Source organism: Mobula hypostoma, chromosome 2 (assembly GCF_963921235.1).
Source record: "Mobula hypostoma chromosome 2, sMobHyp1.1, whole genome shotgun sequence".
NCBI classification, from domain to species: Eukaryota; Metazoa; Chordata; class Chondrichthyes; order Myliobatiformes; family Myliobatidae; genus Mobula; species Mobula hypostoma.
The window spans coordinates 21,722,567-21,828,219 of record NC_086098.1 but is presented as its reverse complement, the minus strand read 5'-3'; the positions used below and the strand labels follow the sequence as shown (position 1 = coordinate 21,828,219).

The window sequence follows — 105,653 nt, the reverse complement described above, 5'->3', positions numbered from 1 at the left end:
TATTTCCAAATTTCTTACTGGCAACTGGTCCACAAATGCGGTGTGGAAAAATTCTGCTGAGACACAGTATGAAGACTTTTCTTCTTCAATTGCCAACAGTGGAAGATGAGACAAGCCGTCAGCATTGCTGTGTTGTCTGGTGTCCTTGAATGCAATGATTTTAGAGTCATTGTAACCAGGTGGCAGGCATCACTGGAATTCCCTTCTTGGTATTGAAAATGACACAAGTGGCTGGTGATCTGTCACTAGCGTAAACTTTTGTCTGTAGAAGAAATGGTGGAACTTCTTTATTCCCCATACTAGACTAAGGACCTCTTGGTCGATCTGTGCATAGCTACACTCTGCGCTCGTCAGTGATCTTGAAGCAAACACAATCAGATGTTCCGATCCATCTTTCTAGGTCTGTGATAAAACGACTCCAATGCCATAAGGAGACACATTATATGCCAGTCTGATGGGCAAGGATGGGTCATAATGGGTGAGCAGTTCATCAGATGTTAATAGTCTCTTTATTTCCTATGTTAATAGCTTCTTTCACATCTCTCTGATCATTCCTACTGTGCTCCTGTGTGTAACAATGTGTTCAATGGATGTAGCACTGTAGCAGTGTTTGGGAGAAACCGATGGTAGTAGTTTACAAGGCCCAAGTATGTTCTGAATTCTGACACATCTTTCAGTTTGAGAGTCTACAGCACTGCTTCAATCTTCTCTTGTGACTTATGTAAATTATGCTTGTCAATGACATGTCCACAATATGAGATTTCATTCTTGAAGAACTCATATTTCTCTCTCTTTGCTCACAGACCATTCTCACTCTGGTAAGCACTTTACCAAGGATCTGGAGGTGCTTTTCATCCATCATTCTTGTCAGTCACAATGATGTCATCAAGGTAACATTGTGTTCCTGGGATATCTTGGAGCACTTGGTCCATTGCTCTTTGCAAAATTGCTGGAGCTGATGCGACGCCAGAGATGAGACGATTATACTGAACAGTCTCTTGTGAGTGTTGATTGTGAGGAACTTGCTGCTTGGCTCTTCAATCTGCTTTTGCAGATAGGCTTGTGACGACTCTATTTTTGAAACTTCTACCCACCTGCCAAAGATGCAAAAATGTCTTCTATTCGTTGCAGGGGAGACTGCAGAGTACAGAGCACCAGGTTGATGCTCACTTTGAAATCCCCAAGTATGCGACCAGCTCCGGCCTTCCCTTTCTTGATCACCAGGAAAATGGGATTGGCACAATCACTGCCCTCAATTTGGCGAAAATTCCAGACACCTCCAAGCTCTGAAGTTCAGCATCCAGTTTAGGTTGTAGGGCAGAAGGCACTGGATGTGCTTTGCAGAATCTTGGTGTTGCTGCTTTATTCAATTCAATTCTGGCTTTCATGCCTTTGAGTTTACCAATCTCCTTCTCAAGCACTGTCTCATTAGCATTAAGCAACTGTGCCTGTTGCATCTTGATGACACATTGAGAGTTTCGATTGATTGCCAGTCTAGTTTGATATATCTCACCATTCACGTCCAATAAGTGCTGGCCCTTCACTTTTCAACACATAAAGCTCTAACTGCTGTGTTTGGCCTCCATGCATCACATTCACTCTCAGTTTGCCTTTGAGAGATACTTTTTGCCTGTGTAGGTCTTTAACATCACTGAGCTCTTCTCTAAGGGTAACTTAGAAAATAGTTTGTTGTTGTCAGTCTTGGAAATTATAGACACAGCTGACCCTATATCTAGCTCCATTTCCATATGATTTTGTGATCAGTTTCAGTAATACTATGCAATTCTAGGCATGACTGCTCACCATTATCAGACTCTGTGTTGTCTATTTCACTTTCAGACACTTTATGCACTTGCTTAGCTTTGTGTGTGAAACTTTTCACTTGGTGTGGTTTTTCTCCTTGTGCTTTTTGTCAGCCTTCCACATTCCCTCTATGTGACCTTGTCTGTGACACTCTACAAACATTTTCTTTGAACCAAAAGTCATTTGCATCATGGCAGGATTTGCCACGTCAATTACATTTTTGGATTTTTGACCATTCAGGGACATTTTGAGCATTTCACATTCTAACCTCCTCTTCAGTAGTTCTGCTGCATTCTTTGCTGCAGCCTCTAACAATATTAGAACATAGAACATAGAACATAGAATAGTACAGCACAGTACAGGCCCTTCAGCCCACAATGTTGTGCCGACCCTCAAACCCTGCCTCCCATATAAGCCCCCACCTTAGATTCCTCCATATACCTGTCTAATAGTCTCTTAAACTTCACTAGTGTATCTGCCTCCACCACTGACTCAGGCAGTGCATTCCACGCACCAACCACTCTCTGAGTAAAAAACCTTCCTCTAATATCCCCCTTGAATTTCCCACCCCTTACCTTAAAGCCATGTCCTCTTGTATTGAGCAGTGGTGCCCTGGGGAAGAGGCACTGGCTATCCACTCTATCTATTCCTCTTATTGTCTTGTGCACCTCTATCATGTCTCCTCTCATCCTCCTTCTCTCCAAAGAGTAAAGCCCTAGCTCCCTTAATCTCTGATCATAATGCATACTCTCTAAACTAGGCAGCATCCTGGTAAATCTCCTCTGTACCCTTTCCAATGCTTCCGCATCCTTCCTATAGTGAGGTGACCAGAACTGGACACAATACTCCAAGTGTGCCCTAACTAGAGTTTTATAGAGCTGCATCATTACATCGCGACTCTTAAACTCTATCCCTCGACTTATGAAAGCTAACACCCCATAAGCTTTCTTAACTACCCTATCCACCTGTGAGGCAACTTTCAGGGATTTGTGGACATGTACCCCGAGATCCCTCTGCTCCTCCACACTACCAAGTACCCTGCCATTTACTTTGTACTCTGCCTTGGAGTTTGTCCTTCCAAAGTGTACCACCTCACACTTCTCCGGGTTCAACTCCATCTGCCACTTCTCAGCCCACTTCTGCATCCTATCAATGTCTCTCTGCAATCTTTGACAATCCTCTACACGATCTCCAACACCACCAACCTTTGTGTCGTCTGCAAACTTGCCAACCCACCCTTCTACCCCCACATCCAGGTCGTTAATAAAAATCACGAAAAGTAGAGGGCCCAGAACAGATCTTTGTGGGACACCACTAGTCACAATCCTCCAATCTGAATGTACTCCCTCCACCACCACCCTCTGCCTTCTGCAGGCAAGCCAATTCTGAATCCACCTGGCCAAACTTCCCTGGATCCCATGCCTTCTAACTTTCTGAATAAGCCTACCGTGTGGAACCTTGTCAAATGCCTTACTAAAATCCATATAGATCACATCCACTGCACTACCCTCATCTATATGCCTGGTCACCTCCTCAAAGAACTCTATCAGGCTTGTTAGACACGATCTGCCCTTCACAAAGCCATGCTGACTGTCCCCGATCAGACCATGATTCTCTAAATGCCTATAGATCCTATCTCTAAGAATCTTTTCCAACAGCTTTCCCACCACAGACGTAAGGCTCACTGGTCTATAATTACCCGGACTATCCCTACTACTTTTTTTGAACAAGGGAACAACATTCGCCTCCCTCCAATCCTCCGGTACCATTCCCGTGGACAACGAGGACATAAAGTTTCTAGCCAGAGGCTCAGCAATCTCTTCTCTCGCCTCATGGAGCAGCCTGGGGAATATTCCGTCATGCCCCGGGGACTTATCTGTCCTAATGTATTTTAACAACTCCAAAACCTCCTCTCCCTTAATATCAGCATGCTCCAGAACATCAACCTCACTCATATTGTCCTCACCATCATCAAGTTCCCTCTCATTGGTGAATACCGAAGAGAAGTATTCATTGAGGACCTCGCTCACTTCCACAGCCTCCAGGCACATCTTCCCACCTTTATCTCTAATCGGTCCTACCTTCACTCCTGTCATCCTTTTTTTCTTCACATAATTGAAGAATGCCTTGGGGTTTTCCTTTACCCTACTTGCCAAGGCCTTCTCATGCCCCCTTCTTGCTCTTCTCAGCCCCTTCTTAAGCTCCTTTCTTGCTTCCTTATATTCCTCAATAGACCCAGCTGATCCTTGCTTCCTAAACCTCATGTATGCTGCCTTCTTCCTCCTGCAATATTGCAATAGCCAATGCCCGTTCTAAGGTTAGCTCTCTTTCTGACAATCGCCTCTTTTGAGTGCTTGGACTATGCATGCCACATACAATCCTGTCCTTGTATGCATCAGAAAGTCTATCTCTAATGTCACAGTACTGGGAAAGTTTGCACAGTCTGCAATGTATTCAGAAATGCTTTCATCCTTTGACAGGTTCCTTTTGTAAAATCTAAATATCCAGCTATTACCAGCATTTTAGGACTCCAGTGCCTTTGTAAAATTGTAACAATTTTGTCAAACATCTTTTCAGGAGTTACTAGTTTGCCTAAGAGACTGTACATTTTCGCAGCCATGAAGCTAAGAAGCTTGGGGGGCTTTCTTTTGCTCATCCACGTTGTTCGCCTTACAATACAAATCAATCCTCTCAATATATGGCTCCCAACCTTCATTAGCATTATCAAGTTCATCATCTTTCCTTACTGAAGCCATTGCCACATTATTTTCACTTTAACTTTGCTCATTGCGTCTTTCACTGTGTACTGTGTACTGTTACTCAGGTGTCTCATTCTTAGCGTCCATGATGGCTTTCTCTAGACTGTTTAAATCTTTCCTCTCACTGTTTTGCCCCTGTACTGTCAGTGCAGTTGGTGATATTCTCTGACATTCAGGTTCGTCTTCATTGCTATTTTGTTGTGTCTGTGCACAACGACATATCAATTAAATAAAGCACACAGGAGATGGCTTTAACTGGTGTATTCACATTGCGGCGAGGGAGAGAGGGAGAGAGAGAACAACATGCATGCACAGACAACAGATCATACGTAGTGCTAAGGGGAGTCATTGCTGTAAAACGAATAGATCCATACATTACAAAAGTAATTTGGCAGGGTATAGGAACTGGAGTGATAGTGCTGAAGATGAGGTAGTTGGGTTACAAACAGAGGCAGTGTATAGTGAAACTCCTGACTAGGAGAGGCTGATGATAGGGCCAAATTGCAGTCAACAGGATGAGCTACAACATAAAAGGCGGACAAAATCGAAAAGGGTGAATACAGGACCAAAGGTGTTATATTTGAACGTGCATAGTATATGGAAAAAGGTCGATGAACTTGTAGCACAGTTACAGATTGGCAACACTGAATCATGGCTGAAACATGATTATAGCTGGGTGCTTAATGCCCAAGGATATACATTGTATTAACAGGATAGGCAGGAAGGCAGAGAGGGTGGCAGTAGTAAGAATGTGGTCTACAAGTTACAATGGGAGATAGAAAACGTCTACCAAAAGGGCAATATTACAATAGTCATGGAGAATTTCAATATGCAGGTAGATAGGGAAAATTAGGTTGGTGCGGGATTCCAAGAGGCAGAATTTCTAGAACGCCTTTGAGACGGCTTTTTAGAGCAGCTCATGGTTGAGCCCACTAGGGGATCAGAATTGTGTGTTGTGCAATGAACTGGAATTGAGAGCTAAGGGAAAAGAATCCCTCAGGGCAGTTGATCATATCATTGACTTCACCATGAAATTTGAGAAGGAGAAGCTAAAGTTAGATGTATCATTATTACAGTGGAGTAAAGGAAATTACAGAGGCATGAGAAAGGAGTTTGCCAGAATTGATTGGAAAAGAACACTGGCAGGAATGATGGCAGAGCAGCAATAGCTGGAATTTCTGGAAGCAATTTGGAAGGCACATCCCAACGAGGAAGAAGTATTCTAATGGCAAAATGACACAACCAAGGAAGTCAAAGCCAAAGAGAGAACATATAATAGAACAAAAAATAGTGGGAAGCTTTTAAATACCAACAGAATGCAACCAAGAAAATCATTAAGAAGGTAAAGATGGAATATGAAAGTAAGTTAGCCAATAATATTAATGAGGATACCAAAAGTTTCTTCAGCTACATAAAGTGTAAAAGAGAGGTGAGCGTGGATATTGGACAACTGGAAAATGATACTGGAAAGGTAGTAATGGGGGACAAGGAAATGGTGGGTGAACTGAATAAATATTTTGCGTCATCTTCACTGTGGAAGACACTAACAGTATGCTGGATGTTCCAGGTGTCATTGGTTACGAAGTGTGTGAAGTTATCATTACTAGGTAGAAGGTTTCTGGGAAACTGAATAGTCCCAAGTAGTTATGTCACCTGGACCAGGTGGTGTACACCACAGGGTTCTGAAAGAAGTGGTTGAAGAATTTGTGGAGGAATTAGTAATGATTTTCAAGGCTCACTCGTTTCTGAAATAGTTCCAGAAGCCTGGAAAATTGCAAATGTCATGCCACTTTTCAACAAGGAAGAGAGGCAGAAGAAAGGAAATTATAGGCCAGTTCGTCTGACCTCAGTGGTTGGGAAAATGTTAGAGTTGATTGTCAAGGATGTAGTTCCGGTGTACTTGGATGCACATAAGGAAATAGGCCGTAGTCAGCATGGTTTACTCAAGGGAAAATCTCGCCTGACAATTCGGTTGGATTTCCTTGAGCAGGAAAGACAAAGGAGAATCAGTTGATGTTATATACTTGGATTTTCAGAAGGCCTTTGACAACGTGGCACATGTGAGGCTGCATAAAAAGCTATCAGCCCATGGTATCACAGGAAAGATTCTGACATGGTTAAAGCAGTGGCTGATTGGCAGGAGGCAAATAGTGGAAATAAAAGGTGACTAGTGGTTTGTGTTGGGAACGATTCTTTTTATATTATATGTCAATGGTTTGGATGTTGGTTTTATTTCAAAGTTTGCAGACAATATGAAGATAGGTGGTGGGGTGGGTATTTTTGATGAAGTAAAGAGGCTACAGAAGGACATAGATGAATTAGGAGAATGGGCAAAGAAGTGGGAGATGGAATATAATTTCAGGAAGTGTATGATCATGCAGTTTGGTAGAATAAGTGAGAGGTTTGACTATTTTCTAAACGGAGGGAAAATACAAAAAACTGAGGTGCAAAGGGATTTGGGAGTCCTTATACGAGGAAATCTGCAGATGCTGGAATTTCAAACAACACACACAAAGTTGCTGGTGAACACAGCAGACCAGGCAGCATCTGTAGGAAGAGGTACAGTCGACGTTTTGGGCTGAGACCTTTTGTCGGCTGTACCTCTTCCTAGAGATGCTGCCTGGCCTGCTGCATTCACCAGCAACTTCTATGTGTGTTGCTGGGAGACCTTATGCAGGATTCCCTAAAGGTTAATTTACAGGTTGAGTCTGTGGTGAGGAAGGCAGATGAATGTTAGCATTTATTTCAAGAGGACTAGAACATAAATGCAAGGATGTAATGTTGAAACTTTATAAAGCACTTGTGAGCCCTCACTTGGAGTACTGTGAGCAGTTTTGGGTCCGTTATTTTAGAAAGGTTGTGCTGAAATTCGAGAGGTTTCAAAGGACATTCACTAAACTGATTCCAGGATTAAATGGCTTGTCATATAAGACCATTTGATGGCTCTGGGCCTGTATTCACTGGAATTCAGATGAATGAGGGCTGACCTCATTGAAATCTATCTAATGGTGAAAGGACTTGATAGAGTGGATGTGGAGAGGATGTTTCCTATGGTGGAAGTGTCTAAGACCAGAGGACAGAGCCTCAGAATAGAGGGGCGTCCCTTTAGAACGAAGATGAGAGGGATTTTTTTTTAAGCCAGGGAGCAGTGAATCTGTGAAATTTGTTGCTACAGGCAGCTGTGGAAGCCAAGTCTTAATATATATTTAAGGTAGAGGTTGATAGCTTCTTGATTGGTCGGGGCATGAAGGGATATAGGTGTAAGAAGGAGATTGGGGCTGAGAGGAGAAATGGATCAGCCATGTTGAAATGTTGGAGCAGACTAGATGGGCCAAATAGCCTAATCCTGCTCCTATAACTTATGGTCTTATTCCCCAGGGTGGAAATGTCAACTACTAAATAGAAGAACTTTATGATATAAGGGGGAGACTTTATGAGGCAAGTTTTATTCACTCAGATCATGGTAGGTTCTTGGGGAAGTGATGGTATCAGATAGGATAGCAATGTCTAAGGTATTTAGTCATGCTCATGAACAGTCAAGTTACATCCTGTACCCAATAAAGTTGCCACTGAGTGAATGTTTGTGATCTTCTGCTGCTGTAGCCCAGTAACTTCAACGTTCAATTTGCTCTGCATTCAAAGATACTCCTTTGCACACTACTGTTGTAATATAAGTTTTCCGTCACTTCCGCCACCTCCAATGGGATCCCACCACTAAGCACATCTTTCCCTCCCCCCCTCTCTCTGCATTCCGCAGGGATCGCTCCCTACACAACTCCCTTGTCCATTCGTCCCCCCCATCCCTCCCCACTGATTTCCCTCCTGGCACTTATCCGTGTAAGTGGAACAAGTGCTACACATGCCCTTACACTTCCTCCCTTACCACCATTCAGGGCCCCTAACAGTCCTTCCAGGTGAGGCATCACTTCACCTGTGAGTCGACTGGGGTGATGTACTGCGTCCGGTGCTCCCGATGCGGCCTTTTATATATTGGTGAGACCCGACGCAGACTGGGAGACCGCTTTGCTGAACATCTACACTCTGTCCGCCAGAGAAAGCAGGATCTCCCAGTGGCCACACATTTTAATTCCACATCCCATTCCCATTCTGACATGTCTATCCACAGCCTCCTCTACTGTAAAGATGAAGCCACACTCAGGTTGGAGGAACAACACCTTATATTCCGTCTGGGTAGCCTCCAACCTGATGGCATGAACATTGACTTCTCTAACTTCCACTAAGGCCCCACCTCTCCCTCGTACCCCATCTGTTACTCATTTTTATGCACACATTCTTTCTCTCACTCTCCCTTTTCTCCCTCTGTCCCTCTGAATATACCTCTTGCCCATCCTCTGGGTCACCCCCCCCCCTTGTCTTTCTTCCCGGACCTCCTGTCCCATGATCCTCTCGTATCCCCTTTTGCCTATCACCTGTCCAGCTCTCGGCTCTATCCCTCCCCCTCCTGTCTTCTCCTATCATTTTTCATCTCCCCCTCCCCCTCCAGCTTTCAAATCCCTTACTCACTCTTCCTTCAGTTAGTCCTGACGAAGGGTCTCGGCCTGAAACGTCGACTGCGCCTCTTCCTATAGATGCTGCTTGACCTGCTGCGTTCACCAGCAACTTTGATGTATGTTGTTGTAATATATGGTTGTTTGAGTTTCTGTCACCTTCCTGTCAGCTTGAACCAGCCTGCCCATTCTTCTCTGACCTCTCTGATTAACAAGGCATTTTTGCCCATAGATCTGGCACTCACTGGACTTTGTTTTCGCACATTCTCTGTGAACGCAAGAGCAGTGATTCCCAACCATTTTTATTCCATGCACCAATACCATTAGGCAAGGCGTCTGTGGATCCCATTTTGGGAACCCCTGCTCTCAAGAATGCTACGTGTGAAAATCTCAGGAGATCAGCAGTTTCTAAGATACTCAGACCACCCCGCCTTACACCAACAATCATTCCATGCTCACAGTCACGTAGATGACATTTCTTCCCCATTCTGAACCTCTTGACCAAGCCTACATGCTTTTATGCACTGAGTCGCTGCCACATGATTGGCTGATTAGATATCTACATTAACAAGGTGTACAGGTGTACCTAATAAAGTGGCCACTGAGTGTAGCAGGAACAGGCAGATGCACAGTTTAAGTTGACTTTATATTTGACATAGACATCACAGGCTGAAGGATCTGTTCCTTTGCCAACTAGAAGAAAAATCTTCAAATGATCATTCTTAATCAAATATATGACCACTTTTTTCTTCATGTCAAGTCAAAGTAGAGTTTCTAGAAAGTATTGGGACCCAGAGGCAAAAGAAAATAAAATTTAAAAGTAATAGCAAGAATCCACTGATAGATCGGATCGAACCCTCTGCCTGAGCGCTGCTTCTGCCCAGAACATCGGGAGGACCAGGCAGCATCACAGCGGCAGTCCGGGAGCAGCGTTGGAATCCGCGGTAAGATGCTGAACTTTAAATAACTCGAGAGACTGTTTCATGCAAAAGAGCACTGCTGTTGCTGTGTTTTGGGTTAGCGTGAGCTTCAAGTCACAGGTATCATCACGCACAGGCGCTTCTGGGAAATGGTGCGAGGTTTAAGAAGAGCTCGGGAACCTTCGGGAAGCGTCGCCCGGTTTGAAAACATGACGGTCTATTGGGGAGCGGAGAGGTGAAGGTCGAATCCGTCTACAAAGTCCGGAGAGGCAGCCAGTTTTTTCACCTAATGACTAGTGACTAATGTCTAATAACTAATGATTGATGGAACTAATGGAACTATCAAACTGCCGCACTTGCGGAAAATAAGAGGAAAAAGGAAAAGTTGTTTGGTCATTGAGTGGAATCCAGTTAAAAAACCTTCGGGTAGGCGCATTCAATCTCTTTCAAGTGGGGAAGCGGCACATGTTCAAAGAAGAAAAAGAAATCCAACTTGAAACTTCATTAAAAGAATATTTACACATTTAAGGTTAAGTGATCTCTTTATTCCATTCATGCTATTAGTAATCTAGTAACATATCTCCAGCAATGCAGAATTTCTTCTCCTCAGCTGATAATTATTCATACATAATTTGGCTTTAATGAATGCTCCTTCCTGCTGGGTCATGTCTCGGGGCTGGAGAGTGGGTGGCTGAGGACTGTGCTACTGATGGGAAATTGAAAGTTAGACGCCGCATCTTGAATAATAAAGAGCAAATAGAGATTTCTGCTGCAAACAAGAGCAAATCTGCAGATGCTGGAAATCTGAGCTATGCGCACAAAATGCTGGAGGAACTCAGCAGGCCAGGCAGCATCTATGGAAAAGAGTCCAGTCAATGTTTTGGGCTGAAACCCTCCAGCAGGACTGGAGGAAAAAAAGAGTTGAGGATTAGATTTAAAAGGCGGGGGGAGGGCATGGAGAAACCCAAGGTGATTGGTGAAACTGGGAGGGGAGGGGTGAGGTAAAGAGCTGGGAAGTTGACTGGTGAAAGAGATACAGGGCTGAAGAAGGGGGAATCTGATAGGACTGGACAGAAGGCCATGGAAGATAAGGGGGGAGGAGCACCAGAGGGAGGCAATGGGCAGGCAAGGAGATAAGATGAAAAGGGGATGGGGACTGGAGAAGGGGTGGGGGAGGGCATTACCGGAAGTTCAAGAAATCGATGTTCATGTCATCAGGTTGGAGGCTACCAAGACAGAATCTAAGGTGTTGTTCCTCCAACCTGGCTGTGGCCTAATTGCAACAGTAGAGGCCATGCGTAGACTTATCGGAATGGGAATGGGAAGTGGAATTAAAAGGGGTGGCCACTGGGAGATCCCGCTTTTTCTGGTGCACGGGGCATAGGTGCTCGGCGAAGCAGTCTCCCAATTTACATCTGGTCTGACCGATAGACAGGAGGCCATACTGGGAGCACGGAACACCGTATATGACTCCAGCAGACTCACAGGTGAAGTGTTGCCTCATCTGGAAGGACTGTTTGGGACCCTGAATGGTAGTGAGGGAGATGATGTAGGGGCAGGTGTAGCATTTGTTCCGCTTGCAAGGATAAGTGCCAGGAGGGAGTGGGCAGGGACAAAGGGACAAGGGAGTTGCATAGAGAGCGATCCCTGCGGAAAGCAGTAAGTGGGGGGGGGGAGGAGGGAAAAACGTGTTTGGTGCTGGTATCCCGTTGGAGATGGAGGAAGTTATGGAGAATTGTGTGCTGGATACAGAGGCTGGTGGGCGCCAGGAGGATGGGGTGAGAGCAGACATACGTGAAGTGGAAGGGATGTGGTTGAGGACAGCGTTGATGGTGGAGGAAGGGAAGCCCCTTACTTTGAAAAAGGAGGACCTCTCCTTCCTTCTGGAATGAAAAGCCTCATCCTGAGAGCCGATGCAGTGGAGACGGAGGAATTGAGAGATGGGGACGGCGTTTTTACGCGCAACAGGGTGGGAGGAGGAATGGTCCAGGTAGCTGTGAGAATTTGTAGGTTCCAAGTAGCTGTGAGAGTCTGTGGAAGGAATTTCTATTGCCTCCTTTTAAGTCAATCACACCACAAAAGCATTTCTACCAACTTTAACTCAATATTTTTTTTCTCGTTACTAAGTCCCTTCCCACTTATATTGTGACATTTTGGAATTCAATGGCATCCAATTCCAATTCTTTGCTCCTAACCTGTTTATCGTTACCATGAACATACTACACCCCCATCTAACATCACAAGGGTTTGAGGATTCTCTTCTTCTTTCTAGAAAGGAAGCCTAACTCATTCCCCTCTACCAATACATCCATTCGCCTTCCTGAACACGTCCTCATATTGAACAACTTCTCCTTCAACTTCCATTTTCAATAAATGTGGTAATGGGTCCCCGCAAAGCCGATCTTTTTGTGGAAAACAGGGAAAAGACAGAGTGATGCTGTCTAGAGTTTAGCTCCTGGTAGGATAACCCATGTTGGTAAGCTCGAGGAGCCAGCTTCCGACAAAGAGCGGTCCAACCAAGACCTAGATGGTGGGACTGGCAGAAGATGATGACACATTGCAATGTCAGTGAAGGTGGAGCAGTGGAACATCCCCAGCCATCTTGCATTTGATGCTACTGCACCCAGATACTGATCTGTCAAGGACTGTGTGGTGGCTGCACATGCACAGCCTCCCCACATTAAGCAAAAACACACATAGATGTTGTCCATTAAGGGAACTTACTGAACATAGAACATCACAGCATAGTGCAGGTCCTTCCAACCATGATGTTGTGCCGGTACTTTAACTTACGCTAAGATCAGTCGGACCTTTCCATCCCACGTACCCCTCTGTTTTTCTATCATCCATGTGTCCATCTAAATAGCTTCTACCACTAGTCCTGGCAGCATATTTCACCACTCGACGTACAAAACTTACCTGACATCTACCCTGATACTTCCCTCCAATCTCCTTAAAATTATGCCTCCTTGTATTAGCCATTTCTACCCTGGGATAAAATCTTGGGCTGTCCGCTCAATTTATCACCTTGTACACCTCTATCTGGTCTCTCTTCACCCACATTTGCAGCAAAAAGCCATAGCTCACTTAACCTATCTTCATAAGAAATGCTCTCCAATTCTGGTAAATCTCTTCTGCATCCTGTCCAGAGCTTCCATATCCTACCTATAACGAGGCAGCTAGAACTTTTATAGCCACACTCCATTCCTTTAGCCTTCTTTAATATTCATAGAAGCAGAGAAGGCTATAGCACAGAAACAGGCCCTTCAGCCCATCAAATTCATGTAAATTTATTAAAATGCCCAGACACGTCGACCTGTTCTCGGACCACAGCCCTCCATATCCCTCCCATCCATGTAGGAGAACGCCATACTCAAGACAATACACACAAATGCTGGAGGAACTCAGCAGGTCAGTTGTATAAACAATTGATGTTTTGGGCTGGGATCCTTCTTCAGGACTGGAAAGGAAGGGGGAAGATGCCAGAAACACCATACTCAGCTCGAGTGATCACAATACTGCTACTACCAAATTCAACTTTAGATAGTTCAGTCTTCCTTTCCATTTGTATCAGGAGTCAAAACAATCACTTTGACTGGTCTTTTCTTCCCCTTGTATAGTCTAGCCTGCTGGGAATGCTCCAAAGACTGACATATCACACAAACAAAAAAGATGAATCTGATCTTAACTGTCACATTACATCATTTGACCTTCCCCTAGCAACGATATTCCCTTTGTTCCATTCACCTTCCTCGTTCTGCGACCTAAAACAATTTTTTCCTCTCAAAAGAGTGACCTTTTGCTATTATTGACCATGCTCCCAAAGTTCTATTTGCCTCCAGCCTCAGCAGAAGCTCGGAAACAAGTGAGGCTCTAGAGTAGCGACCTTGTTCTTCCACCCACAATTCCCAACTCATGCCAATCCTTCCTGGCCGCCTTATCATTAAAGAAAAAGCACAAAATACTTCATAAACACGAGAGATACTGCAGATGGTGGAAATCCAGGCAAGATACATTATTCAATCTGTGTAAAAAAAAGAAATTTGAAACATCTTTAAAGATATGGATTCACACATTATTACAAATTCACAGCCTCGTGTAATCATATAGACACAACAATATTGAAACATTCCAACCCGCTGAAGTTCCATTGTACAAAACAATGTTAAAAATCGCTCTACTAGGCTATAATATAATTTCTATTTCTACCTAAGTTGTCTGTATTAGTATACCAGCCATTTTGTGCTACATTTCACATGAAAGCTTGAGGATAATATGCCAAGCCTCATACTTTGCACAGGATTAAGCACAGTGCATTGTGTATCTGAATAATGGCAGTAGATTAAATCGGTTCTCTCCTTTCTCTCTCTCATCTTTCATCTCAAATAGGAGATAATTTTCCATCAAGGAAGATTTTAAAAAATTGCGGTGTGTGTGGTTGATAAGCAAGTGTTCAGCACTATTCTCCAGCCTCTCTCTCACTGCTTCCGAAGGAGGGTCCCTGCGTTCCAATGATCTCTCTCTCCGCCGATGCTGTCAGTGGATGGTGCCAAAGTTCTGAATCTACAGTTTGTGGATTGGACTGTAGCTCACATTATAATGTGCTTCTTGTCATGGTCCCGTCTGGCAATCCCCCACCTTGCCAGTTGCCTCAAGATTTGGGCCTCGATCACCTCATTTAGATTCCAATCATTCCCAGGTATCACTAACTACACGCACCTGCTTCCCATCAAACAGCAGGATAAAAACCCTGTGACCACAGCAAGAAGCCGCTAGTTCGTTGGTCGACTCTTCTGAGAGTAAACCTTGTTTCCTATTCCTGAGAACTGTTAGCTTCGCATCGTTTCCTGGATATCGGCTCCCCGTCCGTGGAGGTGCTACGCCTAACGACTCTTCCTCGGCATCTGTGTCCTGCACTTGGGTTCATTCCTAGCCACGTCCTTGCAACAGAACGAACTGGCCAACATGAACCCAGCGGACACGAATGCTCTACAACAAGCCCTCGCCAGCCAGGGCTCCCTATTGGGCTTGCACGACCAGCTGCTCCGGGAGGTCATGGAAAACATCTATTGCCTGTCAGTAGACCTAAGAAAGGTCACAGTGAACAGGTCGACCGAGTATCCACCCATCTTACTCCGGGAACTCCGTCTGACCAGCCCAGACAGTCTGTGGTGGCGACGCCCGAGGTCCGCTAGGGGAGCCGCGCGTCCCTGAACCAGAACCCTACGCCGGAGATCGAGGGAAGTGCTGGGCTTTTCTGCTACAATGCTCCCTGGTGTTCAAGCAGCAGCCATCCACGTACGCCATGGACAGATCTAAAATAGCTTGCATTATGGGGTTGTTACGAGGAAATGCCTTGGCGTGGGTCACCGCGATTTGGGCTAGTCAGCCAGAGACCTGCTCTTCCTTCCCCACCTTCATCTCAGAAATAAGGAAGATTTTTGACCATCCCGTCCGCGGTAAAGATGCCGCTAAGCGGCTGCTCACCCTCCATCAAGGCTCACGTAGTGTTGCAGAATACTCCGTGGAGTTCCGGACGCTAGCGGCCGACTCGGGCTGGAATGATGAAGTATTCCAGCAAGGCCTCTGTGACAAGGTAAAGGACGAGTTGGCGGTTAGGGATGACACTAACCGCCCGGATTCATTGATCTCCCTAGCCACCAGGCTGGACAACCAACTCCGAGAATGACAGAGGGAGAGAACTGGCCGTCCTTTAGCCACCCCACGGCACGCTTTGCCATCTATTCCCAGCCCTAACCTCTCCTCCCACTCCTAGAACAGCGCCCGGCCCGGCCGTTTCCACCACCCCGGGAGAGGAACCAATACAGCTGGGACGGAGCCGTCTTTCTCCCTCCAAGCGACTCCGGAGATTAAGAGCAGGGGATTGTTTCTCTTGCGGTCAGTCTGGCCATTTTCGTGCCACCTGTTCCCTTCGGCCAAAAGGGGAGGGCTCACCACCAGAAAGGGAGACCCTGGTGAGTCAGACCACATTCCCTTCTGTCCCCCAATCCCGGATGCAACTCCAAGCCACTAAGCTACAACCAACCGTCCCTGTCCTTGTCTGCCTTGATAGACTCCGGTGCTGAGGGGAATCTGTTGGATGGAGATATAGCAACACAGGCCAGAATTCCTCGAGAGCCGTTGACTACCCCTCTGGAAGCCCGGGCACTAGACGGAAGACTTCTGGCCCGAATCATTCACTGTACCCCACCACTGTATTTGATTCTCTCGGGGAACCATCGGGAACAGATACAATTTAACTTTATCTCCTCCCCTCAAGCCCCAATAGTTCTTGGCTACCCATGGTTGAGCCGCCACAACCCTTGCATTGATTGGTCCACCGAGAAGATAGCCAGCTGGAGTCCGTTTTGTCACGCCACCTGTCTGCAGTCGGCCCTTTCCCCTGTGAAAACCACCTCGACCCCACCTGCAGTTGAACATCCTGACTTGTCCAGGGTTCCAGCGGAGTACCACGACCTGGGACACATGTTCAGTAAACAACGCGCCCTTTCCCTGCCTCCACACCGACCATATGATTGTGCTATTGACCCTCTCCCCGGAGCTCCTCTGCTCACCAGTCGGCTGTATAACTTGTCCTGGCCAGAGGGAAGCAATGGAGGGTTACATCAGTGAATCTCTCACGGCGGGCATCATCCGACCCTCGTCCTCACCGGTGGGTGCAGGGTTCTTGGGAAGAAGGATGGTTCCCCACGTCTCTGCATCGACTACTGAGGCCTAAATCATATAACCATAAAGAACAAGTACCCACTGCCTCTGATAAGTCCTGCGTTCGAACCTCTTCACGGAGCCACCATCTTCTCGAAGCTGGACCTACGAAGCGCCTACCATCTGGTCCGAATAAGGGAGGGGGACGAGTGGAAGACGGCATTCAATACCCCTTTAGGCCACTTCAAGTACTTGGTTATGCCTTTTGGCCTCACCAATGCCCCTGCAGTCTTTCAAGCCTTGATTAACGATGTACTAAGAAACTTTATTAACCGCTTTGTGTTTGTCGATCTGGATGATGTCCTAATCTTTTCCAGCAGTCCCCAGCAACACGTTCTTCATGTCCAAGTCCTGCAGAGACGGGGGGAGAATAAGTTATTCGTAAAGGCGAAGTGCGGATTCCACGTCCCCTTGGTCACCTTCCTAGGTTATATCATCGAAAGCGGACAGGTGAGAGCTGATCCCGAGAAGATCCGGGCGGTGACGGAGTGGCCCAAACCCACGGACCGCAAGCAACTCCAACGGTTCCTGAGGTTTGCGAACTTCTATCGCCGGTTCATCAGAAACTACAGTCAGGTGGCGGCTCCTCTGACCCGACTTACCTCACCTACCGCACCTTTCCTTTGGAACTCCGAGGCGGACTCCTCATTCGCGGAACTAAAGAGGCGCCTCACGTCTGCTCCCGTTCTGATTCAACCGGACCCCTCCTGTCAATTCATTGTGGAGGTTGACGTCTCCGGCTCCGGGGTGGGAGCGGTACTGTCCCAACGTTCGGGCCCGGATCCCTGTGCCTTCTCTCGCCGACTGTCTCCCGCTGAACGAAATTACGACGTGGGGAACCGGGAGCTACTGGCGGTCAAGCTGGCGTTGGAAGAATGGAGACACTGGTTGGAGGGGGCAGAACACCCGTTCATCGTCTGGACAGACCATAAGAACCTTGAATATATCCAGACCGCCAAACGCCTGAATTCTCGCTAGGCCCGTTGGGCATTATTCTTTGGCCGGTTCACGTTTACCCTCACGTACCGTCCAGGATCCAAGAACGGGAAGCCGGACGCGCTGTCCCGCCAGCATGACTCCAAGGATGACACCTCCAGTCCCGAGACTATCCTCCCACCTTCCTGCGTGATTGCCACCCTCACTTGGGAGATCGAGGCTAAAGTAAAGGAAGCCCAGCGGGACGACCCCAACCCGGGCAATGGATCCGGCGATCGCCTGTACGTGCCCGCCTCCGTCAGGTCCCAGGTTCCCCAATGGGGGCACACATCCCAGTTCGCCTTCCACCCCGGGAGTGATCGGATCCTGGCTCACCTGAGGAAGCAATTTTGGTGGCCGCCCATGGAGGGGGACACTCGTTCTTGTGTCTCAGCTTGTTCCATCTGTGCCCAGGGAAAAGTCTCTCACCGACCACCTGCGGGGCTACTTCGTCCTCTACCTGTCCCAGGTCGCCCCTGGTCACACATCGCCTTAGACTTCGTCACCGGTCTACTCCCTTCCCGCGGAAACACCACAGTCCTCACCGTGGTAGACCGATTCTCTAAGGCGGTGTACTTTGTGGCCCTCCCTAAACCTCCTTCCTCTCAGGAAACCGCAGATCTTCTCGTCCGCCACGTCTTCCGCCTCCACGGAATCCCCGCGGACATCGTCTCCGATCGAGGTCCCCACTTTGTCTCGCAAGTATGGAAGGCCTTTGCCAAGCCTTGGGCGCATCAGTCAGCCAGTCGTCCGGCTTCCACCCCCAGACGAACGGGCAGACGGAACGGGCAAACCAAGACCTGGAGGCGTAACGGCAAACAACCCATCGACCTGGAGCGACCACCTTCCGTGGGTTGAGTACGCCCGCAACACTCTGGTGAGCTCTGCCATTGGGAGGTCTCCGTTCGAGTGCTCCTTTGGGTACCAACCCCCACCGTTTCCCGCGCAAGAAGAGATTGCAGTACCGTCGGTTCAGGACCATATTAATCGGTGCCTTAAGATTTGGGAGGAGACGCGGACGGCCCTACTCAAATCAACAAATCGAAATAAGAAGACAGCCGACCGACATCGCATCCCGGCGCCAGAGTACCAACCTGGGCAGATGGTGTGGCTGGCCTCCAAGGACATCCCGCTCAAGAACGAACATAGAAAACTCGCCCCTCGCTTCCTGGGACCATTCCAGATTGAGAGGGTAATCAATCCCACAGTGGTCCGCCTACAGCTGCCTAGATCCATGCGCATCCACCCAACCTTCTATGTGTCTCAGTTAAAGCCAGTTTCCATCAGCCCTGTGTCCCCCTGCCGAGACTCCCCCACCTGCCCGTATCATCGACAAACATCCGGCATACACCGTGCGACGACTACTAGATGTGCGCCGTCGGGGCAGGGGTCTCCAATATCTGGTGGACTAGGAAGGCTACGGTCCAGAAGAGCGTTCCTGGGTCCCCCGCTCCCTCAACCTAGACCCTTCCCTCATCCAGGATTTTCATCGGGACCATCCGGACAGGCGGGGAGGATCGCCTGGAGGCTCCCATTGGGGGGGGGGGGGGAGGAATACGGTCATGGTCCCGTCTGGCAATCCCCCACCTTGCCATTTGCATCAAGATTTGGGCCTCGATCACCTCATTTAGATTCCAATCTTTCCCAAGTACCACTAACTACACGCACCCCAGCAAACGACAGGATAAAAACCCTGTGACCCCAGCAAGAAGCCACCAGTTCGTTGGTCGACTCTTGTGAGTAAACCATGTTTCCTATTCCTGAGAACTGTTAGTTCTAAGTTTTGCATCATTTGCTGGATATTGGCTCCCCGTTCGCGGAGGTGCTACACCTAACGACTCTGCCTCAGCATCTGTGAACTGCACTTGGGTTCGTCCCCAGCCACGTGCTTGCAACATTTCTAGTTTCTGGACAGTATTAGTAAGCCAGGTGGCTTTTTTATTTCAGCACTTCAGTAGTTTAACAGTTAGTGTTAGAGGTTAGTTTCAATTCCAGATGTTAATACTGACTTTGTTTGTAAGCTGTCTTGGTGGGATTTGAACCGTGAATTAATCGTTTAGATATCTGGCTTAGTCTGGTCAAGAAACCACTGATCTATTATAACCATAAAGTAATTCAATTTAGAAACAATTGACTGGTTCCTATGTGGGAAAACCCAATAAAACTGGACAAGATGTACCCCAGGCTACTGTGGGAGGTGAGGGGGGAGATTGCTGAGCCTCTGGCGATTATCTTTGCATCATGAATGGGGATGGGAGAAGTTTTGGAGGGTTGTGGATGTTATTCCATTATTCAAGAAAGGGAGTAGAGATAACACAGGAAATTAGACCAGTGAGTCTTGCATCAGTGGTTGGAAAGTTGATGGAGAAGATCCTGAGAGGCAGGATTTATGAACATTTGGAGGGGCATAATATGATTAAGAATAGTCAGCATAGCTTTGTTAAGGGCAGGTCATGCCTTACAAGTCTGATTGAATTTTTTTTTTTGAGGATGTCACTAAACACATTGATGAAGGTAGAGCAGTAGGTGTGCTGTATATGGATTTCAGCAAGGCACTTGATAAGGTACCCCATGCAAGGCTTATTGAGAAAGCAAGGAGGCATGGGATCTAAGAGGACATTGCTTTGTGGATCCAGAATTGGCTTGCCCACAGAAGGCAGAGTGGTTGTAGACAGGTCATATTCTGCATGGAGGTTGGTAAACAGTGGTGTGCCTTAGGGATCTGTCCTGGGACCCCTACTCTTTGTGATTTTTATAAATGACCTGGATGAAGAAGTGGAAGGATGGGTTAGTAAATTTTCTGATGACACAAAGGTTGGAGGTGTTGTGGATAGTGTGGAGGGCTGTCAGACGTTTCAGCAGGATATTGATAGGATGCAAAACTAGGCTGAGAAGTGGCAGATGGCGTTCAACCCAGATTACTGAGAAGACAGATGGACACCTGGTAGGACAGTGACAAGAACTGTACCACTGCTGTACACAGTGGATGTTGGAGATCAGCAGTGCAGAGGAGGTTTACAAGGATGTTGCTGGGACTTGAGAAACTCAGTTACAGAGAAAGGTTGAATAGGTTAGGACTTTATTCCCTGGAGCGTAGAAGAATGAGGGGAGATTTGATAGAGGTATATAAAATTATGGGTATTAATAGAGTGAATGCAAGCAAGCTTTTTCTACTGAGGCAAGGGGAGAAAAAAACCAGAAGACATGGATTAAGGTGAGGGGGGAAAGTTTAAAGGGAACATTAGTGGGGGCTTCACACAGTGGTGGGAGTATGGAATAAGCTGCCAGATGAGGTAGTAAAAGCGGGTTCTCTTTTAACATTTAATAATAAATTGGACAGATAAATGGATGGGAGGTGTGTGGTCGGTGTGCAGGTCAGTGGGACTAGGCAGAAAATGGTTCGGCACAGCCAAGAAGGGCCAAAAGGCCTGGTTCTGTGCTGTAGTTTCTATGGTTCTGGTTTCTAGAGGTCTGTGAGATCTCAGATTCCTGCTCCTGAACAGCATTGCAGGTGTTTGATTTGTCATGGCATAAACAGAGTTCTGATGCACAAAAAGGAAGTTGTCCATTGTGATGTAGAGAAATGTCATCCTCCTCCATTTTAATGGACGACTTGAAGGTTTGAATAAACATTTCCGCTAACTCATTTGTCTCTGGGTGGTGAGGTGCTGACTTGAAGTGCTTGCTGCCAATTTTCTTCATGAACAGTTGGAATTCTTCTGACATGTATTGTGGTCCATTTTCACTCAATTTATTCTGGTAAGCGATTTTGGGTGAAGATAGTCCTCAGAGCAGAGACGGTCTTTGCTGAGATGGTTGACTTCATTGGTATAACTTCCAACCACTTCAGAAGAGCATCCACAGCAATGAGGAACATGGAGTCCATGAATGGCCCAGCAAAATCAATATGTACTCTTTGCCATGGTGACAATGGCCACTCCCATGGTTGTAATAGTGCCCATGGGGGTGCATTTTAAACTTTTTGAAATCCTGAACAGCTATTGGCCAAGTCTCCAATCTATTTATCTATTCCCGGCCACTACACATAGCCCTGGCTGAAACACTGCATCTTCACTGTACCCAGCTGTCCTTCATGCAGATTTTAAACACTGGTGTGCAGTTTAGAGGGAACCACAAAATGAGATCCACATATCAGCGTTTTTGATATACTGACAGCTAGAAACATAGGGTTATCATGAACTGGCTATCCTTGCATGGTGATTTCATAGACTTCTGACAATGTTGGGTCGTTCCTTGTTTCCCTTTGAATTTCAGAATTTGTTATCAGCAGCTGGTCCCTCAATGCTGTGTGGACCACTTCTGATGGGTCACAGTATGAAGATTTTTCTTCAGTTGCCAATAGTAGAAGACATAACACACTATCTGTGTTGCAATGTTTTTTGGTGCCCTTGAACTCTATATCATAAGAGTGGGCTCCTAGGAATAGTGCCCAACATTGTAACTGGGAGCAGTCATCACTGGAATTCCCTTCCTGAGATTGAAAATGGGCACAGGGGCTGGAGATCTGTCAGCAGCGTGAACTTTTGTATAGAGGTTGTGGTGGATCTTCCTTATTCGCTGTAGTAGACCAAGGACCTCTCGGTCAATCTGTGCATAGGTGCATTCTAAGCTGCTTGGTGATCTTGAAGCAAACAAAATCAGACATTCAGATCCATCTTAAATGTGTGACAAAATATCTCCAATGCCATAAGGGGATGCATGGCATGCCAGTCTGATGGGCAGGGGTGGGTCATAATGGGCGAGCAGTTCATCGGATGTCTCTGTTGAATGCTTTTTCACATCTTTCTGATCATTCTCACTTTGCTCCTGTCTGTAACCATGCATTCAATGGATGCAGCACTGTAGCAAAGTTTGGGAGAAACTGGTGGTAGTAGTTTACAAGGACCAAGTATGACCTGAGTTGTAACACATTTTCTAGTTTGAGTGCCTGTAGCACTGATAATCTTCTTGTGACTTATGTAAGCCATGTTTGTAAATGACATATCCACAATATGAAATTTCATTGCTGAAAAACTCAGATTTCTCTCTTTGTGTGCAGACCATACTCAGCCTGGTAAGCACTTTACTAAGGTTCTGGAGGTGCTCTTCGTCATTTTTGCCAGTCATGATTATGTCATCATGGTAATATTGTGTTCCTGGGATATCTTGGAGCACTTGGTCCTTTATACTTTGCCAAATTGTTGGAGCTGATGTGACACAAGATGAGATGAATAAACTGGCATAGTCCCTTGAGAGTGTTGATTGTGAGGAAATTCCTGCTTGACTCCTCAATCTCCATTTGCAGATAGGCATATGACAAGTCAATCTTTGAAATCCTCTTCCCCACCTGCCAAGGTGCAAAAATATCTTCTATTTGTGGCAGGTGATACTGCACAGTACAGAGCACAGGGTTGATATGTTCAGTTTACATACCCCACATATGCAAATAGCTCCAGCCTTAATTTTCTTGATCACTGGGACAATGGGCATAGCCCAATTGCCCCAGTCAACTTTGGAGAGAATTGCAGACACCTCAAATCTCTGCAGTTCAGCATCCACTTTAGGACCTAGTGTGTAAGGCACTGGATGCACTTTATGGAATCTTGGTGTTGCTGTTTCATCCAGTTCAATTCTGGCATTTATGCCCTTGATTACCAATCCCCTTCTCACACCTCCTCATTAACATTAAGCAGCGGTGCCAGTCTCTGGTTAGTGCTACTATTTGGGCTGCTTATTGATGTCACACTGAGAGCTTTGAGTGCCAGTCTAGTTGGATTTTTCTCAACCATTGATGTCTGAATGGTGCTGGCCCTTCACTTCAATACATAAAGCTCAAACTGTTATGTTAGCTCCATTCATCATAGTTACTTTCAGTTTGCCTTTGGGAGACACCTTTTCACCTGTGTAGGTCTTTGGCATCAGAGGTCTTCTCTAATGGTATCTTAGAAAACAGTCTGTCGCTGTCAGCCTCTGGAATTATGGACAAAGCTCTGTGTTCAGATCCATTTTCAGTTTTGCACCAAATACATCTATTGTGATCCAGAAGATTTTGTGATCTGCCTTAGCAATACTATGCAGTTCTAGGCATAACTGTTCACCTTTGTCTGAGTGTGTGTTGTCCGATTCTGTTTTATATTTGGTAACTTCATGCATTTGCTTAGTTTTATGTTTGAGACTTTTCACTCAGTTGTGCTCTGTCTGCCTTGCACATTCTCTCTGACCTTTTCAGTAACACTTTCTGCAGTATTTTTCTTTGAACCAACAGTCATTTGCATCATGGGAGGATTTGCCACATCAATAACATTCTTGGCTTTTTGCACCAAGGACATTTTGTGCATTTCACATTCTAACCTTTTTTTGTAGTTCTGCTGCATCCTTTGCTGTAGTCTCTAACAATGTATGACTCCCAGCCTTCATTAGCACTTGCAAGTTCATTAGCTTTCCCAACTGAATCCTTCATCACAATATTTTCCCTTCAAATTCAGCCCGTCTTTCACTGTTACTCACATGCTCCTTTGTTAGAGCCGACAATGACTTTCTCATGCTGCTTAACTCTCGCTGTTTCATCCCATAACTGTTGATACAGTTTGTAATATTTTCTGACATTCAGGTTCATACTCGTCACAATTTGTTATGCCTGTGCACGACTACAGATCGATTAAATAAGAGCACACAGGCAGGAGATGGCTTTCACTGGTGTATGAGAGATGGAAGGGAGGGAGAGGAGAGAGAGAGATATGCATGTGTAGACATCAGCACATGCACAGACAACAAATCAATATGTAGTGCTCAGGTTGTGGGTGTCATTGCTCTAAAAGAAGTAGATCCATACAGAACAATAATTTCACTCGCCCCATCATGAACTGTTCCCACAACCCATGGACTCACTTTCAAGGACTCTTCATCTTATGTTCTTGATATTTATAGTTTATTAATTTAGTATTATATATATTTTTCTTTCTTTTGTATTTGTGTAGTATGTTGTCTCTTACTTGTTTAAATGAAAGGCAGCACCCAATAAGGTGAATAATCTACTGGATCTGGGTGGTACCCTCCAAATATCCAGACCTGCCCCTTGATTTTTTGCACTGCCTTACTTTCCCTTTTCTATTTTCTATTTATGATTTATAATTTAAATTTTTAATATTTACTATGGATGTGTACTCCAGGGAGCACAAAGAGCAGAATCAAATATTGCTGTGATGATTGTACACTCTAGTATCAATTGTTTGCTGACAATAAAGTATAAAGTGTTTCTTGGATTTACTGTGTATGCCTGTAGGAAAATGTATATGGTACTTTGATAATAAAGTTGCTTTGAAAGAAAGGGTGGTAACTGGAAAGTTGTCCATTTATTCCTGTGCAGCAGCATGTACTGAAGTTTAGATTCAACAGTGAGGTGCTGACAACAGATTGAGCATGTGCTTCACACTGAGCTGCCGGTGCAAGGGAATTTCTGACCAAATCTTCCAGATTACCACCCCAGCTTCAACCTCTTGTTCTTAGCCAAGTTCTCATGTGTCCTTTCTAGATACCTGCCTACCTTTCCCTCATGTTTGAAACATTTTAATTCTTTTCCTGCTTCGATTAGGTCATTGAAAATAGACAGAACAAAAATATTTAGATATGACATGTTATAAATTAAAAAAAAATCAAACAGATGCTGGAGATTATACAGCTGGCACCTATAGAAAGAAGTGCTTCTATTTGAAAAAAAGTGGAAAGGGATTTGTGCTGAGTAAATAGCAGTAGCTTGTAGCTCCACATTCCAGTATCTGCAGTCTCTTATGTCTCTTGATGAAGTATGTTCCTGAAAACCAGAAACATCTTTCTGCATTTTAGAGGGGGCCACATCAGTATTCTGCACCAATTCTACTCTGGTGTGCTCTGTTCTAGACTCAGGAGCCATTTTACTGGGTACACCTTTTCACTTGCTTGCTAATACAAATATCTTATCAGCCAACTTGTGTGGCAGCTACTCAATGCACAAAAGCATGTAGACATGGTCAAGAGGTTCAAACCAAACATGTGAAAGGGGAAGAAATATGATCCCAGTGAATTTGACAGTGGATTGATTGTTGGTGTCAGACAGGGCTGGATTGAGCATCTCAGAAATTGATTGCTTGGGATTTTCACGTACAACAAGCACTAGAGTTTACAAAGAATGGTTCAAAAAAACAAAAGATCCAGTGAGCGGCAGTTCTGTGGGCAAAAAAGCCTTGTTAATGAGAGAGATCAGAGGTAAAAGGCCAGACTGATTCAAGCTGACAGAAACACAACAGTAACTCAAATTAACAGCAGTGTACAGAAGAGCATTTCTGAATGCACAGTATGTCGAACCTTGGAGAGTTTGAGCCACAGCAGCAGAAGACCATAAGCATACGCTCAGTGGCCACTTTATTAGGTTCAGGAAGTATCTGGAAAAAAAAGCAACCACTGAGTGTATACTCACAATGTGAGCTCCCTTTCCTCAAAGAAACCAAACACATGGGGAGTATCTGCAGGAGCATCCCTGTTATTTTAATGCTCTGTCCTACCTCTGTGGTCTCCTGCATTATTTGAACGAGTCCCCTGCAAGTTTGAGGAACAGCACCTCACCTTCCTTCTCGGCATACTGCAGTGTCCGGACGCAACATCACGCTGAACAACTTTAGGTAACTCACTTTCTCTGGTTGTATCAGAACTGGTCATCCATCCACACTAATCCAAGCTTCCTGTCACCTAACACTACCCGGGCATTTCTCAGCTCATATGCACTTATCTCGATGTTTTCTCTCTAACATTCCTCATTAGTCTATCACATGCTGTTAATACTTTGTCAAAAGCCTATCACCATGGTAATTTTGTCTTAACTTCAGAGATATTCCCTGTGTCCTATCCATCCCTCCCCCTCCTTCTGTGCAAATAGTTCAGTAATGGGATGGATGAAATGACATATCAACCAATCCCCAAATAACCTTCATGTTTTAATAATATACATGGAATCAATAAATATGTATGTTCACTTCACTATGATTAATAAAACACCCAGATCAACATTGCTTTCTCTTTGTAAGGAAAAAGCAGGAAGCATCGCAGGAGCCAGAACATTGAGACAGTGGGTGTGGCTATCCAAGGGCTCTGGGGAGAGTTGGGGGAACTTGAAATAAAAGTGGCATTACAGACTGTAACATCGAAACAGTGAATGCTTGTCTCCTCTCTCGCTGCGGAATGAGTGACATCTCTCTCTCCTGTGTGTGTGTGTGTGTGTGTGTGTGAGAGAGTGTGAGTGTGTGAGAGTAAACACAAAATAATCTGCAGATGCTGGGGTCAAAGCAATACTCACAACACGCTGGAGGAACTCAGCAGGTCGGGCAGCCGAAGGGTTCCGGCTCAAAACATCAACTCATCGTTTCCACGGATGCTGCCCGACCTGTGCTGAGTTCCTCCAGCGTGGGATGGTGTGTGTGTGGTGTGTGTGTGTGTGTGTGTGTGTGTGTGTGTGTGTGTGTGTGAGTGAGAGAGAGAGAGAGAGAGAGAGAGAGACAGAGAGAGAGAGAGAGAGAGAGAGAGAGAACGAGAACGAACGAACCTGAGGGATGGCGAACTTTAGGAACGAACAGGAGTATCTGATGGACAGCACTTGATGCTTTTTGGGGCTTGCATGGTGGGTGGCGGGATGCATTCTACTAGAATAATTGGGGGGAGGGAGTGGGGAGAGTGGGCAAGGTTCTTTGTGGTTCTTTCAGTTTTTTCCATCATCATTCTTTGTGGTTTTTCTTCTGTTTTGAGGATGTCTGCAGAGAGTAAGAATTTCACATTGTATACATTCTCTGATATTAAATGGAACCATTGAACAAATATCAGACACCTCTCTTCCTTCAGGACAGCAACCCTTCCGCCCATTAAGGCTCAGGACTCATAGCTTCTGTCCTTGCTCAACACTAGGTCTCACTCCCCTGCGGCAAAAACTGTAACCAATGAACATCTTTATCGACCATGTAAACAGTGCTGATACTTTTTTGGGGGGCAGGGGGCATTATAAAAACCACTGGAGACAGGTGGAAGTAATACATTGTTTTTCTTTTTTGCTCAATATTCAAAGCTGTATTGTTTTAATCTCGCTTTCTTCGAATAAATTCCATATCCCTGAATTCTCCCAATTTGTAAGAATCTATATCTAAAAGTCTTTAATATATTTAGTGACTGTTTCTCCTTAGTTCGAGAATTGCAATGATTCACTACTCGACGTGAAAGAATTTCTCAACTCTGCTCTGGGCCAATGCCAATGTTGTGCTGCTCAGTAAAGCTTCTAAAGAAGTTTGTATATTTCAATGAGATCACCTGCTTTCATTTCTTTCTCCTCATGGGACAAATTCCCCCATCCCAGTGAATTATTTTTGACTCCCACCATCCATTTAGTGAATTCCAGCACCCTCATCGCAAGTAATATAAACTGGAAATACAACGGAATAGCGACCATGATAAATGCCGAAAAGAAATCGCAGCAGGTCAGACAGCATCCATGAAGGGAGAACCTGGCTTTCATGTTTCAGGCTAATGACCTTCGTGGTCCAAAATTTATATTGGTGTTTGCGTATTTTGTTTTCGAGTTCCTCTCTGCACCTTGTGACACATCATACAGAAACCTTGCCATTTCTTTAGCATTTGCTTTTTTTTAAAATGAGGCCGAGTTGGTAGCTCAATGCTCAACCCAGCGTGAATGGAAAGCGTGCAAAGAGTCAGCCAGATTGGAATCTCATTTTCCTTGAGGTCTGGTGCAGATAACACTACACCTCCGGCCATCTTATCCATATTTAATAACCTGTTAATAGGCTATGACTGCTGACTTTAAAAATCAATCCAATGGAATCAAAGACAACTTTTTAAATGGGGAGTTATCTCCAATACAAAGAAAGAGACAATGAAATTCATGCAAACTCAAGAGACAATGTATTTTAATACTTGCAAGTACATTTTAAATACAAAACAAATTAAAACCAATTCACATGACTTTCATGCATTGAACATAATCAAGAGAAGACAGAATTTCATTTAATAAAATGTAAACAAGCAGCTTTCTTACTCAACCAATGGGTGCATAATTACTCATACGCTACAGCATTTAATCTTGAATCGAGTACTCACATCTTTGAAGTACGGTTGGAACACCACCCCATCCCATTTGAGTTGAAACCCAAAAGTCCAAAAACTGAATCAAGGCTGACAATTAGTTTCCTTATCAGTAAAGAAGGACACCCTTCGGGATATTGTAAGGTTTACTAAAAAAATGAAAATAAAATGATGCTTGGTTTTATTGAAAATGACAGATACCTATTGGAAACTTTATGACAGTGAAATCTGCTATTTGTGTAACTGAATGAGTATTTTGCGTAACTGAATGAGTATTTTGCATCAGTCTTCACTGTGGAAGACACTGGCAATGTGAAAGATGTTGAAGGTGTGAGGGAAGAGAAGCAAGTACAGTTACTATTACAAGGGAGAAAGTGCTCATAAAGCTAAAAGACACAAGTCACCCGGGCCAGATGAACTGCACCTAGGGTTCTGAAAGAGGTAGTGGTAGAGACTGTGAAGGCATTAGTAATGATCTTTCAAAAATCACTGGACTCTGCAATGGTGGCAGAGGACTGGAAAATTGCAAATATCACTCCACTCGTTAAGAAAGGAGGAAGGCAGCAGAAATGAAATTATAGACCAGTTAGCCCTATTTCAGTGGCTGGGAAGACGTTAGAGTCAATTGTTAAGGATGAGGTGACAGAGTACTTGGTGACACAGGACAAGATGGGACAAAGTCAGCATGGTTTCCTTAAGAGAAAATCTTGCCTGATGAACCTACTGGAATTCTTTGAGGAGATTACAAGTAAGATAGATAAAGGGGCTGCAGTGGATGTTATATATTTGGACTTTCATTAGGCCTTTGGCAAGGTGCCACACATGAGGCTGCTTACCAGGTTAAGAGACCATGATATTACAATAACGTTACTAGCAAGGTTAGAGCACTGGCTGATTGGTAGGAGGCAGTGAGTGGGAATAAAAGGATCCTTTTCTGGTTGGCTGCCAGTGACTAGTGGTGTTCCACAGGGTTTAGTGTTGGGACCGCTTATTTTTTTGCTGTATATCAATTATTTATTTGATGGAATAGGTGGTTTTGTTGCCAAACTTGCAGATGATACAAAGATTGGTGGAAGGGCAGGTAGTGTTGAGGAATCAGGTAGGCTGCAGAAGGACTTAGACAGATTTGGAGAATGGGGAAGATAATGGCAAATGAAGTACAATGTTGGAAAATGCATGGTCATACACTTGGTAGTAGAAATAAATGTGCACACTATTCTCTAAACTGGGAGAATTCAAAAAATCTGAGATGCAAAGGGACTTGGGAGTTCTTGTTAACTTGTTAAAGGTTAACTTACAGGTTGAGTTGGTGGTGAGGAAGGCAAATGCCATATTAGCATTCATTTCAAGAGGTCTAGAATATAAGAGCAGGGATGTAATGCTGAGGCTTTTTAAGGCACTGGTGAGGACTCACCTTGAGTATTGTGAACAGTTTTGGGCTCCCCATCTAAGAAAAGAAATGCTGGCATTGAAAAGGGTTCAGAGGAAGTTCAGAAGGATGATTCCAGGAAGGAAGGGGTTATCATATGAGGAACATTTAATGGCACTGGGTCTGTACTCACTGGAATTTAGAAAGATGAGGGAGAAATCTCACTGAAACCTTTCAAATGTTGAAAGGCCTAGACAGAGTAGATGTGGAAAGGATGTTTCCCATGGTGGGGTAATCCAGGACAAGACAGCACAGCCTCAGGATAGAGGAGTGTCAATTTAAAACAGAGGTGTGGAGAAATTTATTTAGCCAGACAGTGGTGAACTTGTGGAATTTGTTACAGCAGGCAGACATGGAAGGCAGGTCATTGGGTGTATTTAAGGTAAAGCTTGATCAGTTCTTGATTGGCCACGGCATCAATGGTTACGGGGAGAAGGCTGGGGAGGGAAAAAAGGATCAACCATGATTGAGTGGCACAGCAAACTTGATGGGCCAAGTGGCCTAATTCTGCTTCTACGTCTTATAGCATTATGGTCTTATTTGATCCACCTAGTCCGTGCTAAACAATACCCAATTTAACCCCGATTTTCAGCTCTATGCCTGTCAAGGTCTTTCCTCAGGTTTTTTTCACATCTTTCTGTGAATTACTTTGAACCTGTACCCCATGAGATATGCTGTGGGAAATAGGTCCTTCCCATCTAGTTTTCCTCAAGACCCATCCATTAAATCAGCATCAAATTCTTAAAGCACTAATTGAATGCTAACGTTGCATTTGCCTTCATCACTCAACCTTTGCAGGCTGAGTCTGTGATGAGAAAGCAAATGCAATGTTAGCATTCATTTTGAGAGGACTAGAATATTGAAGCAATGGTGCAATGGTGAGACTTTATAAAGCACTGGGGAGGCCTCACATGGAGTATTGTGAGCAGTTTTGGGCCTCTTATCTGGAAAGGATGTGCTGACATTGGAGAGGGCTCGAAGGAGGTTCATGAAAATGATTCCAGGACTGAAAGGTTTGTCATACAAGGAACATTTGATGGGTCTGGCCTGTACTTACTGGAATTCAGAAGAATGTGGGTGACCTCAGAGAAACCTATCAAGTATTTGAAAGGCCTTGATAGAGAGCTTGTGGAAATAATGTTTCCTATGGTGGAGGAATCCAAGACCAAAGGACACAGCCTCAGAATAGAGGGACATCCATTTAGATCAGAGATTAGGAAGAATTTATTCACACAGAGAGTGGTGAATCTGTGGAATCCGTTCCCACACATGGCTGTGGAGGCCTAGTCATTGGGTAATTGGGTATATTTAAAGCAGAGGTTGATAGATTCTTGATTAGTCAAAGGCATGAAGGGATATAGGGAGAAGGCAGGTAACTGGGACTAAGAGGGAAATTGGATCAGTCATGATGAAATGTCAAAGCAGATGTGATGGGCTAAGTGGCATAATTCTGCTCCTATATCTTACAATCTTGTGGTAGTTAGGCCTTAGCTAAACTGCAAATTTCTACAATTAAGGCAGGTGACAAATCCTTTAGAGACAGGGTACTGAGGAGATTCACCTCATTTGTGACAATTGTGTGATTTTATTTGCACAGAGGAATTAACGTAACAAAAGCCTCTCCTGAAAAAAAAATGAGCTGAGATGGTTGAGGGTTAATTATGTTCAAAATTATGGAAGGATTTTGACTGAGTAAAATAATGAGGAAAATTTTCAGAAAATATCAAATAATATAGATTTAAGATCATTTTGAAGATCAGAAAATCTTTAAAGTACACAGCAAATTGGAATCTGGAAAGTAATCTAAAAGTGATATTGGAAACAGATAAAAGAATAAGTAATGAAAGCTAGAAATATTTCAAAGTTATTAAGAAAACACATCAAGTGGGATTATTTAGATTACACTTTAGAGAGCCAGAATAGTCATAAGGACCAAATAACCTTTCTCAATGCATTACATGGACACTGACATTCAGAAGAGAGAATATACAGTGGAAATTCCAAAATAAAACCACGTCAGCAATAAAAAAAAACCTGCACCAGATTAGAACAAAACTGAACCTCAATGCTGGGAAGATATAAACGACTGAGAATACGTACATAAAATAAAGTGCAAGGTAACTAGTTTAAAACAAGTAAAATGTACCAGCCTGCCGGGAAATAAAAATAACGATCTTCTTTTAAGTTTAAGCACTGGACAAAAGGCCTGTTAAGTGCTTAATACCAACATTTCCCCTGAAAACGCTCTATTTTAGTCCCTTTTGAATGCAGTTTGTGTATGAAGTGATATCCAAATATCTTATGGCACATACTTGTTTTATCTTACAAAGGCCAACACATTTCTTTCTTGTATCATAGTTGACTAAGTAATGATTATAATACATATCAAATTTCTCACTTTGCGGAATTATGAATTGATCAGTTAAACCATACAAAGACTGTGGATGCAAATCTTTTATGCCATAACCGAGTGTCATGATGTATTCCAACTTCCAGTCCGGCTGCTTCTTCTCATTTGCTTCTGTAAGATTCAGATAATACTGCCAGAAATCCTGAAAGAAAATAGTATTTCTGCACAATATTTTCCGGTAAACATGTAGAAGTTTGACATTAGTTATGCAATTTCTGAAATAATTATCATGCAAACGAGATCAGGCTGGATCAGCTGACATTATGGATCTGCAGAAGTTTTTTTTAGAATCAGAATTAGGTTTAATATCACTGGCATATGTCGTGAAATTTATTGTCTTTGCAGCAGTTGTACAATGCAGTACATAATAGAAGAAATGAATCACAGTAAATAAACATATATTAAATAGTTAAATTCAATAAGTAGTGCAAAAATAGGAATAAAAAAGTAGTGAGGTAGTGTTCATGGGTTCAGTGTCCATTCAGAAATCAGATGGCAGAGGGGAAATTTGCCATTATACTACTGTAGCAGAATAGGACCAAAGGGACTGTTTCTGTGCTGTAGTGCTCTATAACTCCTCGAGCTTTCTACATGTTTTCAGTCAGCAAACAAATAGAGTTACAGAAAAAGGGAGTAGTGCCACAAAATACTTTTTATTCAGCAAAGTGTCCCTGAAGTCTACCTGCATCCTCCCTTTCTCTGTAATGGAAATTACAGGCCGAGAGCATCCCTCAAGTGCAGAGGAACACACCAAGCAGACTCTCCTAGACTTCTGCAACCAAGTTTCCACTTAATTTCAACACAATCTTTACAGAATCAGCCACACCAGCTCAAAATTAGAGGAAGTGTTAAATGCAAGAGTATTATAGCTGAATACAATTGGGGTGCCACGACAGCTTAGCAGTTAGCACGACGATCACAGCTCAGGACTCCAGAGTTCGGAGTTCAATTTTGGTGTTTCCTGTAAGCAAATATTTATAATTATATTCCTTCCTGTGTGCACATGGGTTTCCTCCAGGTGCTCCAGTTTCCTCCAACATTGCAAAGACTTAGTAGGCTAGTACGTTATTTGGTCGTTACAAATTGTCTCGTGATTAGGCTAGGGTTAAATTAGTGTGTCTCTGGGCGGCATGGCTCGAAGGGGTGGAAGGACCTGTTCTGTGCTGTATCTTGAATGAATAATATGTAAATACAGTCACCTCAGGATTTTCTAAAATCTATTCGAAAATAGCCATACCTCTCCCAATTCTGTCAATGGCACAGGTTCCTGAAAGCACATCAGGTGCATACATTTTTTTTTAAAGAGCAGTGGGATCTCTTAAAAAATTATACCAATATTTAACTTAACTAAGAATCTGCCCTTTCTCACAGCGGTGAAACTGCAGTGATTGAGTCTAGGGTAATATAGATAAAATGCTGGAGGAACTCAGCATATCAGGCAGCATCAATGGAAAGAAATGAAGAGTTGACATTTCAGGCCGAGACCCTTCTTTAGGACTGGAAAGGTAAGTGGAAGAGCCCAGAACAAGAAGGTGGGGGGAGGGGAAGGAGTACAAGCTAGGTGGTGATAGGTGGAGCCAAGAGAGTGGGGAAGGGAGATAATGTGAGAGTTGTGAGGTGATAGGTAGAAAAAGTAAAGGGCTGAAGAAGAAGGCATTAACACCGATTTCTCAAACCAGGACTTGTGATATGCACCAGCTGCTCATATGACTGTCTACCGCCTGCTCCCATGAGCAGAGGGATCTGGGGGTACATGTCCACAGATCTCTGAAAGTTGCCTCACAGGTAGATAGGGTAGTTAAGAAAGCTTATGGGGTGTTAGCTTTCATAAGTCGAGGGATAGAGTTTAAGAGTCACGGGGTAATGATGCAGTTCTATAAAATTCTGGTTAGGCCACACTTGGAGTACTGTGTCCAGTTCTGGTCGCCTCACTATAGGAAGGATGTGGAAGCATTGGAAAGGGTACAGAAGAGATTTACCAAGATGCTGCCTGGTTTAGAGAGTATGCATTATGATCAGAGAGTAAGGGAGCTAGGGCTTTAATCTTTGGAGAGAAGGAGGATAAGAGGAGTCATGATAGAGGTATACAAGATATTAGGAGGAATAGATAGAGTGGACAGCCAGTGCCTCTTCCCCAGGGCACCACTGCTCAATACAAGAGGACATGGCTTTAAGGTAAGGGGTGGGAAGTTCAAGGGGGATATTAGAGAAAGGATTTTTACTTAGAGAGTGGTTGGTACGTGGAATGCACTGCCTGAGTCAGTGGTGGAAGCAGATACACTAGTGAAATTTAAGAGACTACTAGACAGGTATATGGAGGAATTTAAGATGGGGGGTTACATGGGAGGTAGGGTTTAAGAATCGGTACAACATTGTGGGCCGAAGGGCCTGTACTGTGCTGTACTATTCTATGTTCTATGTTCACGTGACCCTGATCGGGTGGCTAAGCAGGTGCTACACCTTGTCCAAGGGTGACCTACAGGCTAGCAGAGGGAAGGAGAGCCTTACACCTCCTGTAGTAGAAATATATCTCCACCCTGCCATCCATGACCGAGTTTCGGTTTTATAGAAACATAGAAAATAGTAACTGTAATACTAGTTACCCTCATTAAAGTGTCTGTTGTTAAGGATTAATCCATTTTCAGCCAGATTAAAATTGTATTAGGTTAACGCTCAAACACAAAGCATGTATTTTAATAGGGAAACAAAGCTACATTCCATTCAGCTGAATGGAATTATGCTGTTATATAGAAGTTGGTATTTTCATAAATTAATTTTTTTAAACCAGAAGACTGAAGGCAAACCACACCAGTGGGAAGTCTCCAGTACAGACGGCACTCACTTCAGAATGTCAATTCACTCACAGGGAGCAGACACTTACCAGCAGACTGTAATCACTTGTGTCATACTTATACAGGCGCAAGCCTGGGTTGTTGGTTACTTGCTCTGAAATTCCTCTTTGGGGGGTTATAGCCGGTGCCACAAACAAAGAGTTGATTGGATTCCCTAATGGAGAGATTATGAAATTAAAATTCAATGATTTAATGTTTACATTTTTAAAGAATACTTTTTCCTATCACTAAAATATAAATGTAAAATGATCCACTTTAAAACACAAATAGATTACAATACAAAGTACAGAATTCATTACCAAAACATTTATATTTATGATATACATTAATAGCACCAAATGCATCAGCATCATTTTTAATTTAACATAGTTGAATTTTGGTCAGGAGGTTGAGTTTTAGTTCTGTATATGGACTGGTTTTATAGACTCAGCCAGATTGACCACGGGCACCACCCTCCCCACCACGGAGGGCATCCTGAAATGGTGGTGCCTCAAGAAGACAGCAGCCGGGATATGCCATCTTCTCATTGCTATCATCAGGAAAGACTCACTCTTAGTGTCTTAGGAACACCTTCTTCCTCACCACCATCACATTTCTCAATGGTTGATGAACACTAGCTATTCCTCTTTTGCAATCTCTACTATGTTACAATAGAAATGCAGTAAAGTTTTATATTTGTCACTGTACCATTCCCACAAACATCAAATAACCTGACATGTCATATGTTAGTGATAACAAACCTGATTCTGATTCTAATTCTAATTGGATTTTTGAGGGAGGTCTCCATTCCTCAAAATGCTGTCTTTCACTAAAGACACAAAACCAAGGCCTTGGCTGACTTCTGCAATGGGCACAAAATACAGAAGGAGGGTTTTCCCAATTACCATATCAATCATCTCTGAAACAGACGGACTAATCTTCCATTTCATGACTTGTCAGAAGCTGAATGAAATGGTTATTCTACTAGTTTACGAAAACAATAGTGACAAAACAATATGTTAATTCACGACAACTATAGTAGTATTTAGGTAGATATTAGGGCAAAAAAATTACTAATGATGTCTACCTCTCTAAAAAGTGACATCTCCTTTGCTGGAATGTCTCCAAGATCTCCAACAATAAAAATTTTGTTCATATTTATAAACTTGTACGGCATGAATAATATACAATTAAAATGCATTGAAGTAGATTTCATCTGATTGGAAAATTCCCCTTCATCAATTTCCAATGTCCTTCTATCGAACATAGTTATCATTATTTCTATCTTTACCAATACAGTGGTACTTTTCCAAATATTTTGCTCAGCTAAAAGCATTCCACTGTATACCTCCTAACATTCCCAATGTTTTAAAATCAAGCCACATCGCAATTAAATTTCTATCCAGCATCTCAAAATTAAAACATTTGCTCAATACTGCTTAGGAGCTTAACACACTAATTGCCTTAAATGCATCCAAATCTAGATCAACATCATGCCGAGGTTTGGAGCTGAGCAGTACTTCCTATCCTGGAAGTAAAGGTTGGCAAGTAGGTTGTCGATGAACTGGAACTGTTCAATGATATCATTAATTCTGTAAATTCATGGTGATTAGAAACAAAATAACGAGGTATATTTTTCTGATCCTGTAAACTGGTTCTTCAACGGATAAAGCCCAATATTTCCACAGTCATTTTCACCACTGTTTCACAGAGGGTCCGGGGAGGTTCATACGAATGATTGCAGGAATGAAAGTGTTAGCAGTTGGGGACAGTTCGATGGCTCTGGGCCTGTACTTGCTGGAGTTCATAAGATTCAGAGCAGATCTCATTGAAACCTATTGAATATTAAAAGGCCTACATAGAGTGGACTAGGAGAGAATGTTTCTAGTGGTGGAAGAGTCTAGGATCAGAGGGCACAGCCTCAGAATACAAGGACACAAACATAGAAAACCTACAGCACAACACAGGCCCTTCGGCCCACAATGCTGTGCCGAACATGTACTTACTTTAGAAGTTATCTAGAGTTACCCATAGCCCTCTATTTTTCTAAGCTCCATGCACCTATCCAGGAGTCTCTTAAAAGACCCCATTGTATCTGCCTCCACCACCGTTGCCGGCAGCCCATTCCACGTACTCACCACTGCGTAAAAAACTTACCCCTGACATCTCCTCCGTACCTACTTCCAATCACCTTAAAACTGAGCCCTCATGTGTTAGCCATTTCAGCCCTAGGGAAAAGCCTCTGACTATCCACACGATCAATGCCTCTCATCATCTTATACACCCCTATCAGGTCACCTCTCATCCTCCACCGCTCCAAGGAGAAAAGGCTGAGTTCACTCAATCTATTCTCATAAGCCATGCTCCCCAATCCAGGCACATCCCTGTAAACATCCCAATCTCCGATTAGAGATAAAGTTGGGAAGATGTGCCTGGAGGCTGTGGAAGTGAGCCAGGTCCTCAATGAATACTTTTATTCGGTATTCACCAATGAGAGGGAACTTGATGACAGTGAGGACAATATGAGTGAGGTTGATGTTCTGGAGCATGTAGATATTAAGGGAGAGGAGGTGTTGGAGTTGTTAAAATACATTAGGATGGATAAGTCCCCGGGGCCTGACAGAATATTCCCCAGGCTGCTCCACGAGGCAAGGGAAGAGATTGCTGAGCCTCTGGCTAGGATCTTTATGTCCTCGTTGTCCACAGGAATGGTACCGGAGGATTGGAGGGAGGCAAATGTTGTCCCCTTGTTCAAAAAAGGTAGTAGGGATATTCCGGGTAATTATAGACCAGTGAGCCTTACGTCTGTGGTGGGAAAGCTGTTGGAAAAGATTCTTAGAGATAGGATCTATAGACATTTAGAGAATCATGGTCTGCTCAGGGACAGTCAGCATGGCTTTGTGAAGGGCAGATCGTGTCTAACAAGCCTGATAGAGTTCATTGAGGAGGTGACCAGGCATCTAGATGAGGGTAGTGCAGTGGATGTGTTCTATATGGATTTTAATAAGGCATTTGACAAGCTTCCACACGATAGACTTATTCAGAAAATCAGAAGGCATGGGATCCAGGGAGGTTTGGCCAGGTGGATTCAGAATTGGCTTGCCTGCAGAAGACAGAGAGTCACGGTGGAGGGAGTACATTCAGATTGGAGGGTTGTGACTAGTGGTGTCCCACAAGGATCTGTTCTGGGACCTCTACTCTTCGTGATTTTTATTAATGACCTGGATATGGGGGTAGAAGGGTGGGTTGGCAAGTTTGCAGGTGACACAAAGGTTGGTGGTGTTGTAGATAGTGTAGGGGATTGTCAAAGATTGCAGAGAGACATTGATAGGATGCAGAAATGGGCTGAGAAGTGGCAGATGGAGTTCAACCCAGAGAAGTGTGAAGTGGTACACTTTGGAAGGACAAACTCCAAGGCAGAGTACAAAGTAAATGGCAGGATACTTGGTAGTGTGGAGGAGCAGAGGGATCTGGGGGTACATGTCCACAGATCCCTGAAAGTTGCCTCACAGGTGGATAGGGTAGTTAAGAAAGCTTATGGAGTGTGAGCTTTCATAAGTCCAGGGATAGAGTTTAAGAGTCGCGATGTCATGATGCAGCTCTATAAAACTCCGTTTCGGCCACACTTGGAGTACTGTGTCCAGTTCTGGTCGCCTCACTATAGGAAGGATGTGGAAGCATTGAAAAGGGTACAGAGGAGACTTACCAGGATGCTGCCTGGTTTAGAGAGTATGGATTATGATCAGAGATTAAGGGAGCTAGGGCTTTACTCTTTGACAATAGACAATAGACAATAGGTGCAGGAGTAGGCCATTTGGCTCTTCCAGCCAGCACCGCCATTCACTGTGATCATGGCTGATCATCCACTATCAGTATCCAGTTCCTGCCTTATCCCCATAACCTTTGACTCCACTATCTTTAAGAGCTCTATCCATCTCTTTTTTGAAAGCATCCAGAGACTTGGCCTCCACAGCCTTCTGTGGCAGAGCATTCCATATATGCACCACTCTCTGGGTGAAAAAGTTTTTCCTCAACTCCATTCTAAATGGCCTACCCCTAATTCTTAAACTGTGGTCTCTGGTTCTGGACTCACCCATCAGCAGGAACATGCTTTCTGCCTGCAGCGTGTCCAATCTCTTAATAATCTTATATGTTTCAATAAGATCCCTTCTCAGCGTTCTAAATTCCAGAGTATACAAGCCCAGTCGCTCCAATTTTTTGACATATGACAGTCCCGCCATCCCGGGAATTAACCTTGTGAACCTACGCTGCACTCCCTCAATAGCAAGAATGTCGATCCTCAAATTTGGAGACCAAAACTGCACACAGTACTCCAGGTGTGGTCTCATCAGGGCCCTGTACAGCTGCAGAAGGACCTCTTTGCTCTTATACTCAATTCCCTTTGTTATGAAGGCCAGCATGCCATTAGCTTTCTTCACTGCCTGCTGTACTTGCATGCTTGTTTTTAGTGACTGATGTACAAGAACACCTAGATCTCATTGTGCTTCTCCTTTTCCTAACTTGACTCCATTTAGCTAATAATCTGCCTTCCTGTTCTTACCACCAAAGTGGATAACCTCACATTTATCCACATTAAACTGCATCTGCCATGCATCTGCCCACTCACCCAGCCTGTCCAAGTCACCCTGCATTCTCATAACATCCTCCTCACATTTCACACTGCCACCCAGCTTTGTGTCATCAGCAAATTTGCTAATGTTACTTTTAATTCCCTCATCTAAATCATTAATATATATTGTAAACAGCTGTGGTCCCAGCACTGAACCCTGCGGTACCCCACTGGTCACCGCCTGCCATTCCGAAAGGGACCCGTTAATCGCTACTCTTTGTTTTCTGTCAGCCAGCCAACTTTCAATCCATGTCAGTACTCTGCCCCCAATACAATGTGCCCTAATTTTTAACCACTAATCTCCTATGTGGGACTTTATCAAAGGCTTTCTGTAAGTCCAGGTATACTACATCCACTGGCTCTCCCTTGTCCATTTTCATAGTTGCATCCTCAAAAAATTCCAGAAGATTAGTCAAGCATGATTTCCCCTTTATAAGTCCATGCTGACTCCGACCTATTCTGTTACTACTATCCAGATTAGTCCTAATTTCATCTCTTATAATTGACTCCAGCATCTTTCCCACCACCGACGTCAAGCTAACCGGTCTAAAATTCCCTGTTTTCTCTCTTCCTCCCTTCTTGAAGACAGGGACAACATTAGCCACCCTCCAATCCACAGGAACTGATCCTGAATCTATAGAACATTGGAAAATGATTACCAATGCGTCCACGATTTCTAAGGCCACCTCCTTAAGTACCCTGGGATGCAGACCATCAGGTCCCGGGGACTTAGCAGCCTTCAGACCCAACAGTCTATCCAACACCATTTCCTGCCTAAAATAAATTTCCTTCAATTCATCCATTACCCTAGGTCCTTTGGCCACTATTACATCTGGGAGATTGTTTGTGTCTTCCCTAGTGAAGACAGATCCAAAGTACCTGTTCAACTCATCTGCCATTCCCACAACATCATACTTACCAATTTCCAACTGAGCCTCAAGCTCATCCACTTTATTTCTTATACTCCGTGCATTCATATATAATACTTTTAATTCATTACTCCCCTCACTTCCCATATCAATTCTTATTTCACTTGGCCATACTGTACGATCCCTTCTTGAGCTTTCTGCTCTGTTGATTCTGCTGTCATTCTTAACTTTTCTTATTCTCACTTTCCCTTTATCTCCATCCTTATGTTTCCAGTTTGTCCCCTCCCCCCGCCACTACTTAGTTTAAACACACCCGTGTTGCAGAGGCAAACCTGCCTGCCAGAATGCTGGTGCCCCGCTTATTAAGGTGCAACCCGTCCCTTTTGTACAATTCATCCTTACCCCGAAACATACCCCAGTGGTCCAAGAATGTAAATCCTTGATTCCTGCACCAGTTCCTCAGCCACAAATTCAGATCCATTATCTCCCTGTTCTTGACCACTCCAGCACGGGGAACTGGAAGCAAACCGGAGATAACCACCCTGGAAGTCCTGCTTTTCAGCCTTCTTCCGAGTTCTCTGAAGTCGCGCTGTAGAATGTCTTTCCTCTTCTTCCTCACGTCATTTGTGCTGACATGCACCACCACTTCTGGATGTTCTCCTTCACTCTTCAGGATTCCCTGCAATCGGTCCGTGACATCCTGGATCCCGGCACCAGGGAGGCAACACACCATCCTTAAATCTCGCCTGTTGCCACAGAAACCCCGTTCTGTACCTCTCACTATGGAGTCCCCTACTACCATGGCTCTGTCTGACGTCTATCTCCTCGACTTTGCCTCAGCGCCAATTGCTGACTCGCAGACCCGTCCGCCTCTCAGACTGGCACTGTCTTCTGTCCCGACAGCTTCCAAGAGGGAGAACCTGTTTACGAGAGGCACATCCCCCAGGGTCTCCTGTACTTCAAGCATCCTTTCCGTGCTCATCGTCGTCCTCCTTCTCCCTTCCTGTATCCTGGGTGTAACGACCTCACTGTAGGTCCTGTCCAGAAAACTCTCGTTCTCCCGGATTAACCTAACGTCATCCAGTTGCCTCTCCAGTGCTGCAACACGGTCCCTCAGAAGCTGAATCTGGACACATTTTCCACAGGTGTAGGATCCAGAGGCACCATCAGTGTCCCTGACCTCCCACGTCATGCACGCAGCACACTGAATCAGCCTAGCGGTCATCTCTTCTCCACTTCTTCCCCTCTCCAACTGTGGCGCAGTCTCCACTCTCAGCCTCCTCGCCGAAGACTCTCAAGACAAAGACTCGCACTTTTCTCGCAAGGCACTTCCCTCGACAAGGCCGCTCCCCTCGACCGAGCCTTGCTTATATTAGCTGATAATTTTAAATCAGCTGCTCCTTCTCAGCCAATCCCCGCACTCGCTCCTTCACCTGCCGTGCCTCCTCCGACCTGGAAGGTCTGGTTAGCTCACTTCTCACGGTTCCATGTACTCTTTTCCATTGTCACACTTGATTGGCCCTATTCTCTCATGTGTTATCCTCTTGCTCTTCACATACATACTTCTCTTCTTTGGAGAGAAGGAGGATGAGAGGAGACATGACAGAGGTGTACAAGATATTATGAGGAATAGATAGAGTGGATAGCCAGCGCCTCTTCCCCAGGGCACCACTTCTCAATACAAGAGGACATGGCTTTAAGGTAAGTGGTGGGAAGTTCAAGGGGGATACTAGAGGGAGGTTTTTTCACTCGGAGAGTGGTTGGTGCGTGGAATGCACTGCCTGAGTCAGTGGTAGAGGCAGATACACTAGTGAAGTTTAAGAGACCTCTAGACAGGCATATGGAGGAATTTAAGGTGGGGGGGGTTATATGGGAGGCAGAGTTTGAGGGTCAGCACAATATTATGGGCCCAAGGTCCTGTAATGTGCTGTACTATTCTATGTTCTATGTTAAATCTCCTTTGCACCCTTTCTATGGTTTCCACATCCTTCCTGTAGTGAGGTGACCAGAACTGAGTGCAGTACTCCAGGTGGGGTCTGACCATGGTCCTATATAGCAGCAAATTACCTTTCTGCTCTTATTTTCAATCCCACAGTTGATGAAGGCCAATGCACTGTATGCCTTCTTAACCACAGAGTCAACCTGCACAGCTGCTTTGAGTGTCCTATGGACTCGGACCCCAAGATCCACCTAATCCTCCACACTGCCAAGAGTCTTACCATTAATACTATATTCAGCCATCATATTTGACCTACCAAAATGAACCACCTCACACTTATCTGGGTTGAACTCCATCTGCCACATCACAGCCTAGTTTTTCGTCCTATCAATGTCCCGCTGTAACCTTTGACAGCTCTCCACACTATCCACAACACCCCAAACCTTTGTTTCTTCAGCAGATTTACTAACCCATCCCTCCACTTCCTCACTCAGGTCATTTATAAAAATCACAAAAAGGGGTCCCAGAACAGATCCCTGAGGCACACCACTGGTCACCATCCTCCATGCAGAAGATGACCCGTCTACAACCACACTTTGCCTTCTGTGAGCAAGCCCATTCTGGATCCACAAAGCAAGGTCCCCTTGGATCCCATGCCTCCTAACTTTCTCAATAAGCCTTGCATGGGGTACCTTATCAAATGCCTTGCTGAAATCCACATCTACTACTCTACCTTCATCAATATGTTTAGTCACATCCTCAAAAATTAAATCAGGCTCATAAGGCACGACCTGTCTTTGACAAAACCATGCTGACTATTCTTAATCATATTATGCCTCTCCAAATGTTCATAAATTCTGTCTCTCAGGGAACAGCATCTGCAACCCTCCAATCCTCTGTAACCTCTCCCGTCACCATTGATGACGCAAAGACCATTGCCAGAGGCTCAGCAATCTCCTCCCTCACTTCCCACAGTAACCTGAGGTACATCTCACCCGGTCCTAGAGACTTATCCAACTTGATACTTTCCAAAAGCTCCAGCACATCCTCTTTCTTAATGTCTATATGCTCAAGCTTTTCAGTCCGCTGTAAGCCATCCCCACAATCACTAAGATCTTTTCTGTAGTGAATACTGAAGCAAAGTATACATTAAGTACCTCAGCTATCTCCTCTGGTTCCATGCACTCTTTTCCATTGTCACACTTGATTGGCACTATTCTCTCACGTGTTATCCTCTTGCTCTTCACATACTTGTAAAATGCCTTGGGGATTTCCTTAATCCTGCTCGCCAAGTCCTTCACATGGCCCCTTCTGGCTCTCCTAATTTTATTCTAAAGCTCCATCCTGTTAGCCTTATAATCTTCTCTATCACTACCTAGTTTTTTTTTTAAACCTTTCGTAAGCTTTTTTCTTCTTGATTAGATTTTCAACAGCCTTTGTACACCAGGGTCCCTTTACCCTACTATCCTTTCCCTGTCTTATTGGAACATACCTATGCAGAACGCCATGCAAACATCCTCTGAACATTTGCTACATTTCTGCCGTACGTTTCCCTGAGAACACTCAATTTATGCTTCCAAGTTCCTGCCTGATAGCTTCTTATTGCCCCTTACTCCAATTAAATGCTTTCCTAACTTGTCTGTTCCTATCCCTCTCCAATGCTATGTTAACGGAGATAGAACTGTGATCACTATCTCGAAAATGCTCTCCCACTGAGAGATCTAACACTTGACCAGGTTCATTTCCCAATTCCAGAACAAGTACAGCCTATCCTCTTGTAGGCTTATCTACATATTGTGTTAGGAAACCTTTCTGAACACACCTACTAACTCTACCCCATCTAAACCCCTTTGATCTAGTGAGATGTCAATCAATATTTGGGAAATTAAAATCTCCCACCATGACAACCCTGGTATTATTACACATTTTCAGAATCTGTCTCCCTATCTGCTCCTTGATGTCCCTGTTACGATTGGGTTGTCTATAAAAAACACCCATTAGAGTTATTGACCCCTTCCAGTTTCTAACTTCCACCCACAGACTCAGTAGACAATCCCTCCATGACTTCATCCTTTTCTGCAGCCATGACACTATCTCTGATCAACAGTGCCACGCCCCCACCTCTTTTGCCTCCCTCCCTGTCCTTTCTGAACCATCTAAAGCCTGGCACTCAAAGTAAGCATTCCTGCCCTTGAACCATCCAAGTCTCTGTCATCCAAGCCACAACATCATAGCTCCAAGTACTGATCCACGCTCTATAAACTCATCCACTTTGTCCATGATGCTTCTTGCATCAGTCTGAGCGTATCCCATCTCAATGACCTGCCTATCCTCCTTTTCACACTGTCTTTCTCTATTTGTGAGCCAACTGCCTCTTCCTCCGACTCTTCAGTTCAATTCCTACCCCCCAGCAAGTCTAGTTTAAACTCTCCCCAGCAGCCTCAGCAAACCTCCCTGCCAGTATATTGGTCCCCCTGGGATTCAAATGCAACCCCTCCTTTTTGTATACATCACACCTGCCCCAAAAGAGGTCCCAGTGATCCAGAAATCTGAATCCCTGCCCCCTGCTCCAATCCCTCAGCCTCGTATCTCACTAGATCAAAGGGGTTTAGATGGGGTAGAGTTAGTAGGTGTGTTCAGGAAGGTTTCCTAACACAATATGTAGATAAGCCTACAAGAGGATAGGCTGTACTTGTTCTGGAATTGGGAGTATTTATCCTCCACCTCATTCTATTCCTATTCTCACTGTTGCATGGCACAGGCAGTAATTCCGAGATTACTACCTTTGAGGTCTTGCTTATCAACTTCCTTCCTAACTCCCTGTAATCTGTTTTCAGGATCTCCACCCTTTTCCTACCTCTGTCGTTGGTACCAATATGTACCACGACCTCTGGCTGTTCACGTTCCCACTTCAGGATATCGTGGATGCGATCAGAAACATCCTGGATCCTGGCACCTGGGAGGCAAACTAACATCCGTGTTTCTGTCCTGTGTCCACAGAATTGCCTGTCTGACCCCCTAACTATAGTGTCCCCTATTACTGCTGCCTTCGTCCTTTCCCTACCCTTCTGAGCCACAGGGCCAGACTCTGTGCCAGAGGCGCGGCCACTGTTGCTTCCCCCAGGTAGGCAGTTCCCCCCCACCCCCCCAAAAGTACTCAAACAGGAGTACTTATTGTTAAGGGGGACAGCCACAGGGGTACTCTCTAGTATCTGACCCTTGCCCTTCCCCCTCCTGACTGTTACCCACTTATCTGCGTCTTGAGGCCCCGGTGTGCCTACTTGCCTATAGCTCCTCCGTATCACCTCCTCACTTCCCCTGACCAGACAAAGGTCATCGAGCTGCATCTCCAGTTCCCTAACACGGTCCCTAAGGAGCTGCAGCTCGATGCACCTAGCGCAGATGTGGCCTTCCAGAAGGCTGGGAGTCTCTTGGACTTCCCACATCTGACACCCAGTACAGAACACCAGCCTCACAGACATACTTCCTGTTCCTATTCTTCACAGGTAGCCTACCTTGCCTCGACCCATTATCATGAAGCCCTGACATCACTTTAGAATAGAGATGAGGAGGAAGTTCTTTAGCCAGAGGGTGGTGAATTTGTGATATTCAATGCCATAAATGGCTGTGGAGGCCAAGTCATTGGAATGATTTGAAGTGGTGGTTGATAGGTTCTTGATCAGTAAGGATGTCAAACAATATTCCCTCTAATTTTTTTTTTTACAGCTGCACAGATGGCCTGAAAACCATGCAGCACTTTAATTTTCTTTTGTAATATGCATACTTTGAATATTTAGAATGAAAATTGAAAATCACATACTTTTTGATTCTGTTTATTCGTTGAAGGGTATAGCGAAATAACAGTACAACAAAGAAAATCTTTCACGTTTTGTAAACTTTTTCAGGTCTGACTTTATTCCAGCTGCATGGCAACAACGGCTATGTGCACAGGTGCATTTCAGTTACTGCGTGGCTGCGCACCCACACAGCCTGGAGCAAACAGTGGAAAGGTTACAGGAGGTAGGCAGGAGAATGGAGCTGAGAGGGAAAATAAATCAGCCATGATGGAATGGTAGAACAGACTAGATGGGCCAGATGGCCTAATTCTACTCCCATGTTTTACGGTATTATGTCCTGGTATTAGCAGCACCAAAATGCTATCGGTTTCAGGTCTGAATGATTATTCCTCAGACTGGAGGAAGTCATGCAGTGATATTCCCCAAAGCTCAGACCAGGACCACTTCCTTTGTTGACACATACAATGACTTAGACACCATTTTGAAATGTTCACACATCAAAACCTGGAAATATATAAAACCTTGGGGGAGAACTTCAAGGATAGAGTCAGGCTGGCGTAACGAGTCGATTATGAAGCAGAATGCATATAAGCTTGTGTGACAGGCAGCGCTGGGTGAATGCACACCTTACACATATGTATTTATACACACATACATTAACTTATCATTCTGCTGTCTTTGTGCTGAGTGTGCACTCTTCAATGTCTCCTCCCATCCCCCCGTATATTCTTATAACGGGTTGGCTTTATGGTCGCTTTCCTGCCACACACTTCAGAATACTCCATTTCTTCAGTAATGGGGATGTGTAAATGGGTAAATATTGCTTGCATACTGTATTTAAGCTAGATACATCTGTTTGTTTTGTTATAAGATTATAATTACATTGTGGGTGGAATATTCTATTCCTGTGTAGTCTTAAGTTAACTCTGTGGGTAATTAAAGATGGTATGTCCTGGACCCTAAAAGACTGTGGCAATTCACTCTCAGTAGCAGGAAGAGAGAGATTGAACTGCCAAGGATTCACACCGGGCAAAAATAGCGAGGAGCTATTTATTCTGCTTCCCAGTAAATATCGGCAGTTTTCTTTTCACTTGTTTCACTCATTTTTGTAAGTTTGATTTTTGACAGACCTAATAAACACCCTTGCATGAAAATGCTAAGTGGCTCCAGCCATTTTTTCCTTCGGTCAAAACATATTGTAACAGCCTGATTTGATGAAAGAATGAGGGAAGGCAGTATAATATAAAGAATACCATTCCAAACAGTCGCAGGAACAGAGCAACTTGTGTATGTATACAAAACAGACTGAGTAAGCAATTTAAAAAATAAAGGATTACCTTGATCATCCAAAAGAACCATTATGCTATCCTTGTGAGTGTGGCCAAATAATTGTCCAACGATGATATTGCTGTATTTGCGAAGTATCTGCACCAGTCTTTCATTGTCCTTCTCCCTCACTGCAGTGGTACTCAGTGAATCTGGCAAGTAGCCTGGAGGAACGTGTGCTATGACATAAACCTGGAAGGAAATAAATTTATGGGAATAAACTAATTGGCTGAACATCAAACCCCTTGACACATTGTATGTATTTATCCATTTTCATTCCAGCATTCTATTTACTTTCTAATATGCAACAGGCAGTTCAAGTACAGCTATTAAAGACAACAGTCTTCAGAAAGCATAGTCCTTAGGGGTTGCACAAGTCCTGAAGGAGAGTCTCAGCCCGAAATAGAAACATAGTAATCTGCAGCACATTACAGGCCCTTCGGCCCACAATGTTGTGCCGACCATGGACTACTCTAGAAACTGCCTAGAATTTCTCTACTGCATAGCCCTCTATTTTTCTAAGCTCCATGTACCCACCTAAGAGTCTCTTAAAAGACCCTATTGTATCTGCCTCCACCATCTTCGCTGGCAGCGCATTCCACACACCCACCACTCTTTGTGTGAAAAACTTACCTCTGACACCCCCTCGACACCCACTTCCAAGCACCTTAAAATTATGCCCTCTCTTGTTAGCCATTTCAGCCCTGGGAAAAAAGTCTCTGGCTATCCACATGATCGATGCCCCTCATCATCTTATACACCTCTATCAGGTCACCTCTCATCCTCCATCGTTCCAAGGAGAAAAGACTAAGTTCACTTGACCTATTCTCATAAGGCATGCTCCCCAATCCAGGCAACATCCTTGCAAATCTCCTCTGCACTCTCTCTATATTATCCACATCCTTCCTGTAGTGAGGTGACCAGAATGAAATATAGTACTCCAAGCGGGGTCTGACCAAGGTTTTATATAACTGTAGCATTACATCACGGCTCTTGAACTCAATCCCATGGTGTTGAAGGCCATTTCACCTTATGCCTTCTTAACCATCGAGTCAACCTGCACAGCAGCTTTGAGTGTCCTATGGACATGGACCCCAAGATCTTACTGATCCTTCACACTGCCAACCCATTAACATTATATTCTGTCTTCAAACTTGACCTACCGAAATGAACCACTTCACACCTATTTGGGTTGAACTCCATCTGCCACTTCTCAGCCCAGCTCTACATCCTATTGATGTCCTGCTGTAACCTCTGACAACCCTCCACACTATCCACAACACCCCGAACTTTTATGTCATAAGCAAACTTACTAACCCACCCTTCTACTTCTTCATCCAGGTCATTTTTATATCGACTATCTATTCATTTCTGCAAATGCTACCTGAGCTGCTGAGTTCCTCCAGCATTTCGTGTATGGGTCTTCAGAGAAGATGCTCTCCAATTCTTTTTCACATATCTTCACCATTCATTTTAAAATAGCTGAGAAATCCAAATATCAGTTTTTATTTATATTGTTTTTCTGTGAAATCATATTTTAGCATGATAACAGAGCATAAATTGAGTCTAATGCAAAACATGAGTTAATTTTAAAAAATCAGCAAATTTACAAGTCACTGTCTGTACGTGTGCGCGGGTGGGGGAGGGGGGAAACGGGCCTTGTTTTGATGTTGTTCTACTGTTACTGATTGCATGTTCTGTGATGGTGGATATCCTTGGGTTGTATTGGTTGTCAACGTAAATGCGCACTGGACTCTATTGTTTCGATGTACATGTGATAAATAAATTACTCTGAAATTTGAAGTCTCTGGATTTTACGCAGGGCTTCTCACAAAATTCAGCCCTAACCTTGTGGTAGTCAGAGGGTTAAAACAGCTATCAAATAATAGGCAGTGTATATAACCTTAATATGCATTTGGAGTTTGGCACATAGTGATTAATAGTCTGAGATGCTCTCTGAGATGTTTAGGAAAATATAACAAAGGAGATAGAAAATATCTTTAATCCTGACTGATAAAGGTTGATTTCAAAGACTGTTGGATCTCTGTATGAGCCAAAATGGAGTAAATGGATGATACTCTAATTTGAAATGCTCTCAATTTCACTAAGTAGAAGTCTAAAATTAATAAAATTGCTCACAATCTTAAGACTGTAAGTCTCAGAGGCCCAGCAAATAGGAGGCAACAAGGCCCGAATCATTGACTGATCGCTTCCACGGATGCTGCCCGACCTGCTGAGTTCCTCCAGCGTGTTGTGAGTGTCCATCTGGCTGTAGTGAGATGGACAAAGGGGACACAAGGTTCTGAAATCTGGAGCACCAAACAATCTGCTGGAAGAACTCAGCAGTGTCAGCAGAACCTATGGGAGGGGGAAGGAATTACTGACACTTAAGATTAAATCCATGTATAAGCACTAAAGAGCTTCCTATCAACTGAAGCCTGGATGTTGTATTGGCCTTGCTGCAACTGGTTGACTGCTACATTCGTGACTGTTTCATATCTGAAGAGTTGTGAATGTCCCTCAGCATTGTGCAATCATCAGCAAACGCCCTTACTTTGAACTTTATCATTGAGGGAAGGTCTTGTATAAAGCAGCTAGAGATAGCTGGGCTTAAGACTGTACCATAAGTAACTCTTACAGAGATATTTGTGGCTCAGATGACTGATGTCCAACAACCACAAGCATCTTCCTTTATGGTAGGTACTCCAAACAGAGGACTTTTTTCCTGCTGATGCCCATCAACTCTTTAGCCAGAGCCTCTTGAAGCCATACTTGGTCAAAAGCTGACTTTACGCCAAGCGCAGTTCCTCTCACTTCACCTCAGCTCTTTTCTCCATGTTTGGACTAAGGCTGCAGTAAGGCAAATAGCCAAGTGACTTTGGCAGAACACAAAATGAACTTTTGTGATTCGGCTGTTGCCCTAGACAGCAGTATCTATTGTCCCTTCCATCAGCTTGCTGCTCATTGAGAGTAGACTAATAGGGCAGTAATTGGCTGGGTTGGATTTGTTCTGCTTGTCGAAGCTGGCCAGGATGCCTTCACTGTAGATCTCACCTGCCCAGTCCACCAGAGCTGACTTCAATTGCTAGGTCAGGCATGTCCCTATCTCATCAGGGTATGAGGCCGCCAGCTACCCTCACCTGGTTTAGCTTGCTTGTTGAGGCGGTGTATCGGGGTGGGGCTATTGTTGCATGCAAACAGCTACTAGGAGCCACAAGTGACAGCTGTGTGTCCGGTGGGGAACCAAAATTGAGTGAGCTGTCCTAGAATAGGCACGACAAGCCCCTACCCCTCTCTGGACACCCCATACACCCCACTAGTTTCTGTATAAACTTAGTATATATATCAAATGAATATAATCAAACCTAGTCAATGTGGTTTTATGAAAGGTAAATCATGTTTGCCGAATTTGCTCAAATTCTTTGAAGCTAAGACAGGAAAAATTGATAGAGGGGACCCTATAGATGTAGTGCATTTAGCTTTTCAAAAGGCATTTGACAAGCTATCACATAAAAGGCATCAGCACCCAAGGTTCATAGCTGGGTATATATATATAGCTGGGGTTCCTGGAGGGCAGAAGTTTAAAGGAGATGGGGGAGAGATTTAATAGGGGCCTGAGGAGAACATTCTTCAAGCAGTGGGTAGTGCAAATATGGAATAAGCCACTGGATAGAAAAGATGAGCAACTTAGTCAGCATAGACAAGTTAAGCAAAAGGGTCACTTTCCCTGCTGTATCGTTTCTATGACTCTATGAAATTATAGTTTCTATGGCTGCATGAAACTACAACTTCTAAATTGCTCTCCACTTAGAACTCTTTTTTTTAAATTGCCATTAAAAAATTACACCAATTTTTTTTCTATGCAACAATATTAAACAAAATGCAAGATAATGCAAAAAGAAACTCAAGAAATTGCAGGCATTTGCAAAACAAGATATAGTAATGCAGTGTTTTTGGGAAGTTTATCGGTCTTACACGGTGAAAAATCTTGTGTTGTGACTCATTCTCAAGTCAGCGGGGGAAAAGGGAAGTTCATACACGAAGGCCATCAGCTTGTAGACAAATTAGGGGAGATCATGTGAAGAAAGCTGCAGGAAAATAGCCGCTTTCCCACCGACTAATTCCACTTAGATACATCAAAATTTAAAAAGAAAACATGCTTCATGTGCAACTCAAACCAAATCTATATGGCCTTACAGTGCCTTTTGTTACTGTACCGTAAAACAAGAGGATCACTATTTAGACATTATAGGAGCTTTTGAATGTGCAGAGACTAAACGACAACATCTCAACACATCAAAGTCAGTAATAGACAATGCTCGATTTCAGAAACATGTTTCAACCCAATGAATTCTGAGAAGCAATGGTGTCACTAACTCTGGTGCCAGCTGATTCCATAAATCCCAGTATCTTAGATTTCCAGAAATGATTAAGCTGTTTGAAGTCTAAATAAAACTGGTACAGTGTATGCAATGGTGTGTACACTCGGTCACTCCAAGCAGAAGGTTGTAAAATTAACTGGGCTGCATTCAGCTTGTCACGTTTCCTTAGTCATAGGACCTCATGTCAGAATGTCCCCATCCTAGATATCAGAATTGGGGGAGTAAGGGTGGGAAGGAAAGCCACGGGGAGGAGAATGGAGAATCGAGAAAAATGACAGGATAAGAAGGGATTAGGAAAAAGAAAGAAAATAAGAGGCAAAAGAGGAAACATTGAGAAAATGGAAGGGAAAGAGGCAGGAAGGATTAGAGAAACAGGAATACATTCATTTACACTTCCTTCTCCTCCATTCACTCTTTCAAAGGTGGACTACACTCATTGCTCACTCCTTCTTTATGTCACTCCCCAGAGTGCATCCTACTCCCAATGGCTCGATGGTGAAGATCTGTGCCACTTACCTGACCTGCTGCGGTCAACAGACTCCATGTCAAGGTATAAGTTTCAAACTAAACTTTGAAGATTTCACAAACCCTGTGACCTGAACTCGAAGTTTCCCTGTGCGTTATGTCACTTACACAGTGAACACCTCATGGTCACACGGACAGAGAATAGTTTATGAAAAGGTGCTGGGTATTTTTCAGGCAATATACTTTCCCAGTGTAGAAGTCCCAGAAAGGTGCACTGACTAAGACACCAGATTACACTATACATAATCAATTAATTTACAAAAATGTAAAGCGCTATACTACATAAAACCAAACCATTAATTCCAGATCATACAGGATTTGTTATGCATTGCTTCAACAATTATCGTTCTTAAGAGTCGTAGAAAAATACAGCATCTAGTCCATGCTGAAACATTTAAGTTGCCTAGTTCCATCGACCTGCACCGGGACCATAGACCTCCATACCCCTCCCGTCCATGTACCTATCCAAGCTTCTCAAACATTGAAATCAACCTCGCATGCATCACTTGCTCCGTTAGCTTATTCCACACTCTCACATCCCTCTGAGTGGGAAAGTTTCCTCTCATCTTCCCCTTAAACTTCTCACCTTTCACCCTTAACCCATGACTGTTAGTTGTAGTCCCATCCAACTTCAGTGGGAAAAAGCCTGCTTACATTTACCTGTCTATACCCTTGAAGGTTCGCGAAGATTAAGTCATTGGTTTACCTTCTCTTTGTTCTGCTGAGTTTTCTTCAGTGTCTCTTCCAGCCACTCGAATTGCCCTGCAGGATCTGGCAGTCTCTCAGTCACTTCATTCGGACTGTAGTACAAATTTGTATTCAGGCTGATTATCCGGAGGCTCTGCTGAGTGGCATTACAATTAAAAACCTGGGTGTAGAAACCACCTATAGGAAAAGTCAAAGTAATTTTATTATCAAAGTGCATATATATCACCATAAACTACCTAGATTTATTTTCTTGAAAACTTTTACAGGAAACTAAAGAAAAAACAATAGAATTTTTGAAAACTCTACACAAAGAAAGACAGACAAACAACCAATGTTCAAAGGAAGATAAATTGTGCAAACAAGTGAGTAAATAACACTGAAAACGTGAGTCGTAGGGTCCTTGAAAGTGTGCTTGCAGTTTGTGAAATCAGTTTAGAGTTGGGGGTGAGGGAGGTTATCCATTCTGGTTCCGGAGCCTGTTGGTGTAGGGTAATAACTATTCCTGAACCTAGTGGTGAGGGACCTTGGGCTGTTGTGCTTCCAGTCAGATGGTAGTAGCAAGAAGAGTACATGGTCTGGATGGTGGGGCTCCTTGATGATGGATGCTGCTTCCTCTTCCTTGTGGCAGTGCTCCATGAAAATGTGCTCAATGGTGGGAGGCCTTTGCCTGTGGCGGACTGGGCTGTATCCACCACTTCCTGTACACTTTCCTGTTCCTGGGTGTTGGTGTTTGCATACCAGACCATAATGCAACCTGTGCTAGAAGGAAAGCAAGCTCAAAAATGCACATTGTAACTGAGTAGAATAAAGTCATCTCCAGAAAAGCTTTCATTGGCAGATGCAGCATTTTTTTTAAATGGCAAAGAAATATAACTATTCTTTAGCACAAATTAATAAAAGTTAGAGTAGAATGAACAGCGATGATATTTTCATATTAAATCAATTTAGAAAAAACAGTTACTGTATATTAGAAAACAAAATTATACACATAGATGAAAGTAACTGTATCATTTTCTCTTACTGTCAATGGAAGCTTTGGACTTTGGCCTTGAGGCAAGAAGAGACATTCTTTTAAAACTGTGAAACATCAAAAAAGAATTCCCCAAGTTTTCTTTTCAGCTTTTCTCATACCGGCAGCCTGAAGGCCAGGATGGAGAGCAGGGAAAATAGTTGTGAGAGGAGGGTGGTTATTAGGAAGTACAGCATCAGATCACAGTGACAGAAACCCAGGGGAGTAGGACGGTTGTAACCAGTCAGAGTGTTCCCTAAAAGGAAGCAGTGTGAAAAGCGATGACTGTTTAACCTGAGCATGATATCTGGGCGTCATTGATCAATATGCATACTGCCGCTGAATAAATTCCTTCAACAGTCCAAAGACGTACCGGTTAGTAGGTTAGTTGGTCACTGTAAATTGTCCCGCGATCAGGATCGTGTTAAATAGGTGGTTCACTGGGCCGGAAGGGCCTGTTCTGCACTATATCTCCACATAAATAAACTGAGCCTGCATCTTCCTCCCTTACAATCTGTTGCACACATTCAAAACTGTACAACGTTCATTAAAAAAAAACATGTGCAAGCTGTTCTTAAAGTGGAGACAAAACAAGAGTAACAAAACTACCGAAAGCATGCTGATCAGGGAATTACTGGATGGCTTGTTGGACCGGAAAGAACACTTCTGCTCCTCCTGGTCTGTAAATAAGACATTTACACACTTAAAGTAAAGGCATCTTGCGAGATCTGCGCATGGATCTTCACTCTCCAGGGCGCAGGCCTGGGCAAGGTTGAATGGAAGACCAGCAGTTGTCCATGCTGCAAGTCTCCCCTCTCCACGACACCAGTGTTGTCCAAGGGAAGGGCATTAGGACCCGTACAGCTTGGCACCAGTGTCGTCGCAGAGCCTTGCTCAAGGACACAACACGTTCCCTCAGCTGGGGCTCGAACTCACGACCTTCAGGTAGCTAGTCCAATGCCTTAACCACTTGGCCACGTGCCCACAAAACACACTTAACTCATGCATTAAGCAGTTTACTTTCTGCTCCTTTCAGTGTTAGATTCTCCCATAACTCAGACATCCCACCTCTCCCAGAAGTTCCGGGAGTCTCCCGCATATTAATAGCAGCTCCCTGATGCCTTCAAATTATGTACAATGTCCTGGAAATCAATTTTTTTTGAGAGAGTGAGAGAGAGAGCATGCGCGCATGCTACGGGAGAGTGTCCCAAAAAAAAGAAAATATAAAACGTACTTCATCCCAGACTATCCTAAAGTGTACCCCTGCCTAATAGGGGTCAAAAATAATGACAGTGTTGCTCGCTGCATTGTTTGCAACAGTGACTTTTCTATTGCCCAAATGACTGTAAGAGACATGTTGAGGTGAGTTTAACAGGTGTCATTCATTTATTAGCATAGCTAACGTTATTTAAACTAGCTGGCTAGCTGCTAAGGAGCTGCTCTATTGCAGACATCCCACCTCTCCCGGAAGTTCCGGGAATCTCCCGCAAACTGATGGTGCTACCTCCCTGAAATGAGTTTTTGCAGGGTGGGATGTCTGCATAACTGGTAACATACCAAGGTCTAATACTGGCTGTTAAAATGATAGCAGGCCATTTTCCCTTAACTATGTCTTCTCCTATTTCACAGAAGACAGGTTTTCCAATCCATTCTGCTATATAGCCTGCATTTGTACTTTCACTCACATGCCTCTCAGCCAGAACAAGGTCTCCAATTAATTTTGTTGCATTCAGTGCTCACAGTTTGATCTACCATGCACTGGAGAAACCAAATGTAGATCGGGTGATGGAAGAACATACCCTGCAATAAGGAGCTTGAACCCCAGTTGCCTGTTCTTTAACTCTCCATCCCATTCCCACTCTGTCCGCATACTTCCCGTGGTTCCCAATGTGAGCTTGAGGGACCGTGGTTTGTAAAGCTCAGATAATCTGCTGCCTGGCTGTTCAGAAATCCTGTCGATTTGTAGCTGGCTCACTAGGTAACGTTTGCTGCATCCGTACCTACTCCTGGGCCCTGGTGCCTGCACTCCCTATCAAATTATCCGGTTCACTAGACAATTTATTGGCATTTTGTGTAACCTTTTTATTTTGGGTAATTGGTTTATTGTCAGATACACCGAGATAGAACGAAAAAACTATTTTTTTTCATGCTCAGCACAGTCCAAACATAAGTACATTGAGGTAGCACAAAGGGAAAAATAACAGAATGTGAAATGCAAACACGAGGAATTCTGCAGATGCTGGAAATTCAAGCAACACACATCAAAGTTGCCAGTGAACGCAGCAGGCCAGGCAGCATCTATAGAAAGAGGTACAGTCGACGTTTCGGGCCGAGACCCTTCGTCAGGACTAACTGAAGGAAGAGATAGTAAGAGATTTGAAAGTGGGAGGGAGAGGGAGAGATCCAAAATGATAGGAGAAGACAGGAGGGGGAGGGATGGAGCCAAGAGCTGAACGGGTGATTGGCAAAAGGGATATGAGAGGATCGTGGGACAGGAGGCCCAGGGAGAAAGAAAAGGGGGAGGGGGGGAAAACCCAGAGGATGGGCAAGGGGTATAGTGAGAGGGACAGAGGGAGAAAAAGGAGAGAGAGAGAAAAAGAAAGAATGTGTGTATATAAATAAATAACGGATGGGGTACGAGGGGGAGGTGGGACATTAGCGGAAGTTAGAGAAGTCGATGTTCATGCCATCAGGTTGGAGGTTACCCAGATGGAATATAAGGTGTTGTTCCTCCAACCTGAGTGTGGCTTCATCTTTACAGTAGAGGAAGCTGTGGATAGACATGTCAGAATGGGAATGGGATGTGGAATTAAAATGTGTGGCCACTGGGAGATCCTGCTTTCTCTGGCAGACAGAGCGTAGATATTCAGCAAAGTGGTCTCCCAGTCTGCGTCGGGTCTCACCAATATATAAAAGGCCACATTGGGAGCACCGGACGCAGTATATCACCCCAGCTGACTCACAGGTGAAGTGTCACCTCACCTGAAAGGACTGTCTGGGGCCCTGAATGGTGGTAAGGGAGGAAGTGTAAGGGCATGTGTAGCACTTGTTCCACTTACAAGGATAAGTGCCGGGAGGGAGATCAGTGGGGAGGAACGGGGGGGATGAATGGACAAGGGAGTCGCATAGGAAGCGATCCCTGCGGAAAGCAGGGGGCAGCGGGGAGGGAAAGATGTGCTTAGTGGTGGGATCCCGTTGGAGGTGGCGGAAGTTACAGAGAATAATATGTTGGACCCGGAGGCTGGTGGGGTGGTAGGTGAGGACAAGGGGAACCCTATTCCTAGTGGGGTGGCGGGAGGATGGAGTGAGAGCAGATGTTGGTGAAATGGGGGAGATGCGTTTGAGAGCAGAGTTGATAGTGGAGGAAGGGAAGCCCCTTTCTTTAAAAAAGGAGTTACAGAGAGAGTGTAAGCAAAGTCTACAAGGAAAGTAACACAAACAGAAAAAAATCTGCAGATGCAGGAAATCTGAGCAACACACACAAAATGCTGGAGGAACTCAGCAGGCCAGGCAGCATCTGTGGAAAAGAGTAAACAGTCCGCATTTCAGGCCGAGACGCTTCAGTAGGAGTGGACAAAGAAAGGTGAGGGGGGATGGGAGGGAGAAACACAAGGTGAAAGGTGAAACCGGGAGAGGGGGAGGGGTGAAGTAAAGAGCTGGGAAGTTGATTGGTGAAAGAGATAGAGGGCTGGAGAAGGGGTGAGTATGATAGGAGAGGTCAGAAGGCCACGGAAGAAAGAAAAGGAGGGTTGGTGGGGAGGAGGAGCACCAGAGGGGGGTGATGGGCAGACAAGGAGATAAGATGAGAAAGGGAAAAGGGAATGGGGAATGGTGAAGGTGGGGGCATTATCGGAAATTTGAGACATCGATGTTCAAGCCAGCAGGCTGGTGGCTACCCAGATGGAATACAAGGTGCTGTTCCTTCCTTCAACCTTAGCGTGGCCCCTTTGTGATAGAGGCGGCCATGGATGGACATATGGAATGGGAATGGGAAATGGAATTAAAATGGGTGGGCACTGGGAGATCCCATTTGTTCTGGTGGACAGAGTGTAGGTGCTCTGTAAAGTGGTCTCCCAATCTTCCTCGGTTCTCACCGACATACAGGAGGCCACACCAGGAGCACTGACCCCAACAGGCACACATGTGAACTGTTGACTCACCTGGAAGGACTGTTTAGAGCTCTGAGTGGCAGTGAGGGAGGAGGTGTAGAGGCTGGTGAAGCACTTGTTTCGCTTGCAAGGATAAGTGTCAGGAGGGAGATCATTAGGGAGGGATGAACGGACAAGGGAGTCCTGTAGTGAGTGATCCCTGCATGGCAGAAGTTACAGAGAATTATGTGCTGGATACCGAGGCTGGTGGAGTGGCAGGTAAGGACAAGAGGAACCCTATACCTAGTAGGGTGGCGGGACAATGGAATAAGAGCAGACATGCATGAAATGGAAGAGATGTAGTTGAGGGCAGCATTGATGGTGGAGAAGGGGAAGCCCCTTTCTTTGAAGAAGGAGGACACCTCCTTTGTTCTGGAATGAAAAACCTCATCCTGAGAGCAGATACAGCAGAGGTGGAGGAATTGAGAGAAGGGTATGGCATTTTTACAAGTAGGCAGGTGGGAAGAGGTATAGTCCAGGTAACTGTGAGAGTCTGTGGGTTTATAAGGAACGTAACACGTTTCCCTTTTCACTGAAGTGTGTGTGTGTGCGCGCGTGTTCATCTGGATTTCCAGTGTGTGCAAATTCTCTTCTGTTTAGAGAAGTGCAGTGCAGAGTCTGGAGCTCAGGGGCCTGTCCTGGGGCTGGAGGCCCGTCTGTCTATGTGTGGGTGGGAAGTGGGTTTGCTTTGCTGCTGTTGCTTGTTGTATGGTTGCTGAGTGTTGTTTCACTGAGAATTTTGGGCATGCTCTGTTGGCGCTGGAGTTGCTGTGACACTTGTGGTCTGTGCACATCCTCAGGTGGTGTTGCTTGTTAACACAAACAATGCATTTCACCGTACACTTTGATGTACCTGTGATTAATAAATAAATCTAATCAAATCAAAGAGCAAGATACAAGGGCCATGGCAAGGTAGATTGAGAGATCAAGGGTGTACCTTTATCATACAAAGATTCAAACTTTCAAAGTACACCTATTATCAAAATATGTATACAAAATACAACTCTGAGGTGCATCCTCCCGCAGGCAGCTATGAAACAAACACCATGGAACCCGTTCAAGAAAGTATCAAACACCCAATGTGTGAAAAAGATCAGATTGCGCAAACCGCCAAAAAGTGAGCGGACAACAGATAGAACGTCAAACATCAAACCAGAAGTCCAGTAGTATTCAGGTTAGTTCTAATTAGCACAATATAATATAATTGAATTCATTGTTCTGCTTATCTTGTATTGAAGAGAAATTAGTTGGTAAGGTTTCAGTCATCGGCCTGAGTCGACATAGTAGTAGTTTAAGTCATAATTCCAAGTTATAAAGAGCATGAGTAATCTACTATATTGAGTCATCTTTTGGGGAGCTGAGCATCATTGCCAATGCTAGCATCCATTACCTATCCCTGATTGTCCTTGGCAAGTTGTTGATGTATGCTGTGACCAATGAGCCACATGGGTCTTAAATCGTGGATGTACAATACTGGCACAACTCTGCACAAGAAGCAGAGATGTAGGGAGATGCTTGATAGGAAAATCTCTTGTTAGAAGTTATGACCTGCCAATGGTAATGTCAGGGGTAGGTGTTAAATACTCTGATGTTGATGATGGTTATTCCTGGTACTTCCATGAAACAAATTTTACTTGCATGTTTTTAGCCAGTGTCTGAATATTGTCTAGGTCTTGTTGCTTGCAGGCATAGGCTGCTTTATTTGCTGAGGTGCTAAGAAAGGAATTCTATCAAGAGAAGTAGGTATAATATTTCAATAATTCTTTCTATCTGACAGTTCTTTTTATGGAAATAGGACACCATACCTGTTCATTAAATACAAATAAATAACTATATAGAATTGTGTAAGCACTGAAAGTTTCCAGGAGACATAATAACCAATAAAATGAATATTCACTTAGGAAGGCAAAATCAAATACCATAATAAAGTGTAACACTTAAGTGTGGAAATAATAGATTACATTGAAGTTTATAGAGTAGATTGGTGAATGTTTTCAAAAGGCAGAGGTAAGAGATCACAAAGGAAACAATTCAAGTTCTGAGTATTAAAGGACTATGGCTGAATGATAGAAAGTTGAATTGGGAATAAACAAAACATTGTGATTCATAGCTTACATTTAATAGCGCGGCATTTGTGAAAGTTTTTGTGGAGGGCAATTCATGGCATTGTTTTTCCAAGATCCATCGAATGTCTTGGGTTGTTTTTTTTTAAAATCCATGTACTGTTCTGAGCAAAAATTGTGATGTTCTCCCAGAACCAGTCAGTGTACTTTCCAACCAATATAAAATAAACAGATTGTCCAGTATTTGTCACCTTGCTGATTATGGTACTTTGTAGTAACCATGAATGACTGGGCAGAATTTTGATTCATATTAATGATGCAATAGGAACCACTTGAAAGTATTTATTAATTAATTATTTTTGAATTTAATGGGAGATTGCAAGGGTTTTCCTTTGCCTTCTTGGTGGTAAAGACAGGGACGTTAAATTACACGAGAGTTACTACTGTTTCACAGCTGGAAATGTTAAAGGAATGTGGAGGCAGAGTAAGAAAATTGTGCAGATGTTGAAGATCAATCAAGATCCTGTGAAATAGTATATGTAGTTTATGAGGACAGTGGAAAATGAAAGTAAATTTCTCAAGAGTCAAATGAAATTGATAAAGGTATTCCCTTTTATTAGACTTTGCAGGTGTTGCATCTAATGATACATAATAAAATAAAATGTTCCCTGGAAATCTGAAAATTTCTATTTAAAAAAATAATAAAAAAAATAAAGAGCATGAGAAAAATAGGGTGGAGAAGGGAACACAGCTGGATCCCATCCCTAGGTGTCCACAAACTCCACCATCATGGAATACCTTAAAGCAAATTCCAAGATACACTAGTACACTATGATCTCGAGTGAGTGTAAATAAATATGGAATACAAATCTGAAGAGAAGCAGGAACATTAAAACCCACACTTAAGAGACCCCATCACTTCAGCTCTTGCTAATTAACATACAATATAATTTAAGCTTTCAATCAAGCAATTGAATAGGAAGTTGGAAATGGCTATCCTATTGATTAAATATCTGCTTACTAATTGAACTAATTTGTTTCAGTATGTTACACAAATAAGCCAAGCAACTTCAGCCAATTACTTAAGACGTACTATCGTTGCGAATTAATTGATTTAGACAGGTGCTCTGCACTGTGTGTTTTCTACATATTACAAATCAAATCTGATTCATGCAGACTTATTGAATTTGCAAGGTTCAAGATTAAATTAATTTTGATACAAGCAAATGAATACGGGCAAGTTTAAGAAGCAAAATAGAAAACATGCTTTCATTATTAGTTTTTCTCCTTCCAATTGAAACATTACATGCAACAGTTTTACCTTGGAGAAAATCTAAAACTGTAACAAAAAAAAAATCCTGGATGCCCTCAGCAGCTCAAACATCAACCTTGGGATGAGAAACAGAGCTAACATTTCGACTATAGAATTTCTCATCAGAAATGCAGAAGAGGAAAGAGGTTTTAAACTAGAGTGAAGCAGAATGGTAGTAGTAATGGCTATGATCAGGTACAGAGCACAGTTGTCAAGATAACAACTACTTTAAAAGCCAGCAGCTAAGAGACACAAGGAGGAAATAAAAGACTGCAAAAATTAGTAAACTTAACCTGAGACATCCTGGCTACTATTAGAGGCTCTGTATATAACTCACATTAGGGTCTTCATCCCTTGGCATTCCTTAACTCTACCCACAAAGATTCCGATCCTATATCACCCCTTTCTAAGGATTTGATTTTATTTTTTTACCAACGCCATGCATTGATAAAAGCATGCCACCCCCCTCTGCCTACCTGCCTGCCTTTTTGATGCAATGTAACCTTGGATGTTAAGTTCCCAACTATGATTCGGCTATGTCTCAGAGACGTCTACAACATCGTATCTGCCAGTCTCTAACTGTGCTACAAGATCATCTACCTTATTCCATATACCGTGTGCACTGAAATGTAACACTTTCAGTCCTGTATTCCTAACCCTTTTCGATTTTGCCCCCATGTTACACCTCATTTCATAGTCTGCAATTTTGCCCTATCATCTACCTGTTTTTCCTCAAAGTTTCATTATACAATGCATCTATGTGTATACCAATCGTCCCATTTTCAGCCCTATCACTCCAGTTCCCGTTCTAACTTAGGTAAACACTGCCGAGAAGCTTTAACAAACCTGCCACAAGGTTAATGATCCCCCTTGGGTTCAGGTGGAAGCAGTCATTTTTGTATAGGTCATACCTTCTCTAGAAGAGATCCCAATGATCCAGAAACCTGAAACCCTGCTCCCTGCACCAGTTTCACAGCCACTCATTCATCTGTACTAGCATCCTATTCCTGCCTGGACAAGCACAGGGCACTGGGAGTAATCCAGAAATTACTACCTTGGAAGTCCTGCTCTTTGGTCTCTTTCTTAACTCCCTGTACTCACTACGCAGGACCTTGCCCTCCTATCTAGCTATGTTATTGGTGCCAATGTGCACCATGACTTCTGGCTGCTTATCCTCCCTCTTGAGAATCTTCTGCAGTCGCTCTGAGACATCCAGGACCCCAGCAGCTAGGAGGTGACACACCATCCTAGTTTCTCTTCCATGGCCACAGAATCTGGTGTCCTCCCCCCTAACTATCAAGTCTCCTATCACTACGACTCTGCCTAACTTTACCCTTCCCTGTTGAGCTTCATAGCCGGCCACAGTGCCACTGGCCTGCCTGCTTGCTGTTGTGCCCTGTTAGCTCATTCCACCCGACCACACCGCTCAGTATTCAAAGGGGTACACTCGTTCTGAGAAGAATGGCCACAGAGGAACCCAGCACTGACAGCTTACTCCCCTTACTTCTCCTGGTCACCCATCTACTGACTGAAGCCTGCGCTCCAGTTCCGACCGACTCAGTAAAAGACTCATCTATGAGGTTTTCACCCACCCAGATAGTCCTGCATGCATCCAGCTCCTTGTCAGTCAGAAGCTGAAGTTGGGTGCAGTATTCAATTTTCAATTCACCTTTGAAATTCACTTGAAAATACACACCTCCAAGTTCAAGTATGCTTCCATCCCACTATTAGATAACAGACCATTCCATCTTCCTTGTTGTGGCCCTTGCACTATTCTTCTGCCTGCACTTTCTCTTTAAGTGTAACACTTTATTCCACAGTCTGTAATTGCTTTTTCCGTTGTGCAACCTCAATATACTTGTGTTTGGAATGATTTGTTTGGGTAGTATGCAAGATTAAAGCTTTTCCCTGCATCTCAGTACATTACACCATAAGATATAGAGGCAGAATTAGACCATAAGGCCCATCAATTCTGCTCTGCCGTTTCACCATGGCTGATCCTGTGAATAATGTGATCCTGCGAAATCTATAATAATAAGGCAGGTCAGGGAATAATCAGTGAAAACAGTACTAATGTTTCTGGTCCAAGACCCTTCATCGTAGCTGAGAAATGGAAAAAGTTTGTTGAAGTCGCAGAGAGGATGAGGGAGTGTTGGGTAGGACAGAGAGCACAGTACATCTTGAACAGGCAGGACAAAGGTTGCCCAAGTGATCCTGATGTTTACAGTATTTTAATGAGGGCAGTTACAGAGAGAACTGAGATAAGGTTAAAGCGGCAAAATACAGGTCAGAATGCTGCAGCAAATGTAATGAAAGCTGTGTGCTCTGAACTTGCTCTTACTTGGGACAACTTATTTTCCATCTCCAATCACTTTCTCCAAATCAAACCTGTAGTTATGAGAACGTACAGGGGCACAGCTTGGGCCCCCACTGGATATGTGAACTCAGGCAGTGGCCTCTTGGACCAGCTGCAGTGTTGTCCGGCTTTGACGCGGTGAACTCATTTTCTCGAACTTTAGTTCTGAATGTCATTTGCTTACTTTTAATGGTTTGTGCGATTCAGTTTTTTTTTGCACATTGAGTGTTTGAAGCTCTTTTTCTAATGGGTTCTATTTTGGGTTTCTTTGTTTTGTAGCTGCCTGTAAGGACACAAATCTAAAGGTTGTCTATACTGTACGTACTTCGATAATGAATGTACTTTGAACTTTGAAACTATCTTTATTTCAGTCCGATTCATGCCCCAGACCCCAGCTTTATTTCCCTTCTGTAAAGATGCTGTTCCATTCTTTCAGCTTCTCAATTTTTAATTGGTTTGCTCTGATGACAGGATGTTCCACACCAGTGCTTCAAAATGTTTTCTTGTCTCTGTTAATCATTAGTTCCTTTCCCCACAGTAGATAGGGCATTTTCTTTATGACTGCATCGCCTCTACTTTCTGTACTCCTGCTCTCATCCCAGTTAGAACAAGGATAAAGTTCCACTAGTTCAGGAATGGCTACTTTCCTACAACCACCATTTTCTTGAACCTACCTGCCTACTCTAACCCTACCTCAGCAATGAAACACCATGATCCACTTAGAAACAGAGAAAACCTACAGCACAATATAGGCCCTTCAGCCCACAAAGCTGTGCCGAACATGTCCTTACCTTAGAACTACCTAGGCTTACCCACAGCCCTCTATTTTTCTAAGCTCCATCTACCTATCCAACAGTCTCTTAAAAGACCCTATAGTTTCTGCCTTCACCACTGCCGCCAGCAGTCCATTCCATGCACTTACCATTCTCTGCGTAAAAAAAATACCCTGACATCTCCTCTGTTCCTACTTCCAAGCACCTTAAAACTATGCCCTCTCGTGCTAGCCACTTCAGGCCTGGGAAAAAGCCTCTGACTATCCACACAATTAATGCCTCTCGTCATCTTGTACACCTCTATCAGGTCACCTCTCATCTTCCGTCGCTCCAAGGAGAAAAGTCCGGGTTCACTCAGCCTATTCTCATAAAGCATGCTCCCCAATCCAGGCAACATCCTTGTAAATCTCCTCTGCACCCTTTCTATGGTTTCCACGCCCTTCCTGTAGTGAGGTGACCAGAACTGAGCACAGTACTCCAGGTGGGGGTCTGAGCAGGGTCCTATATAGCTGCAACACTACCTCTCAGCTCTTAAACTCAATCCCATAGTTGATGAATGCCAATGCACTGTATGCCTTCTTAACCACAGAGTCAACCTGCATAGCAGCTTTGAGTGTCCTATGGATGCGGACCCCAAGATCCCTCTGATCCTCCACACGCCAAGAGTCTTACCATTAATGCTATATTCTGCCATCGTACTTGACCTACCAAAATAAACCACCTCACACTTATCTGGGTTGGACTCCATCTGCCACCTCTCAGCCCAGTTTTACATCCTATCAATGTCCCGCTGTAACCTCTGGCAGCCCTCCACACTATCCACAACACCTCCAACCTTTGTGTCATCAGCAAATTTACTAACCCATCCCTCCACTTCCTCGTCCAGGACACATAAAAAAATCATGAGTAGTAGGGGTCCCAGAACAGATCCCTGAGGCACACCACTGGTTACCGACCTCCGTGCACTTCTTGCACTACTCTAGAAATGCCCTCAATACGTCTTTGTTTTTACAGTAGGATCTTGTTTTTTTTAAGATTTTTTTTCACTGTATGGTATAATTTTATGTGTGATCTATGTATAATTTATATTTTTCTGTTATCTGTAGCGATGTTCCCGTGATGTTGCTGCGAGTTTTTCATTGTACTGTACCTTACCGTACTTTTGCATATAGCAATAGACAACATGACTTATTCTTTCCTTCCGCTCGCCATCCACTGTGATTTACATAACATGCTCCACCACATGTATTTCCCGCCTCCCTCTTCTCCAGGACTGTGAAGGTACTTTTCTAGTGACTCCCTGGTTCAGTCTTCCATTTCTACCAACCACGCCATTTCTCACGTCACCCACAACTGAAGATGCTGCTACATATGCACCTTTTACTTCTTCCCTTTCCACCATCCAGGGACACACGCCGACCATCCAAGTGAAGCAGTACTTCACCTACATTTATGCCAATTTAGAGTACGTATTGGCACTCCCACTGTGCTCACCTCTAGTGGAGAAACCAAATACCAATTGGTATATTGCTTTGCAGAACACCTCCGTTCAGCCCACAGGAATAACTCTAAGCCTCCCGTCACTTTAACTCTCCATCCCATTTCCACAATGACGTCATCAGATCACCATATTGATTCATCAATGTCCAACATATGGTTAAGGTAAAGCACTTGGTCATCCGTCTGGGGATGCTGCAACGCTTGGGGCAAAGTGGCCTCCCAAGATGGTGCTGTCAAGGCACATGATATTTTGTAGGCATCCAACAAAACTACAAACTATTCTACTAAATATACTTTTTCTGGACTGCAATCACTGCAATCCGCAGCCTGTAATTTCCACTGGGAGTTGTGCTTTCACTGTATGATCTGGCATTTTTGCAGTATCCTTCAGGATTTGACAAATTGGACTCTCAAGAATGTAGGTGCGGCTGCCTGTCAATTGCTGGAGTTGAACTGGGCTCGGACTGAATCTTCAGGCCAGTTTGAAGCAGTGGGGTCCAGGCCCAAGAGTGGATAATGAACCATTGTTTGGCTGATCTAAGTGCTGAGCCAGATTTAAAGGATTAAGGCGTCGAGGCAGAGGGTGGAGGACGAACTGGTATTCAGCATACTACTCCGTGACGCTTTATTCACCTCAAGATTGAACAAACTCTGCAGCCGTGGCCCGCAGCCATCGGAGCTCATCTCAGCACTGAACCTGGCTCCATACCTGTGGCCTCAGCGCATCACGTTCCTGGACTGGCTGCAGCATTTCGCTGGCTCTGTTGCTCTGTATGCACTTTCGGAGATTCTGCAGTTCATGTTCTGTGTGTTATTTGTGTTTTTTACTATCTGTACAATGTGTTCTTTTTTCACACATTTGATGTTTGACAGTCTTTGTGGTGTGGGGGTTTTCCATGGATTCTATTGTGTATTTTTGTTTTGTAGCTGCCTGCAAGAAGATGAATCTCAAGGTTTTATATGGTATACATACTTTGATAATAAATTTGAACTATAATCTTGTTGACTTTGACCTAATATTGATGATATTCAGCTAAGCAAAACCTTTTCTTTCTGTTTTCTGTCTCTCTTCAAATTCTAGCTTTTAAATTAATTCTTTTGATAACTAATGTCTCTCATCACAGATGTCCCTTCTGTTCTCTCCACGTCCCTCATTCTGTAAGTTAAAGCAGACTCATCTTCTCACTTCTCCACTTTTGCTAACTTAAGCAGCGACGTTCCAACATTCTTTACTTTTGGATCTTTTACCTTTTTGCAGGGTACTACGTGCTTCCGATGTCAACCACTGTTTCCACATATCAGCTGCAGCAATGTAAATTTCACTCACGTTAACTGGAAGCTGGTCCTAACAACAAAAAGAGACTATTGTTTAGAAGACAGATTTATCACACGTACATGGACACATGCACTGAAATGTGTTGTTTGCATCGACATCCACCGCAGCCTACAAGTGTCGCCACACATTTTGGCGCCAACATTATATGACCACAGGGCTTGGCAGAACAACACAGAACACAACAAGCAGCAAAACAAAAACAACAGGAAATCTGCAGATGCTGGAAATTCAAGCAACACACATCAAAGTTGTTGGTGAACGCAGCAGGCCAGGCAGCATCTCTAGGAAGAGGTACAGTCGATGTTTCAGGCCGAGACCCTTCGTCAGGACTAACTGAAGGAAGAGTTAGTAAGAGATTTGAAAGTGGGAGGGGAAGGGGGAGATCCACAACGATAGGAGAAGACAGGAGGGGGAGGGATGGAGCCAAGAGCTGGACAGGTGATTGGCAAAGGGGATACGAGAGGATCATGGGACAGGAGGCCCAGGGAGAAAGACAAGGGGGGGGGGTCCCAGAGGATGGGCAAGGGGTATAGTGAGAGGGACAGAGGGAGAAAAAGGAGAGTGAGAGAAAGAATGTGTGTATATAAATAAATAACGGATGGGGTATTAGGGGGAGGTGGGGCATTAGCGGAAGCTAGAGAAGTCAATGTTCATGCCATCAGGTTGGAGGCTACCCAGACGGAATATAAGGTGTTGTTCCTCCAACCTGAGTGTGGCTTCATCTTGACAGTAGAGGAGGCCGTGGATAGACATGTCAGAATGGGAATGGGATGTGGAATTAAAATGTGTGGCCACTGGGAGATTCTGTTTTCTCCGGCAAATGGAGCGTAGGTCCCTGACTCTCCCTAGGGTGAAGGTTTCAGATGTATTGACTGTCACTGGGGTATGGGACTCACAGACAGTGACTTTAACTGGAGTACAGTGCCACAGTGAATCCACTGGGAAGCAAGTCTACAGGCATTAACTTACCGGGGTTTGGGCCCCACAGACACCAATTTTCATGCCTTCACATTTGCCTGTTGCCAGAGAAAGCAGGATCTCCCAGTGGCCACACATTTTAATTCCACATCCCATTCCCATTCTGTCCGTCCGGGTAGCCTCCAACCTGATGGCATGAACACTGACTTCTCTAACTTCCACTAATGCCCCACCTCCCACTCGTACCCCATCCGTTATTTATTTATATACACACATTCTTTCTCTCACTCTCCTTTTTTTCCCTCTGTCCCTCTCATTATACCCCTTGCCCATCCTCTGGGTTTCCACCCCCTCCCCCTTTTCCTTCTCCCTGGGCCTCCTGTCCCATGATCCTCTCGTATCCCTTTTTGCCAGTCACCTGTCCAGCTCTTGGCTCCATCCCTCCCCCTCCTGTCTTCTCCTATCATTTTGGATCTCCCCCTCCCCCTCCCACTTTCAAATCTCTTACTAACTCTTCCTTCAGTTAGTCCTGACGAAGGGTCTCGGCCTGAAATGTCGACTGTACCTCTTCCTAGAGATGCTGCCTGGCCTGCTGCGTTCACCAGCAACTTCGAAGCAGCAAAACAAGCCCCTTTCCTCCCTTCCACCTACACACACGGACAGTTTTTCAACTCCAGGACAGGCTTTCGGGCCTCCAGTCTCCAGACACTGGACTGCGGCTTCCGGACATACAGAGTTTGATCTTCAAACACAAAAAATCTGCAGAAGCTGGAAATCCAAATTGCTGAAGTATCTCAGCAGGCCAAGTAGCATCTGAGCATAAACAGTCGACTCTTCGTGCAGAGACCCTTCATCAGGAGCTCTGACTGACCAGACCCCATGCTTTCTGCTCGCATGGCTATCCAATCCCACGACAGATAAACTTAAGAAGTGGATTTTCAAAGTAAATTCTCATTTTATTTTCACTTCTGTTGTTTAGCTCTTTTACTGAAACTAATTTTTTTCCCGCATATATTTCAATCAAAAATTCTTCTTCAAAGATGATAATTCACTTGGAAGATAGCACAATTCAATTCAATTATCAACTAATGTTCACACAGCTGAACAATTGGGCAAAAACCTCTGATTTAACATGGCCTGCTGCAAATTTGATGATATCCTCAGTCCATTAAGAAAATCTGTAGGTGTTACTATAAATCAAACTAATTAGTCGCATGCAGAACTGTGTTTTGCAGCTTTTTTGTACTTATTCAAGCCAACAAAGGTGAATGGAATATTTCCATATCAGATATACTTGTCCAGGCCCCGGAATGTATTGAAGTGACTGAATCGATATTTGAACAATGAATTAGGTGGCAAGCCAAATTGGAAAGGTCGGCTACAGGCCGAATCGAGGCAGCAGAGTGCAGAGCATATCGAAGCAACTGAACCCGATGTTTGGACAATGATTTAATCACCGGGCTAGATAGAAAAAGTCAGGGTGTCGGGACCTGAGACGAAGGATGGGCCGGTTCAGTTCACTGCTTTGCGACGTTTCCTCAGCTCTCAGGGTCTGTGGACAGACTCTCTTTGTGAACTTCAATTCAGAAAGCAACTTGTTTGCTTTTATTGTTTGCATTATTTTTTGTTTTTTCTTTCTGCACATTGGGTGTTCAATGGTTTTCCCTTTTTAAAAAAAAATGAGTTCTTTTGTGTTTCTTTGTTTTGCGGCTGTCTGTAAGGAGACGAATCTGAAGGTTGTATAATGTATACATACTTTGATAATAAATGCACTTTGAATTTGAATTTTAAAAGTTCTAGATCACTGTTTCCCAACCTTTTTAAGCCCAGCACCCCACTAAAGCACTTTCATATTGCCAATGCCCCTCTAAAGCACCCTCATACTTGCCAAAGCCCATCTTAGGCATAATATACACTCTGGCACCCCCCAGTATAAAAGCATGTCTACCATATGCTAAAATAAGAAAAATGAATCTGCTTTAAATTTCTGGTGTTATAAACTAGGCTTAAAGACAGTTCATGTCTACACAGCAGCTTCGATATCAGTATGATTCTTGAGCTTGATGGTTTTTAATCAAGAGTTGAAATATCTGGTTCAAGTTATGACAGCAAAAGCCTTAAATCCCTAAGTGCGACAATGTCCAAGCGGTTTCTGTTTTTTGTGAGTATGTAGTTCATTACACTGAAGCCTCTTTCAACAAGGTAGCAGGATGGAAATGCAATGAAGAGCAGGTTGGCTCTTTGCCAAAAATCAGGAAACTTTGTATGACAGTGCAGCCACATACCACAAAACCTGACATTTTTGAAAAGCACTCTTGCTTCTTCAACATTCTGAATTTTGATAACTACTTCTTGCAAGCTCTCTTCTTGTTCTTCCACCTTGCAAACAAATGGGTTAATTCCCCAGAATGGAATTTCCAGATTATTCAAATCCTTGAATCAATTCTGAAAATCCTCCTTCAGTGACTGAAAGTGTAAGCAGTACTCCTGCAAATCATTATCTGTGAAAGAGACTGCAATGCTTTCCAGGCAAAGAAACCGTAAGAACATTCTTTTCCCAATGTTTGCTTATATATTTCCAATTTATCTATAGAAGTGGACACTGCACTTTTTGCCTGGATTAAACTGACATTCTCACCCTGCAGTTTCATATTTAGAATGTTCATTTTGTCATACAGATCCGCTAGGTATGTCACATCTCTACGTGGAACAACAGGAATTCTGCAGATGCTGGAAATTCAAACAACACACATAAAAGTTGCTGGTGAACGCAGCAGGCCAGGCAGCATCTGTAGGAAGAGGTGCAGTCGATGTTTCAGGCCAAGACCCTTCGTCAGGACTAACTGAAGGAAGAGTGAGTAAGGGATTTGAAAGTTGGAGGGGGAGGGGGAGATCCAAAATGATAGGAGAAGACAGGAGGGGGAGGGATAGAGCCAAGAGCTGGACAGGTGATAGGCAAAAGGGATACGAGAGGATCATGGGACAGGAGGTCCGGGAAGAAAGACGGGGGGGGGGGACCCAGAGGATGGGCAAGAGGTATATTCAGAGGGACAGAGGGAGAAAAAGGAGAGTGAGAGAAAGAATGTGTGCATAAAAATAAGTAACAGATGGGGTACGAGGGGGAGATGGGGCCTTAGCGGAAGTTAGAGAAGTCGATGTTCATGCCATCAGGTTGGAGGCTACCCAGACGGAATATAAGGTGTTGTTCCTCCAACCTGAGTGTGGCTTCATCTTTACAGTAGAGGAGGCCGTGGATAGACATATCAGAATGGGAATGGGATGTGGAGTTAAAATGTGTGGCCACTGGGAGATCCTGCTTTCTCTGGCGGACAGAGCATAGATGTTCAGCAAAGCGGTCTCCCAGTCTGCGTCGGGTCTCGCCAATATATAAAAGGCCACATCGGGAGCACCGGACGCAGTATATCACCCCAGTCGACTCACAGGTGAAGTGTTGCCTCACCTGGAAGGACTGTTTGGGGCCCTGAATGGTGGTAAGGGAGGAAGTGTAAGGGCATGTGTAGCACTTGTTCCGCTTACACGGATAAGTGCCAGGAGGGAGATCAGTGGGGAGGGATGGGGGGGGACGAATGGACAAGGGAGTTGCAGAGGGAGCGATCCCTGCGGAATGCAGGGGGGGGGGGAGGGAAAGATGTGCTTAGTGGTGGGATCCCGTTGGAGGTGGTGGAAGTTACGGAGAATAATATGTTGGACCCGGAGGCTGGTGGGATGGTAGGTGAGAACCAGGGGAACCCTATTCCTAGTGGGGTGGTGGGAGGATGGAGTGAGAGCAGATGTACATCAAATGGGGGAGATGCGTTTAAGAGCAGGGTTGATAGTGGAGGAAGGGAAGCCCCTTTCTTTAAAAAAGGAAGACATCTCCCTCGTCCTAGAATGAAAAGCCTCATCCTGAGAGCAGATGCGGCAGAGACGGAGGAATTGCGAGAAGGGGATGGCGTTTTTGCAAGAGACAGGGTGAGAAGAGGAATAGTCCAGATAGCTGTGAGAGTCAGTAGGCTTATAGTAGACATCAGCTGATAAGCTGTCTCCAGAGACAGAGACAGAAAGATCTAGAAAAGGGAGGGAGGTGTCGGAAATGGACCAGGTAAACTTGAGGGCAGGGTGAAAGTTGGAGGCAAAGTTAATAAAGTCAACGAGTTCTGCATGCGTGCAGGAAGCAGCGCCAATGCAGTCGTCGATGTAGCGAAGGAAAAGTGGGGGACAGATACCAGAATAGGCACGGAACATAGATTGTTCCACAAACCCAACAAAGAGGCAGGCATAGCTAGGACCTATACGGGTGCCCATAGCTACACCTTTAGTTTGGAGGAAGTGGGAGGAGCCAAAGGAGAAATTATTAAGAGTAAGGACTAATTCCGCTAGACGGAGCAGAGTGGTGGTAGAGGGGAACTGATTAGGTCTGGAATCCAAAAAGAAGCGTAGAGCTTTGAGACCTTCCTGATGGGAGATGGAAGTATATAAGGGCTGGACATCCATGGTGAAAATAAAGTGGTGGGGGCCATGGAACTTAAAATCATCGAAAAGTTTAAGAGCGTGTCACGAACATAGGTAGGAAGGGATTGAACAAGGGGGGATAAAACCGTTTCGAGGTATGCAGAAACGAGGTCGGTGGGGCAGGAGCAAGCTGAGACAATAGGTCGGCCAGGACAGGCAGGTTTGTGGATCTTGGGTAGGAGGTAGAAACGGGAAGTGCAGGGTGTGGGAACTATAAGGTTGGTAGCAGTGGATGGGAGATTCCCTGAGCGGATAAAGTCGGTGATGGTGTGGGAGACAATGGCCTGGTGCTCCTTAGTGGGTCACGATCGAGGGGTAAATAAGAGGAGGTATCCGCGTGTTATCGCTGTGCCTCGGCAAGGTAGAGGTCAGTACGCCAGACTACAACAGCACCCCCCTTATCGGCGGGTTTAATAATGTTAGGATTAGTGCAGAGGGAGTGGAGAGCAGAGCGTTCCGAAGGAGTGAGGTTGGAATGGGGACAAGGTGCGGTGAAGTCGAGACAGTTGATGTCCCATCGGCAATTAGCAATAAAGAGATCCAGAGCAGGCAGAAGACCAGAGCGGGGTGTCCATGAAGAAGAGGAGAGTTGAAGACGGGAGAAAGGGTCATCGGTGGGGGTGGAAGAGTCCTTGCCGAAGAAGTAGGCTCGGAGACAGAGACGGCGGAAGAAAAGTTCCGCATCATGGCGAATACGGAACTCGCTGAGGTGTGGGCGAAGGGGGACAAATGTGAGGCCCTTACTGAGAACAGAGCGTTCTGCCTCCGACAGTTGAAGGTCAGAGGGGATGGTAAAGACCCGGCACGGATGAGAGCTGGGATCAGAGGGGGGAGGGAGGAGGCTGGTGGTGTCAATGGAGAGGGGAGGGTTGGGGTGAGAGGAAGATGGAGCCTCTGAGTACCCAGGAGCTGACGATGGGATCTGAAGGAGACGGGGTTGCAGAGTATTGATGGGGGAAGGGGAGACGGGAGTCACAACAGCAGCACATAAAGACCCGGCCTGGATTTCAAGGCTGGAGTCGCAGTTGGTGGTTGTGCAATCGCTGTGAAGGTGTCCATGGTCGTTGCTGGAGTCCGGGTTTTGAATATGCCTGAGGTGTTGGAGCCGGCGAGATCAATGGCAGGAGCCGCAATCTGAAGTTCATGCCTGCTAGTTTCAGGGCCAGCAGGCTCTGGAGTCCGTAGATGTAGGATCTTGCGATCTTTGCCTAACATGACAAAGTCAAAAAAACAGCGATTGCAGGCGTGAATCCGACAGAGGATGAAATAACGGGTAGGACCATTACAGGCGGCGAAGAAAGTGTCCCGAAGGTGTGGAAGGGTCTGGGATAGGGACACCAAGTACCTCCTCATGGCGGAGAGAGTCGCCTTCAGAGCTTGACGGGAGAAGCGGCGAGAGGCAGAGTCAATAAAATGTGAGTACCTGGGATCCTCAGAAGGTCCAAATTGAGAGGCTTGGAAACGAATCCTAAAACCAACTGGAGTAAGTTGGCGACGGAGGCACGTTCCAAGAAAGGATATATGGCTGTGATAGCGAGTCTGAGTCAAAGTGTGGTCGAAAAGTTGAAGAGCCGAAGAAATTACAGATGGGGAGCAGTGAGAGATGGTTTCACTGAACTCCCGTCGAAGAGAGGATCTAAACTTCTTCGGTGTAGGCATCACCGGAAGAGGCTTCGCAGTAGTGAATTTAAACGCAAACAACAGGAATTCTGCAGATGCTGGAAATTCAAGCAACACACATCAAAGTTGCTGGTGAACACAGCAGGCCAGGCAGCATCTCTAGGAAGAGGCGCAGTCGACGTTTCAGGCCAAGACCCTTCGTCAGGACTAACTGAAGGAAGAGTGAGTAAGGGATTTGAAAGTTGGAGGGGGAGGGGGAGATCCAAAATGATAGGAGAAGACAGGAGGGGGAGGGATAGAGCCGAGAGCTGGACAGGTGATAGGCAAAAGGGGATACGAGAGGATCATGGGACAGGAGGTCCGGGAAGAAAGATGGGGGGGGGGGACCCAGAGGATGGTCAAGAGGTATATTCAGAGGGACAGAGGGAGAAAAAGGAGAGTGAGAGAAAGAATGTGTGCATAAAAATAAGTAACAGATGGGGTACGAGGGGGAGGTGGGGCCTTAGCGGAAGTTAGAGAAGTCAATGTTCATGCCATCAGGTTGGAGGCTACCCAGACGGAATATAAGGTGTTGTTCCTCCAACCTGAGTGTGGCTTCATCTTTACAGTAGAGGAAGCCGTGGATAGACATGTCAGAATGGGAATGGGATGTGGAATTAAAATGTGTGGCCACTGGGAGATCCTGCTTTCTCTGGCGGACAGAGCGTAGATGTTCAGCAAAGCGGTCTCCCAGTCTGCGTCGGGTCTCGCCAATATATAAAAGGCCACATCGGGAGCACTGGACGCAGTATATCACCCCAGTCGACTCACAGGTGAAGTGTTGCCTCACCTGGAAGGACTGTTTGGGGCCCTGAATGGTGGTAAGGGAGGAAGTGTAAGGGCATGTGTAGCACTTGTTCCGCTTACACGGATAAGTGCCAGAAGGGAGATCAGTGGGGAGGGATGGGGGGGACGAATGGACAAGAGAGTTGCGTAGGGAGCGATCCCTGTGGAATGCAGAGAGAGGGGGGGAGGGAAAGATGTGCTTAGTGGTGGGATCCCGTGGGAGGTGGCGGAAGTTACGGAGAATAATAGGCTGGTGGGGTGGTAGGTGAGGACCAGGGGAACCCTATTCCTAGTGGGGAGGTGGGAGGATGGAGTGAGAGCAGATGTATGTGAAATGGGGGAGATGCGTTTAAGAGCAGAGTTGATAGTGGAGGAAGGGAAGCCCCTTTCTTTAAAAAAGGAAGACATCTCCCTCGTCCTAGAATGAAAAGCCTCATCCTGAGAGCAGATGCGGCGGAGATGGAGGAATTGCGAGAAGGGGATGGCGTTTTTGCAAGAAACAGGGTGAGAAGAGGAATAGTCCAGATAGCTGTGAGAGTCAGTAGGCTTATAGTAGACATCAGTGGATAAGCTGTCTCCAGAGACAGAGACAGAAAGATCTAGAAAGGGGAGGGAGGTGTCGGAAATGGACCAGGTAAACTTGAGGCCAGGGTGAAAGTTGGAGGCAAAGTTAATAAAGTCAACGAGTTCTGCATGCGTGCAGGAAGCAGCGCCAATGCAGTCGTCGATGTAGCGAAGGAAAAGTGGGGGACAGATACCAGAATAGGCACGGAACATAGATTGTTCCACATGCTCTACGTGGAAGTTCAATCTTGTTTCCCAAGCTCCTGTCGACTTAGAGCAAAAATTCAACCAAGGTGACAAAAAGATCAAATAAACATTTTAAGCAGCAGCCTTTTGACAGTCAACACACTTCTATGTGAAGAAGCAAGTGTTCAAACTCTTCTTTGATATCTTGGCATAACTGGCAAAATATTCTGCTAGTTAATGGATGAGCTTTAATTTTGTGGATAGCAGATATTACAAGAGTCATGCTTGAAAAAGTCGTTAGCTGAGGTTTTTGGCTGCGAGATTTGACAATGAATTACACCATGGATAATATACAGACTTGGAATTTCTTTTTTCATAAATGCCACTAAACCAGCATGGTGATCAGTCATATATGGTGCTCCATCTGTTGCGCAAGAAATCATGTTCCTACTTGGAATACTTTTATCCTCAATATACAGTTTGAGCTCGTCATAGATTTGATTCTCTGTTGATAATTGTTTTTAACATTTTACAAGAGAATCTCTGCATAAACTTCTCCATTTTTGATAAACCATATTCATGCCATTAGCAATGCCTCAATGTCTCTCACAGTTGACTCACCCAGTTGTATCCCAAACTCTGTTTTTTGTTGCCCTGTGCATAGCTGATACTCAATATCTTCACTCATTTTATCAATACGACGAGCTACAGAGTTATTACTCAGAGGAATTTATTTTAAAATACTGGTATCCATTTTGAGAACAGTGGTGAGCACTTCTGACACAGCAGGCATTATTAATTTTCACCAATTGTATGAGATCCTTCGCACTTTGCTATCAGTTTGGAAGTATTATAAGAAGCAATGAGACCATTATCAAGGACATTTTTAACTTTCTTGGCAAATGACCCAAGTGTGCAAATGCTTTTCAAGTGCTTCTTTCATCTTCTGGAGCTGAGTAATACCATAAGTAGCCTTTTCAGGGTGTCTTTTCCAGAAGGGTTCCTGCAATCTTGATGGTGTCATGGCTTCATTGGACAGTGAAGTATTACAAATAAGACACATGGGGCGCTGTTGATCTGACAGGCACAGAATAAAACCATACTCCAGGTATGTAACATTGTACTGACGCACTTTCTGTAGTTACTGACTCTCAGCAGGATTAGAATTCAAGGCTTCACCACCTTCATAGAGATGACACCATATGTATTTATCTATCATTAATGGGGCTAAACTAAAATAAAAAATTAACACAAATTGGGAATGCCTATCGGATATTGATGACGGCAGCGAGTTGGCACAATCGGAACGATGGTAACAGCATGCAAAGAAACAGATTGATGAAGATGAAGACAATCACAACAGCGAAAATTACATTGACAAGGATTCAGGTTGGATCTAAATGTTAGTTGGGATAGAGCTGGTGTCCGGCAAGCTACCTTTATACTATGCCAGTTAGCGCGACTGACGAATCACGCGAGGTCTCATAATTATAGTGCAATAGTTAGGGTGCCACTTACTGCACTCCCCAAGAATCTTGAATGCCCCCCAACAAATTCTATTCCCCCTAACATCCCCTTAGCACACATAACCATCCCCTTGGGAGGTGGTACCGGATCTGTTGGGAATCAGTATTCTAGATGATCTAATTAGGGTGCCTAAGACTTTTGCACAGTCCTGTATTTGTCAACATGGAGTAGGGAGTGAGTTTATAAATCTGGCGTGAGCAAAGAATGCTGAGAATGGAGCACTGCAGGAGGGGTGTGGGACAGGTGGCAGAGAAGGATTCCAGGGGCAGGGTCTGCAGACACACCCAGCCCTGAGACACCAGGCATGATCATTTGATTCCAAACAATTGGTTTATTGATCATTACAGAATGTCTCTCTAGTGCCTCCTGCTCCCTCCCCTCTCCCTTGCCCTTTTCCCAACCAAGATTCCCCTTTCCCTGCCCTCTTCCCTCGCTCAGTTCACAACAGAATCAGGTTTATCATCACTCGCATACTGAATGTAATGAAATTTGTTCTTCTTTGCAGTAACAGTACAGTGCAATGCATAAAATTACAATACTGTGCAATAGTCTTAAGCACCCTAGTATACACATGTTCCTAAGACTTTTGCACAGGACTGTAAACACCACATTTTTCCTACAGTTACATAAATTATGCTGCTACCTGTGGCCAATAGTCATGGTTTCCCAACACAGGAAAAACTTGTAGATCTTTGAAGTGATCCTGAATAGTCTGTGTCATATTGTGGAGGATGTCAATCACAATCCTTGTAGAGAGCTTTGCAGGTGGCACATGAGGAGGGCTATCCCTGTTTTAAAGAAAACCAAATGAGTGTAAACAGGCTTTGGAAACACTGACATAACCACGAGAGATTCTGCAGATGTTGGAAATCCAGAGTAACACACACAGAATGCTGGAGGAACTCAGCAGGTCAGGCAGCATCCATGTTGAGGGATAAAAAGTCAACATTTCAGGCCAAGAACTTCACCAGCCCGAAATGTTAACTCTTTATTCCTCTCCAGGGATACTGGCTGACCTGGTGCATTCCTCCAGCATCTTGTTTTGTGTTACATGGATAATATTGAGCCCAACTGCCTTGCTAATCCATCTTTACGGAGATCATTAAGATTTAATGCTCTTTCCATTGGCCAACTATAGGAACACTGATGAACAACAGATGGTGACCATTCAGTCCATTAATTCGAGGACAGCTCTTTTTGAAAATAATCCATCTTGCCTCATTCCTTACCCTTTCTCCACATACAGAATATTCTCTGCTGTTCAAGATATATGGAAATGCAGGTGAGAAATAGTTGTTCAGTTTCAGGAATCGTGCACTTACTGGTGACCAGTCTTAGGGGTCATTGGGGGTGGAGGGAGAAAAGAATCAAGAACATTGGAGTCTGTGATTCAAGGTGATACTTGGATAGGGTAACAATATTCGCATTTATTCAGATTTCTTAACTTTAGTCCCAGTCACTTGAAATGTTTTTTTTTAATTTGGCAGTAGAAATGAGTATTTAGTGTTGGGGTCCCAATAAATATTTAAACTAAAGTCTTGTCAAAGATCTACTTGAAGAGATGGAGAAGCTAGGCCAAAGGCTATCACCTCTATCGAATAATAAAAAACAGTGGGCATCATTGCATTTCCATTAGAGAGCTAATGATAATTTTTCAATCATCCCTGGCTTCAGGAAAAGTGCTAGAGAACTGAATGTCTAATAATATTTATCATTGTCTAAAAAAGAAAGGAAGAGGTAAACCAAGCTATAAGATCAGTTAGCTTAACTTTGGTGGTAACTTTAATGCGGAAGACATGATAATGAAGTTTGCATAACACACAAAAGTTGACCGTGTGTTAGACAAAGAGGATGGAAGTTCTAGAGTGCAGAACGACGTAGATAGCCTGGTCAGGTGGACAGAAGCATGGCAAATGGGATTCTATGCAGAGAAGTGTAATCATACAGGAAAGATGAAATAAAGTGAAGGTGATATACAATAAATGGATGCATATATATCAAAAGCTGAGCACAAATAAAGCAACCTTTATCCACTTTTAAGCAATTGTTTAGAACAGGTAGTTAAGGCCAGTAATGGTGTAGGGATGGAACTGGACTCTCTGACGGTGGTGTCTGAAAAGAGGATGCTGTCGAAGTTGCAGGCCATCTTGGACAATGTCTTCCATCCACTACATAATGTACTGGTTGGGCACAGGAGTACATTCAGCCAGAGACTCATTCCACTGAGATGCAACACAGAGCGTCATAGGAAGTCATTCCTGCCTGTGGCCATCAAACTTTACAACTCCTCCCTTGGAGGGTCAGACACCCTGAGCTAATAGGCTGGTCCTGGACTTATTTCCTGGCATAATTTACACATTACTATTTAGTTATTTATGGTTTTATCACTATTTAATTACTTAAGGTGCAACTGTAATGAAAACCAATTTCCCTCAGGATCAATAAAGTATGACTATGACTAAGATGATTCAAAAAAAATACAAGAGAATGGGAGGTTACACTGGAATTGCATGGTTCAATATTTCAACTTAATATCAGAGAACGTATACAGTATACAACTTGAAATTCTTACTCTTCGCAGACATCCACAAAACAGAAACAAATTCCAAAGAATGAATGACAGAAAAATGTTAGAACCCCAAATTCCCCAATTTATTGCATAGATTACTTTGTATGCAATACTTATTGGGACAAACTCTTGACCTCTTCTGACACAACATTGGGTCTGCACAACATTGTGGGCTGAAGGGCCTGTACTGTGCTGTACTATTCTATGTTCTATGTTCTAAAGACAAGGACTATTCACAGATGGTAACAGCACCTACAGATTTCCTTCCAAATCATACATCATTCTGACTTTGGGCAAGCTGGGATCTGTCCACATCCAATTGCGGGGTCACTAATAAATCCACACCCAGCAGCAACAAAGTCCGAAAGCATACGCATTGTAGCCACTCCAGCAACACCGTGTAAGCACAAAGTGTCACCAAGCTCTTCCGTGACAGATTCCTTTCCAGCTGCTGGTCTGTGTGGGAAGATCAGGACAACAAGATAACTGGAAACAGAGCAGACAGTGCTTAATTGTACTGTCTCTTACCACATAAATATTACAGTCAATGTTACGGAGGCTGCCAGTGGGACCCACTCCACAGGGACAGAGAGATCACAGTAGCAGACCTGGATAACTTGATGCTGGTTTCCATCGCCCTTGAGGCATACTGAATGTGCTTTTGTAACAAACAAACAGCAAAACATTTCCAAGGTAAAGTGTGTATGATGCACGCCTAGAAGTAGCTTCAGGTAGTGGTGTTTCCTTAAACATGCTCAACTTGTCCTTCTGGAAGCAAAAGTCACACAATTTTTTAAAGAAATATTCTTCAAGAAACCTTAGTGAGTTGTAGATGTTTATATGCTGATAATGCACACTACTATCATCGTACCAGTAGAAAGAATGAACTATCAGAGTGCTAGTCATGTGAAGTTTTGTGTAACCCTGATGCTTACCCAGTCCATATTACAAAGGAGGGTTGAACTTTAGCACCTTTCATGAAGTTAAAAGCAGATCGGATAAGATTATATGGTGAATCACACAAATAGTCTCCATAAGGTCCTGCGTGCTTTGCCGGGTATCCCTTTGACGAAAAGCAGACTTTGGAAGGATCAGGTGTCAAATGATAGGTAGGATCCAAATGCAAGTCAGTCACATGCCAGAATTCACCTAACAGAAAATAAAAGGCAAAAAGATGCTCGTCACAGAAAGGTCCGTGCGGCGTTAAGTCCAATCAAACGTGTATATGTCAAGCAATGGTATTATTTCACATACAAATTTCCTTAGATTTGCTGACTAATGCTGTCACTGCTGGACCTTTTTGAAATACCACTGTCAATGTCTTGGCAAACAACAATTGTTTTTTTATTGTAAATATTGATTACATTGCAGTTCATTCTTATCCTCCACACATTAGCCCCTCTGAATTTATACGCTGTGCTTTTTTTCTGGGTGCTGAGGTGGACATACTTCTCTATCGAAGGAGACATAAGGTGCTCCTTCCATCCGTTAGTCTGCAGGTCACCCTCGGGCAAGGTGTAACACCTACTTAGCTCCCCATGGGTTCTGCATTGTTCAGAATTAGCTCTAAGTATCTATAGCAGCACCAAGATGATTAAAAATCATGATTATATCCTTTAAAGTACAACCAAAAGAGAAATGACAGATGATTCAATGATGTTGCCAAAATCATTCTGAAATTGCATGATCTGAAACTCAAATACAACTGTATTATGTGCATGTGGGTTGGTTGGATATCACAACTGTAAGAAATAAAATTACACTTACATTAAAAAAGTTGCCCATTTGTCCCTATTTGCATTACCACTTGTCAAGATCATGGTTCATCTTACACCACACATTCTAAACTCTTGACCTATCACTTGATTCCTACAATGTCCAAAGCTCATTCCTCTCCACTGATCTCCCTCCTTATGCCTGCAATTGTGATGTGGTGTACCTGCCCCTACACCTCCTCCCTCATCACCATTCAGGACCCCAAAACAGTCCTTCCAGGTGAGGCAGCACTTCACCTGTGTGTCTATCAGGGGCACTTACTGTATTTGGTGCTCTGAGTGCAGCCCCCTCCACATGGATGAAACCCTGCGCAAACTGCGAGATCACTCTGTCGAGCACCTTTTCTCTGTCCGTTGCAACACCCGGGATCCCCAGGATCTCCCATTCCCACACCAATATGTCTGTCCACAGCCATAATGAGGCCAAACACAGGTTAGAGGAGCAATAACCCGATGGCATGAACATCAATGTCTAACTTCTGACAACCACTCCCCCTTTCTTTGTTCTCTCCCTTCACCCCTTCTCTTCTCCTCCTCTACCCTCATGACCTGCCCATCACCTCCTGTTTATTCCACAATCCAGTGTCCTCTCCTATTAGATCCCTTCTTCTTTGGCCCCTTACCTCTACCACCTACCTCCCAGCTTATCACATTATCCACCTCCCCCACACGCCCACCTTCCCCCTCACTTGCTCTCACCTATCACCTGCCAGCTTGTGTTCCTCCCTGTCTTCCCACCTTGTTATTCTCACTTTGTTACCCTTCATTTCCACTCCCAGTGAAGGGATTCCGCCCGAAGTATCAATTGTTTACTCCCATCCATTGATGCTACCTGACTTGCTGAGTTCCTCCAGCATTGTGTATGTGCCGCAGAAAGCTATCGATCTTTGTGTTGAATACAATCAATGACCTAGTTTCCATAATCTACCAGAGTACAGAATTCTAAAGATTCACCACCATTGCAAAGGAGCGATTCTTCTTCATTTAATTCTAAATAGCTTACCCCTAAGAACAGCTTAACATTAAACATTCCACACAAAAGTTGCTGGTGAACGAAGCAGGTCAGGCAGCGTCTCTAGGAAGAGGTACAGTCGACGTTTTGGGCCAAGACCCTTCGTCAGGACTAACTGAAAGAAGAGCTAGTAAGAGATTTGAAAGTGGGAGGGGGAGGGGGAGATCTGAAATGATAGGAGAAGACAGGAGGGGGAGGGAATGGAGCCAAGAGCTGGACAGGTGATTGACAAAAGGGATATGAGAGGATCATGGGACAGGAGGCCCAGGGAGAAGGAAAAGGGGGAGGGGGGGAAAAAGCCCAGAGGATGAGCAAGGGTATAGTGAGAGAGATAGAGGGAGAAAAAGGAGAGAGAGAAAAGAATGTGTGTATATAAATAAATAACGGATGGGGTACGAGGGTGAGGTGGGGCATTAGCGGAAGTTAGAGAAGTCAATGTTCATGCCATCAGGTTGCAGGCTACCCAGACGGAATATAAGGTGTTGTCCCTCCAACCTCCCCACCTCCCCCTCGTACCCCATCCGTTATTTATATTTATACACACGTTCTTTCTCTCACTCTCCTTTTTCTCCCTCTGTCCCTCTGACCATACCCCTTGCCCATCCTCTGGGCTTTTCCCCCCTCCCCCTTTTTTTTCTCCCTGGGCCTCCTGTCCCATAATCCTCTCATATCCCTTTTGCCAATCAACTGTGCAGCTCTTGGCTTCATCCCTCCTCCTCCTGTCTTCTCCTATCATTTTGGATCTCCCCCTCCCCCTCCCACTTTCAAATCTCTTACTAGCTCTTCTTTCAGTTAGTCCTGACGAAGGGTCTCAGCCCGAAATGTCGACTGTACCTCTTCCTATAGATGCTGCCTGGCCTGCTGTGTTCACCAGCAACTTTGATGTGTGTTGCTTCAAATTCCAGCATCTGCAGATTTCCTCATGTTAACATTAAACATTAACATTCAACATTAAAGCACGTCGTTACTTGACAAACGTACATAAAGCTACAGACTGAAGCACGTTTGCTGCCCATGCCATCACAGACTCTCAGATTAACATTGTTTATATACCAACTCTGTCCTTGAGCACATCAACAAGTGTGTAGATGGAGTGACATCACAAAAACAAATAAAAGTTTTCCCCAATCAGAAACCATGGATGAACAGAGAAGTTCGCCTCCTGCTCAAAGCCAGAGATTCAGCCTTCATGTCTGGAGACCGGGAGGCTTACAGCTCAGCCAGGGCCAACCTGAGGAGGGGAATCCCTCAGGCTAAACATATATACAAACAGAGAAACGAAGAGCATTTCAGCTCCTCGGACGCCTGGCGCATGTGGCATGGCATACAGGTCATTACAGACTTCAAACCACCTAGTACTGTGCCCTCTTCCAGCTCTGCTTCCCTCCCTGATGAGCTCAATTACTTCTACGCTCACTTTGACCGAGAGAACAAGGAGGTCACCCTCAAAGCGGATCTCCCACCTGATGAACTGCCTCTCTCACTTTCCACCTCCGATGTTTGTGCCACCCTGAGCGGAGTGAATGTACGGAAGGCAGCTGGTCCGGGTGGAATACCTGGCACTTCACTCTGCCCTGACCCACCTGGACAGCCCCAACTCTTATGTCAGAATGCTGCTCATTGACTTTAGTTCGGCATTAATACTGTGATCCCCTCCAAACTGATCACTAAACTTCGCCAGCTTGGTATCAGCTCATCCATCTGCAATTGGACCTTGGCCTTTCTGACTAACAGATCCCAATCAGTTAAGTTAGACAACCTCTCCTCCTCCATGCTCACCCTAAACACCGGCGTGCCTCAAGGCTGTGTGCTGAGCCCTCTTCTGTACTCCCTTTTCACCTATGACTGCATTCCTGTACACGGTTCTAACTCCATAATCAAGTTTGCAGATGACACCACGGTGGTTGGCCTGATCAGAGGGGATAACAAGATGGCTTACAGGGACGAGGTCCAGCACCTGGCCGTGGAAATTATAGGCCAGTAAGTTTGACGTCAGTATTAGGTAAATTACTGGAGGGAGTACTAAGAGACAGAATCTACAAGTATTTGGATAGAAAGGGACTCATTAGGGAGAGTCAACATGGTTTTGTGCATGGTAGGTCATGTTTGACAAATCTTTTGGAGTTTTTCGAGGAGGTTACCAGGAAAGTGGATGAAGGGAAGGCAGTGGGTTTTGTCTACATGGACTTCAGTAAGGCCTTTGATAAGGTCCCGCATAGGAGGTTAGTTAGGAAGATTCAGTCGCTAGGTATACATGGAAAGGTAGTAAATTGGATTAGACATTGGCTCAATGGAAGAAGCCAGAGAGTGGTAGTGGAGGATTGCTTCTCTGAATGGAGGCCTGTGACTAGTGGTGTGCCACAAGGATCAGTGCTGGGTCCACTGTTATTTGTCATCTATATCAATGGTCTAGATGATAATGTGGTAAATTGGATCAGCAAATTTGCTGATGATACGAAGTTTGGAGATGTAGTGGACAGTGAGGAAGGTTTTCAAAGCTTGCAGAGGGATTTGGACCAGCTAGAAAAATGGGCTGAAAAATGGCAGATGGAGTTTAATACAAACAAGTATGAGGTATTGCACTTTGGAAGGACAAACCAAGGTAGAACATACAAGGTAAATGGTAGGGCACTGAGGAGTGCAGTAGAACAGAGGGATCTGGGAATACAGATACAGAATTCCCTAAAAGTGGCATCACAGGTAGATAGGGTCGTAAAGAGAGCTTTTGGTACATTGGCCTTTATAAATCAAAGTATTGAGTATAACAGTTGGAATATTATGATGAGGTTGTATAAGGTATTGGTGAGGCCAAATTCGGAGTATTGTGTACAGTATTGGTCACCAAATTACAGGAAGGATATTAATAAGGTTGAAAGAGTGCAGAGAAAGAAGGTTTACAAGGATGTTGCCAGGACTTGAGAAACTGAGTTACAGAGAAAGGTTGAATAGGTTAAGACTTTATTCCCTGGAGCATAGAAGAATGAGGGGATATTTGATAGAGGTATATAAAATTATGATGGGTATAGATAGAGTGAATGAAAACAGGCTTTTTCCACTGAGGCTAGGGGAGAAAAAAAACCCAGAGGACATGGGTTAAGGGTGAAGGGGGAAAAGTTTAAAGGGAACATTGGGGGGGAGGCTTCTTCACACAGAGAGTGGTGGGAGTGTGGAATGAGCTGCCAGATGAAGTGGTAAATGGGGGCTCACTTTTAATATTTAAGAAAAACTTGGACAAGTACATGGATGAGAGGTGTATGGAGGGATATGGTGCAGATGCAGGTCAGTGGGATTAGGCAAAAAAATGGTTCAGCACAGCCAAGAAGGGCCAAAAGGCCTGTTTCTGTGCTGTAATGTTCTATGGTTCTATGGTGTGCCGACAACAACCTGGCCCTTAACACCCAGAAGACCAAGGAGATCATTGTGGACTTCAGGCATGCTAGGAGCCACACTCACATCCCCATCTACATCAACGGAGCTGTAGTGGAGCGTGTATCAAGCTTCAAGTTCCTTGGTGTCCACATTTCCGAAGATCTCACCTGGTCCCTGAACTCCTCCATCCTGATTCAAAAGGCACAACAGCGCCTTTATTTCCTGCGGAACATCAAGAAAGCTCACCTCTGTCCCAGGATACTGACAGACTTTTACCACTGTACCATTGAGAGCATACTCACCAACTGCATCTCAGTGTGGTATGGCAATTGTCCTGTATCAGACCGCAAAGCACTCCAGCATGTGGTGAAAACTGCCCAGCGGATTATCGGTACCCAATTGCCCACCATTGAGAACATCTATCATAAATGCTGCCTGGGCAGGGCGAAACGCATTATCAAGGATGCATCTCACCCTAACCATGGACTTTTTACTGTCTTCCCCACCCAGTAGGTGCTACAGGAGCCTCCGCTCCCGCACCAGCAGACACAGGAAGAACTTCTTCCCTGAGGCTGTGACCCTGCTGAACCTCACATCACAGCGCTAAGCAGTATTGTACCCATATTGTACTGTCTCAGTACTTTTATATTTGTGTGCTGTAGCACTTACTTTTTATTTACAGTTATTTTGTAAATAACACTATTCTTTGCATTTCTGGTTAGACGCTAAATGCATTTCATTGGCTTTGTATCTGTACTCGACACAATGACAATAAAGTTGAATCTAATCTAATCTAGTCACCTGAGAAGATAATTGAGAGCACTGAAATACTGAAGCTAAATATTTGTTAACCGATAGGCTTCCAATGTTATTTATTTGCATAATCGTATAAATCAACATCAGAAAAAGTGCAAAGTTCAGAACTTCATGAAAAGTACACCAACTATGACCCAACTAGTTAGCTTCCTTGAGCGAAAGAAAAGGAGTTGGAATAAGTTTGTCAGATCTGGTTCCAAATCATATGGGATTAATGAAAAAGTAGATGAAGTTACTTAACTAAAAGCGGAATCCAAAACTGATCATTTCCCATTACTTAGTTTGTAACCTACAGGCTGCCTCTCCAAGTACAGGCCCAGATTCTTTATAAAATATAATGAGGATCTCTACCTCTAGAATCATTTCAGGCATCAAGTCCAAAATCCTTACCATCCTCAGAGAAAATTATTTTTCTCCTTATCTCTCTCACTCTCCTATCAATTAAGAACTGATCCAGAAGGGGCAGCACAGCAATGTAGTAGTTAGCACAGCGCTTTAAACTACCAGCAACCTGGTTCAGTTCCCACCACTGCCTGTAAGGAGTTTGTACGTTCTCTCCATGATCGCGTAAGTTTCCTCCGGGTGCTCTGGTTTCTTCCCACAGCCCAAACCGTACCAGTTGGTAGGTTAATTGGTTGTTGTATATTGTCCCATGTGTAGACTAGGTTTAAATTAGGGGATTTCTGGACGGCAAAGCTCGAAGGGCTGGAACGGCCTATTCCTTGTTGTATCTCAATAAATAAAAGACTAAGCTGCAGGATTTTCATAGTGGCTTGATAGTTCAGATTCAGAATTGGCTTGGGCATAGAAGACAGAGGGTGGTGGAAGCGTGTCCTACTGACACAGAAAATAGTGCTGGGACCTCTGTTGTTAGTGATATAAATAAATACTTGGATGAAAATGAAAATGGGTGGGTTAGCAAGTTTGCTGACAACACGAAGTTTGGTGGTGTTATGAATAGCATTGAGAGCTATCAAACAATACAGCAGAATATAGATTAGCCATGGATATGGGCAGAGAGATGGCAGATGAAGTTTAATCTGAACATGTGTAAGGTAGGTCTAATACTCGAGTAAAGGGACCTGGGAGTCCTTGTGCAGAACACCCTAAAGGTTACCTTGCAGGTTGAATCGATGGTGAGGAAGGCAAATGCAATGTTGGCATTCATTTCAAGAGGTCTTGAATACAAGAGCAGGGATGTGATGCAGAGGCTTTAGAAGGCACTGGTGAGGCCTCACTTTGAATATTGTGAACAATTTTCGGCTCCTCATCTAAGAAAAGTGCTGGCATTGAAGAGGGCCCAGAGGAGGTTCACAAGGATGATTCCAGCAATGTATCATACGAGGAATGTTTGTTGGCTCTCGGTCTGTACTCGCTGGAATTTAGGATAAGGGGGAATCTCATTGAAACCTTTCAAATGTTGAAAGGCCGAGACAGAGTGGATGTTGAAAGGCTGCTTCCCATGGTGGGGGAGTCGAGGACAAGAGGGCACAGCCTCAGCATAGAGGGGAGTCCACTTAAATCAGAGCTTAGCTCCGGGGTTGAACACCTAATGGGGATCCCCCCCCCACACTTTTTCTTGCTTAGTAGGGTTTTTTTTAAATCACCGGAATTTTTTTCAATCTCTAAAATAATGTTTTTTTTCTTGAGACATTGTAAGTGTTGCTTACTTCGATGTACTCGTGTTAATTTTGGATAATAATAATAAAAAGATTTGAGAAGAAAGAAAACAAACCTGTGGAGAAATGTCTTTAGACAAAGGGTGGTGAATTTGTGGAATTTGTTACCACAGACAGATGTGGAGGCCAGGTCATTGGGTGTATTTAAGGCAGAGATTGATAGGTTCTTGATTGGACATGGCATCAAAGGTTACAGAGAGAAGGATCAGCCATGATTAAATGGCAGAGCAGACTCGATGGGCCAAATAGCCTAATTCTGCTCCTATGTCTTACAGTCTTAAAGCATACAGTTAATGGCAGGATACTTAACAGCGCTAAAAAATAAAGGGACCTTGGAGGGTAGGGGGGTCCAAGTCCATAGCTTACTCAAATTAGCCACATAAGTGGATTGGGCTATAAAAAAGGGCGTACGGCATTTTTGTTTTCATTGGTCGAGGCATGGAATCTAAGAGTCAGGACGTAGTGTTGCAGCTACATAAAATTTTGCTTAGGCTGCACTTGCTGTAATGCGCGTAGTTCTGGTGCCCCACTGCAGAACATGGAGGCTTTGGAAAAGGTGCAGAAGGGATTTATCAGGATGCTGTTCGAATTATATGAGGTATAAAGAGAGTTTGGACAAACTTGGTTGTTTTCTCTGAAGCATCAGGGGTTGAGGGGAGACCTGATACGTTTATAATACTATGATACGGATAGCTATGGTAGACAGTCAGAATCTCTTTTTCAGGATAGAAATGTCACGTACTAGAGGACATCCATTTAAGGCAGAGGTTCCAAAGCAGAGGTCCATGGATTCCTTGCTTAATGGTATTGGTCCATGACATTAAAAAAAAGGTTGGGAACTCCTGATTTAATTGAGAGGGAAAAAGTTAAATAAGGTGTGTGGGGTAAGTTATTTTCTCCCTTACACAGAGAGTGACCAGTGCCTGAATCATGCCACTAAGGGTAATAGTGGAAAGCTCTATGAGGCTTTTAGATGGACACATGAATATGCAGAGAATGGAGAGATTGTGGATCATGTCCAGGCAGAAGAGTTGGTTTAATTTGGCATCATGCTCAGCACAGATATTGTGGGCTGAAGGGCCTGTTCATGTGCTGTACTGTTCTGTGTTCTCAAAGAACCTCCAACCAACCATCTTCAGCATTCAATGGTATTCTCACAGAGACTCCACACCAATGAGGACTGACTAGAAATTCAAACTAAAACAGCCATACGATCAGGTAAGAGACTGCAATTAACAGCTAACCCCCCCCCCCCAACACCCTGATGTCTACTTACCACCAGTAAGGCACACATAGAGAATGCAATGAATCATACTTCATCTGCCTGGATGAATGTAGTTCCAAAACTCAACACCACTAAACAACATAAATACTTCATTCCTCCGTAACTAGCAATGGTTTCTTAGATAAAGCCACTCCCAAACCCATGATCCCTACCAACATGAACACTGGGTACACTGAAATACCATCTTCATATGTTTCTTCAAGTCACATACCATTCAGCTTGGAAAAGAATCACCAGGGCTCATTTGTATTTTTATAGGATACCAATGCTTAATACAAATTCAAAGATTCAGTTACATTACAATCCATTTGTTTGTTTTTTTTTAATCAAAAAGCCCAAATTGTGAATGTGCCCTCCATTTTCTCAATCAGTGCACATCACTATGCCTGTTGTACAGATACAGATTAGGAACAGAAGACCACCACTTGGTCCTGTGAGCCTATGCTGCCATTCAATAATATCATTACTGATTGATCGTAATTGATTATGCACTCCCACCATTTAGGCCAGACTGTCTTCTTGCTACTACCACCTGGCAAAAGGTATAGGAGCTTTAGGTCCCACACCACCGGGTTCAAACATGGATAATTTCACTCATCTCAATAATAAAGTGATTTCACAACCTACAGACTCACTTTCAAGGACTTTACAACTCATGTTCTCAGTATTACTTATTTATTTTTATATTTGCATAATTTTCTTTCTTTTCCACATCGTTGGTCAGTCTTTATGTACAGTTTTTCATAAATTCTAGAACGTAGAAATCTACGGTACCTTACAGGCCCTTCAGTCCACAGTGTTGTGCCGACCATGTAACCTACTCTAGAAACTGCCTAGAATTACCCTATTGATAGTCCTCTATTTTTCTAAGCTCCAAGAACCTGTCTAAGAGTCTCCCAGTGGTCCCCAACCTCCGGGCCGCAGACTGATACATTGCCGCGAAGAATGCAGCGATGCAGCGATAGACGGAACGCACCCAACACATCTTTAAGAAAAAAGCTGAAATAAACAAGCTAAGCTCAGCACCTAATTAATTAGCTTGTTTATTTCGGCTTTTTTCTTAAAGAAGCACAGGGTGCGTTATGGCTACCGCTGCACCGCTGCATTCTTCGCGGCAATGTATCGGTCTGTGACCCGGAGGTTGGGGACCACTGTCTTAAAATACCTTATTATATCCGTCTCTACCACTGTGGCCGGCAATGTACTACACACACCCACCACTGTCTGTGTGAAAAACGTACCCCTGATATCCTCTCTGTACTTACTTCCAAGCACCTTAAAGCTACGTCCCCTCATGTTAGCCATTTCATCCTTGAGAAAAAGCCTCTGGCTATCCACACGATCAATGCCTCTCATCATCTTATACATGTCTATGAGGTCATTCCTCATCCTCCATTGCGCCAAGGAGAAAAGGCCAAGTACATTCAACTTATTCTCATAAGGCACACTCTCCAATTCTTGTAAATCTCCTCTGCATTCTCTCTGTAGTATCTACATCCTTCCTGCAGTGAGGTGACCAGAACTGAACAGAATACGCCAAGTGGGGTCTGACCAAGGTATTATATAGATGTAACCTTACCTCACAGCTCTTGAACTTAATCTCATGGCTGATGAATGCCAACACACCATACGCCTTAACAACACTGTCAACCTGTGCAACAGCTTTGAGTATCCTATGGACACAGACCCCAAGATCTCTCTGATCCTCTACACTGCCAAGAGTTTTAACATTAATACTATATTCTGTCTTCAAATTTGACCAACCAAAATGAACCACTTCACACTTATCTGGGTTGAAACTCTATCTGCTACTTCTCAGCCCAGTTCTGCATCCTATCAACATCCTGCTATAACCTCTGACAATCCTCCAGACTATCCACAACACCGGCCCCCCATCAGCAAACTTTACTAACCCATCCTTCTACTTCTTCATCCCTTCTACATTGTCATTTAATTTTTTTTTATCACAAAGAGGAGGGGTCTCAGAACAGATCCCTGCAGAACACCACTGGTCATTGACCTCCATGCAGAATATAACCCATCTAAAACTACCCTTTGCCTTCCGTGGGAAAGCCAATTCTGGATCCACAAAGCAAAGTCTCCTTGGATCCCATGCCTCCTTACTTTCTGAATGAGCCTGGCATGGGGAACATTATCAAATGCCTTAATGCTATTCACATACATGTCCACTACTCTGTCATCATCAATGTGTTTTGTTACATCCTCAAAGAATTCAATCAGGCTCCTAAGGCACAACCTGCCCTTGACTAAGTCATGCTGACTACCTCTAATCAGATTACATCTCTCCAAATGCTCATAAATCATGCCTCTCAGGATCTTCAACAACAACTTGCCCACCACTGAAGCAAGACTCACAGGTTCATAATTACCTGGGTTAACTCTACTCCCTTTCTTGAACAAGGGAGCAACATTTGCAATCCTTTAATCCTCTGGTCCATCTCCCATCCCCATTGATGATGCAAAGATCATCGCCAGAGGCTCAGCAATCTCCTCCCTCGCTCCTCACAGTAGCCTGGGGTACATCGTGTCTGGCCCCAGGGACTTATCTAACGTAGAGCTTTTCAAAAGCTCCAGCACATCCTCTTTCTTAACGTCGATGTGCTCAAGCATTTCATGCGAGATTCTATTGTATTTGTTTACTTTCCTGTAAATTCCCGCAAGAAAATGAATCTTGAGGTAGTATATGTTGACACACCTTCTTTGAAAATATATTTACTTTGAACTGGCAAACCTCAATTCAACATTCTTGCCTACTCTCCATAATCTTTTAGCTCCTTATTTAATGAGATTCTCTCCACTGCCACTTTACCAACATTAAAGTACTCAAGTTTCAAAGGCTTGTGATCCTCAAAGATAAAAAGACAAACGCCCCTTACCTCTGTCATAAACACTGTACCTTAGATTTAAATTCATGTACAAGAAAAAGTATTTTCTACACATCCAGGCTGCAAAGAGCCATCAAGATCGCATTTCTTTCCATCAGCTTCTCTGTTGCTCCTCTCTACTCCAGTGGGTACAGGTAGTTTCTCCAGATTTTCCACATAATACAGGCTGTTCATTCGACATAACAGTCTTGTAAACCGGAACTATTTTCAGATGTCTATATCCTTCCTTGAGTTAGACCAACATTATGTACAACACTCCAAGTATGGTCTCACTAATGCACTGTATAAAAAAAGCATTTTCTATTACTATTGTATTCAACTCCCTCCACAATAAGTGATAACATTGTTAGCTTCCCTAATAAATTTCTATGCTTGTCTACAAGCACTTGGCAAATCAGAACATCAGGGCCTCTACGTCTCAAGATCTTACCATACCTTCACCGTTTAGATAATGAGTGTTGATACTTTTCTGAGAATATGCACAATTTTGCAGAAGTCTCTCTTGCAGCACCCCAACCATCACACCGTTCCTCAAGTATGACAGTTCCATTATACGGCCTACCGCACTGCAATACCGCAGAGGAATTTCATTGGAAACTAGATAGAGTGGATGTGGAGAGGATGTTTTCTACAGTGGGGGAAGTCTAGGACCAAGACGTCATAGCCTCAGATTATTGGGACGTCCATTTAGAATGCAAATGAGGAGCAATTTCTTTAGCCAGAGTGTGGTGAATCTGTGGAATTCATTGCCACAAGCAGGTGTAGGGGCCAAGTCTTTATGTATATTTAAGGTAGAGTTTGATAGGTTCTTGATTAGTCAGGGCGCGAGAGGTTACAGGGAGAAGGCCGGAGAATGGGGTTCAGAGGGAAATGGATCAATCAGATGAAATGGCAGCGTGGAGTTGATGGGCAGAACGGCCTAATTCTGTTCCTATGTCTTATGGTCTTATAACATGTTAGTCACATTGTCTGAAACTGCAAGGTCTTCAGAAAAGTTGCTTTTGTACAGTACTTAGCCATGACAAGCATACATAATTAAACAAACTAGATAAACAAGTCTGCAGTCTTAACAAGAAATTAAACTCTCATAAATAGCAAAAACATAACCACGCTGTACTGTTGTAAATACTTTTTCACACTATTAATATCCAATTGCCATACTTACTTTCTTAAACTGAGATTTAATTGTTTAAATTTTATGCTGTCTTTAACCACTCCCCAATCTTGAGTAAAAATATTTAAGAAACAAACAAGGTGGTTTAATTGTGACTTGTATTTATGCTTTCAATGACAGTTGGCAAATTTTATCAAGTCCGCAATCCACCCAAGTCCATTGTTATTTTATCAAGTTACAAAGAAACATATTACTGCTAAAAAATAAAGTCTGATAGTCAACTTCACTCTTTATGCTTCCTGTTGAATAAGCTTCATTCTACTCTGTTAATGCTGAAGTGATCAATACGCTGCAGGATCAAAGAGCTCATTGTACAATCAGATGTTTCTATGCAAGTTTTTAGCTAGAGAAATACACTCATTATCAGAGAAAACTTACTTCACTGGAGGCCATTCCGTCCATCACATTGATTCTCCAGATTTTCCACATAATAGAAGCTGCTCATTTGACATAACAGTGTTGTAAGGCTCTGAACATCCCAGTAATGCATCATTGTGATGATGGTAGACACTAATTTCTCATTTAAGAAGCTAGTCCAAGACCCCATCCACTCGCTTGGTGAAAGGATCTTTCTTCATCTCTCATTTGATCCTTTTACTACTCAGTAAGTCTATGCTCCCCATTTTGACCCCTCTATTAAGCCCTTCCACTTTATCTAGACTTTGTAATTTTATCCTGCTCAGTTAAGTCACCCTTTGTCTCCTACTGTTTCAAAGAAAACAATCTTGCTCTATCCAACTATTCCTCATTGCTACAACTTCCCAGCTCTGGCAGCATTCTCAGCTCTCCTAAGCATCTGCTCTGCTCTAGTGCAATCACACCCTTCCTGCAATGCAGTGACCAGAATTGGACACACAGTCCACGCTGGGGTTTGACTGGTGTTGCATTCACTTCAAGTATTCCCTCCTCTAACATTCCGTGCCTCCGTTATGCTGGAAAGGTTCCCAAGTTTCTTAAACCACCTTACCAACCTGCCCCGCTACTTAAAAGGATTTCTCCAAGGTCCCTTTGCACAAATCCCTCAATATTCTGCTATTTTTACATGAATTCCTTCACCTTGTAACCCTCTCACTTTTCAAATTTCATTTGTGACTTCCTACCCAACTCACTAGACCACCTATAGCTTCCCAAATCCTTCCTTCCTCTGTCAATAATACAATTATTTTTGCATCTGCTCAGAATCTTTAATATCTTATATGATCTACTCAAAATCATGCCCATGCTAACAAGCAAGCAATCACTGATACTAATCTCATTTTTCCTTCTAAATAGCTCTATTGCCTTGAAGTGTACAACCATTTCAGCTTTAACCAAGGTTCTCAAACCATTCTATGCTATTCCCTGTGTAAAAACTCTTGTAACTACCCTGTAAGGAAGGAGCTCATATTCAAAATCCGCAACCAGACAGAATAGTCTTTTCTAGCAGGACATCTCCAAAATGTGCAGTAATTGCATTTGTCTGAGTATTTCCTCATTACTACAGCTTCTCAAGCCTAGTTTCACCCTGGTGATACAAGGCACTCCTTTTTCAAGGCTCACAGTAAGTTGCATAGCTTTGGCCATCTTCAGTAAGTGTGCCACTATCATTATGAAATGAGTTTGAATGCAAATAAAATATGCATGGAAGTAACATGATGGAAGTATATATGAGAAGATGAGCGTAAACAAGTGCACTATTGAAAAATTCTAATTTTCCAATGAACACTGCCCAATATTGAATCAAAGTTCATGCCTTCAATATCTTGATTTAGTGTTGAATTGTGCGTTTTTTTTCTGTTTACTCCTTCAGTCACCAATTTAAAGTGGGAGAACAGCTTATTCATAGCAAGCACCTCATTTGTGCGTACCATGTCTGATAGCCTGTTGGTGTATATTTATTTCATGCACAATCTGAAAGAGTGAATATTCAGCATATTCTAATATCACTGTCTCAACACGTTTCTCCTCTTTGTCAACATGGTATATTTGTAGTGCAGCCTGTTTCAAGGACTCATAAGAAAAGTACAGCACAGAAACAGGCCCTTCAGCCCATCCAGTCTGTGCCAAACTATTTAAACTGCCTAGTCCCAGCAATCTGATAACCACAGAGGTCATTAAGAATTGCTATATGGGGTGGGGGCAGTAACCAAACATAATTTGAATTTGGACATTCCCTACGTGAAATATTGCCTATCAAACCCTTTCAACAGTATATGTATTAAAAATGCAGATCAAGATTATCTGCTTTAAATCAGTGGTGCAATAATCAACTTAGAACTCTCCCCATATATAATTCAGACAGCTCCTAAAATATGGAAATTTCAAATATATCATTCTTTGAAAGGAGTTAGAGGAGAGCAGTCAGGAGGATTATCTACAGAGGGCTGGATTACATACATTAAATATTGCTGGTCAAGGAGAAGATTGAGAAACAATGTCCTGGTTCTAAGATTCTGAAAAAAAGGAGTGAAGACAAAACAATAGAATCTGAGAAAATGGCCTGTATTTAAAAGTTAATCTCAAAAAATATCAACAGAATATTCTCTCTTACAATGACAATAACGTATATGTAAATTAGATCACCTGATTTAGTAAAATAACTTTTTGGGAAAATAACGCTTGAATGATTAGGTGATTTTAGGCCCTTTCCCAAAATAAGTGCAGTTTTCCTCTTCACTGTATTACAGTCCGCTCCAACTAGTTAATGGACTGATTTTGATGGATTTTTGCAAACAACTGGTGAGGAACTCTACTGCCGTATCGCGTTAACTCAAGGAAAACTTGAGAGAATTTGACAGCTGTTTATTTGTCTATCAATCTTGTTTTAAACCGCCACCACTAAAAGCAGTCCGGAGCTCACGTATTTATTTACTGCTGTCCCGCTGATGCAGATGTATTTTCCCCAAATTATTTCCGGATTGGCCATTTTAAAGTTTCGGCAGGATGAGAAACGAGCGCTTTCTTGCTTAAGTATTCAGTCTCTAATAAAGCAAACTATAATTATTATTCTACCCAAGCACAAGCTTAAAGCACCAATATTCCTAAACTAATTTTTGCAAAGTAGCCAGCACTACTTTTACCGAGACCAAGGTAACTATTATTTAGATTGCTTTATTCATACCAAACCAAATTTTGGGGGTGAGGCAGCACACTGCGCAACGTTAACCCCCCAAACAAGCAAGTGAACACTCCTGCTACGCCTTTATATCTTGAACTCTCGGACAACAGTAACTTACACCCCCACATACCTGCGAACTCAACGCTCGTTCGTCTCTGATGCAGTGCGGTGACAGGCACCGCTGAGTTTACGGTGATCTGGTACAAGGCGCAAAGTGCCCACAGCCACACAACAACGCCAGCAGCTGCCATCGCTATAGCAGCGCGCAGCCGCAGCGCACGCCAGCACGTAACCGGCGCCGTCCCGGGCCACGTTCCGATCCGGTCAACCAGTCAGTGTGACGGGCTGTCCGGGGAAAGGCACGGTAACCCGAGCTCGCTCCATGCGGAGGAAACAGCTCCCCAAAAGCAAGAGAAGCGAACCACGTCAATTTCAGTCTTACAGCCAAATTCATTTTTAAACATTGACATGTCCAGATTCTATGTTGCTTTCTGAAATTAATCAGACGATTTGCTGTTCCTTGTAATGTGGAATTTGGCCATTCGTAAATGTAAATTTCTGCAATTCGAATTTGAATTTGTACAGGTAGAGTTTGTTCCCAATTCAATTGAAGTAAACTGGAACTGGCGAATTTGTAGACACACACGCTGTTTTTTTTTGTTTTAGTGTCAACTCTAGTTTTTTTTGTCAGAATCACACTTTGTAACGAAAATGAATGTTTAAAATAATGATTAAATTTGCTAAATTAGAGCAAATTGCATATCCACTAATTAAGATTAGAAAAATATCAACACTCGTCTCGGTTGCCAAAAAATATCAACTACTGTGCAGATATGATCTGTCTCTCCGTCGTGATTTGGCCCAAGAAAAAGCTGTCTGCAAATGAAGCGCGACACGATGCGTTTCTTTAGACCCAGACCCTTAGAAAACGGGAACTGTGTGCATCACTAACTATATGCAGCTTAGCACCTTCTGAACAACTTGCCATTGGAATCTAATTTTCATCGCTGTTCAGCACAGTTTTATTTCTTATCGGAGTTGAATTTCTTAATTCTGAAACGTTGGTCCAACTGTTCTCTCCAAAGTTGGTCGACCGTTCGTGAACAATGACTATGAAAGTACTGAGTTTGTACAGACAAGCTAAACCCTAATTAATTTGGTACACTTGCCACGTACAGCAACCACTTGGTTTACTTTAGGAAGGCAAAAGCGGAGAGTTGCGAACTGTTACAATCTTCTAAAGTATTTAAACACTTGAGAGTTCATCGCACCTTTAGAAATGAACCCCTTGTGCAGCGGTTGAATATTGGTGATTAAACATTTTGACAAATTGGTTTAACAAATATGTTCACGGCAAGCACAAGAAACACACAACTATCAATTCCAGAGCAACACGTTTATTGACCGCTTCAACTTCCCAGTCTCAGTAAAACACGGGCCCATCGCGACTACGTTCCGTTTTATAAAAAATAAAAAAGTGAATAAGTGATGTACAAGTATTAAAAATGCTATTCTGTTAATTTTTTTTTACAATGTAAAAGCAGTATTTCGTATCTTGTTACAAAATAGGTTCGTAGATTGGCTCCTCGTTGGAAATCCATGGAAGTCACAGTCCAGTCAGAGGAAGAACCATTCCAGATTTCAAATACTGCCGCGAGTCCAATGAACGGGACCCGATTGCTCTGCTAGGGGTACAGGCCCTTCCCTTGGAATGCTATGCCTTCTCGTAGGTACGAACCGCAACGACATCGTCGTATGTTAGGGTCTGTTCAAACATAATTCAACAAATCAACACAAAGCCTTTCAAACTGAAGGAATACTATAGAAATGAAACGTGGTCGCACGTTAACGTACCATAATCATTTTCCCATCTTTAATTTCTCTGACAAAACTAGTTTCCTTTCCATCCCATCTCTGAACATGAACAAGTTTCTCACCCTCCAACTGTATCGTCGTCTGTTGGCAAGAAGAAAAAAACGAATTACCGATCTGCGAACTTAATTAGTTACAATGAACAAGAGACTGGACATCATTTGCGGTATTATAGTATTTAAATGCAGGTCAGAGCATAAAGATAATGCAGCACGTTCGGAAAGCATTTGAAACAAGTCTCTGCTTACTTTCTTATGTGCACTTAACCTGGAGATCGGGCACCGAAGAAAGATTACTTTTTAGCTCATTTATCTATGAATCCAATACTGAATGGCAAGGCCATTTCTCGCACGTACTTTGCAATTTCGGTCATCCGCTGTGGTTTCGTCGAACTCTTCTCCCAGCTTGAAACTAATTTCGGTGTTCTTAAAGGTGCTCAGGGTCTTCAGCGTCACCGTATCCCCCTCTTTGCTGATGACAATCGTCGGTTTCGTGACATTCCCGACTTGTCTGGTAGCGAAACTCACACCTGCCAAAATACAGACATTGCGCGAAATTTCCACTCTCTATTCAAAGCGAGAGAAAGAAATAAAGACCGACTATATGGAGTTCGCCTTGAACGGACAATTGTAAGGAATTATTTACACTGAAGATAATTAATCAATCAAACTTAGTTTCTTAATGATTTCCCGCGTGGTTCAAAATGAAATCGCGTTAATTTCAAGCAAATGCATCCGTCTGGACTGCCCGGTTTAAGATTCATTAATTTACAGTTTGCAGCGAGTTGCTTACCCAAAGCTTTCATATACGCATCGAAATTCTCGCTTTCAATGAGCTTCCAAGTTCCGACGAAAGCATCGACCATGGTGACGGTGCCGAAGATTGGAGAAATTTGAAGAAAGTGAAAGGGGAGACTTCACGTCGAGAACTAGCCTCACAGTTGGAATTAGCGGTCCCGTTGACTGCAAAGCTGCTGGTGCGGCTCGGCGCGAAGGATACCCCTAAATACCGACCCACCGGCGAGGAGGAGTCACGGGCGGAGCATGCGAAACTGCATGGAATAAACTGCATTCCGTCAACTGTGAATGAACAACCAGAAAGTTTCAGAAAGACCTCAAGAAAGTAAAGTAAGAACAAAGCATTAGCCTATTTAAAAAAAGATCTAAAACCGGAAGCGTAATTAAAACGAAGAACAAAGGTGTTTGTTAAGTCTATGAATTACAACATTAAGAAATTCCTCTCCAGGTGTCTTCTGACTACGAAATAAAACAAAATTTTCTGATCTATCAAGCAAAATCTCTATTCCCGAGCAATGTATTCAGATTAACGTCCTACCTGAGTTGTATTAAAATGTACACGAATAGATTTTTTTTCTGGACGGCAAGGGATCTTTACGTTTAGCTTTGATGCCATTTAAATGCAAGTTGTATGGTTGCAAATAGGCATCTTCTGTCGTAACTGTTGATCGATGGAAAATGAATCTCAGGGCAGTATACTGTGACAGATATGTGCTTTGATAATACATTTTCAGTACTTTGCATTTTGGATTTGCTTTCTAAAATAATATTTTAGATGGACTTTAATTCAATCAATTGATTAAATGCGGTGTTTCATATTTGTAACGATGGAATCCAGTTAATTGTCTCCAAGGTGATTTAAAAACGAATTAGTTACAGCAAATTGTGCCGAATCGGGTTTAGGAAAGGAAAGAGTAAATCCGCGCCGGGTAGATTTGTCACGGCGAAAGCGACGCCTATTGTTCCGTTTAGTGACAACGTCACGCTCGAAGGGAAATGCTAGCGGATAGTTATAATTAAAATATTGCTTTTCATTCAAATGTGCCTACACTAGGGTTACTAAACAGAGATGAGAATTGAGTAGCACTTTTGAAAACTGAAATATCCTTTCTTGTTAAGCATCTTTCTGGATTTTTGCTGAGATCAGGTAGGTTTCCATTATAGATATGCTATGTTGGCGCAGGAATGTTTGGCGACATGTGGGCTGACACACCAGCACACCGTTAGGTTGATAACCCAAACGACGGATTTCAATGTTTCGATGTACAAATGATAAATAAATGCATCTGAATATGAATAATCTGGTCTGCCCCATTTTGCTTGCCTACTTCTGTAGAAGCGAAGGACTTTTTTGTTGTTGGCAAGTTCAAAACAAAGTGATGTTCTGTCACTGAGGCTGCTGGGCGACTCTCCAGATCAGGAGGTGTGACGCACGGACCAATGCTTCTAGCACACAAGCCAGGGCCTGATCAACCCTGGTTGCGTCGTCTGGCCGACGATGTCTGATGTTGAAGGACCCGAAATGCCCGATGACCCCAGGTTACGTCACTGATGATGTGTCCCACCGCATCCTAAGATGCATCTCAGCATCTATCCATTTTTTTCCCTATCAGTTCAACCTGGGAGAAAGTGCACAGTGCACCAATCATCAATGGATCAATGAGCTGTAATTTCGGTATTACTTTATTTATTATTAAATGGACAAGGTGCCAACACGGCAAGTACCCAGAAGCTTGGGCACTTGAAGCTGACCCAACTAAAGGATAGTGAGTGGGGTGAAAAAGGGTTTAAAGCCTTTAGCAGTTGAAACATCAGCAACAGTCTGCACCATCATTTTGGACACTACCAGGATCTGAAAAGAAGGACTTGATGGATGGACATCCACCAGTAGAAGAAAATTTAAAAGCAAAACCGCAGATACTGGAAATCTGAAGTACAAAATATAAAACGCTGGAAACAACAGACCCTGGAAGCCTAGTGGAAAGTCTAAAAGAGCCAGCGTTTCTGGCTGAAGACTCTTTGTTGTAACCGGGAAATTGAGAAAACTATTTAGTTTTAAGCTACACACATAAAAATTGCTGGTGAAAGCAGCAGGCCAGGCAGCATCTATAGGAAGAGGTACAGTCGACGTTTTGAGCTGAGACCCTTCGCCGGGACTAACAGAAAGAAGAAATAGCTAGAGATTTACTGTCCCTTCTTTCAGTTAGTCCTGACAAAGGGTCTCGGCCTGAAACGTTGGCTGTACCTCTTCCTATAGATGCTGCCTGGTCTGCTACATTCACCAGCAATCTTTATGTGTGTTGCTTGAAATTCCAGCATCTGCAGACTTCCTCGTGTTTTAGCGTTAAGCTGTTCAGAAGGTAAGGTGGGGGAATGGTTAGGACTAAGGGTTCTCATTGATAGGGTGGAGCGAGGATTGTCATGGAAATGAGATGCAAATGAGTCACCCGGATGCTGAAATAATATGGGCAATTAGAAAGAGGATCCAGCAAGTGAACGTAAAAGCTATGGAATGATAACAGTTAGAGATTGAGAACACAAGCTAATGAACATAATGTTGTAACATCCCTTCTTCAAGCAATTCCAAACTTTGGGGCTATCAGATTGATTAATTTTTAAGTTTTGGCTTCAGGACAAGATTCATTTGCTGGTTTGTGCTGTGTCCATCAATGGGCCCAGAGCTGATTGGTCATTACCATCTACCAGCCATCCTTGAGTGAGACCCATCCCTGCTTTTCCCTTTGACTTAACAGGTCAACCTGTCAGACTTGCCCAACTAGGCAGTGCTAATGCAAGAAAAAAAAACTGAGCCAACATCATGGGCGGACTAGTCAGTTCTGATATAGAGCAAGTGAAGTTATAGATTTCCTAATGGTGCCTGGGAGGATGCAAAATCCCTACATGAAAGTTGAAGTGCTGTTCCATCAGCCAACATTGGGCTTTATTTGTGATGAGAAACTCAGGCAAAGATGATTAGGACCCAAGTGCTGGAGTAACCGAGACTAGAATCAAAACACGATACAAGACTGAAGCAAGATGTGAGTTCTAAACTAGACGCTAAACAAGAATTCGAAGTTGAGCACCAAACCTCAGTTCAGATCCTCTTTAAATATTAAAATTCTGGCACCGAAACATGACTGCCAATTAGCAGGGCAGGCCTGAATCTTTAAACAGGGCTTGTCAGCCATCCATATTCTGGAGAATCGGAGCATCTAAACCCCAGAAGCCGGCACGGTTGGGTGTGTATCATAACATCATTGTAACAATGCATGGCAGGTTAGAATAGGAATATTAAAGTGAGAGGTAACCATAAGCTCAAGGTTGTTCTTGTAGACTGAGCATATGTTCTCCAAGACGATTATCCATTTTGCATTTGATTTCGAAGAGACCATATTAAGAACATCAAATGCAGTGTTCTTGGAGAATTAAAATGATCCGTTGGTTTATCTAGATTAGGAAGTTCCCAACCTGGTTAATGGTCTATGGTTAATGGTCCCTCGGTTAATGGTAGATGTCCGTGGCATAAAAAAGTTTGGGAACCCCTAATCTAGATGGACTACTTGGGTCCACAGATCAGTCCTTTGTTTGTGTTCTCTTTTCTAACTCTTCCTTCACTTCATATTCTGTATATTATTTACATTGTTTCTCTTTCTCCAGCAACCCTATTGAGTAATTGACAAGATGGTCCCAGTAACAGCCTACTCCTACAGCAACTGTGATTTCACCTTACTGTCTTCTCTACAAATTAAAGCTAACTCTTTTTCTCCCTTTTCCTATTCTGATACAGGTTCTTTGACTTGAAATGTTAACTATTTATTGCAGACTTCTGTCATCTTAAGTTTCTTTAATTAAATTGGAAGGCAATCAAAAAATCAGGGTTGCTTCTGGGGCAGAGATTTTCATATATTGCTTGGTTTGCTCTCACTTCTCTTCCAGGAAAATCCCTAACAATCAAATTAAAGATAGTATTTATTAGTAAATATGAGTCTTCAGGAAATAAAACCAGTTCATAATTTAACTTCAACTGATACTTTAAGCCAATTAAATCAATTATTGGATGGCTGATATTCTGATTCTACACCACTGTGACTACACAGGGGAAGACAATAAATGAATGTTTATATTAATTTACCTTCATTGAAATCTTTATGATGAGATCAGAGAAGCTAATGAGAGGTCATCTCCTGTATTAACACTGTTAAATGAATATTCCTGCCACATAATGCACAGTTCAGGACATATGTGTTTGGTCACTTAATATTCTGGTTACTTGTATATTCAGGGAGTCATCCCTCAGCATTGTAATGAAAGAGGTACTGTATATTTTAGTTGTTTGGAGTTTATGGGCAGAAGCTCTCAGATCAACCACCAATATCTGAATATTCAAAGGCTATTTGGGATCCACTATTATTGTAAATAGGTACCGTAACTCTGCAAAGTTTCTGCTGCATTCAAGATGTTGAAATAGGTAGTTATAGCCATTGAATCTGTAGATAATCATTTATTGTTACCTGTGTGTTTAAATAGTATTAAACATTGTATGGAAAGAAGAGATGTAAATTCTCCAGAGGGTCTGCTGTGTTGAATCTATACCTTTCATAACTCCCATCTACAGTCTTTTCAATTCCACTGTTCCCTCTAAGCAGCACAGGTGCGCGGCCATGCAGTAACTGAAATGCTTCTATGCACATAGCCTTTGTAGCCACGCAGCAGGAATAAAGACATATTAGAAAAAGTTTACAAAATGGGAAAGATTTTCTCTGTTGTATTGCATTTCATTATATCCTTCAACCAATAAATAAAATCAGAAGTACGTAATTTTTCATTTTTCATTCTAGATATTCATAGCATGTATATTACAAAAAAAAGCATTTAAAGTGCTGTGCTGTTTTCAGGCCATATAGAAATTTCCTGCTCAGAGCAATGGTGGGTCCATGCAGCTGTAAAAAAAAATCAGAGAGAATCTTACTCATTTCAACAGTCACAACACCAAACCTGAAGTTC

At 43.7% G+C, this 105,653-nt stretch overlaps 2 protein-coding genes across 6 annotated transcripts; both read right to left on the bottom strand.

Moving 5' to 3' along the window:
* Positions 1-28,615: 28,615 nt before the first annotated feature.
* Positions 28,616-98,410, bottom strand: smpdl3a (sphingomyelin phosphodiesterase acid like 3A). Of its 5 annotated transcripts, XM_063034039.1 has the most exons (9): positions 98,111-98,141; positions 97,260-97,315; positions 81,803-82,016; positions 78,942-79,086; positions 68,059-68,155; positions 53,648-53,826; positions 48,046-48,226; positions 35,524-35,648; positions 28,616-32,784 (listed from the first exon to the last, which is right to left on the bottom strand). In XM_063034039.1, the coding sequence occupies exons 3-9, from the start codon at positions 81,844-81,846 to the stop codon at positions 32,479-32,481; spliced, it is 1,077 nt and encodes a 358-aa protein (XP_062890109.1). In that variant the 5' UTR covers positions 81,847-82,016; positions 97,260-97,315; positions 98,111-98,141; the 3' UTR covers positions 28,616-32,478. The 5 variants fall into 5 exon arrangements, with proteins under 5 accessions (XP_062890109.1, XP_062890083.1, XP_062890116.1 ...); XM_063034013.1 differs by lacking the exon at positions 97,260-97,315 and having other exon boundaries at positions 98,111-98,410; XM_063034046.1 differs by lacking the exons at positions 97,260-97,315; positions 98,111-98,141 and adding an exon at positions 95,262-95,437.
* Positions 98,411-99,361: 951 nt separating this feature from the next.
* Positions 99,362-100,831, bottom strand: fabp7b (fatty acid binding protein 7, brain, b). Its single transcript, XM_063070491.1, has 4 exons — positions 100,645-100,831; positions 100,209-100,381; positions 99,835-99,936; positions 99,362-99,745 (listed from the first exon to the last, which is right to left on the bottom strand). Exons 1-4 carry the CDS (start codon positions 100,715-100,717, stop codon positions 99,695-99,697), a joined length of 399 nt encoding a protein of 132 aa, XP_062926561.1. The 5' UTR covers positions 100,718-100,831; the 3' UTR covers positions 99,362-99,694.
* Between the last annotated feature and the right edge of the window lie 4,822 nt (positions 100,832-105,653).

Excerpts from the sequence above, each read along its gene's own strand:
- fabp7b (XM_063070491.1), bottom strand. The coding sequence starts at position 100,717 with ATGGTCGATGCTTTCGTCGGAACTTGGAAGCTCATTGAAAGCGAGAAT. Across the intron at positions 100,382-100,644 it reads TGCGTATATGAAAGCTTTGG|GTGTGAGTTTCGCTACCAGA; the intron begins GTAAGCAACTCG and ends GTATTTTGGCAG. Across the intron at positions 99,937-100,208 it reads CGGATGACCGAAATTGCAAA|ACGACGATACAGTTGGAGGG; the intron begins GTACGTGCGAGA and ends TCTTGCCAACAG.
- smpdl3a (XM_063034013.1), bottom strand. The coding sequence starts at position 98,231 with ATGGCAGCTGCTGGCGTTGTTGTGTGGCTGTGGGCACTTTGCGCCTTG. Across the intron at positions 68,156-78,941 it reads ACCATGACTATTGGCCACAG|GACCAGCTTCCAGTTAACGT; the intron begins GTAGCAGCATAA and ends TTTTGTTGTTAG. Across the intron at positions 35,649-48,045 it reads GGTTCTTTTGGATGATCAAG|GGAATCCAATCAACTCTTTG; the intron begins GTAATCCTTTAT and ends TCTCTCCATTAG.